Source organism: Lemur catta, chromosome 7, assembly GCF_020740605.2.
Source record: "Lemur catta isolate mLemCat1 chromosome 7, mLemCat1.pri, whole genome shotgun sequence".
NCBI lineage: Eukaryota > Metazoa > Chordata > Mammalia > Primates > Lemuridae > Lemur > Lemur catta.
The window spans coordinates 64,893,692-65,015,587 of record NC_059134.1 but is presented as its reverse complement, the minus strand read 5'-3'; the positions used below and the strand labels follow the sequence as shown (position 1 = coordinate 65,015,587).

The following is a 121,896-nucleotide window of genomic DNA, read 5'->3' as shown; positions in this document are numbered from 1 at the left end:
TTAAATTTTCAGAACTAATAGAATTTTCTAAAGTATATGATGTGGACTGTGTATGTGTGCTTGTGTGTGTGTGGACAGACACAGAGAGAGAGAGAAACAAAAAATGAGTGGAAGTTTTTTCGCATAATTTGAAAGAATGGAATTGTCATTCATTGAGATGGGAAAGAATATGGAAGGTGCAGTATTATGTGAGGGAAATCAGAAAATTTATTTGGAACATGGTAACTTTGAGATGCCTCTTAGACCTCCAAATTGAGGTAAGAAGAAGTCAGTTGGATATACAAATCTGGAGTTTAGGGGCAAGTTCCAGGCAGAGTTAATATATATAACTAAAATGGTACCTTGTGTTTCATTTTAATATAAGTTAGATTGTACCACTCCTTTGTTCAAAACTCTCCAGTGACTTTTTCCTTTTATTCAGAGACAAAGGTAAAATCTTTACAGTGTGCCTACAAGGCTCTCCATGATCTATTCTCCCACCCCTAATATCTTTTTACCTTGGTGATGATAATGCTAGCTGCTGTAACAAATAAACCCCACAGTACCAGAGGCTTAACACAACTGAAATTTATTTTTTGTTCACAAAACAGTCCAGTGTGGGTATTCTTGGTCAGTAGGAACCTTTCCTCCATGTGCTTGATCCAGGCTCCTTCTGTCTTCTGTTTTGCCATTACTTAGAACCTCAGAATATTCTACTTCTAGCTGATGAAAGGCAAAAAAGAAAGAAAGGAGAAGCCTAATTTGCTTCTTAAATGCCTGACCTAGCAGTGACATACATAAACTCCTACACACATTCCATTGGTAAGAACTAGTTATGTGGCCACATCTGGACACAAGAAGGGCTGGGAAATGTCCCTGACCAGGCAGCTCCACACACTATGGAAGGGGCAACATGATTTTTTGGTGAACTGCAAGCCAACTCCACCATACCCTCTACCATCTTCTACCACTCCTCCCAACCCTAATGCCTTCCAGCCACCCTAACCTCCTTACTATTCCATTACACTCCAGGTGCACTCTGCCTCACACACTTTCCTGAAATTATGTTCCCTCAGATGTCCTCTTGCCCTCTCATGTTCTTCATGCTGCCCAAGGTTGGGGGTGCCCAAGGTTGCTACTTCTTAAGAATATATTATGTCCCAGATATTTAAAAGTCATTTTTCATTAATTTTTCTTAACTTGTGACTCTTCAGGCAATCCTGTGTGGGGTCAGAATGACTATTCTCATTTCAGAGAGGGTAACTGATGTGCCTCAGCTTACCTAGTTACTTGTGGGAGTGGGAATTTAAACATTTAATTTTTTTTTTTTTTTTTAGAGACAGGGTCTCACTCTGTCATGCAGGCTGGAGTGCAGTGGCATGATCATAGCTCACTGCTGCATCAGCCTCCTGAGCAGCTAGGACTACAGACAGGTGGGTGCTACCATACCTGGCTAAATTCTAATATTTTTTGTAGAGATGGGGTCTTGGTGTATTGCCCAGGCTGGTCTCAAATTCCTGGCCTTAAGCAATGCACCTGCCTCAGCCTCCCAAAATGTTGGGATTACAGGTATGAGCCACTGCACCTGGCCTGAACATTAAATCTTCAGAGCATCCAGTTCTATATTTTCTCTGACTCTCTAAGAAGCAATCACTTTGCCAAACATATTTCCTACTGGGAAGGAGATCACTTTACAGTTCAGTATTCTGGGCTTCTGAACAGTGACATTTTCCAGGGCAAATTAATACAGTCATACTTCTGTGTTTTTTTTTTTTTTTTTTAAGAGACAGGGTCTCACTCTGTCACCCAGGCTGGAGTGCAGTGGCATGATCACAGCTCACTGTAGCCTTGAATTCCTGGGCTCAAGCCATCCTCCTGCATCAGCCTTCTGAGCAGCTGGGACTACAGGCATGTGCTACCACACCCAGCTAATTTTTTATTATTTTTTTGTAGAGATGATGTCTCATTACATTGCTCAGGCTGGTCTTGAATTCTTGGCCTTAAGTGATCCTCATGCTTCCAGCTCCCAAAGTGCTGGGATTACAGGTGTGAGTCACTATGCCTGGCCCTGAATGGGCTTTTCTAAGCTATTTTCTCCTTCCTACTTTTCTCCCACCAGTTCAGGCAGGTTAGATACAGGGAGGAGCAGGTTTTCAGTGACGATGATGACGGTGACCTCCAGGCCATCCTCCCCAAGGAAACCAATACTTGAGAGAAGCACCTAGGAGAGAGCCCGGGTTCAGCCCTTGGGGAAGCCAGCTGCCTTCTACAATCCTTAGTGGCAGTCTGCCAGAACTAACCTTGAGCACACCTCTTTCTGGAACAATAATAATAATCTGTAACATTTACTGAGTGACTTCTACATTCCAGGCACTATTTTCACTGCTTTACCTATACGTGCATATATGTTACATAATCTTTACAAAAATCATAACTGCGGGCATCTAGAGATTAAGTAATTTGTCCAGTGTCACACAGTAAATCATAAAGTCAGGATTCAAATCTGAGCATTGTTTCTAGAGCCCATGCTAGTAACCATTATACTAAATTGCCTTCTTGGCCTCTGATCCTCAGTTTCCAATAAAGACCCATCTGCCTAGCTTCTGTGGGAAACGAAATCAGAAGGTCCCAGGATAAGGACCAGGAGGTAAGTTTCCCTTGCACTTGTGAGAGAGATCCCCCCTCTCACAGGATGATCTGCTTGGGGATGGATCTGAGAACTCTCACAGAGTGAAGAGGAAGGAGAATTCCCAAATGGCAGGGGCCTCCGGAGGCTTTCAAAGGGAAAAGGGGAGAGTGTGGGAAAAGGCCTGGCTGGGTTTGGGTCGGGGGAACGGGGAGCTGACCACAAGCCCAAGATTCTAGACCAGGGCTTTATCTCTTAGACTCAGTGTAACCTTGGGGAAGTCCTTGCTTCTCTCTGAGCATTAGTTTCCCCACCAGTAAAATAAGGGTAAATATAAAACAAGCTGATCTACCCCTAACCAAAAGAGGGGGCATCCTCAGCTCTACTGGGGAAAAGGCTGGGCACGGTCGCCCAAGAGCAGGGGCAGGGAGAAGGCGCTGTCTGGGGTCCAGGCAGACAGCCAGCAAATAGAATTGGGTGGGCTTCCAAGCTCAGCCGTGCGACCCTCTCCCGGTGACCAGGCCGCGCTAAGGAGACCTCTGGACCTCTAGCGGGTGGGGGTTGGGAGGGAAGAGCATGGGCCAGTGTCCCGGGCTCTGCAGCCTGCGCGCACTGTTCTTGCACCTTGTCAGCCCTCCTTAAAGGAGAAGCGGTCCCAGGGGGGTGGCGGTTGCAGGCGACCGAGCAGCGGCTGGCCGCGCTGCGGCTGCCGCCGGGGAAGCTGCTGCCCGCGGGGCCGAAGAGCATCACGTCATCCTTTCCGCCAGGCGCCCGCCCCCTCCCCGATGGCGCCTGCGCAGGCGCGGCAGGAGGGGGCCGCGGTGGGGGCTCTCCCCGGCGCTTTCAGCCCTTCTCCAGGCTCGCTCGGACCGCGGCGCTCTCGGCTGGCGGCGGCGGCAGCAGCGCGGAGGGGAAGGCGTCCAGGATGCGGTGCGGGGCGGCCTGGTGCCCCCCCGCTCCGTCACGGCAGCCGCGGCGGCCGCGGGGCCCGGGCCAGGGCCGGGGGCGGCGGCCCGAGCCGCGGTAGCGGCGGCGGCGGGAGGGGCGGCCTGAGGGCGGGCGGGCGCCCGGGTGCGGGGGCTCCGCGCCGCTCCGCCCGGCCCGTCTCGGCCCCGGCGCCATGAGCGGCAGCGGCGGTGGCGGAGGGGGCTCGGCGCCCAGTCGCTTCGCCGACTACTTTGTCATCTGCGGGCTGGACACTGACACCGGGCTGGAGCCGGACGAGCTGTCGGGTGAGTGCGCGCCGAGCCCGGGGCCGCTTCTCCGCTCCCGCTGCGGTAGGGGACCCCCGAGGAAACCTCCCTTCGCCCCCGCTTTGTCCCGGCGGCCGGGCAGGGTCGGTCGGGAGCACCCAGGGCGGGCTCGGGCGAAGGGGCCGTTGGGCTGAGGAGGGAGACGGGATGAGGGGCTCTGAGCAACGAGGGGTCCGAACGGCCCCTCGGCTGCCCTCTGCGCTGTGGGCATGTAGTCGGCGACAAGGGAGAGGGAAGGGTTGCGTATTCTGTTTGGTGTAGGTTGAGTGACTTAGGATAAAATAAAGGGAAGCTTGTCCTCCAGCACCCATTAGGGAGGGAAGAAGGCATCTCACATTCTAGTGAAAGTAAGTTCCACCCAGACTTTAAAAAAAAAAAGCAAAACAAAAACTTGGTGAGTTTATCTGGCCTCTTCCCAAGAAGCCTGGGATACTAGTTCCTCAAAACCGTTAGAACCCAGCTTCGGGCTGGGCTCCCTGCGTTTTTCTGCAGATTGCAGCTCTGAGCCTCTGGATGGGACGTGTAGTAATAAAGTGAACTTGGGCGGCACCAAGAAGGGTGGGAAGTCACTTGGCAATGGAAAGGGCTTGTATCCCGGGGCTGTGCTTTTTTAAAAAGTAATTTATGTTCTTTATGAGGCCAGGGTCATTTGTGAATAAAAGGGTAGCATCCTAGTTGGAGAGACTGGGTTGTGTTATGATGCTTCTCAAGTCATCTTTCAAAGGGAAAGTGGTGGTTAGAGTGAAGATGGGGCCCTGACCACATTTGGCTCTCATTATATTAATAGAAGGGTGTCAAAATTATAAAATCCCCATGAATTCCACTGCTCCGTCATTGGAGCCTTTGTATTGCAACAGTTTTGAAAAAAAGTTTTTTTCTGGAGTGTCCAGTTAGTGGGTTTCAAGTGGGTGGAGATTTGTCGGGTTATACTTTAAGGTTATTCATCCTGATTTGATGAGGGAAGCTCGTTTCTACTTTCTGACATGATGTGTTCACTGTAAAGTTTCTTTCTTGAAAGTGATGATCCTGTTGACTAATTTTACTTCAGAGATGACAGGATGGTTTTTGTTTTGTTTTTGGTCACCAGAAAAATTCCAGTGTTTCTTATGAAAAAAACTATGTGCATGTTTCAGATGACAAAAATGGACTGTCTTATTTTTAAAAATGACAAATCGATGCTTTAACGAGGTCAGAAAAATGCTATTTCCTCAAATTAATAGCAGGTGGAGAAACAAATCATGAAGCAGTAATATAATACTAGGTCTTTTGTTGGGGGTAGCTTTATTGTTTCACGTTCACTTTTTTAAGGCTTTTTTATTTTTAATTTTTATGGATACATAATAGTTGTTCAAGTTCACTTTTTTAGGTCTTCAGATTCTTACAATACAGATGTTAATTTTTATGTGCATTAAGTTTGTGACTTTGTAATGTAATTTTTGGAATTCAGTTCCAGGTATTGGTACTGGAAGGGACCTCAGAGAGGAAAATGAGGCCCAGGAAGGACAGTGGGGCCTGCTCTTGCTCCTAATTGCCTAACTCTTGGTTCTGTGCCCCTCTTACGATACTAAACTGCATCCCATTGGTTTGGCTGGAGGTCTTTAGAAAACACTTAACATGTTGAGAAATTAAAAATAATAGTTTTTCTCCACAAGAAGCTTTAAGGTGGGATAAACAGTTTTTATTTTTATGCTGTGCTTTTGAATGTCAAATTGTATAGACACTTGGTATTAAAAAATAGAATGGTCAACTGGGCCTGGTGGCTCATGCCTGTGATCCCAGCACCTTGGGAGGTGGAGGTGGGAGGATCGCTTGTGAGGTCTGGAGTTTGAAACCAGCCTGGTACAAGACCCCGCCTCTACAAAAAAAAAAAAAAAAAAAAATTGGCTCACAAATGGTAAAGCTTAGGAATGAAGCTTGGGAAGTTAACTGTTAGTGAGAGCATGGGTTTGGGGGTCAAACATTCCTGCTCTGCTGTTGACTATCTCTGTGACCCTGTCAGGGTCCTCATCTGTAAAAAAGAGAATGTAAATAAAAAACATCTCATCAAGTAGACCCTCAAATGTTAAAAAAAAAAGTCTTTCAACATTTCATTAAAAGAGGAATGTTATTCTAATATATGTCTGTTAATTATCTGGCTTTTCACCAAGCTAAAATTATATCCTGGTGGAAGTTTATTGGGATAATGAAGAGGGATGAGTTATATAAAATGTGCAAAGGAGGATATTTTCTGTCTTTTTAAATGTGGTTGCCGTAGTGGAATTTCAAGACCATTTATCCAATGGGTGGCCTTTGTTAGAGTAAGCACTGATTGAAGGATTTTTTTCGCCCCTTCACTTCATTTTTGGTGGGTTGGTAGGGGAATCTGGACTACCCAGAGGATATCTTTGAATAAAACAAAACAAAACAATATAAATAGCACTATTCGAGTCCATGCTGAGACTCTGCTCAGTCTGCCTTATAGCTCCCAAAGTGATGATGTCATAGTCAGTGGAACTACAGGAAATTGAATTGCACCCAGGTTCTCTGTGGAGGTACTGTGGAGTTCTCTGCAAGCAAATTAAGTTATATACCATAGGTAGCTTGAACCCAAAACAAACAAATCAAAGATGCTCAGTGTTCTTCTCGTTTTATGGAGAATGATTAAGATTCATTCCTCTCTGTCTGCAACAAATAAGCACAGAGCTTGCTGTGTTGAACATAGACTCAGATCACTGGATTTTATAGGAATCTCTTCCTGTCACTTCTTCCCTTTTCTTGCAGACTCAGCATTTAGGCAAGTCATGTTGCTCTTTTTTGTGCAAGGAACTGAGGAAGGTGTGAAAATTAATTGTGTTTTCTTTTCTGGTTGAGGAAGTACTTTGGGTTGGAAGGAGAACAAGATTTTTGAGCTTGTCGGATAAGCAAATCTGGAAGAATTGCTTCCAATTTATGTTTTCCATTTTTTTTTTTTTTGCCCATCCTAAGTGGGGATGCAGATGGTACTAGAGTCTAGTTCCTCTTTCTACCTCTTTGATAGGTGAATGTCCTGGGGATCTTCATTTTCTTTGTTTCTTATGGTCACTGCTAGGTGACCACAAGGAAAGGCTTTACCATGAGGTGGAATTGCTGAGTTTACTTTTCCTGTCTCTGTTTGAGAGTTAAGGTTCCAGAATGCTTAAGACCTGTTTCTTACCTTGGAATCTGTAAGTTCCTCTGAACTTATCTGCACCTGACATTGGGTATCCTATATAAGTATCCAAGGTTCTCTCTTCCATTACTGCAATTTTCCCAGGTTCTGGGCAGAAGATCTTGCCAAGAATTTAAGAGAAGGGGCTAGGGATAAGGATAGATGGGAGATTGGCCATCTGTCCTTATCTCTAGCCCAACATCCTGTATGACCTTACTTAGAACACTGAGAATACACTGAATTGTTCTCTTAATGTCACCTTTAGAAGAGAAAAAATACTATTGGTCAGGAATGGCAAAGGACTAGTCAGATCATACTTTTCCTTAACTGTATTGAGCAGTGAAATTAGAACTTCAAAATTATGGAATGTCAAACAAGAAAGCACTGTTAGAGATTATATAAATCTCATTTTATAGATGAGGAAACTGAGGCCCTGAGAAAGTTGGAGAGTATTTGTCTTCCTTGCCACGTTTCATTCTTCTTTTCTGCTGCTTGAGTGATGTTTTGCATGATTTTCAGTAATCTGATGAGTGGAGGGAAATAAGTAAAAAACTTATTTGGCAGGGGCGGGAGCAGACATTATGGCATTTTTTTCTAGTCTTGGTTTCTGTTTCATGTTAAGAAAGAATACACAGGCCGGGCGCGGTGGCTCACGCCTGTAATCCTAGCACTCTGGGAGGCCGAGGCGGGCGGATCGCTGGAGCTCAGGAGTTTGAGACCAGCCTGAGCAAGAGCAAGACCCCATCTCTACTAAAAATAGAAAGAAATTATCTGGCCAACTAAAAATATATATAGAAAAAATTAGCTGGGCATGGTGGCGCATGCCTGTAGTCCCAGCTACTCTGGAGGCTGAGGCAGTAGGATCGCTTAAGCCCAGGAGTTTGAGGTTGCTGTGAGCTAGGCTGATGCCACGGCACTCACTCTAGCCCGGGCAACAGAGCGAGACTCTGTCTCAAAAAAAAAAAAAAAAAGAAAGAATACTGTGTGTGATTATCATTAGAGATGTCTTTTTTTTTTTAGTATTACCTTTTGATATAATTTTACACTTAAAGAAGCATGACATGAACAGAATAAAGAACTCTAGTATATCCTTTAGCCAAATTCACTGTTTACATCTTGACCCATTTGCTTTATCATTTATTATGTGTACCCCTATATGTAAACAACTTGATTGAGATATAATTCATATACTATACAGTTCACTTATTTAAAGTGTACAATTCAGTGATTTTTAGTTTATTCACAGAGTTGTGAAATCACATTGCAATCAATTTTAGCATATATTCATCACTCTCCCCAAAAAACCTGTACCCATCAGCAATTACTCCTTATGTTCTCCCAAACCCCTAACCCTAATCCTAGGCAACCACTAATCTACTTTCTATTTCTGTAGATTTGCTTATTTTCGACATTTCGTATAAATAGAATCATATGGCCTCTTGTTACTGGTGTCTTTCACCTAGCATAATGTTTTCAAGGTTCATCCATGTTGTAGCATATTTCTTTTTACAGCTGCATAATGTGCCATGGTATGAATATACAACATTTTATTTATCCTTTAGTTGATGGACTTTTGGCTTGTTTCTACTTTTTGGTTATCATGAATAGTGCTGCTATAAACATTTGTGTACAAATTTTTATGTGGGCATACATTTTCATTTCTCATGGCTAAATATGTATGAATGAAATTGTTAGGTCACATGGTTACTAACTCTGTGTTTAACCTTTTGAGGGACTGCCTGCCAGTTTGTTTTTCAAAACAGCTGCACCGGTTTCCACCATCAGTGTTTGAAGGTTCCATTTGTCCATATTCTCACCAACATTTATTATCTGTTTTTGATTATAGCCATCCTAGTGGGTGTGAAGTGGAATCTCATGGTTTTGATTTGCATATCCCTAAAGTCTAAAAATCTTATTTAAAGGAAAAAAGGCTATCCCTTTCCAGAGATGAAGTGGTTGTAAAAAAGTTTGATGAGTCCAGGTACGGTGGCTCATGCCTGTAATACTTTGGGAGGCTGAGGCTGGAGGATTGTTTGAGTTCAGGAGTTCAAGACCAGCCTGAGCAAGACAGACCTCTACCAAAAATAGAAAAATTAGCTGGATGTGGTGGTGTGTGCCTGTAGTCCAAGCTACTCAGGGCTGAGGCAGGAGGGTCGCTTGAGCCCATGAGTTTGAGGTTGCAGGGACCTATGATGGTGCCACTGCACTCCAGCCTGGGCAACAGAGTGAGACCCTGTCTCAAAAAAAAAAAAAAAAAAGAAAAATTTGATGAACCATTTTCAAACTGGCAGTTAATATGAACTAAGTTTTTATCTTTCTCTATCAGTCTGGTTGATTTTTGGCAGATTCTCATGGTCATTTCATAAAAGTATCTCTGCTCTGAAGCCCAGATTCCTAACTGCAGCAAAACTCAAATCCTTATGATTTACCTCAGGCATCTCTGCATACTGCCAGAAGTCAAGGCTGTTAGAATAGGGGGAGATTTCCTAAGTTAGGTCATGTGTTTTCTTTTCTAAGGTAGAAGAAGTAAGAAGTTAGGAAAAGAGACCAACACCTAGAAAACAATTACAGAACAGCCCAGGGCAGTTTAAAATACAAGCTAAATTTAGTTGGAGAGACTGTATATTCTTAGCACATAAGAGAACCCCACTTGACTCCTGCAGGTAGGGAGGTTCACATTGAAAATAGGTGGATTTTACTTAATGACGTTTGGGCCCTGCTTTTCTTTTCTTAGGAGGAAATCCTGTGTGACAGTGTTTGATGTTTAAACCAAATTCTCTTAACTCTGCTCAGCCCTTCCTTCCTTCCTAGATTAAAAATAAAGTTTTCTTTGCCTAAGGCCTCCTTTGGCAACACCCTTTTATAGCCTATATCCTTTTATAAACTTGTTTTTTGGCTAACTCTGGTGGAAGATGTACTTGGGTTTGGCTCAGCTCCTAAATGCCCGTTGCTGTTTGAATCCGTGGATTTGAGTTATTGTCAGGTGGTCTTAGAGATCTCTCAAGAACCTGGGTACACAGGAGGGAACCTATGTTTTGTATGTTTTAGCTTCCTGCTGAATATGGCATAAGATCCAGTGAGAGAGACAGAAAGGCTTGCCTTTCAGAAGCTGATGACATCCTGTGGAATTCAGTGATTAAACACAGGTCATTATTGCCAGATTTTTTATATTTAGTTCTTTTTTTTTTTTTTTTTTGAGACAGTCTCACTCTGTTGCCCCAGCTAGAGTATAGTAGGGTGATTACAACTTACTGAAACCTCAAACTCCTGGCGATCCTCCTGCCTCAGCCTCTTGAGTAAGCAGGGACTACAGGCCTGTGCCACCACACCCACCTAATTTTTTCTATTTTTAGTGGAGATGGAGTCTCGCTGTTGCTCAGGCTGGTCTTGAACTGCTGACTTCAAGTGATCCTCCCACATCAGCTTCCCAGAGTGCTAGGATTCCAGGCATGAGCCACAGTGCCTGGCCTTAGTTATTTTCTTTTAATATATATATATATTTTTTGAGATAGGGTCTTACTCTGTTGCCTAGGCTGGAGTGCAGTGGTGCGATCATAGCTCACTGCAGCTTTGAGCTACTGGGCTCAAGTGATCCTCCTGCCTCAGCCTCCTGAGTAGCTGGGACTACAGGTGTGTGCCACCACCTGGCTAATTTTTCTTATTTTTGTAGAGATGGAGTCTTACTGTGTTGCCCAGGCTGGTCTTGAACTCGTGGCTTCCCACGAGGACTTTGGCCTCCCAAAGTCCTGGTATTATAAGATTTAGTTCTTAAAAGTTTTTAAATGAGGCAGATGTTAGTCAGATGCCATATTCCATATGTTTTATGATTGATGATTTTAGTTTGGAGTTTATAGAACCCTGAGCTGAGTCTTGCGAATGGCAGGGTCCTGTCATGGCACAAAGTGAGAGTCTGTGCCAGATCTCAAACTGTTTTCAGTATGCTCCCAGGGGATCAGATATATAATAACTTCAGGAAATAAGATGGCAATAGGTGACCACACATGTGGCCCTCCAGATCCCCAAGTGTGGCCCCCTAACCAACCGAATCCAAATTTTACGTAACAAATCCTTTTAATAAAGGTATCTGTTCTGTGAAGTTTGGATTCAGTCAAAAGGTCATGCACTCAAGGCTCTAGAAGACCACATGTGACCCCAATGCCACAGGTTACCCACCTTACCCACCTCTGGTTGTGTTTCTCAAATATTATACTTAGGATATTTGCTTGGTATCTCATGCTTTCCCTAAAGATAATCAGGTTAGTAATTTTTGTTGTTGTTGTTCATTGTGTGATCGATAAGTCAGGTAAAAATTTTGCTAGGCCTTCAGTGGCCTACTTTATGGACTGAACTAGCTGGATTATTCTAAAGTGCATTCATGGAATGCTGAAAGTCCAGAACAGTGAGAAGTTTGTGGAAGTTCTTCTCATTCAGCTTCATTCCTCTGTGAGTGTGGGATTCCTTGATTTTTAAACTATTCCCAGTTGGCAAAACATAATATGAGTGTGCATTTGTTTATGTTGGTCACAGAATAAAAAATGTCAGAGCTAGAAATCAGAGATAGGTTAGCCACCAACTTTTGACAGATGGTAATTAATATTTGTAAATGACTTTATAGTTTTACAGTGTACTTTTAAAGCATTTTAAATTTTTTCAGCCCTACTTGAAATAAAATTTTTTTGTCCAGTGTCACTCAGCAAGTTAGAAAGCTCTGTTAGATGGGAGGCTGAAGCATGGGGATTGCAGGAGCACTGGAGTTTGAGATTGCTGTGAGCTAGGCTGACGCCACAGCACTCTAGCCCAGGCAACAGAGTGAGACTCTGTCTCAAAAGAAAAAAGAAAGAAAGAAAGAAAGAAAGATCTATTAGAATCCAGGTCTGTTGTCTATTTAAAAAAAAAAATTTTTTTTTTTTTTAATTTATAGAGACAGGGTCTGTGGTCTGTTGCCCCAAGCTGAAGTGCAATGGTGCAATCACAGCTCACTGCAGCCCGGAACTCCTGGGCTCAAGTGATCCTCCTGCCTCAGCCTCCTGAGTAGCTAGGATTGCAGGTGTGTGCCAACATACCCAGCTAATGCTGTCTCACTATTAATGAGTTTTTTCTTTTTTCTTTTTTAAATTATAGATGTGGGAAAACTGAAGCAATGGCTTAATCATTGAATAGCAGAGCTGTGTGTTGTGGCCTCATTGTGGTTCAGTCCCCAGCCCACATTGCAGTAGAAGTGCTGTGTCAGGAAAGGGGGCAGGTTACTTGTTTTCTGAATTGTAGTTAAGGCTGGTTGTTGTTTCTTCCTCTCTCCCCACTCTTTATCAGTTCTGGAAATGTTTTTCTTAGACCAGTAGTTACTAAGGCTTTGTTTCTAAGAAGCTGTCTTTTTTTGTGTGTGTGGCTGTTACAGGATGTTTTGTGCTTTTTGCTTGAGGTCTGTTTTCTTTTAAGAAAAAAAAGATTTGCATCTGCTAACCTCAGAAATCCCTCTGTGTGGCCTGTAGTTTGCATCTTTTGTGATTGTAGTTAGGTGAGGGCTGTCTTTATAATGAAAGGATATGGAAAAACAACCAAGAAACAGGATTTTGAAAGGTATAAACACAAAGGAGGAAATGACTTGGAAATAATAATCACAGGTCATAATTATAAGACAATGAATATATAAATCCAATTGACAACAAATTACATGCATTTTTGTTATTAGAATTACTTTCCAGGAATGTCAGAGGACTTGGTTCTTTTTTCAGGTGCATCATCTCTGATGCACCTTTGTTTGTTTGTTTTTGTAGTTTTATTATAGAATAATGGCCCTCCAACAGTGTTGAAACCTAGTGATGAAGATAGGTGTTAATTTTGGGATATATTGTTATATTGTTGAAGAAAACCAGATTTTATTTTGGGTAAGTTAGGTTTCTCTTTTTTCATCTTTCCCAGTGTCTTTTTTTTTTTTTTGAAACAGAGTCTCTCTCTGTTGCCCTGGCTAGAGTGCTGTGGCATCAGCCTAGCTCACAGCAACCTCAAACTCCTGGGCTCAAGCGATCCTCCTGCCTCAGCCTCCTGAGTAGCTGGGACTGCAGGCATGTGCCACCATGCCCAGCTGATTTTTTCTATATATATTTTTAGTTGTCCATATAATTTCTTTCTATTTTTAGTAGAGATGGGGTCTTGCTCTTGCTCAGGCTGGTCTCGATCTCCCGAGCTCAAATGATCCACCCGCCTTGGCTTCCCAGAGTGTTAGGATTACAGGCATGAGCCACCATACCCGGCCTTTCCCAGTGTCTTTATTTGACAGCAACCACTAAAAAAAAAAAAAAAAAAAAAAAAATCTTTATTTTTTTCCTGATTATATTAATAAAAGCCATAGGTTTTTATAAAAATGTAAATATTAGAGAACTATATTATAAACTCCTTGTTCCAGCTAGGCAAGTTTCTTAGCTTCGCTAGAAGCTATAGCTTTGCTATCAATATAGTAGGTGCTTGATGAAGCTTTGTTGTATTAATTTTGAAAAGATAAAGGCTGCCTGTTCAGATTTTTAAAGAATTTTATGTAACCATGTTTTTTTCTGATATAGGTATAGTACTTCTTGGAACGTAGTAAGCCAAACTTCTATAGCTTTCCTAAGTGCTAAGTAAGTAAAGAACATGGGAGGTCTATAGAAGAGAGGAATAGCAAGAAGAACTGTGTTTATATTCCCCAAATTCTCAAAAAATGAAGGGCCAGAGTCAGACCTAGAATTACGATGGCAATGGGAAAAGCATTTTGTATTTTGCTTTGATTATTTTATAATTTACATATTAAATTTTGTAATAGCTCAAATGATCCTGTATTTTTTTTTTTAAATCTTGTTTTAATTTATTTAACCAGTTCTATTGACTCAGGATCACAATCTCTTGTTGGGAGAAATATTCTTTGGAAATTGATTTAGTTTATTTGTGATGCTATAACAGAACATCACAGATTGGATAATTTATAAAGACCAGAAATTTATTTCCTCATAGTTCTGGGGGCTGGGAAGTCCAAGATCAAGGTGCTGGCATTTGGTCTGGTGAGGGCCATCTTGCTGCGTTCTCACATGGCAGAAGGAAGAAGGGCAAGCTAGCCTCTTTTAAACCTTCTTTTAAAAGAGCCTTAATCCTTAACAAGGGAACAGCCCTTATGGCCTAATCATCTTTTAAAGATCTCACTTTCTAATATTATCACATTGGCAACTCCTGAATTTTAGAGGGGACACATTCAAACCATAGCAGAAATATAGCAAATATTTAGAAATACGATCTGCTAAACTGACTTACAGTTTTGCTAAACTCTGGGGTTCAGTATGTCCAAATGCAGTTGACCCTTGAACAATATGGGGATGAGGGGCACTAATCCCTGCACAACCAAATATTCATGTATATATTTTTTCCCTTTAAAAGTAATTGTTTTATTTCTGATCACAGTACAGGCAAGGAGCAAGGGCAACACCTGTAATCCTCATGTATAACTTTTGACTTCTCAAAAACGTAACTATTATTAGCCTACTGTTGACCAGAAGCCATACTGATAACATAAACAGTTGATTAACACGTATTTTGTATATTATATGTCTTATATACTGTATTCTTACAATAAAGTAAGCTATAGAAAAGGTTATTTAAAAAATTATAAGGGGTGTGATGGCTCATACATATAATTCTAGCACTGTGGGAGGCTGAGACGGGAGGATGGATTGAGCTCAGGAGTTCAAGACCAACCTGAGCAAGAGTGAGACCCCATCTCTAATAAGAAAAAAAAAATCATAAGGAAGAAATAACATGCCTGAGATCATACAGCAAGAATTGGATACCTGTTCTCTCTGTCTCTAAAGTTCTCTACCTTTGTGTTATTAAAAGACCAACTTAGTGATGGGGCACTTGTTTGCAAAGATGTGTGACACACAATTGCTATCCTGGAGGGGCTCATAGTCTTCTGAGGAGTTAAGCATATAAACCAATGTCTGCAATACAGGGTGATAAATGACATAATGAAGGTATGTTTATAATTGAGAATGAGTATCTTACAAGCAGTGATTGTCCAGAAGACCTCAAAATTAGTTTTCTTTATTTTTCATTCTCTCATTCAGCTGTTATTTACTGAGTTCCTATTATTTGCTAATCATTATTTTAGGTACTTGAGACACATCAATGAGTGAAACTGCCTTTATGGAGCAGTTAGTGGAGGGAGACAGACATTAAAAAAATAAATATAATAAACAAATAATTTATATAGTATGTTAGGAAGTAAAAAGGGCTATGGAAAAAGTAAAGCAGGGTTAGTGGGATCAAGAACATTAGGGCAAGGTGGAGATGGATGTTGTACTTTTAAATAGGATGGTTAGGGTAGACCTTACTGAGAAGGTGTCAGTTTGAGGCACAATTTTAAGGAGTCAAAGGAGTAGGCCTTGTGTATATGTGGGGAAAAGTACTTCAGGCAGAGAAAATAGCCTGTGCAAGGGCCTTAAACTAGTAGTATGCTTGCTATATTAGAAGAACTGGTCACAATGTTAGTGAGGCTGAAGATAGTGAGTGAGGGAAGTGGTGGGAGATGAGATTGGAAAGGTGAGGAGAGGGAGTGTGTGGGAAAGATGCAGTTAGGCTTTGTAGGCCGGTGGTTTTCAATGTGTGGTCTTTGGACCAGTAGTATCAGCATATGAGAACTTGTTAGAAATGTAAATTTCAGGCCCCATTCTTTACCTGCTGAATCAGAAGCTTGGGGCTTAGGGCTTAGAAACCTGTATTTTAACAAGCCAGCAGCCTGATGCATACTAAGAATTTGAGAACCATGGTTTTGGCTACTGTAAGAACTTTAATGTTATGTACCTACACTGCTACAAAATCTTAGGCTTGATCTAGGTTTAAGTGCATAACTTAATAACTGAATAACCCAAGAGTTTTGGCTTTAGAGTCTTTCAGTTCTGGTTTCAGATTATGGCTTCCTCACTTTCTAGTTGTGAAACCTTGGGTTAGCTTGTGGTGTGGATTACATCAGCGGGAAAACACACACACACACACACACACACACACACACACACACACACACACACACACACACACACACACACACACACAGAGACACACACACACACACACACAGTTACTGGGCAGATAAATCCCTGCTGAGACAACTAGACAACTATTCATATGAAAGAACTGTTTCAAATTTTGGTCTGCGTAAATTTACATATTGAATTATTAGCTGGCGGTTAATATATCTCATACCCCATTCATCAGCCATTTTTTTTTCCTGCTTGAGATTTTTGTGATCCTATCATGGGTGGTTACCCATCAGGAGTCACTCAACACCCTACTTCTTGCCTTTCTCCATTCAGCCCCCTCTGTGAGCCGTAGCTCATTAGGTTCTGTGCTGAGTGCTAGGGAAGAGAAGGGATGGTGCACTGTGAAACAAGGTAGAAAAGTATCAGTTCCTTAAGAGAGGAGCAGATAATGGTGTGTTGTTGAGGTTCGAGAGGGAAAGAATACTGTTTTCTAGCTTTGTAGTTTATGTCTTGCAATATTTACTATACAGAGCATACATAGCTCTGGGTGTGACCTGAAACAAAAACAGTCTTTCTGATTTATTCATTGATTAATTTAGTACTCAATTTGTGCAATAACATCCATGGGCCTATACATAAATTATAGAATTTGAGTGTCAAAAGAGAGTGACACAATTAGAAAATGAGGGAGCCATAATTTGAAACTATAATTTGAAATCTGGGAGTTGGAAAAAAACATAGAAGTCATCCATGTAAGGAATGGTATTTTTCTCTCTTTACAAACAAAATATTGAGCCAGGGATAGTGGTTTCTGCTTTAGTCCTAGCTACTTGGGAAGCTGAGGCAGGAAAATGGCTTGAGCCCAGGAATTTGAGTCCAGCCTGGACAACATAGCAAGATACCATCTCTTAAAAAAGTTGAATTTTAAAATACATATTTCTTATAAGAAACTTAGAAATTATGGAAGGACATAGAAATAAGCCACTCATAATTCCTCTATCCTGAATTAAGCTCTGTAAACATTTTGATGTCTTTATATAGTTCTTTTCACTTAAAAAAAATTTATATTGCGGTAACTTAAACAGTAAAGTGTATAAATTCTAAGTGTATAACTAAATATATGTGTATGTGTGTATATATATGTGTGTGTGCATATATATATATCCAAGCATGTAACCATTACCCAGATCAGTTCTTTCCAGCTTTTTTTTACTGTGTGTGTATATATATATTTGTATTTATTTTTATTTTTGAGACAGAGTCTTACTCTGTTGCGTAGGCTGTAATGCTGCGGAGTCAGCCTAGCTCATGGCAATCTCAAACTCCTGGGCTCAAGTAATTTTCCTGCCTCAGCCTCCTGAGTAGCTGAGACTATAGGCATATGCCACCACACCTGGCTAATTTTTTCTATTTTTAGTAGAGACAGGGTCTCGCTCTTAGTGAGGCTGGTCTTGATCTCCAGACCTCAAGTGATCCTCCTGCCTTGGCCTCCCAGAATGCTAGGATTATAGGTGTGAGCCACCACGGCTGGCCTGTGTGTATATTTTAACAGAGTGATAATGTGAAATGTTTTGTTTTGTTTTTTGAGACAGAGTCTTGCTCTGTCTCCCTGACTAGAGTGCAGTGGCATCATCATAGCTCACTGCAACCTCAAACTCCTGGGCTCAAGTGATCCTCCTGCCTCAGCCTCCCGAGTAACTGGGACTACAGGCATGCGCCACCATGCCCAGCTAATTTTTTCTATATATTTTTAGTTGTCCAGCTAATTGCTTTCTATTTTCTTTTTTTTTTAAGTAGAGATGGAGTCTCGCTCTTGCTCAGGCTGGTCTCAAACTCCTGGCCTCAAGCAGCCCTCCCGCCTCAACCTCCCAGAGTGCTGGGATTACAGGAGTGAGCCACTGTGCCTGGCCTTGAAATGTAAAATTTTGTTTTGACTTTTTTCACTTGGTGGTCTATCATGAGTATGTCTCAATACTGTATTATGATGTATTCTCTTGAAATTCCATTGATCCTAGTTGAGAGTTACTTAATTACAGTGATCAGAAACCACTCAAACAACTTGAAGGGAGTTTATTTCAAATTATAACATGTTTTATATTTACAGATAACATCTTAAAAGAACATCCCACATTAATACAGAGATCTTTCTGGTGGACATGTGGAGTATTTAGAATTTTTCATTTTTCAAATATCTTTGTGTGTTTGTTTTTACACACTTATGGTAGTCTTTCTGTAGCATTAATTGCTAAAACTATGGCTGAGCAGAGTGTCACGTGCCTGTAGTCCCAGCTACTCAGGAGACTGAGTCAGGAGGATGTAGCTTGATCCCAAGAGTTTGAGGTTACAGTGAGCTTTGATGACACCACTGCACTCCAGCCCAGGCAACAGAGTGAGACTGTGTCTCCAAAAAAAAAAAAAAAAACAAAAAAAATTGCTACAACTGGACTTTGTTGAGCCCAAGAAATGCACATTTAAGTTTTGATAGATATTGCCAAATTACTTTCCTTAAAGATTGTACCAATTTAGACTCCCACCAGTAATGTTTAAGATTCCAGTTTCTTTTTTTTTTTTTTTTTGAGACAGAGTCTCACTTTGTTGCCCGGGCTAGAGTGAGTGCCGTGGCGTCAGCCTAGTTCACAGCAACCTCAAACTCCTGGGCTTAAGCGATCCTACTGCCTCAGCCTCCCAAGTAGCTGGGACTACAGGCATGTGCCACCATGCCCGGCTAATTTTTTTTCTATATATATTTTTAGTTGTCCAGATAATTTTTATTTCTATTTTTAGTAGAGACGGGGTCTCACTCAGGCTGGTCTCGAACTCCTGACCTTGAGCGATCCACCTGCCTCGGCCTCCCAGAGGGCTAGGATTACAGGCGTGAGCCACCACGTCCGGCCCAGTTTCTTTATACTTGTAATAAAATGTTACTGTTCTTCTGAAACATTTCCAAGCTTGTTTTAATCTGAATTTAATTAATGTAATTTCAGGTACATTTGTATTTCTTGTATGAATTGCCTTTATTCAGGCCTTTTGTTCATATTTCTATTGTGGTGTTTATCTTTTTCTGGTTGATTTGTGGAAACTCTGTTAGGAATATTTTCGCCTGTATGTTCCAAATGTATTTCTATGTATTAAAAATAGCTTGTCAGAAAATACATCAAAACTTTAAAAATATAGTGAACTAATATACATACACATATACATAATTTTATGTATTTATAAAATTGAGATCATCAGAGAAGTACAATTTTGTATCCTTCATTTTTAAAATTTTTTTCAAGAGATGGTTTTTTAACAAAATGGAGTCTTGTTGTGTTGCCCAGGTTGGTCTTGAACTCCTAGACTCAAACAATCCTCCTACCTCAGACTCCTGAGTAGCTGAGACTACAGGCAAGGGCCACTGTGCCTGGCTTGTATCTTTTGTTTTTAATTTACTATTGCATGTTATTAAATATTTAAAAACATCGAATATTTCTCATGTTATTAAATTTTCTTCATAAACATGATTTTAGTTGGTGGCTTATAATTTTTTATTATAAATAATTTTACAATGAATATACTTTATGCAAATCTTTGAATGTCTGTGTTAGTATAAATATTTATAAGACAAAGCATTATTGAGTCAGATGAACCTTTAAACATATTTAATACGTAATGATAAATTTCTTCTTGGAATTGCTGTACCACTTTATGCTCACCCCTAGTTTGCCATCTCTATTTTTTTTTTCTTTTTTGGGTGGTAAAATACACATAAAATTTACCATTTTAACCATTTAAAAGTGTATAATTCAGGGGCATTTAGTATATTTGCAATGTTGTGTAGCGATCACCATTAAGTAGTTGTAGAACATTTTCTACACTCCAAAAAGAAATGCTGTACCCATTCAGCAATTACTCCCCATTTCTTCTTCTCTGAAGCCTGTGGCAACTACTAATAAACTGTCTCTATAAATATACTTGTTCTGGATAATATGAATAGAATCATGCAATATTCATTTTAGCCTTTTGTGTCTGGCTTCTTTCACATAGCATAATATTTTCAAGGTTCATCCATGTTGTAGCATGTATCAGTACTTCATTCCTTTTTATGGCTGAAGAATATTTCATTGTGTGAATATATATACCAAATATTGTTCATTCATTCATCTATTGATGGACGTTTGGATTGTTTCCACTTTTTGCCTATTGTGCTATGAACATTATTCATGTACAAGTTTTGTTTGAACTGATTTGTTTACATATCCAGGAGTAGAATTGCTGAGTCATACAGTGACTCTGTTTAACTTTTTAAGGAACTGCCAAAATGTCTTCCACAGTAGCTGTACCATTTTACATTCTCACTAGTAATGTATCAGGTTTCCACTTTCTCCACGTCCTTGATAATACTTTTTTTCATTTTTTGATGTCATTGTGTTTTAATGTGCCTTTGACTACTACTAACATAGATTTTTAAAAACTGTTTATTAATCCTTTATAATTGTATTGTGAATTGTCTGTGTATACTTGTCATAATTTCTCTTGCTTATTTGTTTTTTTGAGGGGGTATGGAAGATTGAGATTGGGGTGCTTTTGAAGGGTAATTACGGATCTCTCTTGCTTAGGAAAGCTGGTGAGTTTGCTACAGAAGTGGGGTGGATATAGGAATGTGGTTTGGAGGGTATATTAGTTTCCTCTGGCCCACTGCAACAAATTACCACAAGCTGGGTGGCACAAAACAGCAATAATGAGTTTTCTCACTGTTCCAGAGGCCAGAAGTCCAAAAATCAAGGTGTCAGCAAGGAACACTCCCTCAGAGCCTGTTGGGGAGAATAATTCCTTGCCTCTTGTAGCTTCTGGTGACTGTTACCATTCCTTGGCTTCTGGCCACAAGGAACACTCCCTCAGAGCCTCTTGGGGAGAATAATTCCTTGCCTCTTCTAGCTTCTGGTGACTATTACCATTCCTTGGCTTCTGGCCACATCACTCCATTCTCTGCCTCTGTCTTCATGTTGCCTTCACCTTTGTGTGTGTCTTTTCCTCTATGTGTCTGTGCTTACAGGGATACTTGGCATTGGATTTTGGGTCCATCCAGCTAATCATGGATGATCTTCTCTTAAGATCTTTGATTACATTTGTAAGATCCTTTTTCCAAATAAGATAGCATTCATAGGTTCTAGGGATTAGGATATGATTATATCTTTTTGAGGGCCACCATTCAACATGCTACAGAGGGTCTAAAGGGTAGGTCTTGAATTTTTGGATGTGAGCAAGAAGTAGAGAGGAGTAAAAGGGAGAGTCTAGGAAGAATGGTTAAGGAGAAAGGAGACTTAATACCATCAGTGCTTTGCACTGTTTCTACACTTGAAATTCAGAGATGTCATAGGATTTTAGGATAGATAAAAATGACTAAGGTCCAATTTTATTTGACAGAAGCCATGTAACTCAGACAAAAATCAAACTTGTGCTAGGGTAGAACATCGTTGTCTACAGTAAAAAGTATTTTTTTTAGCAGGACAGTGATGTTGGAAAAAGGTACTCTTGTTGTTGTCACCAGCAGTCATGACCATCATCTTTAGGCCTTGTATTTATCTTGTATTTTTTTAAAATAGGCAACATAGGTCCTAAAGACAAGAAGCAAGAGCTGATTAGAATTTCCAAACCTCTCATTTTACAGAGGAAGAAATTATGACTAAGAAGGTTCTGCGTAACTTGTAGAAATTCTCACAGCTGTTTAGTGCCAGAGCTGAGACTTCAACTTGGGGTTCCTTAACTCTTAGCTGACTGTTTTTTCTGTGATACAGTGTAAAATTGTGCAAACTGTAAAAGAAGCAAAGATTTGTGATTTTATATATATATATATTTTCCCTTTGAAGACGAGGTTCCCTACTAAGATAGTAAATGAGTTGGTGTAGTCCACGGGTTATATCTGTCACTTGAGTTTTAAACCTGCCTCCTTTTACAGTTTGTGTGAACTTGGGCAATCAACTTCTGTTTCAATTTCTTAATCTTTAAAGTGGAAACAGAATCTATCTCATGGAGTTGTTGTAAGGATTAAATGAGTTAATACATTAAATGGCTTAGAACAGTATTAAGCATGTAGTAAGTATCTATTATGTGTTCTCTATTACTAACATTTTTATTCTTTGCATTACTTAACTTTCTGTGTAATTTTAACATTGATGATAAGTAGTGATAGGGTATAGTACTACTTACATTATCTCTTTTGGGCTTGTTAGCAGCCACGTGAGGGAAGTTCTATTATTATTCCCATTTTATTTTATTTATTACTTATTTATTTGAGACAGAGTCTTGCTCTGTTGCCCGGGCTAGAGTGCTATGGCATCAGCTTAGCTCACAGCACCTGCAAACTCCTAGGCTTAGGTGATCCTCCTGCCTCAGCCTCCTGAGTAGCTGTATTATTCCCATTTTATAAATGAGGAAACTAAATCACAACCCTGTTAAGTAGCTTACCTAAGATTATACAGCTAATATAAGGAAAGACTGGAATTCCAACTCAGATCTGTTTATTCTTTGAATTCCAATTCAAAGTTTATTCTTTTTAAAAAAATTAAAAACTATTAAAATATATATACAGTAAAATGCACATATCAAAGTATATACACCCTGTGATGTATTTTCACAAACTGAGTACACCTATGGTGCCCGCACTCCAGAATCCTTCCTTGTGCCCCTTTCAGTCACTATTTGCCCTTCCACTTACCACAGGTAACCACTATTCTGACTTCTGACAGCATAGTTTTATCTTTGTACTTTATATAAATGTAATCACACGCTGTATGCTCTTTTGTGTCTAGATTCTTTTGCACATGTTTGAGAGATTCATTCATATTATCGTATATAGTTTTAGGTTGTTCATTCTCACTGCGGGTATAGTTTTCCATTGTGACTTTTCCATAATTATCTCTCAGTTCTACAGTTGATAAGACCCATGGATAGTTTCCAGACTTTGAGTAATACAATAATGATATGTTACGAACATTCCTGTATATGCCTTTTTGTGAACATGTCTTTTAGTCTCTTGGGTATGTACTTAGGAGTGGAATTGCTGGGTATATATAGGTGACACATACGTTCAGCGTTCGTAGGTACTGCCATTTAGTTTTCCACAGTGGTTGTACCAATTTACATTCTCACCTGTGCATGAGAGTGTGGGTTATTCGTTATCCTGACCAACACTTGGCATTTTCTTTCCTTTTCATTTTAGCTATTCTGGTGGTTATGCAATGTTACTGCATTATTTAAATTTGCATTTTCTAGATGACTAATGAAGTTGAGCACCTCTCAAAAGTTTATATTAGACATTTGTATGTGTGTTTTGAAGTATCTACACAGGTCTTTTGCTATTTTTCCTTCAGGTGGGCTTTTTTCCCCTTATTGGTTTAATGGAATTCTTTATATGTTCAAGATGTGAGCCTTTTGTCAGTTATGTGTATTGCAAATGTCTTCTTGGAATCTGTGCATTTCCTTTTCATTCTTTTAATGGTGATTTTCAAAGAACAAAAGTGTTGTAATGTAGTCCAGTTCATCCGTTTTCTTTCTTTGTATTTAGTGCATTTTGTATCTTTGCTATTGCTGGATCATGAAGATGTTCTGTTTTCTTCTAAAGGTTTTATTGTTTTACCTTTCACATTTAGATCTGCAGTCCCAGAGGTAATCCTCGTAAACACTATGCTCTTAACACTACTCTGTACTGCCTGAAAAAAAAGCTCCTCTCCCTTTCTTTTTTTCTTTTTTGGCTATTTTTTCAGCATTCTACAAGTGAAAAAGAAACATTACCATTGCTCTTACAGCTGGGCTTGAAGTACAAGGCTTTGGTTTGACCAATACAGTGCTTTTAATGTACATTTTATAAAACAAATGCCAGTCTTTGTGCTTTGGTATCGTATCCGTTGGTAAAATTTTAATGGTTAGGAACCTCTGTTAAAAAAAAAAGAATTTATTACTATAAAAGCTCTTAAAGGTAAAGGAAACTTTCTCTACTGTTATTGAGGATAAACTAACAGGCACCCAGATTCTTAAATCTCCTTGTGTACTATGGGGAAGAAGAGGCTGCTGGGTGGTCCCTTTTAAGCTGTGGTTTGAAATTTGGACTTGGGGACATGTCAGTGTTCTTGAGCCATGTTTGCTGCTGTGGGCTCTGCTTTGATACACACTCTGTGAAGCAGAAATGTGTTGGTAGTGCAGTAGAGAATTCCTTCTTGGGGAGCAGTTGAGAACTTCTAGGGCATTTCTGTGTCTTGTTTTCATGGCTAAAGATTTAGAGGTGACTCTTGCATATATGGCAGTCCTATTGGGAGGGAAGGAGCTAATATTTGTTGAGTACCTTTTATGCTCCATACATATATGTCCTATATGCTTTACATATGTTAATTCACTCAGTCCTCTCAACAGGCCAATGAGGTATTAATAGATATTATTATCCCTGTGTTACAGATGAGGAAACTGAGATTTATAGAAGAGAGACTCTTTTACTGTTTCTACTGTAGGGGTGGAAAGGTGTGATACATTTCCTAACCTATCATAAGGGTTATGGCTGATACTCCTATAACAAAAGACAAATTAACAAGAGAAAAACATAACAAATTTGTTTAATTAAAGTTTTACCTGAAATAGGCCTGCAGGGTGGCCATCTGCATGTTGGAAGCATAGCCTCAGGCAGAGGCTGAGAATAAAAACTTGGAGGAGGGGCAAAGTGAACCAGAATTTATGTGGGTTGGGCAAATATACATGTTTAATAAGCTATAGGAGGAGTCATGAATATTTATAAATGGAGAAACACGTGCACGCACAATTAAGCTTTATGCTTATTCATGGGTCCCGTGTTCAAAAAATGGCGGCATTAGCATTATCTGAGGATGGAGTTTTTGGCCCTTTGATTTCAAAACATGAAACAGAGGACATGAAAACCCTCTGTGCACAGCCTCCATAGACTGGTCAGAACTACTCCACCATGGTTGGTGGCCTCTTACCAGGAGGAAATGCTAGTCAGTTGTGGGGAAACTGCAGAAAGTGTGGAACAGCTTAGGCAGTTGGTTAAAATCAGCGGACGATCAAGTCTTTCCAAAGGGCTGGTTTCTCTTTAACCCTTAGTGAAGAAAGCCAAATGGAAGTTATTGAGGGAAGGGGTATAATGAGACATGTCTGACCTACCATCCTGTCATGACCAGGATTTCAGTTTTTAAGGTTTCTCTGGTATTCCCCTTGGTCAAGGGAGGGTCCATTCAGTTGGTTTGGGGGGGTTTAGGATTTTATTTTTATTTATTATATATACCATAGAATATTCTGCAGTACCTTCCTAGCTTCATCTGGATGAGATGCCTCTTCAGATTTAAGAGGGCTCTTTACCTGGAGAAAGAAGTATGAGTTTACTAAAATGTGTTCATGAATTCCAGGAGGGGTTGGTTTTTAATTATATGTTCGTATATCTTTATAGCACTTAGCATAGAGTTGTGTACATAGCAGGAACTCAATAAAAAATGATGGATTAATTGCCTAAGTATGGAATAATATAGTAATGTAGCAATGGCTGAATGTAGCGTAGATAATGTCTTTATAAATCCCATGATGGCTGAGTGGAGAAAGTAGCACTCTGTGCTTACTTTTGTAGCTTGGATTTAATTTTAATTTTTTATTTTTTTTGGAGACAGAATCTTGCTCTGTTGCCTGGGCTAGAGTGCCATGGCGTCAGCCCAGCTCACAGCAACCTCAAACTCCTGGGCTCAAGCAATCCTACTGCGTCAGCCTCCCAAGTAGCTGGGACAAAAGGCATGCACCACCATGCCCAACTAATTTTTTCTATATATTTTTAGTTGTCCAGCTAATTTCTTTCTATCTTTAGTAGAGACGGTGGTCTGGCTCTTGCTCAGGCTGGTCTCGAACTCCTGACCTTGAGCGATCCTCCTGCCTCGGCCTCCCAGAGTGCTAGGATTACAGGCGCGAATTACCTCGCCTGGCCTATAGCTTGGATTTATTGACAGGGTATGAGTATGATGTGAGGTTTTAGGTAAATTGTTTTGGTTAAGTGTCTTGCACATTCAGTAAATATTTGTAGGTTTTTATGTTGATGAATTGTGGGGAAATTTTCGTCTTAAGAGAGAATTTAAATTTTTGGCTTGGGACATTTTCTTCTTTTTCTCTATGGTAGCAGAGGTGTGTTCGTTTTCAAAACTCAGATCTTTAGCTCATTTTATAATAGATTGGCTAGTTTGGTTTTTGCTGCTGTGGTAAGAAAAGATGTCTTATAATTAGCATCTCTGCTTCCTCTAACAGTTTTATGGATTTGTTTTGAAGAACCTAAAAAAAAAAAAAGAAACTTATATTGTGCTAAATATTTCTTCAAGAAGGGTATCTTAAGCTGAATAATACTCTAGGTGTGAAATCCCAAATAACCACATTTGAAAAAAATATCTTGAAGACTAAAAAACCCCCGCAACTTTTTTCCCTCATTGTCAAGGTAAATTATCTATAGACTGGAGAGGATAAACTGAATTGGTCAAGAGGAGACAAACTGAGATCATTACTTGTTTATACAGGAGCATTTAATTACTCTGAGTGAATTAAAGTCTCCTACCCCAGACAAATTATACCCTGGAGTTCTTTTTTTCTTTCTTTCTTTCTTTTTTTTTTTTTTTTGAGACAGAGTCTTACTATGTTGCCTGGGCTAGAAGTGCCGTGGCGTCAGCCTAGCTCACAGCAACCTCAAACTCCTGGGCTTAAGCAATCCTCCTGCCTCAGCCTCCCGAGTAGCTGGGACTACAGGCGCATGCCACCACACCTGGCTAATTTTTTCTATTTTTCATAGAGATGGGGTCTCACTCTTGCTCAGGCTGGTCTTGAGCACCTGAGCTCAAGCAATCCTCCCACCTCGGCCTCCCAGAGTGTTAGGATTACAGGCGTGAGCCACGATGCCTGGCCATACCCAGAGTTCTAAAGAATTTTGGGATGAGATCATTTAGTCACTGTCAGTAACCATTGAGAATCATAGAATTACCACAAAAAAAACATTTTCAAGAACGAGAAGAAGAGGCCGGGTGCGGTGGCTCACGCCTGTAATCCTAGCACTCTGGGAGGCCGAGGCGGGTGGATCGCTCAAGGTCAGGAGTTCGAGACCAGCCTGAGCGAGACCCCGTCTCTACTAAAAATAGAAAGAAATGATTTGGACAGCTAAAAATATATATAGAAAAAATTAGCCGGGCATGGTGGCACATGCCTGTAGTCCCAGCTACTCGGGAGGCTGAGGCAGTAGGATCGCTTAAGCCCAGGAGTTTGAGGTTGCTGTGAGCTAGGCTGATGCCACGGCACTCACTCTAGCCTGGGCAACAAAGTGAGACTCTGTCTCAAAAAAAAAAAAAAAAAAAAAGAACGAGAAGAAGATAAGAGCTTGACATATTCCTAGTCAAAATCTAGAATGGCTTATTAAGGATATAGTATAAAGGTTTAGGAAAAGAAACTATGATTATTAAGAGCCAACATCGGCCCATGAAGAATATGTGAAGTCAGACTAACCACATTTTCTTTTTTAAAATTTATTTTTAATTAATTTATTATTTAAAAATGGTCACAAAGAATTTATTTTTATTATTTTCATTTTTTAAAACAATTGGAACATTTTCTTCTTTAAGGTGAGTGCACTGGTGGAACAGGGGGACTCTGTCAGCTATCATTTTTGGATTCAGGAATATTTTGACAGGAGTGATTTTTACGTACTTGGGGATATAAGAAAAATTTGAGCTGTATGATGAAATAGGTGATGCAGAAGTAGAGGTTTAGAATGGAGATGTGACTTAAAAACAACGCTTTTTAAAAAAGTGTATGACTTTTAGTTGGCTGCAAGTTTGATTATGGCAAAAGTGTGGTTTAGTTGCCAAAAGTTGTGATTTTAGCTTGCATTAATAGAGACATATTGTCATAAAAGAGAGAGTGGATAGTCCTGTTTTAAATAGTGTTAATTAGCTTACCCCTATAGTAGATTTCAGTTCTAGGAACTAGGATAGTTTAAGGGAACTGAAAACCACTCACACAAACTACATTCAGAGGAACACATTTGTTTTTATAACCAGTAAATGGCTCTGACCATAGCTCTCACAGAAGAGTTCCAGAAGAATCTGGAAATGGGGAAATAGCAACATTATTGGAATACCATGGATTATGATAGCACTTACTTGAGTAAATGTAGATTTGGCTAATGAGCCAGTCTAGGCAGAGAATAGCATCTACAAAAAAATGAAAGCAGAAAAGCATGCCCTATTTGGGGAACTACAAGTAAGTCAGTACAGATAATGTGTAAAGAGGGAGAGGGTCCGTGTGGGAGGTGAGACTGGGGATGTTGGCAGGTGTCTTATTTGCAGGTAGAGAGGCTGGAGCCCAGGAAGATTAAAGTGATTTGCATTAGGCTTGATTGTATTGAACCAGATCAGATCCCCAAGCTTTCTTACTTCCATTCAAGAGTTCTCTCCTTCTTCCCTCCCTTTAGGTTTGTTGTTTTAGGTTTGTTTATTTATTTTATTTAAGAGAGAGGGTCTTGCTATGTTGCCAAGGTTGGATTCGAGCTCCTGGGCTCAAGCAATCCTCCTGCCTCAGCCTCTAGAGTAGCTGGGACTATAGGTGTGTACCACTGCACCTGGCTTAGGTTTATTTTTAAATGGTCAGGGCATGCCCTCTGTTTATGAAAGGATTCTAAATACCAACCACACAGAACTATCTTTTATGTTCTTTAGCAAGCTAAAGCACTTATCAGAAAAGCCATGACCTACAAGCAATAGGGTAGAGGATATTAACATTCCCAGTTATCAATGCCAGATACTATGGTTTTAATGTTTAGAGACCTATATTCTAGGTCATGCTACAATCAAGAACACTTTCTACTTTACCATGCTGTTTGCTTAAAAGAGGATTCTTTCTTCGACTAGTTCAAATGATAGATGCTGGGATGATCAGTTGCAGCTGTAGTGATCCAGAAGTTAATGAATGTGTTGAATAGAAGATATGTTTATGAAGACCTGGTGGTAACTTTGCTTATAACTGATGGGGTTATAGCTTATTGTCCCACCACAGAAATTGAATTTGAATTTCAGAATGGGAAGCAGGTTCTTGAGGCTTCTCTGCTTATTCCTTAGTCAGGACTCTGTCCAGGGTTGATATCCAATGTACCATGTATTTATGGCCTGCGTTTGTTCTGTTTGGTTGGTGCTCATACCGCACTGATTGCTAAATATTTTGAAAATTGTGTCTGGCTCTATTCATCCCTCTTCTCTGATCTTGTGCCAGACCTGAAGTTTCTTTAATTTGTCTGTGGTTTATTTATACAGGAAAATTGCCCCGTTTTCCCCTCCTGATGGTCTTAAACAACTTCATATAAAAAAAAAAATTCCTGGAAACATAATTTTCTTTTTATACTGTTAAAGGCCACTATGCAGTATTTTGGGTCCACTTAGTGATTTAAAAGCTAGTTTCAAACATTTATGAGTCAATCAAGGAAATTTGAAAACTGACTAGGTAGGTATTTGGAATTAAGGATTTTTTTGGTCATATTTTTCTTGGTATAATAATAGTATTGTGGTTATGTTTAAAAAAAAAAGAGGTCCTGTCTTTTAAAGACACATGCTGAAATATTATAGATACTATGATATGTCTGGATTTACTTTAAAATAATCTTGTATGGGGGGGTATACAGATGAAGATTAGATACGCATTGATAATTGTTAAAGCTGGGTGATGGATACATGGCACTTCATTGTATTTTTGTAATTAAAAGGTAGAAAAAGTTCGTGTCCTCTTAAAAAACCCTGGCATTTATAAAATTATAATTGTATTAAAAAATTCTTGATTCATCAAAGACATATTGGCAATTACAATTTCTGATTGCCTTGAAGTACACAAGGAGTTAGTATACTTCTAGCCGCCTCACCACACTACAGTGTGGCTACCTGGGTTCCTCTAGAGCTGGCCTCAGTTTCCACTCTTCTCCCCAAATATTTGCTTCTTGCCCAGTTGAGAGGTCTCAGGACTCGTGATTGGAGGCCATTGTGCTCTCACCCTGCCTGGCTGTGTAGATACACTGAAATGGGGATGGGGACTGCGGGCTATTACTGCTATTTGGAAATACTTGCCCATCGTAGATACAGCCTTTTTTTTTTTTTTTTGCCACTAGACGACCAGGGAGATACAGCCTAAATGTTTTTCTGACATCCTAGTAATAGCAGACTGTGCACAAAGTGGATATCAGAGTTAATACTGTGAGGATACAAAATAATGAGAATAGTTTTACCAAAGATAATGAAATATTGCATAATGTCTGCAATTTACCATTGATTTAAGCACATCCTTAGAAAACTGAGTGTAATAAAAACCCAGGGCATTTTTGGAAATTGTATGCTCTCTAGCAACTTTGTGTGAATTTTTATGTAAGCACAATTTTATGAATTATATAAAATGTTATAAAAATAGAAAAGAAATACTTCCAGCCAAACACAAAGAATTCTGACCTTTTAGTTAGCTTATGTAATATTTTCACATACATTTTAATATAGCTTTTTGAAATATTAAAACTGATGCCACTATCACTACTCTTTCCTTTGTAGGCCTTTAGTTAGGAGCCAGAATTAAAAATTTGGACCAACCTTGTTTCTGTTTAGACTTCTTAACCCAGAAGTTGTGTTGTTAATTAATAAATGTTTTTAGTCTTCTACCTTTTCCCATGTGTGCTAATTTAATGGTTAGATTATATTCCATTTTCTTGATGTGCCAAACCATCCTCTTGTCATTAGGTATTTGTTTTTTTTTCTTTTTCTTGTAGTTGTGAATAGCTCTACTATAAGGAAATGCTTTTTTCTTTTTTGGTGCTATTTTAGTGGATGCTATTTTTTTTCTGGTGCCTTTTGGGTGGCATTTTAGTGGGTTTAACAAATCAAAGGGTATGGATATTTTTTACAGCTTTTATGATGTCATTCCAGATTGGTTGAGCTTTTTTCAAAGGTGTCACTGTGTGGGTTGGGACCTATTCAATGTTTAATTCTCTGACTCTGATACAAAAGTTTTAAGGTATGTTAGGAAAAAGAGGATAAATTTGGTTCTATTCAAAGAATTGAGATTTCATTGGAAACAGAGGTGGAAGGACTGAAATGAATTAAATGTAAATGTTGCCTTCAGTGAAATCACAGTATGTACAATACATCATTTAGCTCTGTTAAAGAGTACATGATACTACTAGATAGGGAGAACTGTAATATACGTTGGCAGTGATTGGGGAAAATGCATAATAAAGGTGGCATTTGCATAAGGTCTTGAAAGATAGGAAGGACTTAGAGCAAGAGGATGTGAAGGGGGATGGGTAGAAGGTGGGTGAGCAGGGAACGATGGAGCATGTTTAGGTAATATCGAGGCATCCTACTTGGCTAGAGCATATGCTATTCAGAGGATAGTAATTGTGATGTAGGTTTAAATAGTTAGTTGGAGGAATGAATGAATAAGGGTATACCAGATACATAGACTGTATTAAAAAAAGAATAGTGGGGGGAAAAAAGATTGTGATATTTGACTATAATACCTTGAAGACTATCAGCCACCACTGTTGGCTCTATAAGTAATTCAGTTGTAGGAAAATTGCTACCCTGTTAGTCATTCTGCTGGGGTCCCTAGATTAGTATTTAGCAGACCTAATGATTTTCCAGGAAAGGAGAAGCAATGGTTGTTGGTTTAAATGGAAGTGATTGATTTCCATAGTCTGTCTGGACAAGAGAGCATGAGAGATGTGGAGATGGAAAAGACAGTGGACTTGGAGAAGGTAGAAAGACTTGACATAGCATTTGCTCTCTTGGGCTCTTTCTAAGAACCTGTAGCTTTGCACATAAAGCTTTGGCAGCAGTGGTGGCTTTAGTCTTGGTCTTCCAAGGTCTTGTGGAAGGCCTTAGCCTCATGTCTATATGTTCCTCCCACTAAGCTCACTTATTGGTGGGTTGGACCCCCATTTTAGCCACATTTGTTAACTCTCCTTGAGTTTTTATCATTCCAGCAGCATGGAAGGCTCCGAGGGGCATCTTTGTCCCGCTAACTTCTGGAGGGTAAGGCAGCTTGGAGATTGATGGTGCTTGGCACAGTGAAAGGATCCAGGAGATTTTGGGTTGCCTCAGTTAGGGAAGAACTCTTTATTACCTGTGGGATGAGGGAGGGTACGGTTCTGTATCATGTGATAGAACTTGAGGCTTGTCATGAAGATTACTTACTCTTAGAGTTTTTCTTACACCAAAATTGTGGTTCTTGACTGCTGTAAATTCTAAGGTTACAAGGTGAACAGAACATTAGGCAAAGTATCTGGAGGGGATTTCTAATCCCCATTTTGCCTCATACTTGGGTAAGTTTCATGGTCTGTGATATTCCTCTCAGTGTGGTGGTGAAGCATACATGAAATAATATATGTGAAGGTGTTTTCAATGGATTCCAGGTGGTATGTATGTGTATATGTATGTATAATATGTGTATGTGTGTGTGTGTGTATTTTTTGTTTTTGCAGTCAAGGTTTCTTATTCCATGTAACACAAAGAGAGGAAGAAATATGCCAAGGTGTGGATAATTGTGGGAAGTTTGGGTTCCTGAAGTGCCATGTTGACCTTTTGAGGAGGAATACTTTTGATTTTCCGAGATTTAAAGTAGCTATATGGAAAGCTCTGACAGTGAGATCTTTGAGGATCTATATTTTCTTCTTTGGAAGTCTTAGCAAAACAGAGAAAGAGGGCATTGGGTGAGGAGAAATCAGGGAAGGAAGTAATTGTTACCTTGAAATTTTATTCGTGAAGGGACCTTACTTTACTCATTTGTGTAATCTGGGGAGTGAGATGCATGCTGACTCAATTTGGAAACTAAATCCCAAGTCTTGTTAGATTTTCTACTATAAGGAAGTATTAGATTATGAATTCCACATATTTCTCTTCCCAGGGGAGATGTTTAGTAATAAGTCAGGGAATGATGGGTATTCTCCCTTTTGCTCTCAATGAATAATATAGCTATGCAAACCCCTTTGCAGGTGATGAGTCAGGACTCCTACAGTTGTTTTGGCTTTGAGTTGAATTTAAAGTTTTGTTCATTTAAGTTTTCAAATATTCTGTTATTATATAACTACTTCAGCTACATATTTCTGTCGTTTAATAGGAATACATAACATTAGTCTTCTAATATTCACTTTTTAATTAGGTGCAAATAAATAGGAAGAGTTTTTTTTTAATAGTCTACAATCCTTACACTTATAGGAGAGGGAAAAATGGCTTTACTCCACCCACCTAGGTTATTTGGCTGGGCTATAAGTTAAATTGACATTAGACAGATTTAACAGGAGAAAAACCATTTTAATTACATGCATAAACACAAGAGTCCCACAAAAACATGAGACTAGAAGGGCCAGATGATTGAAGCTTATACAGCATCTTGATCCACAAAAAGGAATAGGAGCTTGGGGATTCTAGAGGGTGATGGCGACAAATTATGAGAGGTTGAGGGGAAAAACGTATCGTAAATAAAGGTTGTCTTCTTATACAGATTAAAAAGTCTTCAAGGTAATAAAAGTTTTCTGGGAGCAGCCCTCTTACTTATATGGATACTTTTACTAATGTTGAATTCTTTTATAGATGTAAATTTCCTTTACTTAGGGTCTGCTTTTCAGAGCTACTCCTGTGCTTGCAGTTTTTCAAAATAACCAGCTGGAAGTATGTATGAGAAGTATGTTTTAGGATCACACATCTGGTCTTCTACAGTCATACTTTGGGGTAGTGTGTCCTGAGGCACACTACCCTTTATCAGTGTTAAATCAATTAAGTTGCTGCAGTATGGAAATTAAGAATTAAGTTGGTAATCTAAATCCTAGTTAAAAAAGAACTCTACCAGCTCAAGAGAAATGCACTATTAAATTATTTATTTATTTTTTAGTGTAATCTCTTTATCCGATCTCTCTTTATCATAGAGATCACACACGTTCATTATAGGAAATTCAGAATGTACAGAAAAATATATACAAAAATAGCAATTAGCCATAATTCCACCTTCCAGAGGTAATGTAACAATGTTTAATATTTTGTGTGTTTCCATACATAATTTTTCCTGTGTTTAATTATTTTTAAATATTATACATTATAAGCAAACTGTCACTTTTTGCACTTTCTAAGAAAGTTATGCCATAGGCGTTTAGGCACATCTACTTCTTTGCTTCTTTGAATGTTCTTTGTCCTGCTTTAATTTTTTATATGATTTTTCTTATATGTCACTCTATTTTTTGAGGTAGGTAGTATATAAATCACAAATTTAAAAACAAACACTGTCTCTTTTTAGGATGTCATAAATTTTATTTTTATTTTTATTTTTTTTTTTTTGAGACAGAGTCTCACTTTGTTGCCCGGGCTAGAGTGAGTGCCGTGGCATCAGCCCAGCTCACAGCAACCTCAGACTCCTGGGCTTAAGCGATCCTACTGCCTCAGCCTCCCGAGTAGCTGGGACTACAGGCATGAGCCACCATGCCCGGCTAATTTTTTTGTATATATATTTTTAGTTGGCCAGATAATTTCTTTCTGTTTTTAGTAGAGACGGGGTCTCACTCTTGCTCAGGCTGGTCTCGAACTCCTGACCTCGAGCGATCCACCCGCCTCGGCCTCCCAGAGCTAGGATTACAGGCGTGAGCCACCGCGCCCGGCCAGGATGTCATAAATTTTAAAGTAAGATACCAAGCTTCATCTGAAGTCACATTCATAAGCTTCTCAAGTGATTTAACTGTGCCTCTATTTCCTTTCTTTGCTTTTATTTCTAGATGATATCCAATCAGGAAGACTGTATTAATCTACTTGATTATTCCACATTCTTTCTCTTTGCTATTTGGAACATTTCAAAGATTCTTTTTGTTATAGGAATCTGTTGTGATTTATCCCTTCATGAGACCTGTTAATGAATACCTTAAAGCAATGATTTAAAATGGTTTTTGGTTCATAAATCCCTTTGAGAATCTGATGCAAGCTGTGGATCCTTGCCTTAGTCCCATTAATGTGGATTATTTGAGGTCTTAGCCTGCCAGACCTATTGCACTAAAATCTTTGGATGTCCTTTCATTTTATCTTAGAGTTATCCTTTTTCATTGTCTTGTAATGGATCTAGTTTCCTGCATCCCATAAATTTCTTTCTTTGTTATTCTAGTTTTGACAGAGCACATTCTTTCTGAGAAAGGATGCACAGAAAATACATTTTTTTGAGATTACATGTTTTTTTTTCTTTTAGTTTATTGATAATTTGGCTGACTATATAATTCTAGGTGGAAATAATTTTCCTTCAGAATTTTGAAGACATTGCTCCATTGTCTTCTAGTTGCCAATGTTGCTGTTGAGAAATCCAGTGCTATTCAGATCTCTGTCCTTTGTAATTACTTCTTGCTTTCTGGAAACTTCTAGAATTTTCTCTTTCTCCCTAGCATTCTGAAATTTCATCATGATGTATCTTTTTTTTTTTTTTTCTTGAGTGACAGGGTCTCTCTTTGTTGCCCACGCTGGAGTGCAATGGTATATTTATCACTCACTGTAGCCTTGAACTCCTAGGCTCAAGCTTCTTCCTACCTTAGCCTCCTGAGTAGCTGGGACTAGAGGCACATACCACCACACCTTGCTAATATTTAAAATTTTTCTGGAGATGGAGTCTTGCTATGTTGCCCAGGCTGGTCTCGAACTCCTGGGCCTCAAGTGATCCTCCCACCCTGGCCACTCAAAGTTTTGGGGTTACAGGTTATGAACCACCACTCCCGACCTCTGAGAAATTTTGTTTAATTATTTTATCAGTAATTTCTTCCCCTATATTTTCTCTGTTCTCTCTTTATGGAATACTATCTATTATTTGAATTTTAGATCTCCTAGACTGACTCTCTAATTTTATCATTATTTTTTTCCTCCAACTTTAATTATTTTTGGTCTACTTTTGGTGATATTTCTTCAAATTTATTTTCCAACTCTTCTATTGTTTTTAATTTTTCTAGCACTGTTTTAATTTCCACAGGTTTATTTTTATTTTCTGAATGCTCTTTTAAAATAGCATTCTATTTTTGTTTTATGCATATAGTATCTTTATCTCTGAGGATATTTATGATAAGTAATTTTGTGTGTGTGTTTGGAAAAGATACTTTATTGGAAATGACACATGCTCTAACGGTAGGAGACTATATTTTGCTAGCATGCCAAATTTCTTTTGTTGTCTTTTTGTTTTTTAAACAACTTTTTTAAGATATAAATTAAAACTGGGTGCAGTGGATCACGCCTGTAATCTTAGCACTTTGGGCGGTTGAAGCAGGAGGATTGCTGGAGGCCAGTAGTGAGAGACCAGCCTGAGCAAGAGCAAGACCTTATCTCTACAAAAAAATAGAAAAATTAGGCGAGTGTGGTGGTGCATACCTGTAGTCCCTGCTACTCTGAAGGGTGAGCCAGGAGGATTGCCTGAGCCCAGAAGTTCAAGGTTGCAGTGAGCTATGATGAGTCCACTGCATTTCAGCCTGGGCTACAAAGTGAGACCCTGTTTCTACAAAACTATAATAAACAAAAAAATCAGCTGGGCATGCTGGCACACACACCTATAGTCCTAGCTCCTCAGGAAGCTGAGGCAGGAGGATCACTTGAGCCCAGGAGTTGGAGGCTGCAGTGAGCTATTATGGTGCCACTGCATTCCAGCCTGGGCAACGACAAATCACTGATTAAAGAAATCCTATACGATACAAACAAATGGAAAAACATCCCATGCTTGTGGATTAGAAGAATCAATATTGTTAAAATGACTCTACTGCCCAAAGCAATCTACAGATTCAGTGCAATTCCTGTCAAAGTACCAACATCATTTTTCACAGTTAGAAAAAACAATTTTAAAATTCATATAGAACCAAAAAAGAGCCCAAATACCCAAAGCAATCCTAAGCAAAGATAACAAAACTGGAGGCATCACATTACCTGACTTCAAATTATGCTACAAGGCTATAGTAACCAGAACAGCATGATAGTGGCATAGCAGTAGACACATGGATCAACAGAACAGAATAGAGAATCTAGAAATAAAACTATATACCTACAACCAACTGATTTTTCACAAAGCAGACAAAAATATACACCAGGGAAAGGACACACCATTCAGTAAATGGTCATGGGAAAATTAGCCGCATGCAGAAGAATGAAACTAGATCCTTATCTCCCACCGTATACAAAAATTAACTCAGAGGACATTGGTACTTTGAGACAGGAGTCTGCCAACCTCCTCATTTGCCAGCAAATTAATAAACTCCTCTTTCCTTTTCCTCAAACCACTTGTCCTCATTCTTCTGATGTGGCCTCAGGGACAAGTGTCAAATTTTTGGTAACAGAATTTGGCATTCCTGGATGGGGCCCATTGGAGACAGAATTCTCATAGACTCATCTCCTACCCGAAGCTTTGGTTCAGCCTCTTACGAGGCACCTACATGAATACACACATCTTTGAGAGTGTGATTCCTTGATGAATTTGGTGGGACCTCCTTTGAGAGGACCCTGTTTACAACTAACTGTTTATATGCTTGGGGTGGTCCAAGGACCGAAAGGTCCCCTGATACACAGGGAGCCCAACATGTGGGGGTCCACCCTTTTGATTATTGGCAGTTTCACTCAGATCCTTAGGCTTGTATTGATAATATCTTTTCATGCTGGGTAGAGGCTTGTTCTACCCAAAGGAAAGAAGGAAGCATTTAAGGTTACCAGAATCCTTCTGGAGGAATTCACTCCAAGATGGGCTTCTACCAGGAGCTGACAGGGCCTTCCCCGAGTTCCTGCACGCGTACAGGAACAGGCCTTGGAGGACAATGGGATGACAGGCATCAACAGCCCAGGGAAAGAGGGCAGGCAAATGGAGAATAGCATGCTGGTGATGGAGGCCATAGACAGACGGCTATAGAGACAGCTCAGCAGTTCCTCCTTCTACAGTGAGGATGTCATCAGACACCCTATTGCCAATAGGACCCAGGAGCACATTCCACAGAACTCTGGACATTTCACAAGATTGACAATAGACGCCCCCCCCCCCCCCTTTGTAGCAGAGGTAACCCAGCAAGTAAACAAAGCCCTATACCTAGAATAGAAATTGCACACATCCTGGAATTGTTACAGGAAACCTATCTAAAGTGGGATAAGATATTGCTGCTTGCCCTCCTCTGGATAAGGGTAAAGCTTGAGAAGCAGGCTTAAGTTAAGCCCCTAAGAAATAGTTTATGAGAGACCCTTCCTAACACCCTGAGGTAAGTATGGTAATATAGCCATGAGTAACAGAAAATAGAGTAAAACAGTATGTCAGATGAGTGCATCAGGTGCTAACCACTATACATGAGTTTGCCTCTGTCAAGTCCCCACTCCACTTGGAAGCAGAGGAGCGGAAGGGACCCTATGAAGTGCCTTAAACAACTCACACCTTGTTAAAATTGTCAGAAGTGAAACCATGGGTCTATCATACCAAAGTAAAGAGATGTAGCCCCCAGTAGAGGGGCCAGCCTTGAGGTGATTGAAAGTATCTGAGAAAAAGAAAAAAAATGAAAGTGTTGATATTTTTGCTAAAACAAAACAACAAAAATTAACACAGGATGGATTAAAAACTTAAATATAAGACCTGAAACAATAAATCCTAGCAGAAAACCTAGGAACAAGTCTTCTGGATATTGGCCTAGGAAAAGAATTTATGACTGAGACCCCAAAAACAAATGCAATAAAAACACAAATAGGCTGGGCGCGGTGGCTCACGCCTGTAATCCTAACACTCTGGGAGGCCGAGGCGGGTGGATCGCTCGAGGTCAGGAGTTCGAGACCAGCCTGAGCAAGAGTGAGACCCCGTCTCTACTAAAAATAGAAAGAAATTATCTGGCCAACTAAAACTATATATATAGAAAAAATTAGCCGGGCATGGTGGCGCATGTCTGTAGTCCCAGCTACTCGGGAGGCTGAGGCAGTAGGATCGCTTGAGCCCAGGAGTTTGAGGTTGCTGTGAGCTGGGCTGACGCCACGGCACTCACTCTAGCCCGGGCAACAGAGCAAGACTCTGTCTCAAAAAAAAAAAAAAAAAAGCACACAAATAGACAAATGGGACTTAATTAAACTGCAGAGCTTCTGTACAGCAAAAGAAATAATCAAAAGAGTAAATAGATAACCTATACAATGACAAAAAATATTTGCAAAACTATGTGCCTGACAAAGGACTAATATTCAGAATCTATAAGGAACTCAAACCCAACAAGAAAAAACTAAACAACCCCATGAAAAAGTGGACAAATGACATGAACAGGTATTTTTCAAAAGAAGATATACACATGGCCAACAAACATGAAAAAATGCTCATCATCACTAAGCATCAGGGAAATGGAAGTTAAAACCATAATGAGATACCATCTTACTCCAATTAGAGTGGCCATTATTAAAAAGTAAAAGAACAGATGTTGGTGCAGATGTGATGAAAAGGGAATACTTACACACTGTTGGTGGGAATGTAAATTAGCACAACCTCTATAGATATCAGTATGGAGATTTCTCAAAGAACTAAAGTGTACCATTTGATCCTGCAGTCCCACTACTGGGTACCTCTATCCAGAGGAAAAGAAATAGTATCAAAAAGATACCTGTGTCTATATGTTTGTCACAGCTTAATTGACAGTCGCAAAGATATAGAATCAACCCAAGTGCCCATCAGCTGATGAGTGGATAAAGAAAATGTGATACATATACCATGGAGGTAGTGTTCAGTGATAAGAAAGAAGGAAATAATGTATTTTGCAGCAACTTAGATGGAACTGGAGCCCATTATCCTAAACGAAGAAACTCAGAAGGAGAAAAATAGATGCTGCATGTTCTTACTTATAAGTGAGAGCTAAACTGTGGCTACACACCGGTACACAGAGTGGTATAATGGGCATTGGAGACTCACAATTGGAGAGGATGGCAGGGGTTAGGGATGAAAAAGTACCTGTGGGGCACAGTGGACAATACTTGGGTGATGGATACACCAAAAGCCCAGTCTCCACTACTGTACAGTAGTATATACATGTAATGGAATTCAGCTTGTACCCCCTAAATCTATTTTTAAAAAGGTAAAATTAATTTGAAAGAAAATAAAATTTAATTAAAAAATAGTAATAAAATGTGGGATTCCCATGCTTGGTCAGGCTCTAGGCCCAACAGTCAAGGAATGACCAAGCTGGAAAAATTTTACAGATCATCAATTAGTCTCATACTCTATCTTTTAGATGAAGAAAATGAGACTCACAAGATTTGTGAGTAAATTGTTTAAGGTCAAGCAATTTGTAAGTAGCCAAAATAGATTTTTTTTTTTTTTGTGAGATAGGGTCTTGCTCTGTTGCCCCGACTAGAGTGCAGTGGCATCATCATACCTCACTGCAACCTCAAACTCCTGGGCTCAAACGATCCTCCTGCCTCAACCTCTTCCGGTATCTGGGATTACAGGCATGATCCACTGCAACCACCTGGAGGGGCTAGCTTTTAGAGTAAAGTGCCTACGTACACGTGTAGCCTTTGGGAGCTCTCACTGTGTTCAGAAGAGTATGTGCATATCCAACTAATTTATTAATTAGAAAATAACACAGGATTAGATTCCTTAGACTATACCAGGGTGGGGAACTTTTCATTTTGGAAGGACACATTAATTTAGCTGTAATCAAATAAGGGTACATTCAAGAAACTTCAATTATATATACTTAAAAATGTACATTATTTTGTAAAAATCTAACTACTATGTACTTAATAATTTCAAAAAATGAAAACTGTTTATTAATTTTAAAGTTAACTAACCTTTTAAGGACTTTGTTGTGTCTGCTTTTTGTTGGAAAGCATTTGAATATTTTGTTGCAGCATGGAGGTCTGCGGTTTCAGTTGATCCTCTAGATGAGTATCAGTCATTTGTGACCTTCAGGGCGTCTTGATTTGGGTTAGGTAGGAGAATGTAGATTCGCAGCAATAAGCAGTTGAAAAACAAGAAGGCATTTTTTGGGCATGTTGCCAAAGGCATGGGTATTCTGCATTTTTCCATATTTCAATTGGATCTTTCTTAGTATCAGACAATGACTTTAAAATGTCATCTACTGAGAGCTCAATCAATTCCATCTATAGTTCTTTAGGTGCCTTGGTGATATCAGCTAGGTGAGACTGAAATGCTAATTTGAGTGTGATGTCATGATTCTCAAAGTCAGTGAACCTTTCATTGTATTAATCAATTAATAGGTCTGTAACAGCTGCGTATTCTTCAGATGATTCTCATATGTCATCCTGCTCATCAGTGCTTTGCTAACTGGGGAAAACATTCATCCGAAGTTTCCGTTTGAAGAAGTGTTTTGTAAAAAGATAGCTTTTTTCCAAAATGCTCGGATTTTTTGCCACATGTCATATATAGATTTAGTTTTACCTTGCAAAGAAATATTCAAGTTGTTTTGATTTGACATGATACCACACCAAATGCTGCATTCCTATAGAAATCTTCTTTCAGTAATTCACGTTGCTGATTCTGTTCTTCATACAATTTATTTGTTCTCTCAGAGATAAAATTTTGGCTAACACCTGTCCCTGCCATAGCCAACACACTTTAGAATGATAGGACATATCCATACGGAATACCCCATCATTCAACTGTAGCGTGTTACAAAACTCATGATGCTGTATTACATTTACAGGAATATAGTTAACAATACTTACAACTTGTTGCAAAGTGTCACAAAGTAGTAGCTCTAACGCAGAGATTTTGCTGATGCAAGATACAATGAAAAGAAATGAAAGCATCTGGAACTGTTAATGCTTCTTTTTTTTATCTGTGCAATAACCCTTCGTGTTTTCCTGTTATGGAAGGTGCACTGGTGTGTACATACACTCACTAAATCTACCAAATTCAGTCTAACTTCATGACATTTATCTTGAAAGTTGTTAAAGATATCCATTCCCCATGCTCTGTTTGCAAGAGTGCCCAAGGTGAGTAACTCTTTGTAGTTGAAGAAAATCTTCTGTTATGACCCCAATGAAGTATAAAACCTGTACCCAGTCAGTAGTATCAGTTGATTCATCCAAAGTGATTGAATAATATATATTTTCCTTTTGAAGTATTGTGTGAAGTTCTGTTAAGTTGAAGGCTAATTCATGCTGCCAGTCAGTTCTCCTTGAAAAAGGCAGTTGTTTGTACTTTAAAACATTATGGGGCTGGGCACGGTGGCTCACGCCTGTAATCCTAGCACTCTGGGAGGCCGAGGCGGGTGGATCGCTTGAGGTCAGGAGTTCGAGACCAGCCTTAGCGAGACCTCGTCTCTACTAAAAATAGAAATAAAAATTACCTGGACAACTAAAAATATATATACAAAAAATTAGCCGGGCATGGTGGCACATGCCTGTAGACCCAGCTACTCGGGAGGCTGAGGCAGTAGGATTGCTTAAGCCCAGGAGTTTGAGGTTGCTGTGAGCTAGGCTGACGCCATGGCACTCACTCTAGCCCGGGCAACAGAGCAAGACTCTGTCTCACAAAAAAAAAAAAAAAACAAAAAAACATTATGGGGGTTTAAGCATCCTACAACTTCGACAATGCTTTCTTTCACAATTTCTACATCACTGAATGGCTTCCTTTTTTTACCCCCAAGTATATAAGCTACTTTAGAAGTTGCTTCAGTGTCATTATTTCCAAGTCTTATTGCTGCTTGAAAGAATTGTCTTTGCTTTTGCTTTTCATCTTTTAATTTCTGCAGTATAACCTTTTGTACCTCTTTCTCTAATTTAAAAATATTTGTGGTCCTTAGTGTTATAATGCTGATGAGTATTGAATTTCTTTAATGTTGATATTGCAGAATTACAAAGCAAGGAAATCATCTTATCTTTAGCAGAAACAAGATAGTATTACAATTCCCAGTCCTATTAGAAAATCTGCAGCCTGAGCAAGAGTGAGACCCCGTCTCTACTAAAAATAGAAAGAAATTATCTGGCCATCTAAAAATATATATACAAAAAATTAGCCGGGCATGGTGGCGCATGTCTGTAGTCCCAGCTACTCGGGAGGCTGAGGCAGTAGGATCGCTTAAGCCCAGGAGTTTGAGGTTGCTGTGAGCTAGGCTGACGCCACGGCACTCACTCTAGCCCGGGCAACAGAGTGAGACTCTGTCTGAAAAAAAAAAAAAAGAAAAAAAAAAGAAAATCTGGTCTCTTCCTTCAGTGTCCTTTTGGTCTTCTTTGACGTGATGGGCTGTTAAAGCAGACAGAATTAAAAAATATTGTCGAGCTGTGCAGCTATTCATAAATTCCACTTTAAACAGAAACACAGTGCACCATTGTCAAAAGTCGATAACAGACTGGCATACTTGACTTGACCCCCATAAACTCTCACCATCCAGCCTCATGTGGTATTGGTGCCAGTCAGGTGGGGGAAGTTAGAACTAAATCATGAGGTTAGGAGCTGTCGATGTAGCCCTTATGGCTTACTTATGTTCTAATTGTCCCAGTCAATTTGGGAGGATTATTTCATTGAAACTTATTTTATTCTTTGGTATTTTAAATATGTTCATTTTAAAAATAAAATAAAAATATAAAATATAAAAATATAAAAGATGAACAAAAATGTATTAATAAAACTAAAAGGATTTGTTCTGTAAATTTGGATTCAGTCAAATAGGCCACACTTAACAGACCTAGAAGGCCACATGTGACCTTAAGGGCATAGATTCTCTACCCCTGGACTGGTCTAAAAGACCATGAATTTGACAGCTTGTTGTATCTCCCACCAAGCAGAGCAAATTATGTGAGTTTGAGGTGTTACCTAGACAAATATGTGCCCTGCAGAGTATTTGGCTTGGCTAAAAGGAAGGCAGTGTTGACGGAAGTGATAGTCCTTGCTATCAAAGTTTGTCCTAGCTGTGGTTTGGAGCAGTCCAGTCTGGATAGGTTCTCAAACCCCAATCTCTTTCATAAAACTAGTTACATGAGAAGATCAGACATTTTAGAAACACTAGGTACATGAATTGGATTAGGTGTGGTACCTGGAAGATGTTAAGCAGGAGGCATAGCATCAGTAAAAGTAATGGTTATATGTACAAATCTAAAGCTATCTGACAAAGATAATGTGTTGAGAAAGAAAGTGAACAAATCTGCCTGAAGGGGTAACGATGGTTTGTCTTGATTTTTCTATTGAAAAGCCCAGTGAGCAGCTTTCCAGGGTTATTGCCTTAGAAGACTTTGTGGCCTGTCCAGGGTTGGGGGCAGTTCACTGCCTGCATTTTGGGTACTTGTTTGTGAATGTCTGATTCCTGAGCACCACAGTCAGCTGGTCATATGGGCCAGGGTACAGCCTGTCTCTTCAAGGAGCAGTTACCTTCTTTACTTCATGGTACAGAAGTTGTAAATTTTCCTTAACTTCATTTGAAGATGAGATGATGGAGAGCAATGGCTTCCAAAACTCTGTGATGCTTTGTGTGTGTGTGTGTAAGGTATCTCTATTTAAAAAGTGCTGATAGTAGTGAAGTAGTGATCTAAAAGTAATAGTAAGGTTAATTCTCATTTAATTAGAAGTGTGTATTCCCTTCCTAACACTGTGCATCATCAGTCAAAGATGACAGGAGATGCTTTCTGATTTGTATAGGGGTTCAGAAATTATCTGGAAAGCAGGGAGAATTGAAATGCTGGGGCAGACAGCGAGTTGAAGACAAAACAAGTTGGTTTTTCAACATGTACCAAAAATAGAAGTGTGACTTGGTAGCAGTACTATGCTGGTTGGGCAGTCTCTTTCAGGAGTGTTTGTAATAGGAAGAATACAGTGACATCTTTTAGTGTAGGAAGTAAACTGATTATACCATGAGTGGCACTGCATTGGTCACCAATATAGGATCAATTCTGGGATATCCCAGAACACCAGTATGCAGAGGATAGCATATTAACCTAATCATATCCATTCCCAGAGACAAAGACTTCGATCATTCATGCTGCAGATAATCTGCAGATAATGTGAAGTAGACCTTGTAGGATTGGTATCGATGTGGTGAGCTGAGGCAGTCCATGTGGTACTTGTCTTGGGTCTGGAAAAAGGGATAGCTTAGCTGCCTTCAAGGAGTTCTGTTCATGATATAGCTTTGAATGCTTAAAATGTGTTGCCTGCAGCCTCTGTTTTAAAACTGACAAGTAGTTCAAAACATTAAAAACATTTTTTTAATTAAAAAATTTATTAAAAAAAATTAAACCTTTTATTTGACAGACTCATTTGCAGTTGTAAGAAGTAATACAGAGAGATCCCTGTGCACTTTAGCCAGTTTCCCTCAATGGTGACATCTTGCAAAACTATAGTATATTATCAGAACTAGAATATTGGCATTGATATAGTCAAGATACCGAACAATTCCATCACTTGAAGGATTCTTTGAGTTGCCCTTTTATAGTCACATCTGCCTCCCTTCCTCTCTTCCCAGCATTGCCCCCTGCCCCAGCTATTCCTCACCTCTGACAACCACTAGTTGGTTACACATTTCTATAATTTTGTCTTTTCAAGAATGTTATATAAGTGGAATCATACAGTATTGTAAACTATTGGGATTGGCTTTTCTCACTCTTGTAGGGCAGTTCTACTGGTGATGAATTCTCTTGTTTTACCTGAAAATGTTTTCATTTTGCCTTCATTTTTGAAGGCTATTTTTTTTGTTTGTAGAATTCTGGGTTGACAGGCTTTTTTTTTTTTTTTTTTGTTAGTTTTTTTCTTTCAGTACTTGTAAGGTGTTGTTCCATATCTTCTTGTCTCCATTGTTTCTGATGAGAAGGCAGTGGTAATTTCATTCATTTTTTTCCCCCTGAATATAATATATTCTTTTTCTCTGGCTCCTTTAAAGATTCTCTCTTACCTTTGGTTTCCAAAAGTTTGACTATGATGTACCTGTGTTATTTTCTTGGTATTTATCCTGCTTGGTGTCTACTGTGCTTCTTAAATCTGTACATTTTTATCTTTTACCAAATTAGGAAAAATTTTGGTCAATATTTCTTCAAATATTGTTTTCTGCTTCATTCTATTTTCCTTCTGGAACTCCAATTATATGTACGTTAGACTTGTTACTCCACATATCTCTGAGGTCTTCTCCACTGCTGCCCTTTCTCTTTAATCTTTTTTCTCTATTTTTCAGATCAGATAGTTTTTGGTGTTTTTTTTCAAGTTCATTAACTCTTCTGTCATCTACAGTCTGCTGTTAAGCCCATCCACTGAATTTTAGTGTCTATTTCTCTGTTGAGATCTATTTTTTTCATTCATTATGGTCATAGCTATTTTAAAATCCTTGTTTGCTAATTCCACTATTTGGGTCAGCTCAGGGTTGATCAGTGTTGATTGACTCTTCTCTAGAGAATGGGTCATATTTTCCTATTTCTTCCTATGCGGAGCAATTTTGTATTATGTCCTTGACATTGGGTATGGATATGTTGTGGAGACTGGATTCTGTTACCTCCCTCCAGAGAGCATTGATATGTATGTATGTGTGTGTGTGTATTTTACTAACCATTTCCCTGCAGTGAGTGGCAGCTTGAATCTCAAGTCAGTCCTTTTAGCCTTAACTTGGCTGCTTGGGGTCTGCTCCATGAATGCATGGTTCAGGGATCAGCTGGGTTTACACAGGCAAAGTTTTTACGCAGATTTTGGGACTTCCCTTTGTTGGTTCTCTCTGGGATTTCCCTCTTTCACTTCCCGACTGCTGTGCTTGCCTTGATCAAGCTAGTAAGACTGTGTTTTTTATCTGAGTTTAACCACCTCTTATGGTACAGACTGGGACTTGCCAGGCCGGAAGCCATAAAATGGGGAAACTCACCCAGTGTTATCTTCTTTGAAATACGCAGGCAGATTCTGAAGGGGGAAGAAGCATCAATACTTTCATTCTCTAGTAACTTAAAGTAGTTGTTTTTTATTTTCATCCAGAATTCATAGTTGTCTGTAGGAAAGTTAGTCTGATAGTAGCTACTCTGCCATGACTGGAAGCAGAACCTCTGTCAACTAGATATGAATTATTCTGTTGACAAAGTATATTTTTCTTCAGTTCTAAACTATCATTGTCTCAGCTGGGTACAGTGGCTCATGCCTGTAATCCTAGCATTCTGGGAGGCTCAGGTGGGAGGATTGCTTGAGCTCAGGAGTTTGAGACCCAGCCTGAGCAAGAGTGAGACCCTGTCTCTACTAAAAATAGAAAAATTAGCTGGGTGTTGTGGCAAGTGCCTATAGTCCCAGCTGTTCGGGAGGCTGAGGCAGGAGGATCACTTGAGCCCAGGAGTTGGAGGTTGCAGTGAGCTATGATGATGCCACTGCACTTTAGCCAGGCCAACAGAGCAAGACTGTCTCAAAAAATAAAACAAAACAAACAAACAAAAAAGATTATCATTGTCTCTATAGAAGTAATACATTTAACATAAATGTGCAGCTTTGAGATTTTTTATAAAAATTTTCTGATGACCTTTCAGATCACTTTATGCAGAAATTTTGAGGATTTGATCTTTAAAAAAATTTTTTTTAACTTGCTCATGTGTATATGTATAAAAGGAGAGAATTTTGCATCCAGTCAACGTAGGCTTCTCCTTATAGGAAAGGAGAAAATGATGTCCTAATTTGGGTCAACATCAACTTGGAAAGCAGTTATTTAGTAATGCATATGCTTTAGCCTGTATGAAAACCTGCCCATTTAGGTTAATCTGTTAATGGTCAAATGTTTCCTTCCCAAATTAGGAGAAACAGAGCTGTGGTTTTTAACTTTTTTGGGTCATGGAACCTTTTGAGGATCTGATGAAAATTGTGGTTCTCTTCCCAGAAGAATACATAAATTTTCATACAAAATTTTGTAAACCATTTCAGAGAATTCAGGGGTTCTTTTGAAGCTTTCTACCTTAAGCATCCCCCATTTTAGGGTTATTTGAATCAAGTTAGTACCAAAAGGCAAATATCAGTACAAATGTCAGTTTGTTTCTGGCTTGGTCAAAGCAGAACAAAAAAACAAAGAGTCCATTAGAAGTCCTTGTAAGGCGTGCAGGCTTTAAAAATTTGAACTGTACTTGTGTGGAGGCTGATTTGCAAAGATAGACACCTAGTTGACTAATTTTTAAGTTGCTGTTAGAAATGGGCTTTAGTTCTTATATCCAGATCTGCTGATGTTTGTGTACTCTGTATGTGTTGGACAAAGAATTATTTGTTGTTTCTAGGATAATAGGACCATTGTTGTGATGTCATATTCCCAATATTGTTTCAATTTTCCAACAGTCTAAATAATTGAGGGTTTAGACACAACAGGTTTCAGGAGGTGAGTCTGTGTAGGTGTTTTTAAGGCACTAAGTTTCCTTATTGCTTGTTTTTACAACTCAGCCCTCAGTAAATAATTAAAGATTGAATTGTTTCAATAAAAAGATCTCAGATTTGTGAATTCCTTTCTTCTCGTACCTTTCTGACACTCCTTATGGGTGGCCGAAATGAATAGGATTTGTTTTCTTTATCCACCTCCTTTCCCCTTGCAGTGAAAATACTGTGCTCCCGCTACTGATCCAGTCTAATTCACAGAAGGACTTTGTCTAACACTGGCACCCTGTGTAGCGCCTTCACTAAGAACCTGACTCTTTAACAAGACTTAAGGGGCAGGAGGTGGAGAGGTGGTGGCAGGTGGTGGTGGGGACAGAGGCTCTAACAACCACTTCTCCCTGTGATTCATAGCTTCTCCCGTCTCTTTGGCCATATTCCACATCAGCTTGTCATGCTCACCTTTGGCTCCATTCTTCATCTCACTGGTTGTTTAAAATTTTCCCCTGAAATAGTCCTGTGTCTCATCTTCTGAGACATGCTTATCGTGTCTCAGGACATACCTTATGGCCATTTTAAGAAAGCGTCTTTTTCGAGGAGGCTTTCACATAGGATAGTGATAGCTGTCCTGATTTCTCTGTATGTTTTGTGTTTTCAGTGTTTTTACTGAGGGGATTTCTAGCCTAGGTAGGAAGAAATGAGCAAACTGACAAGTAAAAGTAAAGAAGCTTAAGAGGAAGAAATAGTTGTCTTCTTTCAGAAGTGAATGCAGTTTAAAAATACATGCTAAGAATTTCAGACTGTAGACAAGATCATTATGTCAGCTGCTTGCTGCTTAATTACTTTGTACAGTAAGTGTAGTCTTGCCATGGTGGGCTCTTTGCAGGTGTTGCTGAAAGCTCTGAGACTAGCTCTACATGAGCCTTTGTTGCTGCAGCTATTACCAGCTTCCTGCTGATTGTGCCGATCCTCTAGTGAAAATTACCAAATATATTTTGAGAGATGAAATTTGCTTGAACAGAAAGTTTCAGAAGAATCTGAAAGATTTGGAAGAAGGCATCAGGAAATGGGAGGGATTGAAATTAGGGTATTTGCTTTTACTAAGAGGTTATTGGGTCTTGTCAGAAGTTGAAAATTGTGAATATAGGCTGCTGCTTCTGATGATAGATAGAACTTTAGAGAATAAGGTGGAGAAGTTTTAATTATAAAAGCAATAACTTTCTGACTAGGATTATTATTAGTTTCTGGAACAGGTGCCTTAGAATTATTATAAACTCTTCCTTTTTAGAGACGTCTGAGGTATCTCTGGGGATGATTTAGGGTGAAGGACTTTCTGACTTTATGTTCATCTTATCCTGTCATGATGAAGAGTACATATTCTTTAATAATCATCAGCCCCGAGGGTTGCAAACCAACTTAGAAAAACTATGGTTGGAAAAGAATTTATTCTGTCAACTAGAGCACATCAACAGGATCCTGTGCAAGTGTACTCTGAATGGTTAGACCACACAGGCTGAAGATCTGAAGCCTCCCAGATAATAACCTTCCTGTGAAGTAGTTACTTGTGTATGTTCTTTTTCCTGTACATTTAACAGGATCCTTGCATAGGTACTTTGTCAGGTTCATCTGTATCCCCCACAGTACCTAAGTCCCTTGTATATCATGATCACTCAGCAAATAGGTATAGAATTCAATTGAATTGTCCTTGACCATGTTTCTCATTCAGTTTTCCATGACACCTACTAAATTTATTTGTTTTGAACTATTTAGGTGCATTTAATTTGTCTCCTGCTCCCTAACCCCCTAGAACAAGCAATATTCGGGGCAGTATACTTTTGGATAAAACATTAGTGATTTTATAGTAATTTGATATTGGTTGAGCTCTTCATTCTCTTATATGTTATTGTAATGTTTTCCAAACTGTGAATTGTGACCATTAGTAGGTTTTCAATCAGCATTTTTTGTTTTAGTGATACAGAGTAGAAAATATGAGAAGACATCATATATAGTAAGGGTAAGTATTGTTTTGTAAAATTTTTACTTTAGGTAAATTTATATATACACACACATGTATGTGTTTATTGCTTTATTATGTAAAATGTATTTTGTACTGTGAGTCATGGTCAGAGTTTGAATAACATTGCTTTATTGTAATATTCTGTTATTTCATTTATCATATAGCACTATGCCAGTATATACAGGCTTCTAAAGCCAGGGATGGTGCCAGCCCTTTCATTTCAAGTACGACTGAAGGTAAAAACAAAACAAAATTGAGACTACCCAAAGCTTTCCAGTGGTTCTTACACGTCTCTCCAATGGCATTTTATAACCTTTGACCTTCTAACTTCTTGTGCTTTTTCTGACTAGTAGATTGTTCATATTTGTATCCCTCTAGGTGGTGGGTTCTTTGGTTCTTCCTCTCTTCACTTTAATGTTCTTAATTTAATAAACTCCAGTGTTTTTAGGAGGAGGAAGGGGGAAACAAAGGAGAATTCCAGAAATTTCAAATGATTCTCAATTGACAAAAGATCTCATTAGATTTACCCTGAAATCTGCTTTCTTAATGTTCTTATATCTTCCAGTTTCTTTGTATTCATTCAGAGATCACTGAAATGCATTGTTTATTCTGAATTTAAAATAATTTATGCTTCCATGATGTTTTCAGTTGACTTTAAACAAATTAAATGTGGCTTTCAGGGGAACAAAAAGATAGATATAATCCTTTATCATTCCTTGTGCTTTCTCTCTCTCTCTCCCAAGAAAATTAACCATTGGGTTTATAGTAACAATTTCATTTTGAAGAAAAGCAGACAGCTAGTTGTGTCTGATATTAACCATACTACAACTTTTTAGCTTCTTTACTGACCTAATAACTTTAATGCCTTTCCTCTTCTTAGATGGTTGGCATACTAACCCCCTTGCCTTCATTTCTGTACCTTGCTGGACTGCCAGGCTCAGACATTCATAACCCTGTGATTCAAAGGGACATTGTGGAGATGATTTGCTTCATTCTTTTTCTTACAGGAGAAAATTTTGAGCAGACGCCATTAAGACGAACATTCAAGTCTAAGGTTCTTGCACGATATCCTGAGAACGTAGAATGGAATCCTTTTGACCAAGATGCAGTGGGAATGGTCAGTATTTGTTAGATACAAGTCTGAGATCATTTACAGAGTAATTTATAGTATGATTGTGAGTTCAAGCTGTGGTAGCAGTCGTCCCACCAAGTACCAATAACTTTTGAAGAAGAGATTGTAATGCATATTGTTTATAATTCTGCATTTTCATCAATATATAAAATATTCAGAATATATTAAATATACTAAAAGTCACAATGTGTTTCTGTTGTGTCAAATATATAGTATTGGGTCAGTGAACTTATTTTGTGGTACTAAGCTATTGATTGCTTATTGCACTGAGATTACATGATGAGTGAAGTTTAAAGTAGTTTTCTCTATTCTGCATTGTATATATCCGAGTAATATGGCAGAAATCATTATTTTTGTTTCATCATAATTTTAGATAGGACAGCATTGAAAATCTCATGTAGGGTGGGCATGGGGGCTAATGCCTATAATCCTAGCACTTTGGGAGACCAAGGTGGGAGGATTGCTTGAGGCCAGAGTTCAAACCCAGCCTGGGCAAAATAGTGAAGACCCCGTCTCTACAAAAATAAGAAAGAAAAAATAGCCGAGCATGTTGGTACACAATTCTAGTTTCAGTTACTCAGGAGGCTGAGGCGGGAGGATCACTGGAGCCAAGGAGTTTGAGGCTGTAGTGACCTGTGATCATGTCACTGCACTGCAGCCTGAGCTGCGGAATCAGACCCTGTCTCCAAAAAATTCCCATGTAGAAGAATACTACTGTGGATAGACTAATCTTTATTGAATATTCAACTTGTGCTAGACACTCTATAAATATTTTACATGAATTAACTCATTTGATCCTCAAAATACCCTTTACCGTAGGTAATATTAAATAAACACACACACAAACACATGTGTACATATTTTATAGATGAGGAAATTAAGATCCAAAGAGGTTAAGTAACGTGTTCAGTGTCACATGGCTAATAAGTAGTTGAGCTGGAATGTGAACACTGTAGTCTCGTTCCAGATCTTTCCTCTTAACCCCATCTTTGTACTATTTCTGTTACCCTTTTCTTTTCTTTTCTTTTCTTTTTTAATAGGGACAGGGTCTTGCACTGTTGCCCAGGCTGGAGTACAGTGGCGGGATCTTAGTTCACTGACACTTCAATCTCCTGGAGTCCAGCAATCCTCCTGCCGCAGCCTCCTGAGTAGCTAGAACAACAGACGCATGCTACATGCTTAGCCTCTGTAGCATTTTTAATGGCATTCTATAGTTTTTTGGAAGATAATCTTGTTTGATGCATGCAATAACCTTGTGAACTAGGGAGAATAAACTATATTATTGTCATTTCACAGATGAGGAAACTGAATTTTAGAGAGCATTATGTTTTTTGATTTCTAGTTCAGTGCTTATTTCATTTTAATATGCTATATTCTAGAAACACCTAGGCTTTGGGAAGTCAAGTTCAAGGCTAATGGATATAACATAATGTAGGTTCTTGTATTTGTAAACCCAGGCTCTTAGTATTTCATTTGTCTAGCCAGGTCCATGTAAAACTGGAAAATGGGGACTGATTGATTCAGGTCAGTTTGATTAACTATCCAAGTTTCTTTATATAACCCAACTGAGTTAAAGTGAAAAAAGTACATCTTTATCCTGATTATGTCATCTCTTTGGTTTATATGAAATGAGCACCCCTTTTGATGTGAAATGAGGTTTTATTGATGACAGAATTTTGTGAGCTGGTAAAGTATAAAACTATTTACAAGTTTTTTTTTAATTTTTAGGTATAATGTTGCATCCATATTGTTTTTAGATATATTTCTAGCATCGTCTCCTAATACATGTCTTACTCTCTATCATGCCGTCGTGCTTAACAACCTACCATTTCCTAAATCTTCCAGGCTTTCTTTTGCATCCATATTTGTGCATTTTCTTCCTGTCCCTGAAATAACCTTTTATCCTTGTCTACCTGATGAGTTCTAGCATAACCTCATTTTTGAAGCTTTTTCTGGTGTTCCCAGGCTGATTGTCTTTCCTGTGTTCCTCTAGTACTTTTTATATACTTCTGTATAGTCATGATGGCTGCATTATAATTTTATTTACTTATGTGTCTTGCATTAGAAAGGGAGAGGTTTAGGGCAGGTGTATATCCAACTTAGTAGGTGCTCTATAGATAGATAGATAGATAGATAGATAGATAGATAGATAGATAGATAGAGGTGGTGTTCTGCAAAGTGGATCAGCAGTGAGTGATCTCACTGCTTGTTGCCTTGTTGTCTTTTGCAGCTATGCATGCCCAAAGGGCTGGCATTCAAGACCCAGGCTGATCCCAGGGAGCCCCAGTTCCATGCCTTTATTATCACAAGGGAGGATGGCTCTCGGACATTTGGGTTTGCCCTCACATTTTATGAAGAGGTAACTAGCAAGCAGATCTGCAGTGCAATGCAGACCCTCTACCACATGCATAATGCTGAGTATGATGTCCTACATGCTCCCCCTGCTGATGGCAGAGACCAGAGCGGCATGGAGGATGGTGAAGGCACTCCTGTGACTAAACTGCAGCGCTTCAACTCCTACGACATTAGCCGGGACACTCTCTACGTCTCTAAGTGCATCTGCCTCATCACGCCCATGTCCTTCATGAAGGCATGTCGGAGTGTGCTGGAGCAACTCCACCAGGCAGTCACTTCACCTCAGCCCCCTCCACTGCCTCTTGAGAGCTACATATACAACGTACTCTACGAGGTGCCACTCCCCCCGCCTGGCCGGTCCTTGAAGTTTTCTGGTGTCTATGGGCCAATAATCTGCCAGAGACCAAGTACCAATGAGCTTCCCCTATTTGACTTTCCTGTCAAAGAAGTCTTCGAACTGCTTGGGGTGGAGAATGTGTTTCAGCTTTTTACTTGTGCACTTCTGGAGTTTCAGATCCTGCTCTACTCACAACGTAAGTCAGTGCTTATGAGAGCTCTCTGCCTGCATAGGGCTTTTCTTCTTTCCGTATTCAGATACACTGGGGCTGACTATAAAGATCAAAGTCTGTTACAATAAAAACCCAGATCTTTTGCTTGTAGGTGGTAGATGGCAAATGGATGGAACATGAGAGGGCCAGTATTTCCAATTGTCTGTCTTCATGGCCTTCTAGGTACTCCAGTATGGGAGGGGACGCTGCCTCCTGATGTCTCTTCTGATTGAAGCTGAAAAGAGGGGTGGGAGGTGATGGTCACTGGAAGCTGATGTTCCAATAATTCTGTTCTATCATTCTGCAGAGTTATTTCTGCCCTTACTCAACCTGACAATAAAATCAAGGATTCACAAAGGATGACACTTTATATATTGAGAAAATTGAGAAAATGAGGATGTGTTGCTTCTTTCTGTTGTTTGTTTAATTAAATGAGAGGTTGAATGTGAGCAGCAGGTTTGGACAAAATAGTAAAGTAGATCATAAAAAAACAGATGCTTCTTAAATGAGCTAGACTAGTAACATTAAATTCATTTATTCAGTACATATTTATTGAGAGTGTACTATGTGCCAGTTGTTGTTTTAAGGACAGTGGTGGACAAATCAGAGAAAAATCCTTGCCATAATGGAACTTATAGGTTAGTGGGGAAAGAGAGGTGATTAAATAAATAAAATATGTAGTTTCTAAGGTAGTTAATAAAGGTTATAAAGAAAAATAAAACAGGGAAAAGGATAGTATTTGGGGAAGAGAAGCTCTAATTTTTAATAGGGTGATTAGGTTAGGTTTCTGAGAGTGACCTGTTAGAATCTGTAGGAAAAGAATTCCAATTAAAGGGCACAGGAGGTATAAAGGGTCTAAAACAAAAAAGGGGTTTGTGTGTTTAAGAACAACAAGGACGCTGGGAGGATGGAATGCAATAAATGAGCAGGAGTGTAGTAGATGATGCTAGACTTAACAGGAGGTCAGATTGTATAGAATTTTGTAAGGACTTTGGCTTTTACTCTGAGGTGCATGCACAGCCATCAGAGGTTTTAATTTTTATGACTTTTTATTTTGAAATAATTTCCAACTTATGGAACAGTTGCCAGGAGTGTTCAAAGAACCCTTGTATACGCTCTCACAAATTCACCAATTGTTAACATTTTGCCATATTTTGCTTTATCACTCTCTGTTTCCATACATGTGTGAACATAACTGAACCATTGAAAGTCATCATAGACACTATGTGCCTTGACTCCTAAATGCTCAAGCTTTTATTTCCTAAGAACAAGGACATTCTATTACATAACTATAGTATGACTATAAAATTTAGGAAATCTAACATACTACATTCAAGTTTCATTATTATCCAATAATATCTCTTAGGATAATTTTTTTAAGTTCCTTGTTCAGGCTCTAGTTCAATATTATGCGTTCCTTTTCATTTTCAGTTTCTCAGCCTTTATTTGTCTTTCATGACATAGACATTTTTGAAAAGTAAAGACAAATTATTTTATAGAATGTCTCTCAATTTGGGTTTGTTTGATGTTTCCACATTAGATTTAGATTATAAAATTTTGTCTGGACTGTTACAGAAGCAACGTGCTTCTCTCTGTGCATTATATCAGGAGGTACATACTGTTGATTTTTACTTTTACAGGAGAAACATGATGTCAGTTTGTCCCATTTTTGGTGATATTAATTTGATCACTTGGTTAAGATGGTGTCTTTGGGTTTCTTAACTGCAAAGTTATTTTTCCCTTTGTAATTAATAAGAATTTGTGGGGAGAGACTTTGAAATTCTGTAACTATACCATCCTTTAAATTTTTGCCTAATAGTTTTAAGATCTGTTGATGATTTTAGTCTGAATCAGTTATTTCTATGATGGTTACAAAATAGTAATTTTCTAACTCCATCTATATTAATTGGCATAATAATGTTAATTATCATGGTAATGTTCCTACCATAATGTTCCTACCATACGGAAGAACATTATCTCTTGTTAGTTTATTATTGTATAGATTCATAGATTTTTATTTAACTCAGGTTATAATTCATTATTACAATTATTTATTTGGATGCTTAAATTTCCCAGATTTGGTTGGTCCATGGGCAAAGGAGTGACATTTAACCTCTACAATGGCAGGACTTTTTGCCTTTTGTTCACTGATGTATTCCGAGCACTAGAATAGTGGCTGAAATATAAGGAGGCTCAATAAATGTTGTTAAGTGAATCAATAACTTATACTTTTAATAGGATCACTCTAGCCACTGTATTAAGAGTATATTCCCAAAGTGGGAATGGAGGAAAGCAAAGCGTCCAGTTAGGAAGCCATTGTAATAATGCAGGTGAGAGATGATGTCAGCTAGGACTAGGGAGGTGTCAGTGAAATGGTATGAAATAGTTGGGTTCTGGGTATAAGTTTGAAAGTGAAGTAATGGAGACTATGTTAAATTGAAGAGCACATAACCCCATTTAAAGTGGACAGCCACTAATTAGCTCCAGTTAATTTCTTGTGGATATGTTGGCCCGATGTTGCTAAATCTTCAAGTTTTTTCTGAGGACCCAGGTATTTTACATGAAATTTCTGATTTTTAAATGTTACAACAAATGTTCTTGTTAAACATTACAGGCCAAACAAAAAGCATCTGTTGGCTACAACTGCAGACTCTAGTCTCTGGGTGAAGTATATGCTTAGACAGATCATGTTGCTTTCCTAGCTACTATTTCTTGGCTGGAGCTTCATAAAAATACTTTGAAATAATGACTTAGTTGAATAGGAAGACATGTCTTGTTTAGAACAGAACAGAGAGGAGGAAACAAACTAGGTAGTCAGGGTGTTAGAAGATACAGTAGGCATTTAGGTACCTATAATGCAATGGGGATGTTTAGAGTCAAGGAAAGGAGAATTAAAACAAGAAATATGAATATGATGGACAAATAACATTCTTCTATCTTAGCTCCTGTATTTCCCAGAATATATAATAAGAATTTTAAGAGGTTTGAATTCAGTTGAGGCGGTTTGTGTGTAGAATCAAATTGAACTTGTGACCTAAAGACATGCTTAGCATGGACAAGAAAAAGCTTTTTCCAGAAACTCTTCCTGGGCATTGCTGAGCATGACTGAAGCAAAAATTGAGAGGATTGCCTTTTATTGACTGTAGAGTTATGGCTTTTGTTGTTAATAGAGTGTTTTAAACAATTGAGGTTGGTTTTCTTAAAGTAGTTTTTATTTACAATTCATAGGCATCATCCTTATGTGGATGAAAATTGCTCTGGCCAAAAATATGCCATCAGCACTGCACTTGGTGTTGCCTGCTGCATGTCCTGCCATCTGAATAGAAAAGAGATGTTACTTAGGGAAAGGGAACGTAGGCTAAATTGTAAGATCCTTTGGATGACTGAACTGGCAGTTTTAAGTAGTGTTTTCTCGGTTTGTGTAGGTCATTTTATTTACTTCTGGATAATATTTTTTCTGTGCTCCATGTAGAAACAGTTTTTTTTTTTTTTTGAAAAGCATAGTTTTTTAGTAATTGCTTTAAAATTATATATAGAGCAGAAGCTCTTTATCTGATGTGGCCTAGTAGGGTAGTTGATCAGATAATTGAAAAAGTCAGTTAAGTCTGGGAATCCTAAAAATGATATAAACATTCATTAAACATTTTATTTTAAAATAAAACATACAACTCTGTAGTCACTCATCTTTTGATGAAGGATCCAGGCATTTCCCTTTATCATGGGTCCACAAATCAGATGTCTGCATTGTTTTTCTTACATAACGCATTGACTAGATTTTCTGCTCACTTTTTTTTAAGTGGAGCAAGAACTTAAAGAACTTTGCAGAAGAACCTGAGTGGAAATGTAACACAGGGAATGGCCCGGGGGCTGAGGGGGAACAGCAAAAGATATTTTCTGTCTCTTTAAAACTTCCCCTACTCTATTTGGGAACTGAGGTCTATATCCCTGCCTCAGGCAGATGGTCAGTAGGGGCTGGAGAATGTCTTTTGTTCTTTGTGCTGCTGGAGCTAGCTCAGCTGAACTGTAGGCTTCATCCCAGGCCTGGCCAGCTGAGGTCTGGGTGGGCCTCCCAGGTGGGCAGAGGTCACAGCTTTGTCTTCAGCAGAGATGACAGAGATGGGGCAATTAAAATCATTAACTGCAATTAAATGACAATAGCGTAGAACTGAGGGCCCTCCCTTTAAAAGCTCTGTATTTCTGTTTATGTAGAGGAATTTGGATTTGGAGATGTTAGTCTGCCATTTTCCTCCTTTGCTGGCAAAGTAATAAACTTCTCCTCAAACCACTTGTTCTTGTTCTGATGTGGCCTCGAGGACAAGTGCAGAGCTTGTGGTAACAGAAACTACCTCTAGATTTTTGCAGCTTTCCTTGTTTTTTTGTGCTTAATTGTCAATTCAATTCCCATATTATTTAGTGATTTTGCATTACTGAGTCTTCTTAAAGCATTTAATTTTGTTTTCAGAGAAACAACCATTCTTTCTTTTTGCCCTCATATTTTACCATTTATTTACATAATATTTGGTTAAGTTATATAATCCAGTAGTAAGTTCGGCTAGCACAAGTTTGGAAACAAATGCAACAGACTCTTGTTAAGCATACAGTTCAATGAGAGCAATGTATGCATTACTACAAGTGGGGAAAATAAGTTAATATAGCAAGTTGGTTAAGTGGAGGTTGGTAAGAGATTTCCTATTTTAATATTTAAAATAGTTTTTTATTGCAAAAGTAACAAATGCTCAAGGCATATAATCAAGATAATTCCAAAGGGAGTAAAATGAAGTCTTTCCTCCCTGTCTCCCACATGTGGCAGCCAGAGATCAACTTTATTGTGTATCCCTAATGAAAATAATAGTTTTTTAAAACAAATAAATATGTGACAAATAATACAGAGAAAGTTGAAAGTTGTCCTTTTTCTTTGACTTAGAATCCTACCCCGGAGGAATAATCTCTTAATTTAAAAAAATTCCCTCTTTCCCAATATTTTTAAACAATGCACTACTTTTTATGTTAGGTGTTGAATACACACGTATGAATCTTAATATTCTTTTACGTATACATTATGATATAATGCATGGTGCATTAAAACATGAAAAACATTCCAATCATTACAAAGGGGTGTAAAGTGAAGTGTAAGACTTCTACCTTTGGTCCCTGGTTCTCCTCCAGGGGGGTTATTTCTGTTTCCTTCCAGACATAGTCATATGTCAACCCAAATAAGTGACTGAGGCAAAAATCGTAATCAGTGGAGGTTTATTAAACCAAAGTTGAGGGTGTGCCTGGGAAAAACATGAACCACAGACAGACCTGTGGTTATTTTTCTGAAGGAGAATTTGGAAACTTCAGCATTTAAAGGCATGCATAGGCTGGGTGCGGTGGCTCATGCCTGTAATTCTAGCTTTCTGGGAGGCTGAGGCGGGAGGATAGCTGCAGCTCAGGGGTTTGACACCAGCCTGAGCACAGTGAGACCCCGTCTCTACAAACAAAAAAAGACATGCATACATACATACATACATACATACATACATACATAAATAAAGGTATACATAGCGAAGGAAAAAAGCAGGTTGGCCAGTAGGAGGCAAAATGATTACATTCTTGTGAGGCCCTAGAAATCTACGTTTCGCTCAAGATAAGGCAAATGTCAGAAGAGAAAAAGGGAGTGAAGGATGCATCAATTATGTAGATGTCCCTGGGTTGGTGGAAGAATGTCTGATTTTGTGTTATCTCCTATTCTGCATCTGTAAAGTTAAACTTGTAATTCATTATTAGTGCAGATTGTGCAGACTTTAGTTTTAGGAGCCAAACATAGCTTGCAGACCTAAAGGTACAATTTGCATGTCCTTGCTTATGGGAGGTTGGCAAGAAATTTCCTTAATGAATGATCTGTGGGGCCAGTTCTTCACAGGTCCCCTGAGGCCTTTACCTTACCTTTTTGCATAAGGAGTTGGGGGAGTGGCCCTGAGATTTTATTTTCTTTTTACACATGTATATACAACATACATACTTTCAAGAAACAACACAAATGGGAGCATGCTACTCATTGTTTTGCACCTTGCTTCTTCCATTTAATAATGTATCTTGGAGATAACCAGGATGTACGGATTAGGTTGTTTCCTAAGAACAAAGAGTATTATGAGAAACATCCTTGCTCACACAGAGTTTGCAGAAGTGGGAGTGTGCCAAGACAGTTTATAATTGTTTCTAATGTGCAGGAGCTGTCCTGTGGTTTGTTTAGGAGCAGGCTTATCTGTAGAATGATCCCAAGTCTAATGTCCTTATCTTCACACAGACAAGCCATAAAACTGTGCTGATTGCTTCTTCTTTACCACTCAGAGTGGTGGTCTGTGCTTTATATTATCTCCTTTTGTTAAAAGTAATTGCTCATTACAATGTTACGGGACCTGTGAGAGAACCTAAACAGTTGTCTGGAGCCGGAGTGTCTAACTTGATTTTGATTGGCTAAAACTCTTAGGACACAGCTGACCTTTGTCTGCTTCCTATTTGTTGGTTTCCCCTTCTTGGAATGATGAACACAGACACTGGCAATGGTAAAAGAGGTACTGATTTTTATCATTTTGTATTGGTGTATAGAAATGGATTGGGCTTTTGCTTACAGCTCTTGGTGGTCAGCATTCTAGAGTGAATACCATAGATTGCTGGGTCCTTGAGGCATTATTTCTTAGGCTGACCTTCAAGGTGGGAGGCTGCTTTTTTTTTTTAGTCTAAGAATATAGAGGAAGAAAACCCATAACTCAGATCAGAAAGGCATAAAACTCTAAATTTGCAATATCTGTTAAACCAAACCACATAAATGGAGTTTAGCCTTGAAAGAGGGGATTATCTCTCACCCTCAAGAGTTTTGTTTCTAAGAATGCCACAATATCATGTGCATCACAAGCAGTTTTTCAGATATTTCAATCTGAGGCAAATAAAGTTATCCACCTACCAGAAACAAGTGTTCTGAGTTTCAGATACTAGATTAGATTCATCCTGAAGAGCAGGGGAGAAACTAGAACTAGATTTCTTTGCTGTTGAAAAACCTGCTTTTATGGAGCATAAATAGTCCCTTCCTTCAGACTATAGCATGCCCTGTTTTATATTAATAGTTATAGAGTAACTATTATAGAGTAACTAAATATAGAGTAATAGTTATAGCGTAGATGTTCCTTGACCCTGGAGCTATGTACTGTACAGCTTTCCAGTGCTCAGAAAGCCTCATGATAATGGCATTTTAGGGACTGCTTTACTTGGTGTATCTGTTAGCCCACTGTGAGATGTTTTTGTTCCTGAGCAGATATGTCAGGAACACCAGACACGTAAAGCAGTAGCACCTGCATTATTGACTTTGGGTAACAGAAGGAAGAAGCTTTTTGGTTTTCTTGTGATTAAAAAGGTTTCTGGTACTTCCTGCCTTTTTAAAAATCTAGATATGGGGGCGGGGTATATCCACTGAAAAGGGGGGAATTATTCTTTGTTATGTTTATGTAAAATATGTGTTTAAGAGCCAGTGTTTGGGTGCAGTAAGGCTAGACTTTTAGCTTTAAATACTACTTGAAAGTTTTCTCCCGTGCTGTTACATTTTTTTGATTCATCTTAATTTTGAGTTTTAAAGTAAATTCTTATGATGTCTGAGATTCTTAAGATTATTGGTTTTGAGTGGATTATTTACAGATATTCATATCCTGAGAGAAAGCTGAAAAATACGAGGGGAGGTCTCATCTGGAGAATTATTAGAATTCTTCTTAGTAATAGTTGTTAGAGTAATAATAGTAGAGCAGGGGGATTTCAGCAGAAAGCAGGTAAATAAGCAAAGGTGTCCAGATGCCCCCATGGAATTGAGGCATCACAGAAGAGATTACGGTAGAACTTGCAATGATTTAAATTTTATTGCTTAATTTGATCCTTGAATGAGTGTTTTTTTAAATGATCTAGGATTTTTTTATCTTCCTTCAATAGGGGGGTGATCCTCCCTAAATAGTTTTTAATGTGGAGATGATGATGCTTTGTGTGGGCACAGTGCAAAATGAAATAGACTTTCCTTATCAGAGTCTGCTACAGATCTTTAGTGAATATGAAAAGATCATGCTCCTTTTTCCTTCTGCCAAACCAGTTATATTATTACTTTTTTATTTCAGTATCTCTGAGTTTAGTTTTACTTACTGATCGGTAACATCATGGATTTGTTAAGTGTATTAGTTTCCCCAGAGAAGCATACAGGCACTTTCCTGTAGTGCACTCAAAATGTTTTAAATGATGAATTTTAAGTTATTAATTTCTATTTGGATTACTAGTTCTGGTGTGTTTTTACACTTCGGACACCAAACGTATGGGTTTTTCCTTTGCACCAACCAGTTCTCCAACTCTCTGGACACCAACTGGGTCTCCTGCAATTCAATTCAATTCCTTTTTGTTTAATTCAATTCAATTCAATTCAATTCTGACATAAACCACACAGTTTTACACACAGATTAAAAGCTTAGCCCCTCAAGACTACCCCCACTTCAGGTGCCAGTCGAAAGCCCCAGGTTGCCACCAGTACTTCTGACTAACACGCTATAAATCAGGTGTTCCCACAACTCTTCCTCAGGTTGGATAATTTGCCAGAATGGCTCATAGAACTCAGGAAAGTGCTTTACTTATCATTACTACCCATTTATTATAAAGGATACAATACAACTCAGGAACAGCCAAAAGGAAGTGGTGCATAGGGCAAGCTGTGGGGGAGGAGGGGAACAGAGCCTCCAGGCCGTCTCTGGGCACAGCATCTTCCAGCACCTCAAGGTGTTCACCAACTCAGGTCTTTGAACCATGTTGTTAGGGGGTTTCAGTGGAGTTTTCTTTACTACGTAGGCATGATTGATGAAATGATTGCTCATTGGTGACTAATTCAATATCCAACCCTCTTCCCTCCCTGGAGGTCTGGGTTGGGGCTGAAAGTTCCAATTCTCTAACCATGCTTTGGCCTTTCTGGTGACTAGCACCCATCCTGAAGCTGTCCAGGTGCCCTCAGCCACAACTGATTCCTTAGCATACAAAACACACTCTTAATACCCAGGAGATTCTAAGGGTTTTAGGAGCTCTGTGTTTCAGGAATGGGGACAAAGACTAAATATATGGTTTTTTTTGTTTTTTTGAGACAGAGTCTCACTCTGTTGCCCAGGCTAGAGTGCCGTGGCGTCAACCTAGCTCACAGCAACCTCAAACTCCTGGGCTCAAGCACAAATATATGTTTATCACTCTAGTGAAGTGATTTGTAGGTCCTGCTCTTCTTTGATTAGCCAGGAGCGAGGTGATGGGCAACTTTCAAAGCCTTGCTAGTGAGCAAATATAGGATGCTTTGCTTAACTTCTGCATATCAGCTTCTGTTCCCATTCTACTCAAACTTCTTCATTTGCTAGAAAGTTTTTTGTTACTTATAAGTACTTTATGAACCAATCTGTGATTTATGTGGTGGGGTGGATTTTTAGTGTATAAAACCATTTTAATTCCTTTGACTGCTCATTTGAAATTAGCCATTCCCTAAGGATATTGCTCATATGATTTTAAAATCTATGTTCCTGCTTTGTCCTTAAATTCTTGAAACCATTATACCATACGTGAGTAGTAGTATAATTTGTTAAATTTCCATTTTAACCAATCCATTTTGTTGGCTTCACCAATATATTTATTATTCATTAAAAAAAAAAACAGGTCTAGAAATTGCACTTTGAAGAAAAGCCAAACATTGAGCACAAGCCTTTCCTCTAGGCTATGAACTTAAGTCACTAAGATCAATCTTCTGGTCAATCCTCTGGGTCAATCCTCAGGATCCTCCAAGTTCTAGGGAAGCTTTTCATTGAAATTTTAAAGTAACACTTTTGTGTTTTTCTCATTCAGGAAAGGTTGCCAGGTGTAGCGCAGACTTGGCTAATGTGGAAGACCAGCTCCTACATGCGTGGTAGTTCTTTGTGCTAGATCTTGAAAGCAAAGCTCACACAGCTCTTTATAGGATGCTCTGGATGAGTATCTGGGTGGTAAATAAGTTTGTTTTGGCTTCCATGCAGAAGGGAGACCCAGACCACACTGTTCCTTTTCTTTTAGTTCTATTATAGTTCCCCCATCCCCTTTCTACTTAAGAGAATCTCCTTAACATTCTGGGGTAGTATTTGGAGAACAAGGTACTATTTATTTTTTCTGTTGTATTTATCTGTTAGATTTTATTACAAACAGGGACCTATGTGTGTACGTGTATGTGGATATATTTCTACTTCTGGTCTACGTGGGTCTCTGGGTTGTTTCTCTGACACCCACAAGGGAATCATACTGAGCATGGCATTGCTGAAGTTTATCTTGATCCTTTCTAAATGTGAAATTGTATTGAAGGTTTAAACTTACTGTTTGGGAAGCAAGTGCCTAATTTTTAACTGTTTGGTTTATGTGTCTGCTTTTTTTTTTTTTTTTTGACCTAGATTACCAGAGACTGATGACTGTGGCGGAGACCATTACAGCTCTCATGTTTCCTTTCCAGTGGCAGCATGTCTATGTCCCTATTCTCCCGGCTTCTCTCCTGCATTTCTTAGATGCTCCTGTTCCATACCTGATGGGCTTGCATTCCAATGGCCTGGATGACCGGTCAAAGCTGGAGCTGCCTCAAGAGGTAAGAGTTTGAGTGTTGGGGCCTCTGGCCTTGATCCAGGATTGGGCAGAGAAGTGGTTTGGGATGAACCCAGCATGATGTCACCAAGTTTATATGCTTTTATTTTGAGGAATATGAATAACTTTTCAGGAAAAAAGTAAAAACAGTGAACATTTAGTTCAATTTATATCATCCCAGAGACAGTTGTCATCTTCATCACCTGACGTACATACATACATTGTAATCTCTGTGTTTATGCTATCGTGAATTGCCTTGTTCGTACACATTTCTTCAAACACAGTATTTTACATACTTTTAAAGACATTTATTAGAAAATTTTTTTATTATGTAAAACTTTAAATACAATACCCCTAAGAGTAACATAATGAATTCCTGTATTCTCATCAGCCAGCTTTAGTAGTTATCATGTTAAATTGTATTTTACTTCTGTTATTTTAAGCAAATCTGATAACACAAGGTGTCCCAAAAGTCACCATACATAGGGAAAATGGGAAATTTTAGCTAAATTTACCTTTATTTACAAAATATTCTTTACAAAATTTTTGTTTTGTATGGAGACTACATTTTTATGTCATTTTGTGGCTGATATGAAACTAGCTGGTGGGAAGGGCTCTTACTCTGAGTTTCTTAGTCATTAAAAAGGCCTGGGAAGAAGATATACATTGGTGTTGACGTGACTGTTTCTTCCCTCAGCCAGAATTTTTTTGGGGAGGAAATTTTTGCATATAACTGAGGAATATGAGTAAGGTAACCTCCAAAGAAGAAAGCATTCTCATGGAATTGGATCTGGGTAACATGCTTGATGAACATCCCTGGTAATTAGGCCACACCTGTGATATTTAAATATACTCAAATGCATCTCTTTGTTCTTTTTCTCTGTCCTTTGGTTTTAGAATCAAGATGTCTTCCTTGTAGCTTCTTCCATTTCCACCCTCTTTTTTCCTTTGACTCTAGAGCTTTGTGTTCTGTGGAGTGGGATAAAATTAATAAGAAAGAAAAAATCTAAATGATGGAGAAAACCATTGAGTTGGGATGTTGAGTTTTTTTGTGTATTTGTTGTATACTATCCATATATGTACATTAAGAGTAGATATCAAAGACTGGAGAAAGGAGCTTTTTGTTGTTTGCTTTAAACAAATGTGTATTTAATATTGATACCTCTTAGTCAATCTAATTATAATTTTATGAAGTCAAAATAAGAACAATAACAAAAAATGGTTGAAGATGGGAAGCCAAAGAGGCATGCTATGTGCACGATCAATAAATAGGCTGCTAAGCAAGAAGCCAGATTTCTCAGTTTTATTTTCCTCTTTGGCACCAGCTTGCTATATACTTGGGGCAAGTTCTGTTCCCTGTAGGATCTTTCAGCATCATTCTCTGTGTGCTTCATGTGTATTGGGTGTACAAAGGGGCTGTTGGGAGACTAGCAGTTTTCTTAATGGGACTGTTTGAGAAACCATGAGTTGTTCAAGAAACTCTACATTTCTCTCTGTTCTGGGGCATTGCAGCATCCACTTTTGTAGTATTCCCCATCGTTGCTGCAATTTTTGCAACTGAGCTTCTGGCCTCTCCTGTGGTCTGCTTGGGAAGGTGCTGTGACAGTGGGACTGTGGAATACCAGTGTGTGCTTCATAAGCACTTCTTGGGCTTCAGGAGCCCTCTTCATCCAGACTTTCCCTCGGAAGGTCACACATTTGTGGGGACAGTTACATAGCTATATATTTTCTGCCTTGATTTTTAGCAAGTAACCTCTGAGTTATCTGCTGTCTGAGCCTGTGTGGTTGTTGTGGAAGACCTTAGACTAGGGGAAAAGAACTGGCTTTCTAAAGGACTAAAGTACCATTTAGGGGTACACATAATAAATGGAGAGTGATAATATCTTTGAAAGACAACTTTGGGGTACATGTAAAAATAGTAAAAAATAATAAATAGTAAAAAATTCTAACAATGCACAAAAGAATAAAGAATAAAATAAAAACTACTTCAAATTTTACTACCCAGAGATAACTATTTTCAATATTTTCGTGGATATCTTTAAACTAAGTGGTATCTTTAAACTACATTTGTGGCAAGGCTAGGAACATTCACCTGGGTCTGTGTAGGGGCATCATCAGGGTAGTGAGGTGGGGCAAGCTTGGTTATAAAAGGGACTTTGTCCAGAGGGATGGAGAGTGTACATTCCCTAGCCCCCTAAATCAGAATTCATCAGTTGCTGCCCATCTTTGGGCATCAGAAGTCTGTAAAAAGCCCTTTGTTCCTTTTTATACCAACACATTAGCTCAGCTGTCCCTGAGCAAGTGAAAGTGCTGAGCTGCCTTTGTGAGGCATCCTTTGTCCTGTGCCTCTCTTTGGGCCTTCATTGTCTGAGTCCAGGAAGGAGGCATTTCCTCCCCAGCTACATCAGGAATTAAGCAGAGGATATTAGAGTGAAGTCCCTTTTATCTTGTTTTTTTTTTTTTGTTTGTTTGTTTGTTTGTTTTAGATCTTGGCCCTTTCTTTCCTACTTTTTTTTTTTCCTTTCTCAGGACACTCCTTCAATAACTTTTTCCTAGTCATCTGTGTGTTGAGCTTCCCACTTCAGTGAAGAACATAGACTAGAGGAAAAGGCTGGCTATGATTTGGTGTTAGGAACTCAGGGCTGGGAAAGGGCATTACGACCTCCTGTAGGAAGAGATTTGGGGATCCATGTGGTCACTACCTCAGAGCAGCTAAGTCTTCCCATAGTCACTCCCAACCAGGCAGGACATAAACAGAGGAAAACTGATCAGTTGGGGTTCGGTACCTCTTCCAGGCTACTTCTTCCCAAAGCTGTTATGTAAGAGTTAGCCTCCTCTCAGCTGAGGAAAGGAGGGTGCATGGGGAGTTTGTAGTAGGTGTTTATAAGTTGCTTCTGTTTGCTAGAGCCCTCTGTATGCTGGGAGGAAACAGCATGAGGCTATTGTATGAGCCTAGTCACTGAATAGCATTTTTCACTTTGCTTTCTTTCCTTCAGCCCATTTTGCAAAGAATGGCTACTGGTGTCTACTCAGAGGCTCCTATCCTACCTTAATCTAGTTCATCTTTGCAATGTGCCTGGACAGCTATCTCTTTTCTTGCTACCTCTGACCAAGGGTATCTACAAATGTGGACATAGCATTTGGAGTTTATAAAATTCTTTATAGACAATCTATATTTGGCTCACAGCAGTGGGAGAAAAGCCAGCCAGGCATTGTTGAGTGGATGTAGTTATTTTTAGCTACCTCTAGGTTTCCTATTGGAGAAACTGCGTTTTTCCTCTAAAGAGAGAACTGAGGATTGCGTTGTGTGCCTCTTGTGGATCGCAGTGCCTTGCTCTGGTAGCTGTATGGATAGGGCTTATGAGGCAGGAGATCTTGACTAGATGATCTAATTCTGTCTTTACTGTCTTCTTAATGGCTTGGCCTAATGGCATTTATTATTTTAAAATCTTAAAGGAATAAGCAAAAAATAGCCTATTTTTAGGCATTAAACATTTATTGGTCCTTTAACTAGGCAGGGCTCAGAGTTGTTATCTAGTGGAGAAAATCTAGAAAGTGAAATTTAAAGTGATTCTTCTAGTCCTTGAATTTTTGAGGTGGGAAAGCTCTTTTTTATTATAGATTGGTAGACAGACTAATTTATGCACTCAGCAAATGTTTATCGAATGATACCTGCATGGACCTGTTAAAAAATGCAGTTTTGATAGAAAAAAATTAGTGGGGCGTGATGGGGTACACATGTAGTCCCAGCTACTCGGGAAGGTGAGACAGGAGGATCACTTGAGTTCAGGAGTTTGAGGTGCAGTGAGCTATGATGATACCACTGCACTGTAGCCAGGGTGACAGAGTGAGACCCTGTCTCAAAAAAAAAAAAAAAAGCCAGTTTTAATAGATTGAGAGTTTATGGAATAGATATATTAAGCTGAACTTATGCTACCCCCCTACCTGGTCTTTTAGATTGCAAGACTTATTGACACAGAGTAAAACAGATCAGTGGAGCAGCATTTTGATATGCAATAGAGGTATCATGCTAAAGGAAAGATTATTTAATAATGGAGCTGGAAAAATTGCTTATCCATAGGGGAAAAAAAGTAAAAAAAGTTTCCATACCTCATGGCGTAGCAAAATCAACTTCAGAAGAATTAAGAAGTTAAATATCAAAAGTGCAAGTTTAAGTCTTCTAGACGAAAATATTAATAACATTCTGACCTCTGGGTAGGTAAATGTTTTATAGACAAGATACAGAAAGCACTATCCATAAAATAAAAGATTAATAAAGTAGATTTCCTAAATTAAGAAAAAGACATCTTAAAGATAAAAACTAGGAGAGGATATGTATAATACATACAACCTACAAAGAGTTGGCATCAAGAGAATACAAAGAACCGCCTACAAGTCAGTAAGAAGGTGATAAGCAAACTAATAAGAAAAATGGCATAAGAACAGTCATTACACAAAAACACATTTCTTAATTTCAATTAATTTCTTAATTTCTAAATCAAATACACAATACAATACCATTTTATGTCCATTGCATTGGCAAAATTTAAGAAGTGTGATAATATCAAGTTTTGGAAGGGATTTTGATGAGTAGAATCACTTTAGTTTGCTGGTGAAAATGTAAATTGTTGCAACCACTTTGGAAGACAGCTAGGCATTATCTTATAAAATTGATTATTTGCATACCTTAAAACAGAGTGAAACCACTATTTTTCTGTTTCACTCACTAAGTTGTACCCAAAATAAGATCTTGCACGTGTCCAAGAAAACATGTATAACAATGTAGATGCAATAAACAGAAAACAACTCAAATGCCCTTTAATAGGAATAATGATAAATTGTGTATATTCATATATTCATATAGTGGACTATTACAAAACAGTGAAAATGAATGAAGCATAGTTACACACAACAAAATGGCTGAATTTCAACCTAATGTTTTTTTTTTGAGACAGAGTCTCGCTCTGTTGCCCAGGCTAGAGTGCCGTGGCATCAGCCTAGCTCACAGCAACCTCAAATTCCTGGGTTCAAGCAATCCTTCTGCCTCAGCCTCCCGAGTAGCTGGGACTACGGGCATGCGCCACCATGCCCGGCTAATTTTTTTCTATATATATTTTTAGCTGTCCAGATCATTTCTTTCTATTTTTAGTAGAGACGGGGTCTTGCCCTTGCTCAGACTGGTCACAAACTCCTGACCTTGAGCGATCTTCCCGCCTCGGCCTCCTAGAGTGCTAGGATTACAGGTGTGAGCCACCGCGCCCGACCTCAATCTAATGTTGATTGAAGAAAGTTATTATCAAAAGACTTTAAGGAGTAAGAATCTTTGGATTAAATTTAAAAACCTTATATAAAGTATGAAAACATGCAAAAATTTAAAAGCACTCATACATATGTGACAAATTAGAAAACAAAAGGCATAATACACATAGAATTCAGAATAGTGATTACCTGGGAGCAGGATTGTATAGGTTAGGGGATGGGATTGGGAAGGAGGAAGAGTATACAGATAGATAAAAGTACTGGTAATGTTCTAGTTCTTAGGTTGGGTTGGGGGGAAAATGTCTTTAAGATTGTCACCAGGAAGTTATCAGTTTACATTCTTAATGACAATGTATGAAATTTTGTTTCCTATTAACTTTGTCAGCGTTGGACATTATAAATCTTTTAAATCTTTGCCAATCCAATAGGTGAAAAATATTTTGTTTGCATTTCTTGGTTCAATTGAAATTGAACGGCTTTTCCTGTATTTAAAGTTAATTAATCTAAAGTTCTGTTTGCCTTTCATATCCTATACCCATTTTTAAGTTGGGTGAATTATCTTATCTTCGTGTTAATGATTTCTTTTTCTTTTTCTTTTTTTTTGGAGACAGAGTCTCGATCTTTTGCCTTGGCTAGAGTGCCGTGGTGTCAGCCTACCTCACAGCAACCTCAAACTCCTGGGCTCAAGCAATTCTTCTGCCTCAGCCTCCTGAGTCGCTGGGACTATAGGCATGCACCACCATGCCCATCTAATTTTTTCTATATATTTTTAGTTGTCCAGATAATTTCTTTGTATTTTTTAGTAGAGATAGGGTCTCGCTCTTGCTCAGGCTGGTCTCGAACTGCTGGCCTTGAGCCATCCTCCCATCTTGGCCTCCTAGAGTGCCAGGATTACAGGTGTGAGCCACCGTGCCCAGCCGGATGACTTCTTTTGATATGAAACTTTTGCATGTTATGTATAAAAAATTATTTCCTAGATTATCTTTTAATTTTTATGGCAGTGTTTACCTTTATGGTTCTATCCTTGTTTAAAGTTTAGAAAAGCCCAATTCCACCCTAAGATAGAATACTAATCTTTTATATTTTCTTTCAATACTTTTGTGAGTTGATTTTATTTTTTTACTCTTTGTTATGGGAAATATGGAATACATGTAAGAATAAAGAAACTAACATCCATCATTATTTAACAGTCATCAACTCATGACCACTCTTCTTTCTATACCTTCCCTCTCCCCACTACCCCTACTGGATTATTTTAAAGCAGATCTCACACAGCATTATGTCATCTGAATATATTCAGTGTGTATCTCTAAAAGATAAGGGTTCTTTTTAAAACATTAAGTGGCTTTTTTTATATTTAAAATTTCAATTTATGTCAAATTTATTTTTAGTACAGTATTAACATTTCTAAAGGGACAGTCATTTGTCCCCAAAACATTTATTGAACAGTCCATCTACGATATATGGTCTATTCAAGACTGTTCTTTCCTAATGGATTATTGTTTTGTGTCTACTTTAGAATCCAGTAAAGCAAGTCTCCCTGCAATATTTTCTTGGCTATTTTTTTCTTTTATTTTTCTAGGCAAGATTCAGGATCAGTGATTAGATATACCGTTTAAAAAAATATTGCTCGCATTTTTGGAAATATTTTCATTAAATCTGGAAATAAATTTGGGAATTAACATCTTTTCATTATGGAATTTTTCTTTCCAATAGTATTATATATGTATCCATTTATTCAAGCTTCATATTCCACGGTGATTGTAACAATTATTATATAACATTTATTATGTACTATATGGTTGGCACTGTGCTAAATCCTTGACATTCATTGTTATATAGTCCTTAAAACAAATCTGTGACAAAACAAACGGTAATATTATTCCTGTTACATGAATGAAACAGACACACCTTAAGCATTTAATAATGCACTGCAGTGAAAGAAATGATAGTTGTCTTGGCTAGAACAGGTTCATGGTTATAAGATAACTATACAAAAATAGAAGTCTATTCTAATTTATAGATGTAGGAAAATTCCAACGGGCAAGAAGCATAAAGTATTTTATAAATATATAGTTAATTGACACACAATAATTGTACTTATTTATGGGGTACAGTGTGATGTTTCCATACATGTATACAATATGTAATAATCAAAGAGTAATTAGCATATTTTACTACCTCAAACCTTTACATTTCTTTGTATTGGTAACATTCAAAATCCTCTCTTCTGGCTATCTGAAAAAATATAACAAATTATTGTTTACTGTAGTCACCCAGTAGTGCTATAGAACACTAGAACTTATTCCTCCTATCTAGCTGTAATTTTATATTGGTTAAACAATCCCTCCCTATACTCTCCCCTCTAATCCTTCCCATCCTCTAGTAACCACTATTCTACTTTCTACTTCAATAAGATCAACTTTTTTTTTTTTTTTTTTGAGACAGAGTCTCGCTCTGTTGCCCAGGCTAGAGTGAGTGTCGTGGCGTCAGCCTAGCTCACAGCAACCTCAAACTCCTGGGCTTAAGCGATCCTACTGTCTCAGCCTCCTGAGTAGCTGGGACTACAGGCATGCGCCACCATGCCCGGCTAATTTTTTCTATATATATTTTTAATTGGCCAGATAATTTCTTTCTATTTTTAGTAGAGACGGGGTCTCGCTCTTGCTCAGGCTGGTCTCGAACTCCTGACCTCGAGCGATCTGCCCGCCTCGGCCTCCCAGAGTGCTAGGATTACAGGTGTGAGCCACCGCGCCCGGCCAAGATCAACTTTTTTAGCTTCCATATATGAGTGAAAACATGTGGTATTTATCTTTCTGTGCCTAACTTATCATATTTCACCTAACATAATGTCCTGTAGGCCTGCAGTCCCTAACCCCTGGGCCTCGGCCCATTACCGATTCCTGGCCCGTTAGGAAACAGGCCATGCATCACTGCCTGAGCTCTGCCCCACCCCTGCCCCACCCCCAGGACATCCCACTCTCCCATCCCTAGTATGTGGAAAAATTGTCTTCCATGAAACTAGTCCCTGGTGCCAGAAAGGTTGGGGACCACTGCTCTAGGCTTGTCCATGTTGCTGTAAATGACAGGATTTCATTCTTTTTATTGCTGAATAGTATTCCATTGTAGAAGTATAAAGTGTTTAAGTTAAATTGAATAAGATATGTGTAAGACCTTTAAGGAGGAGAAGAGTAGTTGGTTAAGAGCTTACGGATTTGACTGAAGTCAGGCTAGTTGAGGTCAAATCCCAACTCTACTACTTACTAGCTGTATGACTTTGGACATTTTACTTAACCCCTCTGTGTCAGTTTTGCCTTTAAAATAGGGATAGCTAGATATTGCCAAGTTGTTCTTTGTTACTCCAGATTACCTACCCCATCAGCAGTGTTTGAGGGTGCTGTCTCTCTATATCTTCTCAAACAATCGTAAATCCAGAGGAAGTAAAGAAATCACTAAGATCAGCCACCAAATTGTATAAATCAGGACTGAGGCTTAGTAAGGGATAATGGTACCGTCAGTGTCATATAGGCAGATTATAAGAGTCAGGTCTGGAACCTAGATTATCTAACTCACTGTTAGTGTTCTTTGCACTGACTATAGAATTCTTGGATTTGTCAAACATTTAATAAGCTTTTACTGGCCAGGAGCAGTGGCTCACGCCTGTAATCCTAGTACTCATTTGAGGTCAGGAGTTCGAGACCAGCCTGAGCAAGAGCGAGACCCCGTCTCTACTAAAAATAGAAAGGAATTATATGGACAACTGAAAATATATATAGAAAAAATTAGCCGGGCATGGTGGCACTTGCCTATAGTCCCAGGTACTCGGGAGGCTGAGGCGAAGGATGGCTTGAGCCCAGGAGTTTGAGGTTGCTGTGAGCTAGGCTGATGCCATGTTACTCGCCCAGGCAACAGAGTGAGACTCTGTCTCAAATAATAATAATAATAATAATAATAATAATGATAATAAGCTTTTACTATATGTAAGACTTCTGTGTTCCATGCTTAACATCTATGACATAAAATCCTCACCACTCTCTAACATAAGTGTTTTTTTATTTATCTCCATTTTATAGCTAAGGACAGAGAATCAGAGAGGTTAAATAACTTTTCTGAGGTCACTCAACTAAAAAGTGACAGGGGAAGATTGGAACTCAGGTCTTTCTCATTTCTGAGCCCCATCTTCTTTGTACCATATGTCATATATGCCCATTTCAGGTGTTTTCTCATTCCTTTCTTTTCATTACCCTTTCCAAAACTTCTTCCTTACTGCTCTGCAGTTGTTCACACTCTTTATCCTCTTTTGACTTCCAGGCTAACCTCTGCTTTGTGGACATTGACAACCACTTCATTGAGCTGCCAGAGGACTTGCCTCAGTTTCCCAACAAATTGGAGTTTGTCCAGGAAGTCTCAGAGATTCTCATGGCATTTGGCATTCCCCCTGAAGGGAACCTTCACTGCAGTGAGAGTGCCTCCAAGCTGAAGAGGCTTCGGGCCTCTGAGTTTGTCTCTGATAAGAGAAATGGGAATATTGCAGGCTCCCCTTTGCATTCCTATGAGCTCCTTAAGGAGAATGAAACTATTGCACGACTGCAGGCCTTAGTCAAGAGGACTGGGGTGAGCCTGGAAAAGGTAAGATGGTGTATGTAAGACGTTTGGCCCGTTTTAGGGTGTTGTCCTGGTGAAGTAAGGTATGGGATGAGAAAGCACCCAGTTCAGGACAAGGCATATTTGTGAGCGGTGAAAGAATGCTCTGTGTGGGGGACTCCGGATTTTGTCTGACATATGTTATCCTAGTGAATACTACTTGCATGTAAATCTGAGTAGCTTCTCCCTTGGACACCAAGGAGAGCCTGCTATCATTTTATGTGAACAGTATAGCAGAGTGACTTGGAGGGATGATGATAGTAAACCTAGTGTTCAGACCTCTTTTAGATCCATTGCCCTGTGAGTTTCACAGCAACCTAAGGCATATCCAACAGGTATAGTTAACTGTTTTATAGCTGCAGAAACTGATGCTTAGAAGAGCCTAAGTGTTTTGTGTAAGATTTAATGCCTAGTAAGTATTTGAGCTAAGTATAGAACCTCTTGAATTCTAGTCCTATGCTCTTTTCCAGGAATGTACTGAGCTTTCTGTTTTCTGACTTTGATGAAACTATCAGCTTTCTGTACTTGTTTACCTGTCTTTTCACCCTCCCCATTCTTCCTGTTAAATTACTTTCATAAGTTACATATAAACAGACAGGCCAATGTAATAATTTTGTTGAGCTTTTTTTAGTGAAGTGTGAAACATTTCATTTTTCTGCTTTACTTAGTCAGTTGAGCAGGTATTTTTTTAAAAAAAGGCCAGTTAAAGAGGAGCAGAGAAATATTTGGGGAGATTATTAAAAAGTTTTTTTTTAAAGGAAAATCTTTAGGGAGAAAGATAAGGAAAGTAATATGGGGGAGAAAATCAAAGAGATGAGGAGAGGGCCAGAGTCTGACCTTGTTGCTTTGCATTACCATTTTCTCATTGACTTCCCAGATTCCCTTCTTTCTTCCTGACCCTTGAGACAATTAGCACCTTGTCCTCCATGGCTGAATAGCTCTGTGCCCCTAATGATCTTATCTCCACTTTCACTGAGTTGCTAGATATCTTTTAGTGGAACTCTTTCCTTTATCTCTCCTCCAGGTCAGAGTCCCTTTCTTTCTTTTATTTTTCTTTCCATTTTTTCCTCTTTTGTTCTCACCATTTGCTGCTAGGTAAGTGACCACTGGAAAAAATCAGATGAGTTGCATTTCTTTGGGATAAAAGAAAAAATGTGTGTGTGTTCTTAACTGTTACTTCTTTTTATAGCTGGAAGTGCGTGACAACCCCAGCAGCAATAAGGATCTCAAAGTTCAGTGTGATGAAGAAGAACTCAGGATTTACCAGCTAAACATTCAGATCCGGGAAGTTTTTGCAAATCGTTTCACTCAGATGTTTGCAGATTATGAGGTGTTTGTCATTCAGCCCAGCCAGGATAAGGAATCCTGGTTTACCAACAGGGAGCAGATGCAAAACTTTGATAAAGTGAGTGTCATCCCGCTAGGGAGGTGGCCAGAAATGGGAACTAACCAGTGTTGTCTTGAAGAAGTAACTGAAAATGAGTTTTTCTTTTATAATATTATACTCTGGAAACAAGTTTATTGTCCTTCTGATATTGGTAACATAGGTCCAGTTGCTTAAGGACAAATGTGCTGATTATTAAATCTATCAGGTATTTGATTTACCTCCAGCCAAAGGGCTCTCTTAAGGCAGAGATACACATGCAGATTGAACATCGGGATTCTGGGAAGACTGGTTGCCTAAGTAGGTCACCTGAATAATTTTAGTGCAGTGTCAGAGTTGCAGGATATCTGAACTTACATATATGAGTGTTAAAAATAAAAAAAAAAAGATGAAGAGACTTTTCAGTTTGCTTTTCGTAAATACCTAGGAAACTCCAGAGAAAAATTAACCTACTGGATCCCTTGGGCGCATTGCCTTTGTTGGTCAAGCCTGACATGCCCCTTTTCCTGTCAGTGACTGTTTCCTTTTGGTCTCACCAGGCATCTTTTCTGTCAGATCAGCCTGAGCCCTACTTGCCCTTCCTCTCAAGATTCCTGGAGACCCAGATGTTTGCATCTTTCATTGACAACAAAATAATGTGTCATGATGATGATGATAAAGACCCTGTGCTCCGGGTGTTTGATTCTCGAGTAGACAAGATCAGGTTGTTAAATGTTCGGACACCTACTCTCCGCACATCCATGTATCAGAAGTGTACTACTGTGGATGAAGCAGGTAAATTCTCCTTGGAAATGTACATTCTGGCCTCTTGGATTATGTCATTAACATGTCCCTTTTCCTAAATATGCAGTCTCTTCTCTGTTTCTGCCTATATGTATGTTGTTCCCATTGCCTGCAATGCTCTTCCTTGTTTTTTTTTTTTGCCTGGCAAATTACTACGCATCCTTTAACACTGTCAGTTAGGAATGGGTCCCACTATAAGTAATTTAGAACCTAATCAGCAGTGGATTAAACAAATATGGGATTATTTTTCTCAAATTAGCAAGAAGTACAGAAATGGTGGTTGCTGTTGGCTCAGATGCTCAACAATGTAATCAGGAACCAAGATTTTATCTTTTTATTCAGTTAGTCTTGGCCTGTTGACTTTTATATTCATGCTGTTGCCTCATGGTTACAGAGGCTTTTTATATTCACATTCAAGACAAGAAGAGGGAAAGATTGACACCAGATGTATTTTCCTCTTTTTGTCAGAAAGCAAAGCTTTCCCACAAATTCCTAGGAACTTTTTTTTGTCTCAGAGTTCAGAATCATGTTATGTGACCACCCTCCGGTGCATGGGAAACTATGAAAGTGAACATTGAACTGAGTGTGATGTTACCCTGAACAATATCAGGGTTCTATAAGCAAGAAAGAAGGGTGAATGAATTATGAGTAATCAGTTGACAATATTTGTCACAAAAACCTAGCTGGGAGGTCTCTTCTGTGAAGCCTGCTCTGAAGCCCCCAGGCTGAGTCAGTTGATTCCTCCTCTGAGCTCCTGTGGTGCTTTGTTCTTGCCTCTACTCTGTAATCTCTCTTTTTTAGAGCTATCATTATCAAGAAACTACTTAAGGGCAGATACTACATTTACTCATTTTTTTTTTTTTTTTTTTTTGAGACAGAGTGTCACTTTGTTGCCCTGGCTAGAGTGAGTGCCGTGGCGTCAGCCTAGCTCACAGCAACCTCAAACTCCTGGGCTTAAGCAATCCTACTGCCTCAGCCTCCCGCGTAGCTGGGACTACAGGCATGCGCCACCATGCCCGGCTAATTTTTTCTATATATATTTTAGTTGGCCAGCTAATTTGTTTCTATTTTTAGTAGAGATGGGGTCTCGCTCTTGCTCAGGCTGGTCTTGAACTCTTGACCTCGAGCAATCCACCCGCCTCGGCCTCCCAGAGTGCTAGAATTACAGGCGTGAGCCACCGCGCCCGGCCCATTTACTCATTTTCTTACCCCCATTCTTCCAGCATTACATATGGATGTTAAAAGTTGTTGACTTCATGAGTGACTGTGACTTTCGTTTATAGAGGAACCCATCTACTTCAGTTTAACTGGAGAATAGTCTCAGGTTGAAGTGTTAGATTAAGTAGTGTGTTCACTTCCTTGTGGGATGTTCAGTGTTCTTACTAAAACCTTTTTGTGTATTTTGTTCATTTACCAAATTTTATAACTACCTCCTATATGCCCAACATATGGTGAGTCTTCAACAGATATTTGCCAAATGAATGAACATGCCAGGCATTTTTCTAGGTTTTGAAGATAAAACAACCCATCCATAATCCATTCGTTGAATGCTAAACACTGCAGCCTACTGATTTGAATTACCATGGTCTCAGCTAATAGCCAGAACGTAAAGTTTCATGGACCTGTTAAAATGGGGGGTTTGGAATGTGGATGGAAGGGTTAACTAACCCTCAGTTGTATGGCTCATTTCAGAAAAATGAGTGTCACAGAGACTCTTTAGGCAACTATATGGTCTGCTCCCAGAAATCATGGGAATGTCTTTGCCATTGGTGTATCCCTTAGGTATGCGCCAGAGACACGCACTTCAAATATACTAGAGCAGCATTCTTGCCACTGGCCTCAGATCCCTAGCCTGGAGGAAATTGAGTGATCTTATTCCGTCCCACATGGACATCTCAGCTTCTTGAGTCACTTTTGATTGGAAAATGACAATATAACTAAAGGGATCTTATTGGAGATCCATTAAAATGTTACAATTAGAAGGGATCTTGATGGCAATCAACTATACCCGCCCACTCACTTACCAGTTTTACAGATAAAGATGTTCCTTTGGTTCACAGCTGTATCCACAAGGCCTTGAATAGTGCCTGGCACATTTTGGCCATTGAATAATTTTTGTTGACTGAGAGTAAGGATAGGGGGAAGTGAGGGAGGCTCAACAAGAAGACAACTTGACCTAGGACATACAACAAAGCCCAAAGGTTGAGATGATTTTTATGACCTAGAAAATACGAGGAGAGTTACCAGCTTTGTTTGGTCTTACTCTTAAAAATTTTTGAGATATAATTGACATACAATAAATTGCATAATTTAAAGTTATGGTATGCATATAATTCACATAAAGAAATAGTGAACATATTCATTATCCTCAAAAGTTTTTTTATGCCACTTTGTAATACTTCATCCTGTCCTCTCTTCACTCTCCCCACCAATCTTCAGATAACCACTGATATGATTTCTGTTACCATAGAGTTTGCCTTTCCAGGAATTTTATATTAATAGAATCATATAGTATGTACGCTTTTTAAAGTCTGGCTTCTTTACTTAGCATAATTATTTTGAGATTCATCCATGTTCTTTTTTATTGCTGAGTAGTATTCCATTATTTGGGTATTACCACAATTTACGCTATGAACATTTGTGGACAAATTTTTTGTGTAAACATATGTTTTCTTTTTCCTTGGGTAAATACCTAGGAGTGGAATGACTGTTTTATATAATACCTGTATGTTGAATATTTTAAGAAACTGCCAAACAGTATTTTCTCTGGTGAAGTATACATTCAGAACTTTTGCCCATTTTTTATTGGATTATTTTGAAAGTTCTTTATATATTCTGGATACAAGTCCTTTGATAAGATACATGATACTACTTCTACTCTGTGACTTGTCTTTTTGTTCTCTTAACAGTGTCTTTTGGAGAGCGAGGTTTTTAATTTTGATAAGGCCTAATTTACCAGTTTTGGATTTTTAAAAATAGATTATGCTTTTGTTGTGTCTAAGAAATTTTTGCCTAACCAAGGTCACATAGAGATTTTCTCCTATATTTCCTTGTACAAGTTTTATAATTTTAGGTTTTACATTTGGTCTGTGATCCATTTCAAGTTAAGTTTTGTAAGATTTAGGCCAGGCATAGTGGCTCATGCCTGTAATCCTAGCACTCTGGGAGGCTGAGGTGGGAGGATCGCTTGAGGTCAGGAGTTCAAGACCAGCCTGAGCAAAAGCAAGACCCTGTTTCTACTGAAAAAATAGAAAATATTAGCCAGTGACTAAAAATAAAAAGATTAGCGAGGTATGTTGGCACGTGCCTGCAGTCCCAGTTACTCAGGAGGCTGAGGCAGGAGTATTGCCTGAGCCCAGGAGTTTGAGGTTGCTGTGAGCTAGGCTGATGCCATGGCACTCTAGCCGGGCAACAGAGTGAGACTCTGTCTCAAAAAAATAAAACAAAACAAAATATATATGTATATTTTTTGGTAAGATTTAATACAAAACTATAGTAATCAAGACAGTGTGCTATTGGTATAAATGTAGCAATGTCAACTCTCTTATTCCTCTTCATGGGTAATTTGTAATTTGTTTCTTCACTTTTTTAATCCTCATCAGTCTGACTAGATGTTTATCAATTTTGCTAATGTTCTGAAAGAACCAGTTTTTGGATTCATTAATTTTCTGTTTGCTATTTTATTGATTTCACTTTGGCCTTTATTTTCTTTCTTGTAATTACTTTGGATTTAATTTGCTCTTCTTTTTCTAATTTCTTAAGGTGAAAGCTGAAGCTATTTGTGTGAGACCTTTTCTAAGATAGGTGTTTTGGTGCTATAAATCTCCTTCTAAGTAATACATTAGTAACATCCCACAAATTCTGGTATTTTGTTTTCATTTTCATTCAGTTTAAAATACTTTCTTATTTCCCTTTTGATTTTTTTCTTTGACCCATGAGTAATTTAGAAATGTATTATTTAGTTTTAAGATATTGTTACTGACTGTTGTGGTCAGAGGATATACTTTGTAAGACTTGAATTATTTTAAATGTATTGAGACTTGTTTTATCGCCTAGAATATGGCATATCTGAATATATCCCATGTACATTTGAAAAGATCTCTGTTGTACTTTTTTTAAGGTGAGATGTTAGATAAATATCAAGTACGTTGGTTGATGGTGTTGTTCAAGTCTTCTGTATTCTTACTGATTTTCTGTCTGCTTGTTCTATGAGTTACTGAGAGAGGGTTATTGAAATCTCTGAGTGTAATTGTGGATTTGTCTAATTCTGCTTTCAGTTCTATTATCGGGTACATGAACTCTTATCTTGATTAATCTACCCTTTTATCATTAATAAATAACCTTTATTCTTGGTAATATTCTTTGCTCTGAAATCTACTTTGTCTAATATTAATAACTACTCCATTTTTCTCTTGACTGGTGCTAGCATGTTATATCTTTTTCATTCCTTTACTTTCAACCTATTTGTGTCTTTATGTCTAAATTCTACTTATTGTAGGCAGCATACAATTGGGTCTTACGTTTTTATCCAATTTGATGGTTTTAGATTTGTAATTGCAGTCTTTAGACTATTTATATTAATGTGATCATTGATATCATTAAGCTTAAGTCTGTCATCTTGCTGTTTGTTTTCTATCTGTCCTATCTGTTCTTTGTTCCTTTGCCCTCTTTTTCTGCCTTCTTGTGGATTAATTGAATATTTTGTATGAGTCCATTTTATCTACTTTATTGACTTACTAGCTATAACTTCTGTTATTTTAGCTGTTGTTTTAGGATTTTTAGTGCACATTTAACTTACCACTGTCTACTTTCAAGTGATAGAATACCGCTTCCCACATAGTATAAGTACCTTACAAAAGTATATTTCCATTTCTTTTTTTCTCCTCCCCCCATATTTCCATTTCTGTCCTCCTGACTTACATGCTACTATTGTCATTCATTTTACTTTTATAATACTTATGTTAGAAGCTCCACACTACATTGTTATTTATGTTTATGCCGTCAAGTACCCCTAAAGAGATTTAATTAATAAAAGCAAAATCTCATGTATTTACCTATATAGTTACCATTTTTAGTCCTCTTCTTTCTTTTGTGTAGATCCATATTTCCATCTGGTATCTTTTTTCTGCTACCTGAAGAGACTTCCTTTGTTTCTTATAGTGTAGATCTGCTGGTGATGAATTCTAATTCTAATTAGAATTGTAATTGTAAAAAAGTGTTTATTTTGCCTTTGTCTTTGAAAAGTATTTTCACTGGGTGTAGGTTGGCAGTTTTTTTCTTTCAGTACTTTAGAGATGTTGCTCCACTGTCTTCTCATTTCCATTGTTTTTTAATAAGAAATCACTCTTAATTTTGTTCTTTTGTACACAAAATTTCTACTTTCTATAGCTGATTTTTTTCCTTTCCCTTGTTAAAAAATTTTAGTAGGTTTAGGGAGTACAAGTTGAATTCTGTTACATGTATAAATCATATAGTAGTAAAGTCTGGGCTTTTGGTGTACCCATCACCTGAGTAGTGAACATTGCATACCACAGATAATTTTTCATTCCTTACTCCCTACCCCTTTGTAAGTCTCCAATGTCTATTATACCACTCACTCTGTGTAGCCTGTGTATACTCTCATGTAGTCACAGTTTAGCTTCCACTTATAAATGAGAACCTGTGGCATTTATTTTTCTGTTCTTGAGTTTCTTTGCTTAGGAAATGCGCTCCAGTTCCATCCAAGTTGCTGCAAAATACATTATTTCATTCTTTCTTATCACTAAACACTACTGCGTGGTATGTATACCACATTTTCTTTATCCACTCATTGGCTGATGAGCACTTAGGTTGATTTTATATCTTTGCGATTGTGAATTGTGCTGCAACAAACATATGGACATGGGTATCTTTTTGATATGATGACTCTTTTCCTCTGAGTACAGGTACCCAATAGTGGGATTGCAGGATCAAATGATATATTTAGTTTTTTGAGAAATCTTCATACTGATCTCCATAGAGGTTGTACTAATTTTACATTCCCACCAACAGTGTGTAAGTGTTCCCTTTTCACCGTATCTGCACCAGCATCTATTGTTTTTTACTTTTTAATACTGGCCATTTTAATTGGAGTAAGATGGTATTTCATTGTGGTTTTAATTTCCATTTCTCTGATGATTAGTGATGTTGAGCAATTTTTCATATTTTTGTTGGCCATGTGCATATCTTCCCTTGAAAAATACCTGTTCATGTCATTTGTCCACTTTTTCATGGGGTTGTTGTTTTTTTTCTTGCTGAAAAGAAAAGTTTATTGAGTTCCTTGTAGATTCTGGATATTAGTCTTTAGTCAGCACATAGTTCGTGAATATTTCTGTCATTCTATAGGTTGTCTCTTTACTCTTTTGATTATTTTTTTTGCCATGTAGAAGCTTTTCAGTTTTATTAAGTCCCATTTGTCTATTTTTGTTTTTATTGCATTTGCTTTTGAGATCTTAGTCATAAATTCTTTGCCTAGGCTGATGTGCAGAAGAGTTATTCTTAGGTTTTCTACTAGTATTTATTGTTTCAGGTCTTATATTGTTCAGACTTATATTATTTCAGACTTAGATTTAAGTCTTTAATCCATTCTGAGTTAATCTTTGTATATGGTGAGAGTTTCACTCTTCTGCATGTGGCTATCCAGTTTTCCCATCACCATTTACTGAGTGATATGTCCTTTCCCCAGTGTATGTTTTGGTCTGCTTTGTTGAAAATCAGTTGGTTGTAGGTACACGGTTTTATTTCTGGATTCTCTGTTCTGTTGATCTGTGTGTCTACTTTTATGCCAGTACCATGCTGTTTTGGTTACCCATAGCCTTGTAATATAATTTGAAGTCAGGTAATGTGATGCCTCAAGTTTTGTTTCTTTTGTTTAGGATTGGTTTGGGTATTCGGGCTCTCTTCCGGTTCCATATGAATTTTAGATTTGTTTTTTCTAATTCTGTGAAAAATGATGCTGGTATTTTGATAGAAATTGCATTGAATCTGTAGATTGCTTTGGGCAGTGCGGTCATTTTAATAATATTGATTCTTCCAATCCATGAGCATGGGATGTTTTTCCATTTGTTTGTGTTGTATATGATTTCTTTCATCAGTGATTTGTGGTTGCCCAGGCTGGAGTGCAATGGCACCATCATAGCTCATTGGAACTGTTGGAGGGGTTACATTATCTGTTTCTCGTCTCTCAGAGATCACTGCTGTCCTTCATTGCCTGATGTTCAGTGTTTTGAAATTCATAATTTTTTATATTTTACGTGAGTTTTTGGTGTTGTTATTTTAGTCAAGAGGTTAAAAATCAGTCCCTTTTTACTCCATCTTGGCTGGAAGTTGCAGATTAGCTAGCTTTTTAAATAATGTTTGACTTGTTTTTTGTTATTGTTGTTGTCTCATCCAGAGAAAGCAATTGAGTTACGTCTGGCAAAAATTGACCATACCGCAGTTCACCCACATTTACTTGACATGAAGATTGGACAAGGGAAGTATGAGCCAGGCTTCTTCCCTAAGCTGCAGTCTGATGTACTTTCCACCGGGCCAGCCAGCAATAAGTGAGTCAACCCCGGGGATTTCCTGATCCAGCTCGCTAGCCACAGTAGTGAGGGTCATCCTGTATCTGGGCTAGAGCTGGCATCCCCAGAATACACTGGAATTTTGTAAAGCAAACATGGAGAAGACCCAAAACTGTTTAGATTGTTCACTTGTTTGAACTAGAAAACAGGTGATAGGGTATCTTTCAGCTGCTGTCTCTACTGTGCAAATTGGGATAGCTCCACATGACCTAGCTCCAGGACCTACAAAAAGCCAGGCTACAGATGGTTTAAAATCATCTCATGCCTGTATCTCCTTCTACAGCTAGCTAGCATTGTCCCTTCATTAAGTGGTGACTGAAATACTTGGAGCCTGAACTGAAAGTAGCTAAGTTAGCTGAATTGCTCTTCTTTAGTTACTTTTAGAGGTGAGTATATCAAAGCCTAGATAGAGTTGAATGAGTATAGTTATAGATCTATATGTGAAGGTTTTTTAGATGTTTCAAGAGAGATATGTCTGTGTTTCCTGAGGGGTCATGTTTCTCATGTCTAGTCACTGAGCTTTAGGCTACTCTTCTTCAATGTCTCTGAGCCGTCTCTGGTGACTTCTTGGTGGTTTCCTGTGTCCATCATTGGCCCCTAGACATTCATATTTTCTCCTGTCAATTAACCTTACTTTTTAAATGGGATATACTTAATTGCCTGCTTTGATCTTGTTAGGTGGACAAAAAGGAATGCCCCTGCCCAGTGGAGGCGGAAAGATCGGCAGAAGCAGCACACAGAACACTTGCGTTTAGATAATGACCAGAGAGAGGTAAGATACCTTAGGAATGACCCTATTATGCTGCACACTTCTTCTCTTTCTCATTTCCTTAGTCTCTTGTCTGATTCAAGTGTCCTAGCAATGGCCTCTCTCCATAAAGAAGGATTAACAATAGGCGTAGTTCCTGATACCTGATACTGGGCCTAGGTTATGACAAATCAGAATGTGGGATGGTTTGCAAGTGGCAGCTAGCTACTGACCATGTAGGTCATCTTCATATTCACTCAGGCATGATACTCTCTAGTGAGTGTCATAGGAGCCTCAGAAGATTAGAGTCTGAAACTTGAGAGAATTCCTTTTAAAATTGGTGTGAAGCTTTGTGTGTGTGATGTTGAGGGCAGGTGGGTATGGTAGCAAAGAAGTTAATTGCATTAGAATGAGGAGGAGGAAAAGATGAGCTTGGGTTAAAGCTGTGAATCTCTGAATTTGAGGAGAGGAGGACTTTCTCCCTACTTTTTTTGGTATCTTAATTAAAAATAGATAATCTTGACTTTTTTTTTCCTTTGAGAAGTAAAGGAGAAGAATGTTATTATCAGGTTCATGGGGATCAAGAATTCTTGAATTTACCATCTGAATCTTCATTGTAAATAAGTTTCTCAGCTCTACTATAACTTGTTTCTTGTGAAGTTTCTAGTTATAAACCTCAATATGGAGTCCCTGTCTTACTTAGTTGCAGAGAAATCATGAAAATGGGGCTTTACCTTCAGAAATAATGTCAGGAACTTCTCTTTAAGAAAAGAACTTGCAGGTTTTTTTTTTTTTTTTTTTTTTTTTTTTTTGAGACAGAGTCTCAGTTTGTTGCCCGGGCTAAAGTGCCATGGCATCAGCCTAACTCACAGCAACCTCAAACTCCTGGGCTCGAGCAATCCTCCTGCCTCAGCCTCCCGAGTAACTGGGACTACAGGCATGCGCCACCATGCCTGGCTAATTTTTCTGTATATATTTTTAGCTGTCCATATAATTTCTTTCTATTTTTAGTAGAGATGGGGTCTCGCTCTTGCTCAGGCTGGTCTCGAACTCCTGAGCTCAAACAACCCGCCCGCCTCGGCCTCCCAGAGTGCTAAGATTACAGGCATGAGCCACTGCGCCTGGCCGACCTTGCAGTTTTCATCTTACACAGATGGAACCCAATAAAGCATACTCTTTTCATATGTGTCTGGCACCCCAATGAGCAGGAAAATAAATAACATATTTTGCCTCTGCGGTTTTTGACAGGAATAAATTAAAATTGCAAGGTATGGTTATGAATTTTTAAGTGATGATTTACAGGATACAGTTGTACTTTGTTTTTTTTGTGAGAGTGCATAAGGAGTTTTGGTTATTGGTGTTATTTTAAAAGTCTCCCCTAAGTCTTCCACTTCACCTCCTTATTGCTATTTTCAACAGTGTTTATTGAGCACATTTTCTTGGTCAAAATCACTGAAGTAAATAAGCACCCTTGAAATACAAAGATAACAAGGAGGTACCTTGTCCTCAGGGAATACCAGTTTATTAAAGGAGTAAAGTCAGGTACACAGATAACTTTAGTAGAAGAATCTTTTGAAATGGCCATATGAGAGGCACACCAATGTTTGATTACTGATTAGAGAAAGCAGAGATAGTGCTACTTGGGGTAATCATTAAACAAGACTATTTGAAAGAGGAGCCAGTATCAGTTTAAGCCTTAGAGGATGATAGGATTGTTAGAGAGAAAGAAGATCATTTCAAGTAGAGGAAATGGTGGTATCTAAAGCTTGGTGTGTGTTGTGTAAAGGAGACTGTGGGCAGAATATTTTGGAGGAGGGGAGGTACAGAGATAGCTAGCAAGTTAGGAGGCAGGTAGCAGCGGTGATATTAATTGAATCCTAACCTGGGGTTGGTAGTAGGGGCAGATTAAGGGGCTATAAGATAGAATGCACAGAGTTGTGCTATTGGAATAAATATTGAGGAAAGGAGAAGTCTAGGGTAAAAATCTTGGTCATGAACCTCTTGAGGGGATGTCAATGTACATTTTATTGCATTTGTATAGATTCTGTGTTAAAACAAACAAACAACATACGGAGAGTCACCAGCACATTTTAGAAAAGCAGGAAATGCAGTTGTTTTAAGTATACAATCTTATTTTCCAGGCCCTAATTTAACAAGGTTATACTTTATAATAGAAAGGGTAGGTATCTTTGATATGGGCAGAGGAGTTAAATTCCTCTCAGGTTGGTGGGAGAAATGACTTTGTCAATAGTCCTCTGAGATTTGAGATTTGATTTGATGTACACTGAGCTATGCATGCTGTAGCCATGTGTTTTTTGCTTCTTCTATGTTTAAGTCTAAGGTAATTATAGTCCTTGGTGCTTTACATCAGCGAAAACAGAAATCATCATATTATCTCAATTTTCCCCTTTGATACAAGAATTGTATTTTAAACTTTTTGCTCCCGACTTTATCTGAGCCTAGAAAGAGGCCCTTAAGAAAGTGTGGGGGCCGGGCACGGTGGCTCAGGCCTGTAATCCTAGCACTCTGGGAGGCCAAGGTGGGTGGATCCTTTGAGCTCAGGAGTTCCAGACAAGCCTGAGCAAGAGCAAGACCCCGCCTCTACTAAAAAAAAAAAAAAAGAAAGTGTGGGGAGATAGTGCCCTCTTTAGGCATCCATCAATACTGGTCACTTATGGTTTGTGTGCATGAACACAAAGGGTCTTTGATTTTTCTATTTGTTACAGAAGTACATCCAGGAAGCCAGGACTATGGGCAGCACCATCCGCCAGCCTAAACTGTCAAACCTGTCTCCATCAGTGATTGCCCAGACAAATTGGAAGTTTGTAGAGGGCCTGCTGAAGGAATGCCGCAACAAGGTAAGTTATGGACACCTTTGTATATGTGCTTTCTGTTGGCATCAAAGATGAGACCAAGGCTTGGCTTTCACCACTCTGTCTTGATTTTAAAACTACTGTTAACATAATGGAATAGTATTAATACTAATTTTAAGATTATGTTAACTTGGAATTAGGTGTATTTGTTTTCAATAAAATTTATCATTAATTGAGAGCAAACATGTTTTGCTTGATATAAACTTAATATATATTTTTAAAACTGAGAGATAGATGTAGTTTATGTAGTTTTTAGTTTTATATGTCTTACATTGCTTGAAATTAGTCTTCATTCTTACTTTGACAGATTAGTCTTATATATATGAAAATGTTTTTTGCCTCTTTTTTGATCTGATAGCAGTGATCTCTTATCTCTAGAAATAGGAATTTACTGGGTACCCACTATGTGCCAGGCCAAAGTATGTTATTCAGTTTAAGCTTAAGTTGTTCAGATGTTTTTCTGCAGATAGTCATTCTTAATTTTTAATGTTTTAGTTATGAATTTAAATGTCTTTTCAAATAAAAAGGGTCTTTTTTTTTTTGAGACAGAGTCTCGCTCTGTTGTCTGGGCTAGAGTGCTGTGGCGTCAGCCTAGCTCACAGCAACCTCAAACTCCTGGGCTTAAGCGATCCTTCTGCCTCAGCCCTCTTGAGTAGCTGGGACTACAGGCATGTGCCACCATGCCCGGCTAATTTTTTTCTATATATATTTTTAGTTGTCCAGATAATTTCTATTTTTAGTAGAGACGGGGTATTGCTCTTGCTCAGGCTAGTCTCGAACTCCTGGCCTCGAGCAATCCTCCCGTCTCAGCCTTCCAGAGTGCTGGGATTACAGGTGTGAGCCACTGTGCCTGGCCAATAAAAAGGGTCTTTTAACCAAGTCAGCATACCGTAATTTTTAGGCTTTTTAGCTAACTTGGTCTCTACTACATCCTGTTTATTCATCAGTGGAATAAAAATATTTTCCTACATTTTTATTTTATTTATTTTTTTTACAGAGACAGGGTCTCACTCTTTTGCCCAGGTTGAATTCATGGGCTTAAGGGATACTCTCACCTCAGCCTCCCAGTTAGCTAGGACTACAGGTGAGTGCCACCATTCCCAGCTAATTAAAAACATTTTTTTGTAGAGACGAAGTTTCACTATGTTGTCCAGCCTGGTCTTGAACTCCTGGTCTCAAGTGATCCCCCTGCCTTGGCCTCCCAAAGTGCTGGGATTACAGGCTTGAGCCACCACACCCAGCTGATTTTTCTGGATTTTAAGTTTACAAGTGGTGCCCATTTATAGGATGAAATGGTGCTAATTTATCGGAGGAAATAAAATATGCTTGCTCTTGCAGAAGAAATTATTACAAGTAAAAGTTAGGTTAAGGCCCGGTGTGGTGGCTCATGCCTGTAATCCTAGTATTTTTGGAGGCTGAGGAAGGAGGATTGCTTGAGGCCAAGAGTTTGAGACCAGCTTGAGCAAGAGTGAGACTGTCTCTACAGAAAAAACAGAAAAATTAGCTGGTGGCACATGCCTGTAGTCCCAGCTACTTGGGAGGCTGAGGCAGGAGTATTGCTCAACCCCAAGAGTTTGAGGTTGTAGTGAGCTATGATGACATCACTGCACTCTAGCCCAGGTGACAGAGTGAGACACTGTTTCTAAAAAAAAAAAAAAATGTGCTTCTGAAAAGTAGGATTAAGGGCAATTTTTTTCCTGCTTTTTAGATTTTTATGTGTTACAAATTTATAGCATAATTAAATCTTCTTTAAGAGCTTTGACTTAAGATTCAGGCAGATATGGATTCAAAGACCAAATCTGCTACTCTTTTGCTATGTGATTTTGGGCAAGTTACTTAAGTTCTCTGGCCTCAGTTTCCTCATTGGTAAATTGGGAATGATAATAATGGGTATCTCATAAAATTGTTAGGAGGCTTAAATGAGATAATGCAATGCTTTGTACAGTACCTGGCACATAGTATTTAATTAAAACTGATTATCATATAGCACGTGCCTTTTTTTGGTTATGGCTTTACAATAAGCATTTGAAAATTTTTATCTAAACGTAAATTGTCCTCCTTCATTTTTTATCTGCTTGACAGTTACTTAAGATATTCTTCTGTGTTGTATGTATGCTTGAAGTTTTGTTTAGTAAGGTCATTTAAGCAGTGAGAATCAGAGAATGTCAGAGGTGAGCATGACTGAAGGGTTTTGTTCAATTCTTCATCTCATAAATGCAAAAACTGAATGGAGAGTGGTGAAATCAGCGGCCAACGGTCATTGATTGCTGAGTTCTTATCTTTTTCATAACTGAATTTTTAAAGCATACACTCCCACATAACCTGACCTATATGGTTCTAAATATATTCTATGTCTTGGGGCTTATTCATCTTGTCCCTCCCAACTCAGCAGAGGTACTGTGCAGTCTGTAAAAACCCTCCCCAGTTTTGTGATCCTGTTCACTCTGAGTATCTAATCCTACTGACTGATTCCTTGTAGACCAAAAGGATGCTGGTGGAGAAAATGGGCCGAGAGGCTGTGGAGCTAGGACATGGGGAGGTGAACATCACAGGTGTGGAAGAGAACACCCTGATTGCCAGCCTTTGTGACCTCCTAGAAAGGATCTGGAGTCATGGGCTGCAAGTGAAACAGGTAATGGATATTTAGCATTTCCCTGCTGAGCAAACTGTCTTTCTGTTTTCCCTTACTAGTCTTCCTACACTCTTTTTGTCCAGCTGACTGGCTTTAAAGAGTGGTGCACCGTGCTCATGGATGAGACTTGAAATAGTTAATTAAATACATAAATAAATGTGATCCAAACTATTTTCCTTAAAGATAAGTTTCATAAATCTGTGTGCTTGTCATACTTTTTAAAAGTGGCATATTCCTTCCTGGGAGTAGAACTGAAGGCCAGCCTGTTTGGCAGCTGGCCCTAGTCTAGAGGTAGAACAGAAAGAGACAAGTTGGAGCCCAGGAATTGCAAACATACTCTAAGGGCCCCTCACTAATTATACATTCCCAGTGGGAAAAGGTCTGTCATTAACATTTCTTTTGTATGCAGATGGTTTAACCATCTAAAGATTTGAAAGTAGTCCTCAGGAAGTTGAGTATGTTTGATTACTTAATACCCAGAGAATTATATTATTTCAAAATACTCTACTTTCAATGGGTGGTCAAGATAGATAACTTTTATTTTTATGTATTTTTAAATTTGAAAAGAACTTGAAAAAATTTGAAAAGCAGTTTTATCATGGAAAATTAGAAAATACATATTAATATCTAGCAAATATTTATCGAGGGCCTCAGTATGCCAAGCACTGTTGTTTGTGGACACTTGAGATATCTCAGTTAAACAAAACACACCAAGATCTTTGCCTTACTGGAGTTTCTATTGTAATGGATGTGGCAACAATCAACCATGCCTGTTATTTAGAATATTTTTCTTTGCACATATGACCACGCATATACAGTTGTATATTTAAAAATCCGACAGAATCACAATGCAATACTATTTCATACCCACTAAGATAGCTAAACTAAAAATGATAGACAGTAACAAGTATTAGTAGGGATGTGGAGAAATTAGAACCTTCACACATTGCTTTTGGGAATATAAAATGGTGCAGCCACTTTGGAAAACAGTCTGGCAGGTCTTCAAAATGTTGAACAGTTGTTACGTGACCCAGCAAGCAAGCCTACTTCTAGATACATACCCAAGCAGAGTGAAAACATATGTCTACACGAAAACTTGTATACAAATGTTTATGGCAACATTATTCATAATAGCCAGAAAGTAGAAACAACCCAAATGTTCATCAGCGGATGAGTGGTTAACCTAAATGTAATATATGCATACAATGGAATATTATTAGCAATAAAAAGGGAATGAAGTACAGGTACATGTTACAACACAGGTGGACTTTGAAAACATACTAAGTGAAAGAAACCAGATCCAAAAGAACACATATGGTACAATCTCATCTATAAAAAATGTTCAGAATAGGCAAATCTGTAGATAGATAGTAGATTCAGGGTTGGCAGAGGCTAGAGGAAGGGAGGAATGGAGAGTGACTACTAATGCATATGAAGTTTCGTTTTGGGGTGATGAAAATGTTCTAAAATTAAACAGTGGTGATGGTTACACAGCTCCATGAAAATACCAAAACCCAGAATTTGTTTTCATAGAAAATTACACGCTTTAAAAGTGTTAATTTTATGGTTGTATGAATTATATCTCAATAAAGCTGTTTTTTAAAAATGTAATGGGATCATATAGTACATAATATTTTGTAACTTGCTTTGTTTTTATTTCATATCTTTTGCGTGTCCTTAACTAATTTTTAGGTGACAGTATATAGCAGTGGCGAACCTGCAGCCATGGGACCACATGTGGCCTTCTGGATCTTTGAGTGTAGCCTTTTGACCTAATCCAGACTTTACAGAACAAATCTGTGGAATTTGGGATTTGTTCTGTGAAGTTTGGATTTGGTCGAGGGGCTGTACTTGGGGATCTGGAGGCAGGCCCACATGTGGCCTTGAGGAGGCCATAGGTTTCCCACCCCATCTGGGTTTTTGAAGTCTGACTCCCTCTAGAAACCAAGCTAGATACCTAGCTCTTCTGTAAGCCTGTTTCCTTATACGTATGATGGAATTTTAAATGCACCCACCTGTATAGGGTCTTTGTGAGGATTTGATAAAATAATCCATGTAAAGCACTAAGCTCAGAGCCTGGTATCTGGCTCTTTATATTTAATAAATGTTTGTGGTTATTATTCTAAAATACCAGTTTTAATTACTGTATCCATTATATAGATGTGCCATACTTTAATCAGACCCTTATTATTAGTCATTTAGGTTATTTCTGATGTTTCGATATTGTAAACAACACTGTGGTTATAGAGTTTTTTAAATGTTAAAAATTATGTATTACATCCCTGAAAGTTTGAGAGTCCTGTAGTATATTAGCAACACTGTGAGTTATAAGTTAGAAAGATTTGGGTTTCAATCGTGGCTCCGCTAGAGGACTTTAAATAAGTGACTTATGATTTCTTAGCCTTATCTTCCAAATTCATAAAATGTAGGTAGTTAATAAAACTACCTACCTTTCAGTTGTTGTGATAATTAGATATAATAAAAATAAGTACCTGGCATGTGATGAGGGTGCAGCATATGACAGCTATTATGCTAGGTTCTTCTATGAAGGATTTGTGTTTCTTTCTTTTTCTCTGTAACAAGTGAGTGGAATATACATAATCCTTTTATCATTTTCCTTAAAATTTAGCAAGCCTGGCACTATAATTGAACTCTTTCATTTTTTTCTTTTCTTCTTTTTTTTTTGTAAAACATCCCCCGTCCAGGGAGTTAGTAAGGCTTTTTCCTGCAGTTTGAAAACAGTACCATATCATTACAAATGTTCTAAACCTGTCCTGAGGCTTTGCAGCAATATTCTGCAAGAATTCTCACAGCATGGGGAATTTCTTTTGGAGCCTATTTGATCCCTCTCTCGTTTTGGATAGAGAGGCTTTTTGGTGAGGAACAAGTGCAAAATAATGGAAGTTTTTTAGTTGAGGTTCCATTTTGTTCTGAGTCCTGGCTTTTGGAGATCTGAACGTGAAACAGTGACTGTGTTACCGGAGGAAAGTGACTGTCTGTGCTTGCAGGCAGGGCATTTATGCTCTTGGGGATACATGTTCAGCTGAAGATTGACCCTGGCTATCTATGTTGGGTTCCTACCAGCATGTTCTCCTTAGACCTCATTTTACTATCCTGTGTGTAGAACATCTTTATCCTGCTGAGACATTCTTTGGTTATGTTCCAGTCCAGAGATCACACCCTGGTTACCTGCTCTCCTCCATCATGCACCCAGGTTGTAACTAAATTCATTCTCAGAGGGTAATCTTGTCATCTCCTTCTGGGGACACCTTACTGAGCTGCTTGGAAAGTAGAGAGAACCCAAACAGCAGTTTTGCTGCTGGCTTCCTAAATTTTGTTATTAGCTTTGACTGCTGTCATGCAGGGCTGGCTGCCTACAGCAAGTCTTCATAAGAACCTTCGTTATGCTCACCACTTTCTTTGGCTTTCAGTGACATTTTCCAAGATGAGCTTCCAACTATAGTATGTTTTCTGGCAATTAGAGGTGAGGTTTGGTTTTTAGTACTGGTTTTATAACTGCTACCATTTGTGGACTAGTATGTGAAAAGGGGTGTTTCTCATCTTTCATGCTTATGACAGTCTTGGAGAATCTGGTGCTGTTTATTGTGTGGCCATATCCCTAAACAGGTAGTCAGGTTGTACTGAAACTTGCAGTCCCAATCAGCCCCTTTGCAAAGGAGGGAAAAGACTAGTTCATGTCTCTTGAACTAGAAAGACCCAAGTACAGCAGCCTAGCTGCTGCTTTCCCACTCTTCCCCTTGCTCTTCCTCCTTACCTCTGTAATCACTATGAGCCTCCTTCTTTTGGCATAGTGGCCTGGGTTTGCCCTTGCCTTTAGCTTTTCAGCATTATTACATGTCAGGACTCTCTGGTGACCAGCTGATTTAGTGTGTGTCACATCCAGACAGTTCTATTAAGTCCTATTAGGCTGCCTTCCTGGTCTGCCTAGATGCTGAAGATACAGTGATGAATAAGACAAAAGTCCCTGCCCTTTCAGGAACCTTATTTTTTTTTTTGGAGACAAGAGTCTTGCCTTGTCACCCTGACTAGAGTGCAATGGTGTCATGATTTTTTTTTCCAAAGTAGATCAAGTTGGTGAATGGAAACAAAATAGATTCTCCATGTTCTCATGGGATAAATTTAAGACTTTAAATCATCACATTCATCCCAGAGCACAAAATTTTCTTCAGAAAATATAACACTAAAAGTTAAATGATCTTTTCCAAAAACAACTTGTATAGTATAATTATTAAGAGCAATTTTTCTGACAGTAGATAGACTTTAGCTTGAATCCGAACAGCACTTACTAATATTGTGACTTTTTACAAGTTACTTAACCTTTCTGCTCCTTGATTTGCTCTTTTCTAAAGAAAATGGGGATAGAGATAATCTACCTTGTAGGATTGTGGGGAGCATTAATTAAAATATTGTATTTTCATAGGAAGCCTCAGGACATGATAGCTTCTATCATCATTATTACTTTTATTAATGTAGAACTAAAGTCATTTATAAAATTATAATAAACCCTTCTTCTAAAACAAATGTAATATTTATATTGTATCAGCTACATTAGGGACATTTACCATGAATCTGAAATAAAGTTTTTGTCACTTAACAAGGGTTATGATGTACTGAACGATGATTAGGAGGACACAGAGCAGGTGCTGGGTGGCCAGCTGCACTCACTCACTACCTCCTAGGTGAATTGCTTCCTTACATCAGACTTGTAAATGCTGTTCAGATTTGTGCCTTGGCAAAAGGACTTTTTGTGCCTTGGCAAAAGGACAAATTACTACTGTCTCAAATAGTTTAAGTTGCAATTCCTACATTTCCAGGTGCCAAGGTTCTGTTATGTTGACTAGTTTATCTCAGCTTTGCAGTTAAGTGCCAGCCTATCTTCCTGCAGGCTTCTTCAGCTATACATTGTTGAATAGTAAATCTTCATCATAGGGATGACTTATTCTTCCTAGCCTGTGTTAAAGGCAGGAATGCCTTTAAATATTTTAGGAAATTCAGGAGCTATCACAGAACCTCATAGACTGGATATCTGCTTCTCTGTGCAAAAGCCACCATGCTCTGCCCAAGCCAACCCTCGACCAACGATTTAGAGGTTGTTAGGTTATTTGCTTTTTTCTTTCTTATCTACTGGTCCCTTCCCAGGCTCTCTTTGGCATTGCCTTCCTATTCCCAGAAAATCCTTTTTTTCTGTTACCTTCCATTCCTTATATTTCTCCTAGATTTTAGTAAGGGAATATATTTGCATACATTGTGTCCCAGGTGTACGCTGAAACAGAAAAAGTACAGATACGTTTTAGCAAAAACCTGTATTTGTATGTTTAAACCTTGACCTCTGAAATCTAAACTGATAGGTATTTCTCCCTTGCATTGATTCCAGGGTAAGTCAGCCTTGTGGTCCCACCTGTTACACTATCAGGAGAACCGTCAGAGAAAACTCACATCAGGAAGCTTCAGTACCTCAGGTAAGATGGTCTCTGCAACACTGGGGAGAACTCTCTTTATCTGTTTTCCCATCCCCCCCTGGAGTGATCGTCTGAAGCATATTATTCCAGGTCAGTGAAGCCTTTGCTCTGGAATGTTTTCTATTTTAAATACTGAGCTACCAGGCTCTCTGAACCACAGAGCATACCTAAGCCATAGGGTTTGTTTTTATTATGTTTTTCTATATCCTTTTGATCAGCAAGATAGAAAATTTATATCAATAAGAGGCCAGTTTTAGAATTGAATTTGAGTTTTACTGCAGTGCTGGTGTCCTATGTTTGCAGCAAGCTGTTTTTAGAGTCTTTTATTTCTCTGACATGGCACTGAGGTTATCTATCCTATTAGTCAAGAGAGCCTCTTCAAAGTCAAGGCCTGGTGTGAATGATCTCTTATACTGTTCTTTCTGCTTCTAATTTAATAAAAATGTCACAGTTTGTAGGGACTCCAGAGATCATCTAGTCCAGCCCCTTTATTTTACAAAAGGAAGAAACTGGCATCCAGAGAGGAATTAAATTTACTTAAGATCACACAGTGAACTAATAGAAGATGCCAGATTAGAAGGCAGGCCTCTTGTCTCCTGGTCTGGTGTTCTTTATACTACCCTACAGTGTCCCTTCCAGGGTATTCTTCCTCCTCCTCATTTTACTTCCTGGCTGCATCTCCCCTTCACACCATCCTTTGTTCTCCACTCTCTGCCAGAGAGTTTGTTTACCTTTCTTGGATGTTCTTATCCTAATGTAGAGATGAATTAAATGAGGTGAAAAGATGGACAGTGAACGCTTTGCCCCTGAACTAGCTGACCTCAACTAGCACTGATTGTGGGGTGATAATTGGCTGAAAATCAGGCACAAGAGTTCCCTAGGGAGCCTTATTTTTGGTCTGTAGGTAGCCTTATTTTCTGTACTTGTGGGAGCAAAGAGTCTTCTCAGGAGGGCTGTAAAAGTTATTGCTGAGGGATAAACTATAGTTAGAAATTCTCAACAGCTTGATGATGAAAGCACTAAGTTTTAAACATTAGGCCAGACATGAGGATTCAAAGGTATTGTATCTTCTCTTCCAGAGTTCCCACGTGTTCTGGGACAGGTTCTTTACACATTCTCTTGGCTCTTTCACAGCCCATTTTGAAGCTAGAACAGGACATGAGTAGTAGCTCCAAGGATGAATAGAAGCACTGCTTCCGTGGCTTATGATAGATTAGGAGCCAGGAGATTTGTGTTCCAGTCCTGACTGCCACTTGGTGACCTAGGCAGAGCAGCTAATCTCTCTGAACTTCAGTTTCCTCCTCTGTTAAGTAGGGAAATTGTGATTCCTTCCTTGACTACCTAAGTTGTTAGATAATTAAAGAAGATAATATGCATAAAAATATAAAATCTGATCTCTAGTAGGAACTTAATAAATATTTATGAAATGATTAAAGTGTTACCAATGTAACCAACTATTTCCCATAGAAATTTGTGATTTGAGAGAAAAGAAGGGTAGTCAGCTATTTTGATATTCAGATCTTTTTGGATATGACCAACTTTTCTGTTCTAGGAATACTTCTTGATTCAGAACGGAGAAAGTCCGATGCCAGTTCAGTCATGCCTCCCCTGAGGATCTCCTTGATTCAGGATATGAGGTCAGTATAGGCTCACATGTAATAAGCCACTAAAATCCAGTTTTCAGTTGCCACTTAGGTGTCCACTTGAAATAACAAGATCTCACTGGCTGCTACAACATCTCAGCTAACCAGGAAGCCCTCCTTATTGGTCTCGTGCGTCATGATCCATTTGTAGAGCTGTACAAACAGATGGGTTTCCTGGCATTTTTAGAAAGCTCTACCAGGGTGAAGGGGCACAGGAAAGTATCTCAAGGCCTAAGGGCTCAGGGTTAGCCTGGATTTTGAAGGGCTGTACTGTTTTTTTCTTGTCCTCAAATTGTGGTGAGCCTATTTAGCAAAGCTACACAAGGAGCCCAGAATTTGAAGAAGAGAAATTGACTCTCCCAGGGTGTGGGATAGGCCTCCTTTGGCTTTACAGGTGAGGCAGCAGCAGTGAGTTCCTCTCCCACTCTCCACTCCCCTTTTGCATTCCTTCTTCAGGCACATCCAGAACATCGGAGAAATCAAGACTGATGTGGGAAAGGCCAGAGCATGGGTGCGACTGTCGATGGAAAAAAAGTTACTTTCCAGACACCTGAAGCAGCTTCTCTCAGACCATGAGCTCACCAAGTAAGGCCACTCTACCTAGAGTAGAAGCAGGCTCCCAGGAATGTCAGGGAGGGATTGGAAACTCTTGTGTGGGAAGAGGGTGTGTTCAGTATGTCACAGCTGGTGCATTCAGCTAACCTCAAATTGCATGTGAAGGTTTTGCAGTATTTCCTCTTCTCCCTTTTTAACTGTAGAAGAATACTTCTGCTGTATCTGTTCCGCTTAGCTTCAACCTGAATGCTCTAAACTGGCTTTCTTAAAGAGGTAGTGTTCTTCATCTTCTTACTGTAGTCAGGTGACATGTATATGGGCATAAGGCATTTATTCTGCCTCTTTCCTGTCCTGGGCAACAAAGGATTGGAGAATGAAAAGGAAACTTCTGAGATATCCCCTTATTTCTCTTGTTCTCTCCTTAGCCCAGAGCCAGCCCAAAGCAACCAATTCCTTGTTCTTCCTCTCTGGACCCTGCCTGAATCTCTCTACAGCTTAGAAGGGCTTTCACATAACACTCCTAGTCTCTCTCCCTCCACACCCTCCTCCAAGAAAGAGGGAGGGTAGAAATTCCAAGGCTCTCACACTCATAGGAGCTACTAAACCTACAGTTCTTTTCTCTTGATTTTTTTTATTCCCTGCCTTCTTTCTGTACTCTAGCTACTAGAGGGGCAGGAGGGAAAGAAGGCTCTCCTCCTTCTCTGCTTCTCAGATTACCATCTCTCTGTCTTTTCCCATCTGTAATTTTTTGGCTTTTTTGTTCATTGGCAAGACTGTTGGGCATTTTTTCTTTTTAGGATTTCCTTAGGCATCTTTTCATGATATCCTTTATTGTGTGATTCCCCTATGGATAATAAAGGAGAGGAGCGGACATTGGGGAAATTTTCTATAAGCCGATTGATTAAACCTGCAGATCTGGTTTTATGCAAAGTGAAACATAATTTTTAGACTGTTTATTGTGTGTGTGAACCACAGCAAGAAACCAGGTTTAAAACCTTGATAGGTCAGAGAGCTCACTTGAGAAGTTAGGAAATAACAACTCTTAAAGTACTTAAATTTGATTTCCTAAAGAGACAAAAAGGTTTAGGAATAAAATTCAAAGATTGGGAAGACAACTAAAAGAACAAATGAATATGTAAGCCTGGGCTTTGGAAGGAAAACATTTGCACACCAGATTCTAGAGGACAATTGTATATCCTAGAAAAATCTGTCATCGTAGCTGTGTAGATGCTGGGGTCTGGCAGGGCAGGAGTTCTTCCTATGGGTCAGCATGAGCTCCTCTGTTGGGAGAGGCTGCAGGTCAGCAGGAAGACAGGGCAGAGAGGCTGCTGAGAAGGGGAAAGCACAGAAACCTTATGAAGGCCGGGACATGCACAGGCCTAGGGCAGGTGAGCTTAAGGGCCTCAGCAACAGCAAACTGCACAGGCCTTGGTGAGGAAACTGATCCTGGTTTCTTTCAACTATAGCCCTGTTAGAGAAGGTAAGCTCAGAATTTACTCAGTACACACTAACTTCTCACCTGATATTCTGACCCTGGTGCTACTCCAGTGAGTGGAAAATGAGGAGAGCTTTGCTGCCACAGATTGCACTTGGGTGGGTGTAGGGAGAGAGGAAGAGTTTCATTGAAACCTACCTATCCCTCCACTCTGTCTTTTTGCATGTTTCTCTCCAATTTGCTTAAAACTCATCATACCCCTTACCCATCTCACGATGTCTGCAGCCCTTTCTTGTCTGTACTTCTGCGTGACCCTAGTCTCTGACCTCTCTTCACCTGGATAACTCATTCAGGGCCCAGTCAGAAATTTTCTTTGCCAAAGTTTTCCTGCACTCCCCAGAGACATGGTCCATTCCTTCTTGCATGGATAACATTTGTTACAGTATTTGTTCATTCTCCCCCCCTTTTTTTAACCACTGATATGGTACATTATCATTATCTATTTGCTTGCTACTTATTAAAATTTGCTTTCATTGAGGGCATGAACCATGTACCTTACCCAGTGCTGAGCATGTTGCCTAGCACCTAGTAGGTTCCTGGTATTCAACCAACACACATAAAATTGTGTGCATAGCTGCACAGACAGGAGCAGGTAGACAGCCTTAGGAGAGTATGTTTTGATAGAATGTTCCTTAATCTCTGGGATTCCCAGCTAGCCTCCAAGACTCTTTGTGGCCTGGAGATGGGGTAAGGTGGAGGCAGGGGGAGGGGGCCATGTATTCATGGGACTCATTGAAGTATAAATTCCAAAAGGAGAAATTAGTTAGCTTTTATATAGGGAGCCAAGACTCTATCTCCTTGACCTCTCTGCAGTGACTAATACTGTGTAGTGCCCCCTTTACCTTGAAACTCACTGTATGGTTGCCATGACCCTACACCATCCTATTCTCTTTCTCCCCTTACTCTTTCCATGATATTGGTTTCCACCATCTTCCATTCTGTGTGCATGTACACACTTTCTCTGTTGTTCTCTCACTTAGTGACTTCATCCATTCTTATGACTTCTGTCACCTCTAAGCAAGTAACTCCCACATCTGAAGCTCTAGTTCTGATGTGTTTTCTGAGCTACAGCCCTGTGTTTACTTCCATTCAGATATCTTACCTTTAGCTAGAGAGAACAAAAGCAAGTTTCACAGAGTCTTTACCATAACTACTTTACTCTCAGATTTTTGTTTTGTTTTGTTTTTTGTTTTTTTGCATCATAAATTTTATTCCCAATGCAGGACAGATTCCTTCTATCCCCAAAATGAATCACATGCTGCCCTGAAAAGAACAAGGCACCTCTACCAGCATCTCTAGGGAAGGAGTGAGAATGGCAGATGCTGGGGACTGGATAGGCTTTGCAGTTCCCCAGCCTACTTATCCTCCCTTTCTCAACAGAGGATAGCTGCTCCCCATTATTATTCCTTTCATCCCTTAAAAAAATAAAAAAAACACAAAAAATCCAACCATCACTATTAAAAAATAACAAAAACAAACACACTTCAAGTATTGGGGAAGGGGGTCCTGGGCTGGGACTTGAGGTTATGGGTCACCAATGGAAGAGAGAGGGGGAAGAGGAGGAGCCATCACAGTTTCTGCTGCAGGGCCTCCTTCCTTACTACATCCTGTGGCAACTGTGTGTCCACCTCCTCTGCCGGTGTCCGCATGTAGCGGACCACTGAGCACCACTGTGCTCTCTGAACATCTTCCCCCACCCCTCCCTACCTACATTCAAAATTTGGAGTTAGTCTTGACTCTTTGCTTTGCTTTACCTCCCACATACAGATTTCAAGTCCTTAGCCTCTGCCCCCCTGTCTCCTTACCATTTTTACTGTACTGCCCTAGTTTAATCGTCATTCCCCTTTGACTTCTCACCTGTATACTAAATTTAAATTTCTGAAGGTGGTCATGGCTCTCTCTTTACTTCTAGGGTAAATTGCAGAAACCCATTACTTACTGGCAAATTGCAAACTCTTTATCCTGAAAATGTAGGGCCTTCCTTCATTTGGCTCTAGCCTAACTTTTCAGTCTTGTTGCTAAGTGATCATTTCCCTGAGCCCTCAACTCTAGCCAAACTGTTTTCCACATGTACACAACACCTGTCTAAATTTGTGCTGCCCTTCAGGCCCCTCTTGTTCTAGAAAGCCTTCCAGGACCTCTGAAGCTATGGCTCTTTAAATTCCCAAAAAGGGCCTCTTATTAGCAACTCATTATGTAGAGTCTTATACCCTGGCCTTTTCCTGATTTATTCACTTAGACTGTACTTCAGGGCAGGTTATTTTCTCTCCAGCACCTGTAGGTAATAGGCCTTGGTTGGTAAATTATCTTTTGAAAGTACCATATAAACCTGTCTAGGTAGAACCTCACAGATCTGAATCCTATACCTTTCTGGCTGTGGTGATTGCAGTTTGGGCAACCAAGACAGTTGCCTTCTTTTGTACTCTGTGTATTTCTCTGTGATGAGGGCCTGCAAATTTGATTCTCCTCTATTTGGGGAAGATGCCATTGCTTTGCAGCTGCATATGGCCTGGAACGTCAGGCAAAGGAATTGGCCTTTGATGAATAGACAGTGGGGATGAAGGGAAAAAGTTTGAAGAGAGGAAAAGGACATGATCGTCACAGCTCTTCCTTGCCTGAGACCTGGATCAGATGCAGGGGCTGAAGCCTGCCCTTCAGTGCCTCTGAAACTGTCCTGGGTTACACCCACATTCAGAGCAGTGTTCTGACTTGTGGCTCTCGGATCTACTGAGGGTTCGAAATCAGGCCTGGTGATGAATGGTGACCAAGACCTCTTTCCACTGCTATTCACACACCGTACACTGGGTAACAGCCTAACTAGAAGCCTGAGAGGATCTGTGTCATCCCTGATGGAATTTCATTCCAGCCCTCGGTTTAGGAGAGGAGATTCCATGACCTGTAACACTTGACTTTATAGTAATATCAACCCTTGGACACACATAGTGTTTGATTTTTGTTGTTCCTGCTGTAGCTTAAGCCATTTCCCTCCCAGCCCACAGTTGCAGAGTAGCTAGCTGTGTGCCTTTATAGGGTGAACCTGAGGAACTTGAGGAGTGATATTTTATGCTTCCCTTATCTGTCCCCTTCCAGAACTGAATAATTCTAGCTTCTGTCCCCTCCTTTGGCCGGGAGACTGATGTGTTGCCTCTTCTCCAACAGAAAGCTGTACAAGCGCTATGCCTTCCTGCGCTGTGATGACGAGAAGGAGCAGTTCCTCTACCACCTCCTGTCTTTCAACGCAGTCGATTACTTTTGCTTCACCAATGTCTTCACCACTATCCGTGAGTATTCCCGTGCCTCCCCACCGGCCTGCTCAGGCAGTCTCTGTGAACCTGCCTGAGGCTCACTCACCGTCCCCTTTTTAAAGAAAGAAAATTGTCCCTTGTACTTTCTAGCTGTCTTTTGCTTCTTTGGGGAGAGAGGTCCACTTGCCCTCCTTGGAGGTGTGTTTTCTCTGAAGCTTCTCATTCTTGTTCTGAACTGGGGAACTCAGTCCGTTTTGCCGTCGTGTTGTCAGTGTCGTCCTCCCCTAGGCACTGCTCTGGGAGTCTAAGACGATCGAAGGTAGAGTGGAATAGAGTAGGGTGATGCAGTTTACCCCCCTCCCTGCATGTCTGTAAAGAATCTCCTTTTGTTTTGGCCTGAGAGAGTCCGTCAGCTCTTTCTGAAGTAGCAGATGGCAGTGGGAGGTTTGAGCCTAGGTCCAGCTCTGCCCTAACTCATTATGTGTCTGTGAACAGAGTCCATCCTGCTGTGGGCCTCAGACTTGCTATTTTCAGGATGTGAAAGAAGGTTCAATACAGTCTAACACCCCTTGAGCCTCATCTTCTTTTTTCTTTTCTTCTTCTTTTTTTTTTTTTAAAAAAAAAACAAGAGACAGGGTCTTGCTGTGTTTCCCAGGCTGGTCTCGAACTCCTGGCCTCAAGTGATCCTCCTGCCTCAGCCTCCCGAGATGCTGGGATTATAGGCATGAGCCATGGCACTCAATCCAGCTGAGCCTCCTCTTTCTTTGATACCAGGATTCTTTACTGGGTGGAGGGAGGTCTCTGAGTTTGGCCCATGGTTAGTTCTTTGGCCAGTTACTCAGCAGCCTTGGCAGCATGGACTCTTGTTTCTGTTTGACGCTCCATCTTCCCTTTCAGAGACTGGGGCTGTGGGCTTAATAGAAGTAGCACTGGACTGGAATTTAGAAGACCTGGGGCATGGCCAGGTGCGGTGGCTCAAGCCTGTAATCCTAGCACTTGGGAGGCCGAGGCACGCGGATTGTTTGAGCTCAGGAGTTCGAGACCAGCCTGAGCAAGAGTGAGACCTTGTCTCTACTAAAAATAGAAAGAAACTATATGGATAGCTAAAAATATATATATAGAAAAAATTAGCCGGGCGTGGTGGCGCATGCCTGTAGTCCCAGCTACTCGGGAGGCTGAGGCAGAAGGATTGCTTGAGCCCAGGAGTTTGAGGTCTAGCCCAGGCAACAGAGTAAGACTCTGTCTCAAAAAAAAAAAAAAAAAAGAAGAAGACCTGGGGCAAACTTTCCCTCTCTGTGTCTTAGAAAAGAGATTACGATACTTGTGTGACCTCTCTTAAGATTGTTGTGATAGTTATTAGGGTTCGTGAGATAACAGCTTGGAAAGCACTCTGAAAAGCAATTTAATACAATGTCAGGAGTTGGTGATATTGTTCAAAGAACAAGTTCACTTAGATCTGAGCCTGCAGATAGGCTTAGATCTTTGACATTGGGGTGGTAACCCTGAGAGGAATAAGATTGAGGTGCTTGGAGGAGTTGACTAATATTCTAAGCCAACTAGTGCCTGGGACCCCGCTGTTCCAGGCTCTGCTAGGGCCACAATCCCACCAGCATGCCTGGGGCAGGTCAGGGCCCCATCAGGTATGGGAAGGATTCCTGAGTCCCCTCAATGCCTTCGTGGCTTCCCCTAAACAGTGATCCCGTACCACATTCTGATTGTACCAAGCAAGAAGCTGGGGGGCTCCATGTTCACTGCCAACCCATGGATCTGCATATCGGGAGAACTGGGTGAGACACAGATCCTGCAGATTCCCAGGAACGTGCTAGAGATGACCTTTGAGGTATGTGTTATCTGGGGCCCACATCCCCAGACTCTGTGGGGATTGAAGTTTGCAGTAGCTGTTTTGGGAAGTTTTCCTGCAGGGTTTTCTGGAGGGCTGTTCACAGGGTGATGCATCAGCATAGCTGACCTGTCCTGAGATGACTGGAGGCCAGAGCCGAGAGCTGACCCGGGGATGGGGAGCCCACCTTGCCTAAACAGTGTCTGGCCGGGAGGCACTTACTTGTCTGGACTTACACACTCTCTATGCATGGATGTTGAGGAATCCCCAAGAGTTCTTTCAGCTGCTGAGCCCAAGGGTTCCAGAGACTTTGGAACCCAATTCTGGAGCTTCGTTCTCCCAGGCCCTATTCTTCCTCTAGGTAGCAGCATCTTCTTTCTCAGCCTTGGGCCCCTCACGAGAAAGTGCTGTACCCCTCGCCCTGATAGTAGGTAGAGCCATGAGCTCTACCCCTGCAGTTGCCAGGGGACCAGGTTATAGGCAGCCGGTCAGATCTGTGCCTCCGAAGACTGTCCCTCTTTTCTCCTATTTTCCTGACCTACCTCAACTCCTCTGTTTGTTCACAGTGCCAGAACTTGGGGAAGCTCACTACTGTCCAGATTGGCCATGATAACTCTGGGCTGTATGCCAAATGGCTGGTGGAGTATGTGATGGTCAGGAATGAGATCACAGGACACACCTACAAGTAAGTGTTCCCTCAGATATGCCCCAAGGTAGGGTGGCATGGTGTACCAGCAGGGGCTGTCGGTGATGCTTCAGTACGTGGAGTTCTCAGGGAGACCCTTTAGGTTGTGATAGGCTGAGGCAACTTCCTGTTTGGCTCTGCCTCGTGCACTTGAAAAGAAATAGAAGGAGGGTTTTCTAAGTGAAGATGTGTGGAACTGCTTGCACTGGTCCCATGCCACTCAGGTGGCTTCACACAGTGGGGCAGACAGGGCCTTGAGGGGGTCCCTAGCCTGGCTTCAGAGCCTTTCTCCAGGGATTGCCCTTGTCAATGGCTCTTGCCGAGCAGCAAGGAGAAGGGCACCGTGGAGGAGCTGGCAGCTCTCACAGGCCGTTGCCTGACCTTTAGGTTCCCATGTGGCCGGTGGTTGGGGAAGGGCATGGACGATGGAAGCCTGGAGCGGATCCTAGTTGGGGAGCTGCTCACATCCCAGCCCGAGGTGGACGAGAGGCCGTGCCGGACCCCGCCGCTGCAGCAGTCCCCCAGCGTCATCCGGAGGCTTGTTACCATCTCACCCAACAACAAGCCCAGTAAGTCAGAAGAGGGGCTGGGCCCTCATGCCACCCGGTCTGGGCAGTAGGCAGATGTCTCTGAGCCCTGCTATGGAAGCTGGAATCCCAGCCTGTGTGGCTCCTGCAGGAACCACCTCTGCTGACAGAGCTGCCTCAGGCATTTGGCATCTCCTCTCATGAATCCATGGGAGTATTTGGCACTCTCCTTAGAGGCCTGGAAGGGGAGGGGTAGGCTTATGCAGCCAAGCCTGGGTGCTCTGTGCTACTTGTATAGGATCCTATAAAGGAGAGGTGTCTGCTTTTCTGGCCTTCTCTTTCCTGATTCCTGGGTGTCACAACCAAGGCATGGCCCTCTTTTGGTTGCCAAAAATTCCAGGGTGAAATGGAAAATAAACTTCATTAGCATCTCTTAGAGATAGAACTCTAAGGTATTATCTTTTGCTTTTTACCCAAGATTGTAGGAAGAACTAGCTCAGTAAAGTTGGGTGGGCAAGAGCCTCTGTTTCCCAGGGTCTAGCTTCCCTGCCTCTCCCAAGGGCCCTCCCTGTGTCCTCAGTCTTCTACTCAGTTAGGTGAACACTGTTAGCTTCTGAGATTGGTTATGGATGTCTGCTTGATTTTTTATCAGAGCTGAACACTGGGCAGATCCAGGAATCCATCGGGGAGGCAGTGAATGGCATTGTGAAGCACTTCCATAAGCCTGAGAAAGAGGTGAGCCTTCATGCCCTCCAACCCAGGGTCTTATATTGAGTAAGAGGGAATAATCTTATTTTTCCAAGTTTCTTGTTGTACTCTTCCAGTCCCATGTGCTATGGATAGCCAAGAGTCTTGTAGAATGTACACCTCAGCTAGTTTGCCTTTGCCTCAGGTGCCCTGTTTTCCTGCCATACTGATGACCCAGTGGAGTCCCTGAACCTCCAGTGAACAGTCCCTATTCCTGTCTTCTTTTGGATTTGCCTGGGGACCTCAGAATAGTGGCCACTGCTTTGTCCTCCTGGTGGGGAATCTCCTTGTATGTGACCCAGATCCATCATCTATTCATTCATCCATCCATTCAACAGCTCTTCACTGAGAGCTGCTCTGAGCCAGGCACTGTGCCAGGTGCTGGAGGGAATAGACAAGGTCCTTACCTGCTTTTGCTGCCCTTCCAGCTCTGGGCTGTGGGTTTGGGGATGCAGTGGTGGGAGGGCAGCTCCGCTGTAACAAGCCTGGCACTCTCCCCTGTTTCCTTACCTAGCGGGGCAGTCTGACACTGTTGCTTTGTGGAGAGTGTGGTCTTGTTTCGGCCCTGGAACAGGCTTTCCAGCATGGATTTAAATCACCCCGGCTCTTCAAAAATGTCTTCATTTGGGATTTCCTGGGTGAGTTGGACTAGGGTATGGAGGTGGGGAGCGCGCAGAGACATAGGGAGACTCACCAGTGTAGCATGGGTGCTGACAACTGGGGTCTGAGGTGTAGAACCCAAATCAGGTGACTCTTAAATCAGATCTCTTGTTTGTTTTTCCTGGTTTTTCTTGAAGGGAATGACAGGATCTCTCCTTCCCCCTTCTTGAGAATTCTTACCTCCTGAGAATTGAACAGAAAAGATTCTTTCTAGACATCATTATCTAGTACGGGCTTAGTCATGAGTCCTCACACTTTCTCCTTGTAGATGCAAAGGCCAGTTAAGAGTATTGGAGTCCAAGCCCTGTGTTATGCCCACTTGGAGCGTTTTCGTGCAAGAAACCATCCTTAGAGTTTTCTTGTATCTTCAGAATAGAGAAAAAGACCATCTATACATCAAGGGCCATATACATACATTTTTAAAATAAGGATAGGGAACATGAGGATCATTTTGAAATGTGACCAGTGACACCAGAACATTCGTATTATTCTCATTAAGTTACCAGTATGGACTAGAAGAGGCCCATGCAAGTGGCTTGCAGGACAGAGGCAGGTTCGTGTTGAGAGCCTTTGTCACTGACAAGCTTTTCTACTCTTCACAGAAAAAGCACAAACCTATTATGAGACATTAGAGCAGAATGAAGTAGTCCCTGAGGAAAACTGGCACACAAGGGCCCGGAACTTCTGCAGATTTGTCACTGCAATCAACAATACTCCCCGGAACATCGGCAAGGACGGCAAGTTTCAGATGCTGGTGTGCTTGGGAGCCAGGTACTGCAGCCTCAGGGCCCGGAGTACACAGCAGCCAGCCTTGGAGGGGGTGCTGCAGGCCTGGTGTGGTGCAGGGGTGGGGAGTGGCTAATGACCAGATGCCCCTGCGCAGACAAGGCCTTGGAGGGCTTCCAAAAGGCCCTTAATTTCCTTCGTGTATCAGGTATTGTCACGTGCTATGTAACGATCTTTCAGTCAGCATCGGACCACTTACGGGATAGTGGTCTTGTAAGATTATATTAATTATACTCTATTTTTAATGTACCATTTCTATGTTTAGATATATTTAGATACCTAAATACTTCCCATTGTGTTACAGTTGCCTACAGTATTCAGCATAGTAACATGCTGTACAGGTTTGTAGCCTAGGAGCAACAGGCTGTAAGTTCACTCTATGATGTTCACATGACCAAACTGTCTAATGACACATTTCTCAAAACATAACCCTGTTGTTAAGTTATACATAACTATATGGGTGGAGATCTATGAGAATGGGGATGAAAGTGTGTATGTAATTGGGGAAGGAGGGTCTGCATTTTGATGGGAAGGATCAAAATCACCCCACTGGAGAAATGTGAAGCAGAGTATATCTGGCCATTCCTTCAATAAACATTTGAATGGCCTTATGGAAGGTGGTCCAAGAGAGGTGAATAAAACATGGTCCCTACCATTTAGAAGTTCACTTGTCCTGATTAAATAAAGTACAAGGTAGAAGGAGAAGAGTGTAAAAAAGTACACATTCATAAGATATGCTGAAAATGTAGAGAAAGAGAAGACTTTAGGGGAGGAGATGGTATTTGAGGTGAGCCTTTAATGGAAGGAAATGACAGGTAGAATATGGGAAGAGCTGGGACAGAGAAAAACTCCTTTCATATTAGAACAAAATTGTTTAATCAGGGGACTGAAATAAAATAATCTGATATCATGGGTGGTATGCATCAGAGTGGATAAGATTGTTAGGGGCTATTCTAGGTCAGGTGAGAGAGCATGAAGCCCAAATAAACCTAAGGCAGTGGTTTATTCAGGCCACATAAGGGAGGGAATTGACATAGTGGTTAAAAACAGACTCTAGAACCAGATTCACTAGGTTCACATCTCAGGTCAGCCATTTACTAGCCTGTGATCTTGGACAAGCTGTTTAACCTCTATGTACCTCAGTTTCTTCATCTATAAAGTAGGGATAGTAATAGTACCTACCTCACATCATAGGGTTGTCATGAAGATTAAATCTCGTGTAACAATGCCAGCATGGGCTAAGTGCTATGTGAGTGTCAGTGCTTATTTTTCCTGGTGGTGGTAGCTGTCGGGAAGCGAGGTGCTTTGGAAGAGACTGGCTGCTGAGGTGGAGGGAGCATGCCGAGCGCAGCGTGGTGTCTGGTGGTGGTGGGGTTGTCTAGGGAGGGTGAGGAAGGCAGGGGAGGAAGAGCAGCCCTGCAGACAGGTGACAGGGCTGATTCGGGTCAGGTTGGGTTGATGTCCCTGGGGCTGTAAGGCCTCATTGCCAAACCCTGTTAGGGAGGGAAAGGGGGCTATGGGGGGCTGTCAGCTTCTTCAGCTGCAGACTTAGTTCATAGTTTCCTACTTGGCCTTGCAGTAGTAACTGTTTCTCTTCCTTTTCCCTTGACCTGCCTGGACCGCTCCTGCCCTATCAGAGATCACCTTCTGCACCACTGGATTGCCCTGCTAGCTGACTGCCCCATCACTGCACACATGTATGAGGATGTGGCACTGATCAAAGACCACACACTTGTCAATTCCTTGATCCGCGTGCTGCAGACATTGCAGGAGTTCAACATCACACTGGAGACGTCCCTGGTCAAGGGCATCGACATCTGACCTCCCAGCACCAGCCAGCAGCAGGACTGAGAAGGACTCACCCTGCGGCTCTTCCCAAAGGGACTTAAGCGAATTGTGCAGGAGATGGAGAGGATATGTATACTCACTGTAAAAAGAAAACTAGAGGATTTTTGGAATAAATAATCTATTTTAGAGTTTATTTGCTGATTTGCTTTTTACACACTTTCATGTGAAAGAGTGATAGGGAGAGGGAGCGAGGTTGGTGCCGCTTATTTTGAAGCTGGTGCTCTCCCTCGCCATGGCCATGTGCTGGAAGCTGCAGCCTCCCTGGACTGAGCCTGCGGCGCCCTGTGCGGGGCAGTTCCACTTCCTCGCCCCTGTTGCGTTAATGAGGCCATTCCACATCGTTTTTAAACTAACGTTTTCTATATTAACATTATTATGGATATTTGGCTTTCACGGGCCACACAGATGTGCTGAGCGGGAAGCCCCGTGCTCCAATCAAAGGGATTTTTAGTAGTGCCTCTGCGCAAGCACTGATGAGTCAGTCCCACATCTTTTCTTTTTTGTCAGTATTATTTGGGAAGGAGACGTGCCGGGACGTGTCATCGTGCTCCAAGTCACATTTCCTGTTGGCACACAGTTGCACAGAAGTAAACATAAGCATGTTTTAACAGGTTTTTGTTTTCTTTTTTCTTTTTTTTAAGTGTTTTATTTATTTAACCCTCCATTGTATGTTTTAAGTATTTCTTTTTCTTTTTTCTTCTTTTAAGGAAAGGGAAAGCTTGTCACGATCTAACTGGCTATGTTATTGTTAAATTTATGTTGTTTTGCAACTTAGAAACCAGCTACAGTATGGCCCATTTAATAAAACACCTGAAACAAAACTGCATGGATCACTGACTTTTATGGGGGTTTGTGAGCAGTGGGTGGTGCACTTAGGTGCACTAAGAGGACTGGGCTGTGGCATTTCCTCTCTCCCCCAGCAGGCTCGGGGGTGTGGACAGCCCAGGGTGCCCCTGGGGAGCCTGGCATCTCCCGCATCCTTCCCCTGCAGTGCTAGGAACTCTCATAGCTGTTAACTCAAGTGGATAATTGAGAGGGATGCAGACAAAGTTCTTTTCCCCCACTATAGAGGAAGAGATTGAGGCACAGGGAGGAAGACCTGGCCAAGGTTGCAAAGACTGTCACCTGACTGAGATGGGGTGGGCCATTTTTTGAGAGGGTAAGGGAGACCAGATATGGGAACATAGGACACAGAAGACTCTGTCTACAGGAGTGGGGTGTGGAGGGGAACTCTTTCTTGAAAGAAGGATTTGCTTTTCCAGAGATGGCAGGTGATAGAGCTTTATGAGAGGCCTAGGAACCAGCTTCCTTCATTTTTATTCTTAAGGCTGCTTTGGCGGGAAGCTCCAGAAGTGTAGAATGACCAAGTAGAGCACCTTAAACCAATCAGTGTCTTCTTTTATGCTTCCTTAGTTTTGTAGGCACTGTTCCCTCTGCGTGGAATGCCCTCCCCTTGCCCACTTCATTGTTCAAGGTGTGCTTTAAGAGTCACCTGCTGTGAAGTCTTCAAATCCCCCTAGGCAGTTAATCATTCCATCCTTGTGCTCCTGTAGTTTCTTTGATGCTGGCACCTCCTCTCTGGGATATCATTGCCTGGTTTCATGTCAGGCCCAGCGCTTAGACCATGAGCTCCTGAAAGGCAGAGAAGATCTCTTGTCCATCTCCATCCCCCAGCCTGGCAGGTGGGAGCGCTTTGGGAAGAAATGAAGAAAGAACTGGAGAGCCGCAGTGCAGCATTCTGCCAGCAGGGGGCACGAGTGGGCAGCACTGCAGCCATCTGCCTGAAGGCCATGGAGTTTTTAGTTCTGGAGTTGGGGGAAGGTAGGTGAAGGTAGGTGGGCAGAGCCTCTGGAGCTGGAAGTGGGGTTCCTAGCCTGGCAAGAAGGGCATCATGGAACTCAGCTGTAGTGTGTATATTGTGGGCCTAGGCCTGATTTTACCTTAAGCCAAGTGCTTTACAATCACACCTCTCCCTTTTCCTCACAATTCTGCAAGGCAAGTATTGATTATCCCAGGTTTATAGGTGAGAAAATTAAGGCTCGGAGAAGTTTAGTCATTTGCTCAAGGCCACACAGCCCATAAGTAGTTTGTAGTTACCAGGACAGTCTCACTCCAAGCTGTGGCTTTTTCATTGATAGCTACTCCCTTTATTTGATTTGGGTCTCTGCTCAGATGTCCTCAGAGAGACCTACCCTGATCACTGTAAAAGACTAACAGGTCCCATCAGTCACTTTTTATTGCCTTATTTTGGTTTATTTTCCTTCCTAACACCTATAAGCATTATACTAATTATTTGTTAATTTTTTTTTTTTTTTTAGCGACAAGGGCTCACTATGTTGCCTAGGCTGGACCTGAACTTCCGGGCTCAAAGAATCCTCCCACCTCAGCTTCCCGAGTAGATGGGACAACAGGCACAAGGCATCACCCCTGTATTTGTTAATTCTAAATGTAAGTTTTATGAGGGAGGGAGTTGATCACCTTGTTCACTAAGTAGTATCTGGCATGTGGTAGGTGCCAAGTAAGTATCTGCGCACTAAATGACTTCATTGGCAGTGATTAAGATCACAGGCAGTGGAGCCAAAGTCCTTAGGTCTTTGCTCTGCTCCTTGCTCTGCTACTGTGGCCTAGGGCAAGCTATGTAACTTTCCCAAATTTGAGGTTACTCATCTATACAATGGGAATGATAATAGTGCCTGCATGATAGGGTGGTTGTGAGAATTAAATGAGTGTGTATATGCCTAGAACAATGTCAGGTGTATAGTAAGTCTCAATAAATGTCAGTTATTATTGTTATTATCCTGTTGTGTTAAGCCCTGTCCTGATTCCTGGTATATGAAGATGGCTGAGACCCAGACGCCCTGTCCTCAAGGAGCTCAGCAGCAAGTACTGTAGGGGAGAATGACACCAGGGGAGGTATTGACCGTGATGAGTTCTGCTCGGGGTAGAGCATTGTCAGAGGAGTGGGTATTGCATGTTGGGAGAACAGCATGAGCAGGGGCATGGAGGTATGAAAGTGCCTGCAGGTTGCAAAGCTTGGGGAATTCCAGTGCCAAAGTCTGAGCTGGGGCTGGGTGAAGGTTTATGGGCATCACATCCAAAAGGTGAGAGACAAGGAAAGGGCTGACAGGTATCGCAGGGCCATCAACATTATTGGTGCTTAGGAGATGTGTGTACTCACCGAATGAATAAACACCTGCTGCAGGCACAAAGACCAGAGCCATGTCACCCGTATATGACATTCCTAGTGCATGTTTAAACCCCGTGAATCTTACTGCTGCTCTGGGCCCTCCTTGTCTAACTGACGTGAGAAATGGAAACCCATGGCCTGAGCACAACTGCCAGGCTGTACAACGTGGAGCTGTGTGTCTTTTTTTTTTTTAATTTTTTAATTTTTTTTTTTTTTTGAGACAGAGTCTTGCTCTGTTGCCCGGGCTAGAGTGCCATGGTGTCAGCCTAGCTCCCAGCAAGCTCAAACTCCTGGGCTCAAATAATCCTCCTGCCTCAGCCTCCCGAGTAGCTGAGACTTACAGGTATGCGCCACCATGCCTGGCTAATTTTTCTATATATATTTTTAGTTGTCCAGCTAATTTCTTCCTATTTTTAGTAGCGACGGGGTCTCGCTTTTGCTCAGGCTGGCCTTGAACTCCTGACCTTGAGCGATCCTCCCACCTCAGCCTCCCAGAGTGCTATGATTACAGGCATGAGCCACCACACCTGGCCTGGAGCTGTGTGTCTTAAGTGCAGTGTGGCTCAGAGAGTATGGCCTGAATAAGTCACTGACAACATGCGCTTGTAACCAAAGTGACTGGTCAACCACACTGACAGAGTCACTCATGACAGTCATATGTCTCAGGGGAACGGGGAGAGTATTGTTTAGGTAACCTGGGAGTACTTCCCCCTCCTTTACCTTCTTTAAGCTTTTAGGTGATGGTTACCTGAGCCAGTGCACAAGCCAGCTAGGGTTAAATGACCCTTCCTGTGTGTGGTGGTGGCTCTAACTTGTCCAACTTTTACAATTATCCAGTGGATTGTGATTCCGTGTGGTGGGTGTACAGCACCCAGCACTTACTATTGCATCAGGAGAGGGCGTTGGTGGCCTCTGTCAGCCAAAGCAGCAGGGAAGCAACACCCTTTCCAGCAGCCATTGCTGAGAGGGCGGGTGTGAATGTGTTTTATAAATGAGGGCTCGCCTCATACTACCACCTATTTCTGTGCTCCTAACATCTGATTCTGCTGTGAAGGTCTCTTTATATTGTGTTTTGTTTCATAATCTGCTGCAAATCATCTTTGAAATGATGTATGCTTTAAGAAAACAGACATGTCAGTTGCTCAGTATTTCAAGGACGCTTACGTCAACTGCATTCTTCTCTGTGGGGCCGGGCCCGGCGTCTCTAGCAGCCCTGGATAATCAGTGCATTTGGTTTGGTCATCAAGCAGCCTTGCCTGCCTGGGCTTCCATACCTGATCTAATTCAGTGTTGTCCAGACTCTGAGATTTCAGGGGCTGGTAAATAAACAAGCAAACAAATGAATTCAGTGAATTATTATAAAGTGAGCACCCCTGTAATCACCATTCATGTCAAGAATAGAACTTTACCAGCACCACCCCTCCGTCTTTCTTTCCTTTCTTCCCCATTTTAGCACAAACTGCCTCCCTCTTTCCAGCTTCTTGACTTTCACAGTAATCACTTCCTTGAGTTTCTACATTTTATCACCCAAATGTGCATCCCTACAGTCTTACTGTCCTTTTAAAAACACTTGATACATCTTTTAAGTCTCTTTTAATCTAAAGGCTCCCCTTCACCCCTCTCTCGTCTTTACATTTGTTGAAGAACCGACCTAGGCCATTTGATCTGTAGTTTCCCACAGCCTGGATTTGATTAATTTCATGCTAGTGACGCAATTCAGTGTGCTCCCTTATCCTCTGTGTTTCCTGCAAATCAGCAGCTAGATCTAAAGACTTAATTGGCCTCAGGTTTGATCCCTTTGATGAGACTCTAGGTGGTGGTGTGCTCGCTTATCAGGAGGCCTGTAATGTCTGGTTTTCACTTTTTTTGATGTTAGCAGCCACTGATGCTCAATGCCTACATCCAGCAAGTGATTCCCTGGGGTTGCAACACGGGGATATCCTAATATATCATTTTGTTTTCATTTACTAGATGGAATAATTTATAAGGATACAGTTCCTCTCATCTATTTGATTTCCCAGTAGAGTTTGTGTAGGAAAGGCAGATAAGCACTTAATTCTTTCATTTACCCAACTTTTAAGATAATGAACTGGTTGTCTGTTATCCTCAGAAGGTGACTATTTTTAGAAAATATTATGAACTCATGTGTTTAAATGTCTTTGATGGGCTTCACTCCATTGCAATTATTACCTTTATTGTCCTATCTTTGGCCATTTGGGAGCCTGTTCAAATTGGCTCCTGAGTTGTTTTGCATGACTTTGGTGGTCTTGAATATCTTCTTGGCTTTCTAGTGTTTGACGATGTTCCCAGATCATCTTATATACTTTCTGTCCCAACTTGGAATCAGCCATTTCTCCAAAAACCTTGGTTTCCTTAAATGGAAAATGGTATTGCCAGGCCATAATCAGACACTAGAGATGCTCATTGCTACTGGCAGGTCATTGTTTCTAGGTCTATTCAGTAGACAGAGCTTGGATTATATGTAAATATAACATTTTTATATATATTTAACATAAATATCTAGAAATAAAGATATATAACTATATGTATATTTACAAATATAGTAAAGATATAGGTATACATATATATGGTACCCCATGATTTTATAGTGATATTTCTGATTCAAATTCAGTATTACAGGGTTTTTTACTTAATTTCTTATGTATTACATCTGTATCCCTTTTTTCTGTAATGAGAACCCTGGTTTTCGAGGGCAGAGGGATGGATAGAATTAGAATCTCCTCTAATTAGCCATTTGCCCTATCTCACATTATAAACACAGCAGTCTCAGAATAACAATACTAATGCTTCTACTATCAGTTGTGATCATGGGAAACAGTTTGGTATGTTATCCCTCTTCTTCCCCCTCAAGCCCCTATTTTGTTATGGTTGTTCTCCGTCTTTGACAGATCATGTATTATGTCTGTTATCTTGAGTTTTTTGAGAAGCAGGTGCCAAGACAAACACCTGTGAGAGCTAAAGGGCAGGGGGAGGCTTCAGGTCATCAGGCAGGTCTGACCTGGGGAAAGGATGGAGGGAAGGAAAGTTGGGGAGGAAGAGTCTCAGACCTCAGGTCAGCTCTGAGAAAAATCTTGGTCAAGTTGATGAGAAGGCCCTGAGCAAAAGCTGCCCATGACAAGAATCGCATTCAGGCAGGTCTGGGTGCACTAGTAACCCTGTTGTGCTCAGTCACTGTCTGGGAACAGCCCAGAGGAGGCTGCAAAGACAGGCTTCCCTAGTCCTCGGTGAACCCCCGAGAATGAGTCTTGGCTCTTGGGCCATATTATCTGGCTCCATCATTGCCCCTGCATGGCTGGTCAGCAGATTGGTGTTGGCCTGTCTGAGCTGTCTGCTAACAGCTCACACTTTCTGAGAGTTTATGGTTAAATAAACCAAATAAGTGCTTTATGTGCATTTATTTTTCACTACTAATTTTTATTATAAAACATTTCAGACAACTAAGAGGAATGAAGAATAACATAATGAACACCTATGGAGCCATCATCCAGCTTAAGAAGTATAACATATGTGTAGAAAAAGCCGCAGTGTGCTCTTCCCTAACTACATCCTTCTACCCTGACATTCCCATGTGTTTCCTTATGCTTTTATGACATATGTACATATTCCTAACAGGTCATAGTATTATAATACTGTGATTGTTTTGTGTGGTTTTAAGCCTTATTTAAGTGGACTCATGGTATCTGTGTTTTTCTGCAACTTGCTTTCTGCTGCTCCATGCTGCATACATGGTGGAGTCCCTGTGCATCTGTGAAGCTCTGGCGCATGCCTTTTCATGTTGCCCAGTCTGCCATTGGATGCACGTTCCAATGTGCACCATTCTGTTTACAGCTCACAACAGCCATGTAAGGAAAAGCTACTATTATCACCACCACCCCTTTTATAGATGAGAAACGTGAGACAAACGGGGGCAGCACCCACAAGATCTCTCAGTTGTCCCTCCACCTATTCCCTGCTGGTAGCAGCAGGGGTGGGATGGGCAGAAGACCCTGAGGGCCCCCCTCAACTGGTGGGTTTCCTTCTGGGCTAATCAGGGTGAGCCCTGGGTCACTTCCATTTCTTCACACTCCTGTAGCCTTTCTGAGCAGATAAGGCTCTTTGATCCCATGTCCCACCCTGCCCCGTCAGGACCTCTTCGCTCCAGTGTTCCTGATCCCCACCCCAGCCCCTGCACATGTGTGTGCTCATTCACATGTGTGTGGAGATGCTACACACACACTCAGGGCACCAGACAGCCCTACCAGTGGCCACAAGAAGGGAGGGCAGTGCACAGCATTACAAGAACAGCACTTTGTGCATTTCACATACCTTCACATACATTTTCATTGGAGCCTCTCAAAGATCCCAGGAAGTAATGACACTAAGCACAAGAGTTTGAAAGATGCTAACAAACCACCTCAGAGTTCTCACAAACACACTGATCTTCAGAGCTGCTACTTTAGGCAGTTCATGATTCTTGTGTGTTCACTTTTTCGACAAAGTTACAGCACCCACTGCACAACTGTTTCTACTCATTCTTCATACTGCATAGCTCTGTTTCAGAGGCCTGACTATAGCATAGCTAGGCTGGTTTTGTAGCAAATGCTACCTTCCAGCACAAAGCAATGTTCCTTTCAAGGTAGACTACTTGGGAACATACACTTATTCTAATAATTCTGTGGTTGCTCAAAGCCCTTTTGTATCTCTTTTTGGGTCTCCAGCTCCAGATGAATCACCTAGTACACTCTTAGTGCTGGCAAATCTTTGTCCTATGAAAGTGGATTTAAATGCTTGGAAATAATCAGAAGTCCTTCAAACATGTCTTAGTCAGTTTGGGCTGCTATAACAAAACACCATGAACTGGATGCTCTAAACTACATCTATTCTCACAGTTCTGGAGGCTGGCAGGTCTAAAATCAAGGCACTGACGGATTCAGTGTCTGGTGAGGGCCTACTTCCTAGTTCATACATGGCTGTCTTCTCGCTCTGTCCTCACGTGGTGGAAAGAGGAAGCGAGCTCTCTCTGGACTCTTATAAGGACACTAATTCCATTCATGAGGGCTCTACCCTCATGACCTTCTCTAACCCTGATTACCTCCCAAATGCCCCACCATCTATTACCACCAATCACATTAGGGGCTAGTGTTTCAACATATGAATTTTGGGAGAACACAAGTATTCAGTTGATCACAAAAGACAAGTCTGGTGGGTAATTCCTTCCCTTGCATTCACAATGACCCAGCATCAGGTGTGGCTCGTTCACCTGGCAGTGACGACAGTTCCCAAAGTCCAGCTCTGAGCAGGAGCCACCCTCTGGGAATGGCGTCCAACCCCCAGAGGACCATTAGGAAGGGAACAGATCTCGCACAGATGTATAAATTCTGGCCTTTTTTTCCTTTTTAAATAAAAATGCTCTTTGTTACATGAAATGCTTTTAGCCCAGAAACTTCTTTTACTTGTGTTGTTTATATTTCTCTGATGAGTGAGTGGGTCATAAAAGAATCTAGTTAGAAATAGTGAACCCCAAGTCTAGGGAAAGAAACCTGAGAATTTCTAAGAAGAGACATCACAGAGGCGACTAGGGTTTCAGGACAGGTATGTTCACATGTGGTTTCTTAGCTGACCTGTTTCTTCTCTCCAAAGTTTAATCAGTCAAGTAGGTATTGAGCACAGTTCCATGCTGGCACGTGTGCCGGCTGGGATGCAAACAGAAATAAATAATACCAGGCCCTCCCTTCCCAGGCAGCCTCCCACATAAGACTGTGTGATGTCTTGGTCAAGGGCAGAGTCCATGGACACAGTGACACTAATGATGGTTGTAGTGATAGTTACTAACATGATGGACTACTAACTCTGAACCAAGCACTGTTCTAAGTACAAGGATTGCTCATTTGATTCTTACAAATATTATTATCCCTATTTTGCAGGTGGGGAAAGGGAGACATGGACAGGTGCACTAAATTGCCACAGAGCTAGCTGATAAATAGTACAGCTGGTGAGGGAGGGGGTGCTCAGGGAAGGCTCCCAGGGAAGGAGCCAGGCCCAGGCCAGGTTATCAATAGGAAGACGGGCAGGGGGCGGGGGGCGGGGGGAGACATTGTGGTCAGCTGGGGCATGGTCCTCACCTTGTTTGCACTGGCCACATGTCTCCTTGGCGTCCTGTGCTGAGCTGCCCACACTGGCTCAGCAGCCCTGGGGGACTCTGAGCCTGCCCTGGCCTCCACCTTCCACACTGCCCTCGTGAATATTCCCTTAGCTGCCACAAAGCAGGAGCTTGTGGGTAGTTGCTCTGGCTATGGGACTTGACATTTACACTTGCTCACGGGCTGATGCTGCTTAAACAACCAACTCACGATTTCCTTGGCATTTCTCTTAATGAAAATAGTTGAATTACAAAAGCAATGCATAAGTATGATAGAAAATGCACAGTCATTACACATGTAATGAGAAGACAAACAGAACTGACTCCAGCTGCTTGTTCAAGTTGCAGGATATGACTCTTAAAAGGTTTCTTGATGATCTTTTGGATATGAAAGGTGAAGATTTTCCTGCTGGAAAAAGCAGGATTTCACGAGGGGAGGCCTCATACTCTGCATAAAAAAAACAAAGGCCATGAGGATTTGGTAATTTAGTAGCAGGCAAGGACCCCAAGGACCCCGAGTGGGGCATGGGGGCAGAAGTGAAGACATCCGTCTCCCCCGGTGAGAGGCAGGGTCTGAGAAGAAGAGTGGCCAGCGAGAATCTCCCCAAAGCAGTGTCAGCCAGATCAGGTGGGAACAGGGATGCTCCTGTCGATTTTAAGTTGTCTATAGTACCGTGTAGCACTGTAGCCCCCTCGGCAGTGCCTCATGTAAGATATTCTGTGGGGGAAACCAAGGAAAAGGGGCAGTGTTCCATATTTGGGTTAACTAGGGACAGAGAGAAGGAAACAGCTGCAGAAAGCAGGATGCCAGGGAAATTGAGAGCAGCAGGAAGAGGAAATCAGAGTGAACATGACAGCCAAGCACCTGCAGATTTGCGGCAATGTTGGGGAGGGCCTTGGACTTTGCACGGTATATAGGATGGAGACTTCAGCCATTGTTACTTTACATAAAGGGTGATCTTGTGAGGCTGGAAGGTTTGAGGGTACAGAGATGGCAAAAATATGGGCTACAGATGTAAACAAACGGAAGAAAATAAAAATCCCTCCATACCCACGAAGAAGAGAAAGTAACTCCAAACATTTTGGTGTATATCCTTCAGACTTTTTTCTATGCCCCCAAAGAATATCTTACATGAGGCACTGCCGAGGGGGCTACAGTGCTACATGGTACTATAGACAACTTAAAATCGACAGGAGCATATATGTCTACATATAATTTTTTTAAATTTTTTTTAATAATGATCTTCACATTAATCTGCTTGTAGTCTGCTTTTTCCACTTAGCATGATATTATGAGCATCCTTCCATTTCAATAAATGTTCATCCTTGGCATCGTTTCTGGGGGCTGTGTAGCATTCTGTGTGGAGACACCATAACTGACCCACCTGATCACACAGCCAAAGCTTAATGTTTCAGTTTTAGCTGTGTTTTTATGAAAGTTGGACATGCTCATAGTTTCAGGAGTCAATTCTACAAAATTTGCTATGAAAAATAGCAATCCCTTACCATTCTCCCTCTTTCTGCCTTCCCAGAGGAACCCACTTTCACCTCCTGTTTAGCTGATTATTTTGATATTTAACTCTGTGTCTAAAAAACTGGCTAGAATTGCTACTTGTTGATTTTGCATCTTTTGTCCCTGCCTTTCACTGGGGGAGATGGATGTCCTCACTTCTGCCTCCATGCCCCATTCGGGGTCCTTGGGGTCCTCCACCTGCCACCAAACTACAAAATCCTTCTGGTCCTTAATTTTCTTATGCAGAGTATGAGTCCTCTCTTGTGGGACTTGCTTTTTCCAGCAGGAAAATCTTGACCTTTCAAATCCAAATCATATCCAAATAATAGCTATTTCTTGATTTCTTGCTCAATTTATGGAAATTGAGGATTTTTATCACTTTCCTTCTACATCCCCAGACATATACACATTTCCCTATTCTCCTGGCCTCCTGGTAAATGATATGGTAGTTTGATCAATATGTAGAATTTACATTATTATGACAATGAAATGCTGTGGATAGCTGCGTGGTGTAGTAAAATGTGATTCATTGTTCTTTCCTCCACAAATTTTCTTTTCCCTGAAATTGTCTTGTGTTGCAGTTGGAGTTTCTGGAAAGCAAACTTTGAGGTGGCGTTTCGTGTGTCAGTGTTTGTTAGGCAGTGCCCTTGCTTGGATCT

At 40.1% G+C, this 121,896-nt stretch overlaps 1 protein-coding gene across 1 annotated transcript; it reads left to right on the top strand.

Moving 5' to 3' along the window:
• Positions 1 to 3,453: 3,453 nt before the first annotated feature.
• On the top strand, positions 3,454 to 111,219 carry DENND5A (DENN domain containing 5A). The gene is made up of 23 exons (XM_045557486.1): positions 3,454 to 3,837; positions 50,479 to 50,550; positions 51,322 to 51,431; positions 53,677 to 54,334; positions 64,798 to 64,985; positions 74,552 to 74,869; positions 76,074 to 76,289; positions 76,808 to 77,042; positions 84,463 to 84,613; positions 85,313 to 85,406; positions 88,109 to 88,240; positions 90,735 to 90,887; positions 96,283 to 96,367; positions 97,920 to 98,004; positions 98,467 to 98,595; positions 103,220 to 103,341; positions 105,000 to 105,145; positions 105,712 to 105,830; positions 106,218 to 106,399; positions 107,010 to 107,092; positions 107,619 to 107,742; positions 108,367 to 108,535; positions 110,188 to 111,219. Exons 1-23 carry the CDS (start codon positions 3,726 to 3,728, stop codon positions 110,369 to 110,371), a joined length of 3,867 nt encoding a protein of 1,288 aa, XP_045413442.1. The 5' UTR covers positions 3,454 to 3,725; the 3' UTR covers positions 110,372 to 111,219.
• The last annotated feature ends 10,677 nt before the right edge of the window (positions 111,220 to 121,896 follow it).

Excerpts from the sequence above, each read along its gene's own strand:
- DENND5A (XM_045557486.1), top strand. The coding sequence starts at position 3,726 with ATGAGCGGCAGCGGCGGTGGCGGAGGGGGCTCGGCGCCCAGTCGCTTC. Across the intron at positions 84,614-85,312 it reads ACCGGGCCAGCCAGCAATAA|GTGGACAAAAAGGAATGCCC; the intron begins GTGAGTCAACCC and ends TGATCTTGTTAG. Across the intron at positions 105,831-106,217 it reads ATCACAGGACACACCTACAA|GTTCCCATGTGGCCGGTGGT; the intron begins GTAAGTGTTCCC and ends CCTGACCTTTAG.